The sequence below is a fragment of the Erigeron canadensis genome, chromosome 3, assembly GCF_010389155.1.
Source record: "Erigeron canadensis isolate Cc75 chromosome 3, C_canadensis_v1, whole genome shotgun sequence".
NCBI lineage: Eukaryota > Viridiplantae > Streptophyta > Magnoliopsida > Asterales > Asteraceae > Erigeron > Erigeron canadensis.
Genome location: NC_057763.1, coordinates 36976610 through 37117313, shown reverse-complemented (window position 1 = coordinate 37117313; position 140704 = coordinate 36976610). Strand labels below are relative to the sequence as shown.

General features: G+C 33.6%; 16 protein-coding genes and 2 pseudogenes across 16 annotated transcripts; 8 read left to right on the top strand and 10 right to left on the bottom strand.

Moving 5' to 3' along the window:
* Window positions 1–27922: 27922 nt before the first annotated feature.
* On the top strand, window positions 27923–30106 carry LOC122591319 (inositol oxygenase 2). Its single transcript, XM_043763576.1, has 10 exons — window positions 27923–28044; window positions 28184–28322; window positions 28444–28525; window positions 28607–28811; window positions 28919–29031; window positions 29161–29283; window positions 29383–29452; window positions 29558–29636; window positions 29719–29800; window positions 29898–30106. The coding sequence occupies exons 1-10, from the start codon at window positions 28014–28016 to the stop codon at window positions 29922–29924; spliced, it is 951 nt and encodes a 316-aa protein (XP_043619511.1). The 5' UTR covers window positions 27923–28013; the 3' UTR covers window positions 29925–30106.
* Window positions 30107–32841: 2735 nt separating this feature from the next.
* Window positions 32842–34650, bottom strand: LOC122593047 (AP-4 complex subunit sigma). The gene is made up of 4 exons (XM_043765389.1): window positions 34380–34650; window positions 33446–33532; window positions 33245–33313; window positions 32842–33116 (listed from the first exon to the last, which is right to left on the bottom strand). The coding sequence occupies exons 1-4, from the start codon at window positions 34518–34520 to the stop codon at window positions 32982–32984; spliced, it is 432 nt and encodes a 143-aa protein (XP_043621324.1). The 5' UTR covers window positions 34521–34650; the 3' UTR covers window positions 32842–32981.
* Window positions 34651–35848: 1198 nt separating this feature from the next.
* Window positions 35849–41037, bottom strand: LOC122591128 (ATP-dependent 6-phosphofructokinase 6-like). Its single transcript, XM_043763342.1, has 13 exons — window positions 40457–41037; window positions 39605–39651; window positions 39467–39506; window positions 39231–39293; window positions 38980–39117; window positions 38726–38884; window positions 38579–38632; window positions 38419–38487; window positions 38188–38317; window positions 37202–37458; window positions 37047–37095; window positions 36446–36600; window positions 35849–36355 (listed from the first exon to the last, which is right to left on the bottom strand). Exons 1-13 carry the CDS (start codon window positions 40709–40711, stop codon window positions 36158–36160), a joined length of 1614 nt encoding a protein of 537 aa, XP_043619277.1. The 5' UTR covers window positions 40712–41037; the 3' UTR covers window positions 35849–36157.
* A 3702-nt stretch (window positions 41038–44739) lies between these two features.
* On the top strand, window positions 44740–45333 carry LOC122592056. The gene has a single exon (XM_043764266.1). The coding sequence runs from the start codon at window positions 44740–44742 to the stop codon at window positions 45331–45333; it is 594 nt and encodes a 197-aa protein (XP_043620201.1).
* A 5732-nt stretch (window positions 45334–51065) lies between these two features.
* On the top strand, window positions 51066–56336 carry LOC122593239 (mitochondrial-processing peptidase subunit alpha-like). Its single transcript, XM_043765624.1, has 13 exons — window positions 51066–51141; window positions 52581–52820; window positions 52891–53187; window positions 53272–53439; window positions 53965–54132; window positions 54232–54312; window positions 54422–54488; window positions 54647–54744; window positions 54816–54888; window positions 55415–55485; window positions 55570–55619; window positions 55909–56021; window positions 56106–56336. Exons 1-13 carry the CDS (start codon window positions 51103–51105, stop codon window positions 56150–56152), a joined length of 1512 nt encoding a protein of 503 aa, XP_043621559.1. The 5' UTR covers window positions 51066–51102; the 3' UTR covers window positions 56153–56336.
* Window positions 56337–58087: 1751 nt separating this feature from the next.
* Window positions 58088–60282, bottom strand: LOC122591268 (phosphatidylglycerophosphate phosphatase PTPMT2-like). The gene is made up of 6 exons (XM_043763506.1): window positions 59872–60282; window positions 59283–59405; window positions 59105–59198; window positions 58935–59017; window positions 58726–58815; window positions 58088–58519 (listed from the first exon to the last, which is right to left on the bottom strand). The coding sequence occupies exons 1-6, from the start codon at window positions 60055–60057 to the stop codon at window positions 58268–58270; spliced, it is 828 nt and encodes a 275-aa protein (XP_043619441.1). The 5' UTR covers window positions 60058–60282; the 3' UTR covers window positions 58088–58267.
* A 1590-nt stretch (window positions 60283–61872) lies between these two features.
* LOC122592055 lies at window positions 61873–66622 on the top strand (annotated as a pseudogene).
* A 678-nt stretch (window positions 66623–67300) lies between these two features.
* LOC122594583 (protein EPIDERMAL PATTERNING FACTOR 2-like) lies at window positions 67301–68146 on the top strand. Its single transcript, XM_043767022.1, has 3 exons — window positions 67301–67520; window positions 67617–67672; window positions 67764–68146. Exons 1-3 carry the CDS (start codon window positions 67424–67426, stop codon window positions 67947–67949), a joined length of 339 nt encoding a protein of 112 aa, XP_043622957.1. The 5' UTR covers window positions 67301–67423; the 3' UTR covers window positions 67950–68146.
* A 3395-nt stretch (window positions 68147–71541) lies between these two features.
* Window positions 71542–73052, top strand: LOC122594103 (leucine-rich repeat extensin-like protein 4). The gene has a single exon (XM_043766576.1). The coding sequence runs from the start codon at window positions 71658–71660 to the stop codon at window positions 72780–72782; it is 1125 nt and encodes a 374-aa protein (XP_043622511.1). The 5' UTR covers window positions 71542–71657; the 3' UTR covers window positions 72783–73052.
* Window positions 73053–74311: 1259 nt separating this feature from the next.
* On the bottom strand, window positions 74312–75717 carry LOC122592570 (60S ribosomal protein L31-like). The gene is made up of 3 exons (XM_043764828.1): window positions 75623–75717; window positions 75390–75503; window positions 74312–74748 (listed from the first exon to the last, which is right to left on the bottom strand). Exons 2-3 carry the CDS (start codon window positions 75470–75472, stop codon window positions 74469–74471), a joined length of 363 nt encoding a protein of 120 aa, XP_043620763.1. The 5' UTR covers window positions 75473–75503; window positions 75623–75717; the 3' UTR covers window positions 74312–74468.
* A 495-nt stretch (window positions 75718–76212) lies between these two features.
* On the top strand, window positions 76213–76746 carry LOC122592054. Its single transcript, XM_043764265.1, has one exon. The coding sequence runs from the start codon at window positions 76213–76215 to the stop codon at window positions 76744–76746; it is 534 nt and encodes a 177-aa protein (XP_043620200.1).
* A 1337-nt stretch (window positions 76747–78083) lies between these two features.
* On the bottom strand, window positions 78084–90430 carry LOC122593055 (zinc protease PQQL-like). Its single transcript, XM_043765397.1, has 21 exons — window positions 90010–90430; window positions 86802–87048; window positions 86576–86701; window positions 84268–84405; window positions 84019–84153; window positions 83654–83911; window positions 83449–83586; window positions 83291–83360; window positions 82975–83188; window positions 82446–82551; window positions 81810–82043; window positions 81241–81405; window positions 81023–81172; window positions 80847–80938; window positions 80269–80350; window positions 80098–80181; window positions 79893–80009; window positions 79712–79822; window positions 79423–79503; window positions 78588–78758; window positions 78084–78388 (listed from the first exon to the last, which is right to left on the bottom strand). Exons 1-21 carry the CDS (start codon window positions 90216–90218, stop codon window positions 78311–78313), a joined length of 3006 nt encoding a protein of 1001 aa, XP_043621332.1. The 5' UTR covers window positions 90219–90430; the 3' UTR covers window positions 78084–78310.
* Window positions 90431–91773: 1343 nt separating this feature from the next.
* Window positions 91774–94802, top strand: LOC122593146 (deoxyhypusine synthase-like). The gene is made up of 7 exons (XM_043765508.1): window positions 91774–92010; window positions 92160–92327; window positions 92526–92744; window positions 92839–92925; window positions 93266–93371; window positions 93696–93931; window positions 94537–94802. The coding sequence occupies exons 1-7, from the start codon at window positions 91798–91800 to the stop codon at window positions 94624–94626; spliced, it is 1119 nt and encodes a 372-aa protein (XP_043621443.1). The 5' UTR covers window positions 91774–91797; the 3' UTR covers window positions 94627–94802.
* Window positions 94803–95451: 649 nt separating this feature from the next.
* On the bottom strand, window positions 95452–99891 carry LOC122593613. The gene is made up of 7 exons (XM_043766039.1): window positions 99686–99891; window positions 99462–99594; window positions 98897–99000; window positions 98585–98756; window positions 98364–98504; window positions 98048–98273; window positions 95452–97956 (listed from the first exon to the last, which is right to left on the bottom strand). Exons 1-7 carry the CDS (start codon window positions 99715–99717, stop codon window positions 95654–95656), a joined length of 3111 nt encoding a protein of 1036 aa, XP_043621974.1. The 5' UTR covers window positions 99718–99891; the 3' UTR covers window positions 95452–95653.
* A 5573-nt stretch (window positions 99892–105464) lies between these two features.
* On the bottom strand, window positions 105465–107684 carry LOC122593968 (annotated as a pseudogene).
* Window positions 107685–113136: 5452 nt separating this feature from the next.
* LOC122593358 (probable phospholipase A2 homolog 1) lies at window positions 113137–115905 on the bottom strand. The gene is made up of 4 exons (XM_043765750.1): window positions 115653–115905; window positions 115506–115545; window positions 115284–115403; window positions 113137–113477 (listed from the first exon to the last, which is right to left on the bottom strand). The coding sequence occupies exons 1-4, from the start codon at window positions 115740–115742 to the stop codon at window positions 113299–113301; spliced, it is 429 nt and encodes a 142-aa protein (XP_043621685.1). The 5' UTR covers window positions 115743–115905; the 3' UTR covers window positions 113137–113298.
* A 2038-nt stretch (window positions 115906–117943) lies between these two features.
* Window positions 117944–118904, bottom strand: LOC122590499. The gene is made up of 2 exons (XM_043762700.1): window positions 118702–118904; window positions 117944–118242 (listed from the first exon to the last, which is right to left on the bottom strand). The coding sequence occupies exons 1-2, from the start codon at window positions 118902–118904 to the stop codon at window positions 118053–118055; spliced, it is 393 nt and encodes a 130-aa protein (XP_043618635.1). The 3' UTR covers window positions 117944–118052.
* An 11614-nt stretch (window positions 118905–130518) lies between these two features.
* Window positions 130519–132369, bottom strand: LOC122593791 (1-aminocyclopropane-1-carboxylate synthase 7-like). The gene is made up of 3 exons (XM_043766239.1): window positions 132196–132369; window positions 131703–131992; window positions 130519–131589 (listed from the first exon to the last, which is right to left on the bottom strand). The coding sequence occupies exons 1-3, from the start codon at window positions 132367–132369 to the stop codon at window positions 130740–130742; spliced, it is 1314 nt and encodes a 437-aa protein (XP_043622174.1). The 3' UTR covers window positions 130519–130739.
* Window positions 132370–140704: the final 8335 nt, after the last annotated feature.

Genomic DNA, 140704 nt, shown 5'->3' with positions numbered 1-140704 from the left:
GGAGCCCCGCGCGGGCCCCAATTTTTCGAGCTGCATTCGTGTCCGCAGGTCGCGCGTACACGCATTGGTTCAGAGAGGTTTGACCCAGAATCCCGTTTTCTGAACCCCCCCTGCGCCCGGGTAGGAGTCAGAGTAAAACACAACACAAGATCTTGACATAGCTTAGAAACTTCCACTTATAAACTAGTGAAAGTTTATATCCCACACCAATGTGGGACAAGGTTTTCTAACCTCAACTTATGCATCAAACACACAACTTTGAGACTCGATATCTCATTCCCCTTTAACCCAATTTGGACGCATCTTAGTTTGTTACGTAGCCTTGGCCAGAGACTACAAAACTCACTAAACGGTTCACGATATATGTCACACGACCATATATTTATTGATGTCCAAAGTGGTGGAAAAATGCACTTTTTCCCAACAATCCCCCACATGAATGGAGGTCGATCTCAGAAACAACAGTGTCCCATTCAAATTTCAACAGTTGAATCTTGCATACAAAGGTAGGTGTAACCCTTTGAACCTTCGCTCATGAAACGCACTTAGTCTACTGGCTCTGAGTAGACGGTGATGCCTTTGAACTCGTCTGCCATTTGTGTAGGCGACAATACGCTTCACACAAGACTATCCCTGACAAAGTCAAGTCCTCATAGTTATGTCCATTATGGTCCTGGACATGCGCCTGGTTCTGCGAGATCTATTAAGTATTGTGCCCCCATCAATACCCTAAGAAGCGACCCCACTTCTCTCTCACATAGGTGATTCACCACGTAGGCTACCCGAATCATTAAAAGCCATAGGCTTAACCTTATAACTTGTCCCTTTTAGGAATGGACTAGGAAGATTATTATGCCCTATTATAAACTCCCTTGTAAGGCGTGGGGTTTTATCAAATCCCCCCACAGTGACCTCGCCAGTTCATACAATTAGGTTTCCTATTGAACTCAGATCTTGGGATCTCCAGTCAGCTGAGTTAGGTTTTCCTTCATATAAGCTTAGCCTTTCATGGGTTTTAGTCCCATTCCCATTGACGACTTCTGAACTAACTCTCTGCTTAAGCCTTTTGTTAGCGGATCCGCGATATTATCCTTTGACTTCACATAGTCAACAGTGATAACTCCTGTAGAGATTAGTTGTCGTACTGTATTATGTCTACGTCTGATATGTCTATTCTTACCATTGTACACTGTGCTATGAGCTCTACCAATTGCCGATTGGCTATCACAATGTATATATATGGCTGACACCGGTCTAGGCCATCTTGGTATATCCTCAATAAATTGACGTAGCCATTCTGCCTCTTCACCCGTTTTACCTAAAGCGATAAACTCTGATTCCTTTGTGGATCTAGCAATAACCGTTTGCTTAGACGATTTCCACAATATGGCTGCCCCTCCAAGTGTAAATACATACCCACTTGTTGCTCTGGAATCATTCGTGTCAGATATCCAATTTGCATCACAATGTCCTTCAATTACTGCTGGATATCTGCCATAATGCAAGCCATAATCACGAGTATACCTTAAATACCGAAGTAACCTGGTCATACAGTTCCAATGACTTGAACTTGGGTTACTTGTATATCTACCTAGCTTGCTAACAGCATATGCCAAGTCTGGTCTTGTACAACTCATCAGATACATTAGGCTACCAATAATTCTTGAGTATTGTAATTGTTCAACTGGCTCACCTCTGTTCTTTGCAAGATGTTGACTCGTATCAATAGGAGTCCTTGCTACATTAGAGTCATTTGCATTGAACTTCTCAAGAATTTTGTCCACGTAGTGGGACTGACTTAAAACAAGTCCATCATGGGTTCGTGTGATTTGAACCCCTAAAATCACATCTGCTAAGCCCATATCTTTCATGTCAAACCTTGCCTTTAGGAGATCTTTTGTAGACTTTATCATTTTGTCATTACTTCCAGCAATGAGCATATCATCTACATATAGGCACAAGATAACATATCCATCTGGTGTGTCTTTCACATACACACTTGGCACATTCATTGATCTTGAACCCAGACTCAAACATGACATTATCAAATTTTTCATGCCATTGTTTGGGAGCTTGTTTTAATCCATACAAAGACTTAACAAGCTTACACACTTTCTTTTCTGGCCCAGGAGCAATAAATCCCTCAGGTTACTCCATGTAAATATCTTCCTCAAGATTTCCATTCAAGAAAGCGGTTTTCACATCCGTTTGGTGAACTTCCAAATTTCTAATGGCGGCAATAGCAAGTACCAACCTGATCGAGGTTATTCGAGTTACCGGCGAATATGTATCAAAATAATCAAAGTCCTTTCGCTGTTTGTAACCCTTGATCACCAATCTTGCCTTATATTTGTCAATGGAGTCATCTGACTTCAATTTCCTCTTGAAGATCCATCGATAACCTAGTGGATTACATCCCGGAGGAAGATCCACTAGCTCCAAAGTATGGTTTTGTAAAATAGAATCTATTTCACTTTTGATGGCTTCCCTCCATTGAGGCCCTTCTGAGGAAGTTACCGCTTCACGGTAAGTTTGAGGTTCACTTTCCACCACATAAGTGTAGAAATCAGGACCGAAAGACTTTTCTGTCCTAGCTCTTTTGCTTCGTCTAGGCTCAATTTCTTCTTCCTCAGGTTGTTCCAGTTCCTCTTGGATTGGCTCATTAGGTGTCTCATCTTGGACACTTTCATTGACTACCCTAGACGAATTTCCAGATTCTTTTGCAACGCATGGAAAGATATTTTCAAAGAATGAGGCATTCCTTGATTCCATTATCGATCCTTTGTGTATATCTGGAATCTTGGATTCATGCACAAGGAAACGGTATGCACTACTCTGATCAACATATCCAATAAAAATGCAATCAACAGTTTTGGGTCCTATCTTTTGGGCCTTAGGTAGTGGAACAACTACCTTAGCTAGGCACCCCCACACTTTTAGATATTCATAGGATGGTTTCCTCTTCCACCATAACTCATATGGGGTCACATCCTTTTTCTTGTGAGGTATCTTATTCAAAAGATAATTTGCTGATAGGATGGCATCCCCCCACATGTTCTGATTGACACCAGAACTCACCAACATGGCATTCACCATTTCTTTCAAGGTTCGATTCTTTCGTTCAGCCATTCCATTTGATTGAGGTGAATAAGGTGCAGTGAACTCATGTCATATTCCATTTTGTGAACAGAATTCAGCAAAAGGTGAGACATATTCACCACCTCTATCACTTCGTACAACCTTGATTTTCCTTTCAAGTTGATTCTCAACTTCATTCTTGTAGGCAATAAAAGTCTCAATTGCCTCATCCTTACTTTTCAGTAAGTAAACATAACAATACTTCGTGTTATCATCGATAAACGTAATGAAGTACTTAAATCCATGTCTCGTGGGAATGGATTTTAGATCACACACATCTGTGTGTATCATATCAAGCGGTTCGGTAGCTCTTTCAACCGATTTAAATGGTGCCTTGTTAATTTGGCTTCAACAAAAGTTTCACATTTGTGATTTGAGTCAATATGAAAATTTGGTATGCTATTCAATTTAATCAAACGACGAATGGAATTAAAATTGACATGACCAAGTCGACCATGCCACACATTATAAGACTCAAGCAAGTAAGCAGAACTAGTACTGGTCTTATTCATTCCATTGATAGCAATTACATTCATTTTGAACATACCATTGAGGGCATAGCCCTTACCAACATACAAACCATTTTTGGTCAACACGACCTTATCAGACTCAAACACAATTTTGAAACCAAACTTATTCAACTGATAACCAGACACAAGATTCTTGCGAATCTCTGGAACATACAACACATTCTGCAGAGTGAGTTCTTTTCCATAAGTCATCTTCAAGATCACATTACCCTCGCCTTTCACATCAGCAGTGGCGGAGTTTCCCATAAAGAGTTTTTCACCATTAGTGACCTCTTTGAAGGTGTTGAACAAATTCTTATCAGAGCAGATGTGGCGGGTGGCACCAGTATCAACCCACCACTCCTTGGTATTAGAACCAACCAAGTTAACCTCAGAGATCATCATAGTTAGATCAGAGACCATAGCTACCAGATTATCCACATCAACCATGTTAGCTTGGCGAGTAGTCTCTCTTTTGGGCTGCCTGCATTCATTTGCCCTATGACCTGGCTTATCACAATTGTAGCAGGTACCTTGGAATTTCTTTTTCACAAGTCCACCTTTGGCTGCAAGATTTGGACCTTTTCCTTTGCCTTTTTTCTCAACCCGTCCCTTGCCTTTGTTACCTCGTGAAGATTGACCACTTTCAACAACATTAGCCTTTGTTGGGACATAGCTTTGCTTTTGGGCAACTTTGTTGTCTTCTTAGATACGAAGACGAACAACAAGATCTTCAATGGTCATCTCCTTTCTCTTATGTTTGAGATAATTCTTGAAATCAATCCAACTTGGTGGCAGTTTCTCTATCATGCAAGCAACTTGGAATGTTTCACTCAGTGTCATTCCTTCAGCATGAATTTCATGTAGCATAATCTGCAAATCTTGAATTTGGCTCATGACAGTCCTTGAATCAACCATCTTGAAATCCAAGAATTTAGCCACCACAAATTTCTTGGTGCCAGCATCCTCAGTTTTATACTTGCGCTCTAATGACTCCCATAATTCTTTGGCAGTCTTTACTTTGCAATAAACATTATAGAGCGAGTCAACCAAGCCATTCAAGACATAGTTGCGGCACAAAAATTCTGAATGATTCCAAGCTTGAATCGTGCTCACAGTTTGAGCATCCATCTCCCCTTCAGAGACTTGGGGAGCGGTTTCAGTCAGGAACCTCGCAAGGTTCAACGTTGTCAAGTAAAAGAACATCTTTAGTTGCCAACGTTTAAAGTTCCCACCATCAAACTTCTCAGGTTTTTCAGCCTGAGTTGCCACCGCAGTAGGCAATGGTGGAACTAGCATAGAGGTAACAGAGACAACAGATGTCATAATCGCAGACACAACAGGAGCTTTAGAGACACCAGAAGTGGGAACACCAGAAGTGGGAGCACCTAGAGTGGGAATAGCAGAAAATATGGGTTGAGATTCCATTCTGAAATAAGAACGGAACAAGTTAATAACAAATCGTGTTATTAAACCAATCTGTTTAAGTTGTTGGAAATAAAGTATAATAATATACGTAATTCCTTTAGAAAATTACAATACGAACGGAAATATGAAACAATAAAACTAAGAACAGAATGGAAGAACTAAATAAAAGAAGCAAACTGAAAAGGTTCCTGCAAAACAAAGAAACGTAATAACAATAAAGAAGAACCGGGCTTGTGTTTGACACAATTCCCTTAAACAGATACGTCGTCTGTTCCCAGGGTACACCGGTTAAAGCAGCGTATTGCCGAACGTTGATCACTTGCCTGAAATAAGAACGGAACACATGGATGGATGTTGCTACAAGAACGAATATGCAAAAGATAGAGCAGTGTGTATGTGCTACGAAATTGTGTGTTGTTATGTGTTTCTTTCAAAACCTGATAGGTCCTTATATACACACAAATCTGTAACTGATATGAGTTATATCAGTTTCAGAGTTAGAAGTGTTGATGCATACATGGTTTGATAGAGTTATGACTTTTATAATGCGCTCCTTAGTTTTGATGATGATTAAGAACATACCACATGAAGGTAAGTGTTAAATATAATTGATCATACATATATTCTTACATGCTTGATCATCCTTCTAGAAAACGTTTAATAAAGACGCAAAGTAGCACTATCTATAGCGTCGATCATTGTGTGGCGTGCCATTACAATATATGGAATGTGTAAAATGGTATAAATAATGATTTGGGTTTACATAAGCTAATTCCGAACCAAAAACGATGAAAACGTCAAGTTTGTGTTTAATGTAGCATTTCGTCGTAAAACCTGAGGACGACTCTTAATATGAGGACGGCCTCTGTGTCTGTAAGAGCCGTCCGCCTCTGTCTTGAATGGTAGTTTTTCACCGAGCCTTCGTTACACATTTCCGCGACTCCAAACTTGTTTCATAACCTTATATTGATGTTCTAAGATGTTTGAATTTGACAAATTTCAAAAATAACAACTTTTGTTTTTCGTCGAATTTGAGGTCGAAATTTTGTCTAAGTATCATGGAGCACGGCTCTTGTTCAGCGCACGGCTCCTGAGCACGGCTCTTGCTGCAACAAAGGTCGTGCTCCCTCTGACCAAATCAATGAGATTTATCGAGCATTCGTTACATAAGTTCATGACCCGAAACTTGTTCCTAAGTCTTATATTATCATTCTAAGGTATTTGCAAGTGTCAAATTTCAAATCTAAACACTTTGATTTTTCACCAAAATTGCAGGCCAAATTTTTTCTAAGTATTGAAAGTCAAGATAAGTCAAAATTGGTTGAATAGTCAAAATTGATCAAAGAGATAATAGAAATCTGATATATATTTGAATTTGAGTGGATTGTGTTCTCATTTCCATAACACTTCTTGTGACTTTCTCAATCCCCATTCATCCATTCAAGGTAAGCATATATCTCTCTTTCTCCCTTTCTTTCTTGAAGTTAATATTGGTTTGGGAAAGTTATTGTTGTAGTGGAGGATTCATTGGAGATATACAAGGCTTTTTGTGATGTTCCAGGTAGAGCACGGCTCTTGTTTGAAGCACGGCTCTTGTGCCATGGAGGACGGCCTCAGTTAAGAGTCGTCCGGGTCAAACGGTAATAAAGTTTGTTTTCACTATAAATTGAAGACTTGGGCATATTTGGACCTCACCTCTTGCATCTACAACTCCTGGAAACATACCTTCTTATCATACAAATCTTATATCATTGATTATTAGCAAGAGTGTCAAATTTATAGTGAGGAGATTATTTGGTGAAATAATTGAGAGCCTACAAATTGTTTATTCAATTGCACTAGTGAGTGTGATTGTTGTGTATTCTCTTGAAGTGTCAAGAGCTTGTGTTTTTCTAGTGGTTAGGAAACTTTGTATCTAGAAGTGTCAAGATCATTTGGGTGTAATATAAACTCTAGTGGTTAGAGTTAGGCAAATTCTTGAAGTGGTTAGGAATCATTGGTGTGTCTTGAAGTGTCAAGACTTGGTTAATTCCTAGTGGTTAGGAATTGTTGGTTCATCTTGAAGTGTCAAGATTGTATTGCGGACTCTCCACCGGTTTTGGAGAAAGATAGTGCTACAAAATCTCGATTGTGAATCGAGGAGTGGATTAAGGCGGATTAGTTAACATCCGACCCCAACCACTATATATCGTGGTGTTCATGTGGTGATAAATTCTCTTTCCCTTTCCCTTATATTTCTCATTTTATATTTGCTTCACAAGGATTGAATTGGTTGTTGATAATTACAAGTATTATCTCTTTGTTGTTCAAATGAAACAAGTTTTGTAACTTGTATTGAAGATTAATCAAAAAGTCTTACAAACCAAATAAAAATCGGGTACAACCTATTCACCCCCCTCTAGGTTGCACTTACAATTGGTATCAGAGTGGGGCTCTACAAATCGATTTTTGAAAACCATTTATGATTGTGTCAAAAATCGTTTTAGAGTAAAATGGAAGATTTTAAATTTGGTTTCTCTATGAAAAATTCTCCCATGATCCTAGATCATAATTTTTTGCATTGGAAAAATTTTATGATAACTTACTTGAAATCTATTGATTATGACATGGGATGCATTTTAGAAGAAAATGATTTTGATGAACATAATATAGAAATTAAATCTTTGAACAACAAAGCTTTAATGATTATCCAAGAATCCTTGGTTGGAAGCAAATTAAAGAATTTGATGCTTTATACTTGTGCAAAGAAGTTATGGCATGATTTGGAAGAGATGGTAATAAAGAAGGCAATTAAACTTGAAAGTGACGGAAACTCGTCTCATGATGATGAACAAGAAGCTACATGCCTTGTGTGTTTGACTTCTTGTCACAATGAAAATGATAATGGTGATGATGATGATGAGGTAATTTCCGAAACCACTTACTCTTATAAAGATTTAGAAAATGAGTATGCTAAACTTATATCTTTGAGTGCTAAAGTTAATGATAAAAATAAAGCTTTAAAAATAGAGAATAAGACACTCAAAGATGAAATTGAAGAACAAAAACACTTGATTGCTATGCTAATGAAAGAAAATAGTTCTTTTAGAAAAGAAAAAATGCAATCATATTTGACACGTGAAAAACTCGCTAAAGAGAACACCACTTTGCAAGAAAAGGAATTATACTCACAAAAAGATTCATGTTTTGAGAAACCTGCAAAAAGTGAGGTTGTATTGAATGATAAGATTAGTGGGCAAAATTTGGTTAATGACAAGGGTGGAATTGGGTGTCCAAATAAAGAGTCAACTAGCATGACCAAACCCAATAGGCGTGTAAAACATGAAATTTCACCCAAGTCCTATAAGGGTCATTCGGTTACTAAATCGTGCCTTAACCCATGTAAAGCCATGAAAAAATCTCAAGCTCCAAGTAATCTTTATAAAACTTCATTGGAATTTGGTAGTAGTGTCTCACAAGTTCAAAAGATATCTTCAAACAATAGACTATCGTTGTCAAATAAGAAAAGATTTCAAACATGCAAGTCTTATCATAGATATCATAGTAATGACAACCATACGAGCTTTTACAACTATTATGAAGAAAATGATGTTTACATAAAAAGATCAAGTAAAAGTTTTCACAACAAACGGGTCGTGCAAAGATGGGCAAAGGTAGGAGTATTTGATACTAACAATCCCGGACCCATGAAAAGATGGGTACCGAATGGATAACATGTTTGTTCTTGAAATATAGGTATATGTAGCAATCCATACTCAAAAGGAATGAATGAAAAAACAACGATGGTTGCTCACGTGGAGATGAACTTGGTGAAAAACGTTACAAGTGGCAATATGTGAAAAACGAGCACAATGATCAAAACCGAGCTAAGCAAGCTAAGTACACTTTGACTTAAATAATCTTTAGTTTGTGAAATTTGTGTTGATCGATATCTTTGTGTGCATTCATGTTAAAATAATTAGCTATGTGTGAGATGTGTGTTTAGGCGTTATATTGTCTTCAATATATGTGTGTGTATTGTATGCATAGGTGTTAAAGATAAAGTCACTATTAAAGAGCTAAACATAATGATTGTGCTGTTTATAATATGTTGATAGGGTATACAAGATTTGGTGTCATGACTTTTGATTTTTAAATCACTAAAATGAATTATAAGCATATAAAAATGTGAAATTGACTATTGGGCCTACTTTGCGGACACATAAAGATTAATTGATTGTGCGTCATGAAAAACATGTTGTTTGATTAGAAAGTAGGCATACTATGATATAAAAATGTTTTGGGTGCTTGAAGCTTTAACATGTTTAAAATGATCGTAAACGATCATAAAAATGGTATGGGGAAAGTGTTTATTAGAGATGCTAAAAACATTGACCATTGACGTATCATCCCCCAACATTGATTGAGAATTTCCTGTCTCGATATTTTTTTGTGTTCTTTTGGTCTCGTTAAGCTATACTCATAATCACATTTCCAAATGTATATTAAATCAAGAAAAGTGAAAGTTTTGAAAGGAAAATAAAACGGCCTAATATTTTCGTGTTTAAGATGATCATCTACCATAGGCATACTTGTTTTAGGGTTCTATGTAAACTAAGTGAAAAGTGATATCATTGATGTTCTTGACTAGTCACCTTAAGTGGAAATATTTGGGTTGGAAGTTATTTCGACACAAGTGTGTTAAGTTGACAAAGACTTGAGAATTGATTAAGAACTAAAATGTTACAAAATACACATTGCCTTAAAGTTGATAATTGGTGAACATATTTCAATGTGTATACTTACTTCACCAATAGCTTGAATGTGTGATATTTTAAAAATCTTGAAGATATGCATGATTAGTTATGAAGAAAATCAATAAAAGGCACATGTCATGAAAATTTCTTTATGTTAGGACATTACGTGAATGTGTGTGTGTCTATATGTGTTACACCCAAGATAATCTCATAGTCCTTGCATGTATCCAAAATGTTTTTTAAAATGATTGAACATGCTTGATTTGGAGTAATAATGATCATTGCAAGAATTGATTAGTTAAAGAATTAACTAAATGACTAAATGGTGAAAAAGTTGAACATATGGATTGCATGACATGATTGGTAGTGTGTGCATATGTGTTATATTTCATGAAAACCCTAAATTGTCACACTATGAAGCGGTTAAACGAATATTTAGGTACTATGAATCTAGGATTATGGTATCCTAAAACTAATGACCTTAATATTATGTGTTATGTGAATTCTGACTTAGGTAGTTCCTTGATGATAGAAAAATTACTAGTGGCGTTTGTGCTTATGTGAGTATAGGCACTACATCTCGGTTTTATAAGAAACAAAATTTTTTTTGTGCTCTCGACCACCGAAGCCGAATTCTTAGCCATAAGTCGTACTTGTAATTAAGCACTTTGGACGAAATAAATGTTTTTAGATTGTAATAAACACCTAAATGATATATCCATTATGTGTGATAACGAAAGTGTCATAGACTTAAGTAAAAATCTCATGCTACATTCTAAAACCGAACATATTGAGATTAGACATCATTTTCTTAGAAATAATGTGCAAAAAGGTAATATCGTAATTAAGAACCGGCAATGTAACGGATATTTTCACAAAGGCACTGAAAAAGGAGACATTTAACACACTTAGATTAGGATTAGGCATGATGGAACTTGTCATTTGAGTTAATTCAATTTTTATGCAATCCTGATGAGCACGACTGCTTACTGAAGCCGTCCTATCTCTCTGGACGGCCTTTGTGTTAACTGGAGCCGTCCCTGGCATCTGGACGGCCTCTAACTGAAGCCGTGCGTCTCTTTCTTGTAAAAAGTATCTTATCCTAAGAAAGCTTAAACGAAATATCTGTCTTATATGTGATATGATGCATGGTGTGACTTACATGGCGACGATACATGATAAAAGATGCTTCTAAATTAGTTTTTGGGACGATATGAATACTCTAGGAAAACGATTGAATTATAATTCATGTGTTCAAAAAGGTTTGTGATAAAATGTGGCAAAATGCTTTCGTGTCCTTATTGAAAGTTCATAGATGACTAGCAATAAAGTTTTAATAATAAATTAATTGGAGAATCTAGAAATAGACCGAGAGACCTTATTAACTTGAATGAAGCACATAAGTTGGTGAATTGCCAAATTGTTTAATTGATTGTCAAATTGAATTGTGAATAATTTTTTTTTTGCCAATAAAGATTGATAATCAACATGAAAGAGTTGTGCCACGTATGCTAAGCATCCGTGTATGAATGAGACCTTATACACCTTCTTGTATTAAAATATTATGTTTAGGTTGCATGCTTAATCGTTTGCGATTACAATGTGAACAAAGTAGATGCATGAAGAGTCTTAGCATGTGTAAGAGAATTGAGTACAAATAAGATTGATTAATAGAATTACACATCGAAGTTTTCTTTAAGACAAATCATATTTGGTATCTACAATATTCATAGCAACTACATGCCTTAATTGCAAAATGTGTGTTAATTTCATGTCTATAAACTCTTGAACTAAGTGTACATGAATTAACATGCTAAATCGATTGGAAGTGAGTCAATATTATCTTGTGCTTGAATATGATGAACTATTATGAAGATCAAGATAATAAGTGTAGACATAATACAATGATTGCCACTATATGACTAGGTGTATTAGTGTACTTAAATGATAAATATTCATGTGAGTATAGGCACTACATCTCGGTTTTATAAGAAACAAAATTTTTTTTGTGCTCTCGACCACTGAAGCCGAATTCTTAGCCACAAGTCGTACTTGTGATTAAGCACTTTGGATGAAACAAATGTTTTTAGATTATAATAAACACCTAAATGATATATCCATTATGTGTGATAACAAAAGTGTCATAGACTTAAGTAAAAATCTCATGCTACATTCTAAAACTGAACATATTGAGATTAGACATCATTTTCTTAGAAATAATGTGCAAAAAGGTAATATCGTAATTAAGAAAGTTGATGCAACCGGCAATGTAACGGATATTTTCACAAAGGCACTGAAAAAGGAGACATTTAACACACTTAGTTTAGGATTAGGCATGATGGAACTTGTCATTTGAGTTAATTCAATTTTTATGCAATCCTGATGAGCACGGCTGCTTACTGTAGCCGTCCTATTTCTCTGGACGGCCTTTGTGTTAATTGGAGCCGTCCCTGGCATCTGGACGGCCTCTAAGATCTTGACATAGCTTAGAAACTTTCACTTATAAACTAGTGAAAGTTTATATCCCACACCAATGTGGGACAAGGTTTTCTAACTCCAACTTATGCATCAAACACACAACTTTGAGACTCGATATCTCATTCACCTTTAACCCAATTTGGACGCATCTTAGTTTGTTACGTAGCCTTGGCCAGAGACTACAAAACCCACTAAATGGTTCACGATATATGTCACATAACCATATATTTATTGATGTCCAAAGTGGTAGAAAAATACACTTTTTCCCAACATAAACAAAACATAACAAACTATATTCTGTATGTGATTACTGTATATAAATTTGTGAACTTGGTAATAATACACACATTAATACATTTATGATGATATTTTACGAATAAAGGAAGCAGAGCCTAACTAGCTAGTAGCTATTAGGGTGATAGTCTAGTAGTTAGGGAATTTTCAAGTTTGTGATTTCTTTTTAAAGGGTCATGGGTTCGAATCCTGCCACATGCAAATGTGGTGAGCAGGTCTTAGCAATGTTATATCCATCTACACATGGGAGAGCAAACCCTTTAGGACATTACCAAGATTCGAACCCGGCGTGGGCGCATCAAAGTTGAGAGTGTTAGCCATTTATCCGCATTAAAAAAAACAAAAAAAAAAAACTACCTAGTAGACGTTCAAATGATGGTCACAAAACTAATGAGCGTAAATTGCTAATGCAAGATATCGAAGGAACATGCGCGTTAAAACAAATGTATTTCGTTTAACATTTTAGCCAATAGTTTGCTATTTTATCCTATTGACATGAAAATCTTTCTTTTTCATTGAAAGGTCCCTTTTATTTTTAAAATTGCCATGACATTTAGTCTATTCAATTACTAACTATTTGCCATGACTTCCTAAAAATTATATTGCTGTTTCAAGAAAAATATTTCGTAAAAGTTAAAGATTAAATGTAATAATATTAAAATAAATGATGGAGATCTCTTACGTTACTTTCCTAACTTGAGTCAAATTGAATAATCTTGACCGTTTAATTAAAATAAATGTTCAAAATTTAATGATTATCTTTAAATCTTAGCCATTGATTAAAATCCAAACTATGATTTCATTAACTTGACACCTAAAATTACTTTCAACTTGAGAAAATCTCATCCTACAATAAATTATACGTTCATGTAGGTATATGAGAACAAGTAATGATGTGTTTAACATGTAGCCCTATATAGCTAAACAATGCTTCCTTAGGGTAAGTGTGTAGTGCCAAAAGATTGGCAAATTGGCTAAATTAGCAAATTGTCGACGAACCACAAGTCGTCACGTATCATTGCCAAAAACTAGCCAAAATTTGCCAAAAGTGATGGTGTAGTGCTAAAAATCTTGCCAATTTACCAATTTGATAACATAGCAAAGGTAACCAAAATTCGAATCAAACTTGTCGGAAAACAAAAAAAGTGGCCTTTTTTTATAAAATGAAACTTGGGCTCAGAATTTGGGGGTCGGGAATTTCAGAAGTCGGAGACGCCATGACTGCTAACCCGAAGGGTTTACCCCGCCAAGATACGCCCCGGATCATCCGAGTCCCATTTTTACGAACATTTGTGTCATCATCGCCCATTTTTACCGACAACCTAAACAACTGTTCAACGATATTATCATCGGCTAAAAACTACCTTTTTCCAGCTACCTATTGCTTTAATGGAACAAAATCCGGCAATGCCGCCAAGGAAAAATCCGGCAACACTACCGTAACAATACCAAGGAAAAATCCGGCAATGTAAATATATAAATATACGTAGCAACGACAGCAGCAGCAGCAGTAAACCAAGAACCCAAGAAAGGGCTCGCCGGAAACCACAAGCTGCCGTAGCAGCAGCAGCAGCGGAAAACCCAAGAAAGGGATCGCTGGAAAACCGAAGGAACAAGTAGTAAAAATAGCCAACTACATCGTTGCAAAGCCAAACAAAGTTTTGGTCGTAAAAAGTGAACGTTTTTGACCGGCGACGACCGAAAACCCCCAAAAGGGGTTTCAGATCTCACCGGAAAGGGTGATATATCACGTTAGGAGCATCGGCAAGTTTTATCGGCACGTATTCCGGCAATGAAATCCAAGAAAAACGTAGATCGCCTCAAAATCGAAAACCCCCAAATATTTTTTTAGGTTTCCGGCGAGCACAAGAACAAAAAAAACGGTCACAAAGTACACAGTCACAAAGTACACGCTCCCAACGTTCACAAGGATCGGCCAAAACTAGCCGATATATATAGCCAATACTAACCGATTAAACTTGCCGATACCAGCCGATGAAAATGCTATGGTGTAGCCGATTAGCCGATGCTTGCCGATGGTTTTTGCTGATAAAACTAGCCGACTACACCCTTGCTCTTTATAAAAAAAAACACCATTACTAATACTACATTTTCCTCCAACATACATTAATAGTATAAATTTGATTGTGTGATTAATTAATTTGATATTAAATTTTTTTTAGAAACATGAATTATCTAAATAATACAAGTACTAAATATACGATTATCATTTTTTTTAATGGTAAAAGATTTTGTATAAGAATCATTATTATTCTTTAATTATGGTCGTAGTATTGTGGTCAAAGGGGAAATCTGATCTGAGCCGTTCCGTACAGGCGGCTGGTACGAGAAGCACCATCCACTTAATCTATACTCAATAGCACGTGATAACAATGTACCCTCGGCTTTTCTCGACGGTTCACGTGTCCCCTTGCTTTTTACGATTTTAAAGTCGACACGTTTGGTCCTACTAATCCATGTGGCAGCCACTCCTTTGTTCTATCTATTTACATTTGTCCTCATCTTTTATATTCCCTTCCCTTATCTCTTTACGACTACTAATGATTATACGGAGTAATACAAACCACTTGTAACCTCTTATCCAATCTAAAATCGAGAAACCACATTTTATTTAAGCAGGTTGAAGTCAACATTATATAAAGGTTTAAATACACATTTTATGGAATATATATATATATATATATATATATATATATATATATATATATATATATTAATAAACTAGAACGGAACGAGCATGATACGGCAGTATATTGAGGACAACGGCGATAGTGGCGTGCGCCGGTGGTAGAGAAAGAACGATGAAAACTCACCTTAGAACTATATTTTTCTCACTCCCACTCATTCTCTTGAAAATATTGCTTATTTGACTAAATTTCTCGTGCCAATGACACCGGCGAAAACATGTGAAAACGGGTTGAGAATTTCACTCGGAGTTTTTTTTCAAACGGTATATTGAAAAAATGTATTTACCAAATTAATATACTTTTAAAAATATTTACTAAATTGGTATAATTTCTAAAAACAATTTTCTTTCCTTTCCTCCTTCAATTGTTTAATCTATTTTACTAATCAAACATTATACATAAATAAATTTATGATCCATCTTGCATACCATATAGTCGATTAAAAGTATATATTTTACAGGCTTTATATTGGATCATAAATCTAAGTAATATATGTTTTATTGAGAGAGCTAGACAAGTGAGGGAGGATAAACATGATACTTTCATAAGATATACTCGTATGTGTATATTTTGTTTAATTATATTTAATATTTGTTTATATAATTATTACGTTCAATGTGTCTCACATTATCATCTCGTTTTATCCCAACGTGTGATCCACAATATGAAAATAAAAAAACCTCAAAAGAAAATCCTAAGTTTTATAATTGTGTATATATAAAAATTTGTATATGTATACTATGTGTACCTGTTCTTGTTAATAGCATTTTGAATATTTGCATGACAAAACAAGCCACAAACATTAATGCTTACCAGCCAATATATATATATATATACATAGTATATATATAGTATATATATATATATATATATAGGGGTGAGTTATTTGTAGTACATGTATTTTTTATAGTACATGTGTAACATGTGTAACTTAACTTACACATGATCACCACCATGATCATCTTTCTTCTTCCTTCCAACTCCGACCACCACCATGATCATCTCCGACCACCCCCATGATACTCCGGCGACGGCGACCATCTCCGGCGAAACTTACACATGTGTAAGTTATCTTTCCGACGAGAATCAGGTTCGTTTTCAGGTGTTTACGGTACGGGACAAAGGCCCTTATCCGTTTTAAACTTAACCGTCAAGGGACGCATATGGGAATCGTATGGATTTGATGGGCGGCGATCCAAGAGATGGTGGCGGTGAGCTACGGTACGGGCTCCGCCCTTGCTGCCGACGTCGGCACCATAGCTGGGTGGTCGGAGATGATGGTGGCTGGTGGTGGTTATCTCGCGAAGGAAAAAACCTAGAAATTTTAAACGCTAAAATGCTAAAAAAAAAGTTGTACTTACACATGTGTAAGTCTCGCCAGAGATGGTCGCCGGAGGATCATGGTGGTGGTCGGAGATGATCATGGTGGTGGTGGTGGTCGGAGATGGAAGGAAGAAGAAAGAAGAAGTGTGTAAGTTAAGTTACACATGTAGTTACACATGTACTACAAATAACTTTCCTCTATATATATATATATATATATGGGGATGGGAATATAAGGCTGTCGGGTATCTAAGCTTAGTTGTAGAACACTCACATATTGTTTTTTTAATCCACAAAAATCATGAGGCCCATGCATTTATTCATTAAAAAAGAAATAATAAAATATTAGTATGTGAGGGTTTCCACACCTAAGCTTAGATACCGGACAACCTTATATTCCCTTTTCCCTATGTATATGACAATTTTCGGTTGTGATGACGAGGTCATTGAGATGATATGAAGAAGCAGTAAGTTGGTCGAGAAGATCACCAAAGGAATTTATGAAAATGCTCACAACGTCAGGAAAAATATAAACCTCTTCAAATTATAGTCATTGTTGGCAACAGTCAGGCTATAATGGATCGGATTTTGATAAATAAAAATTATAAATTGCTGTAAATGTCATGCAAGATGGATCAAAGATACAAGAAAAATCAGTACAAAAGCAATTGATTAGACAATTGAAGAGGAAAATAGAAAAATAATTTATTTTGAAACTATACCAATTTAGTAAATATTTTTAAAACTATATTAATTTGATAAATAAATTTTTCTATTATACTAGTTTGGAAAAAAAATTCATTTCACTCGTTGACACCTCTCTTAACTTAAACTTGAATAAATAATACGTAAATGCCTAAATTACCTATTATCTTGACATCTTTAATATTTAACTGTGCATGGTTAAACAACAAAATTTGCACTAGCTATAATATTATACTAGTAATTCGAGTCCCGCATCCAGGACTTTAATTTTCGTTTTGAAATAGTTGTGTTGTTTTAGAGTACCTGTGTTAAATCTCAAACCGCCCAATTAAAAATCATTGTGTCATAGATAAATTTATTTTAAATATATGTATTTAGTTAATGACAAGATCACATCATCTAAGTGTTGTGAAGTGCCATTTATTGTGATTATATTTTGTTACTTATGATGTGTCGCTATATGTATGTTAGCTCAAAACTTTTACCATATGAAACATATATTTATTTAAGGAAATAACACAAACGAATCCAAAAGTTTATAGTATCGAATACATATATTTAATACGTATAAAGAAAAAAGTCGAATGAAAGTTTTTAATATATTCGTTGAAACCACAAAAAGGAAAGTTTGCAAAAACCAAATAAAGGTACATAACGTTATGGGATATAACCATAAAAAAGTTGCAATATAGTTCTTGGAAACTCAAATGAAAAAAAGTGTGAAAAAACCGTAAGTAACCCGTAATAGAAAGCCCTGATAGGATACGATGTGACAAAAATCCGAATAATGGTAATGGTAAGGGATATAGGCTTAAAAAATTAGTTGCAATATATTGTTTTAGAACCAAAAGGAAAAAGAGTGTACAAAAAACCTAACTCTTAATAAAAAGATCAAACAGGATGCAATTTCGTAAAATTTTACGGGATGTTATGTGGATGAATAGTAATTCGCCAAGTAGGCGAGTTACTATTCCTCTCTTCATTTCCTTTAATAGTATATCTATATTTATAATCTATAATCCCTTATAAAGCAAATTATCTTTTTCTCATCTTTTAACTTTCAACATGTGAAATACTTAAATTATTCTTCTCTTTTATTATCTAATTTAGATATCTCCACCTAATATACCTATAATATCCGTAATAAAACTAATCATTTTTACATTATCCCCATTAAATCAATTAATTTCAAATTATTAAACACATTGCTAGGTTACCAACATCAACTCCGCCCATCACATTACGTGAGTAACCTTCTCGTATAATATAATTACATGGTTCAAACCTATTAGTTTTTGCGTACGAAGTACAAATCATTATCTACATGCATGTGAATGAAATTATTAAGTAACATGATTTGATTATTACTTAAATAACGACATATTTCGTGACTAGTTTTGGAGCTACAATTCTTGTGTCGTTTAACTTATTAATCAGGAATTGCCATTGTCGTTTTCATTGCCGTAAATATCTTTATTAAATTATTTGAAGGTATTTATGATTCATTTATAAGCAACTTTTAAAACAAACAAACTAATAAACCTTCTTCGTATTGTGCAATGAATACAGTCACACGTATACAATTACTATTAGGTATAAGTTATTTTGTTATTTTTGTATTTAGGACATCAATATATATGACAACATCTATACTATTAGGAGCAATAATGTTAATCAATAATTATAGTCCTTTATAGAAAAACCCATACATTAACAGTAAAGTATTACTGTTAACGCATAAACAATCGTTAGTATTCCAAACTAATACGAAAAAGCGAGTGTTCATTAAGCTGTAGAGGGAAAACAATTGTTAAGATTCCAAACTAATAGTACGAAAAATCGAGTGTTCATTAAGCTGTAAATTATAAGGTACTTAATATTTCAATCAGGAGATTATTAAGTGGTTGATAATTACCTGAACACCAGTCTGGCTATGGAATTAGTAAGTACTAAATGGTATATGGGATCAGGGGTTCCATTCAATTACTTTTTTTTTTTTTTTTAATATTTCAATCATAACTTGTAATTAAGTCTAATTTCGAGAAAACTGTCGGATTTACAATAACACTACTTAAAGCAAGTGAATTCAGTTGTTTAAATAGCATGGTAGGGGAACTCGTGACTCGGGATTAGATCGGCGAAAGGGAGAGTCACGAGTTTTTAAAAACTCGGATCGGAATCGGGGAGAACCCGGATCAAGTTTTTATATATAAAATTCATAGTTTTTGAAATTATATGAAATAAATGTCAAACTTAAAACATAATTGTTTAGAAACTTTAATATAATACTTCAAAGTTCAAACTTTATTCATTAGAAACATAAACTTAAACCATTTTAAGACTTTTTTTTCCTTATAAAATAAATTTTTGAAAAGTTTTTTTTTACCAAAGTTGACCCGATTTTTGACTTGATCCGACCGAATTTTGACCGATTGAAGTGAGTTTGACCGAATTTTACAAGCGACCAAGTCGTTGACAAAGTTTTCACCCGATTCTTGCCAATTCAACCCGTTTAACTAACAATTTCGACCCCGAGTTCCCGGCCGAATCAGCCGAGTTTTACAACAATGGTAAATAATAATACAATAATCAATATGAAAAAATTAAGATTTCCATAACTATAGACGACATTTTAAAATTATGTGCAGAGAAAAATAGCAGAGGGTTGGTTAGAGAATTATTGTAAAAGTACTAACATAAATGATTGCAAATTATGGTTTATCCATCTAACCAACAAAATTTACTTTCCTTTTAACTTATATATAGTCGACCAAATTTACTTTCCTTTTAACTTATGTATAGTCGACATCGCAAATCATTCGTACGTTTGCATAAATATAACAAAGGTTTTTGGGCTAGGTCTTTCATGCTTCGATGAACGGTTATCTATCTCGAATCGCTTGAATAAAAGTTTGACTTATATACAAAGAAATTAGAAATGTATCTAAGGGTGATGCAAACAGTGAGAATAATCCCCCTTTTTATGGGGAAAAAAAAAAGTAATTAACTGTGAAATATGTCACTGGGCCAATGCAATTGGATTGACAAACAGACCCATTTGACCCATTCAAAGTGGACAGAATTGTAACAAGCTAGTATAATATTTTTATCAACTAATTAACCGCATATATGTGCATGTTATAAAGTCAATAGACATCGCAAACTGACCTATTTAACCCGTTTGCATTCAACCCACTTGATGTTTCCTAGGAATTTTCATACGGATTTTATAACTCATGACTTTTGAAGTCGATATCAAACAGAATTTATACGCGATCTAACTAATCAGGTGACACCAAGAGGCTACTGAGACGGGAGTGGTTCATAAAATGTGGTATACATATATTGTTCAAAACTGATTTAATGATGGTTTACAAAACCACTTATCCTTTCGACTAACTTTTACTTTCTATCATTTCATGTTGGTCCCAATATATGATATACTAGGGTCACAAAAAGATGTCATGTTACTATCTTTATTTACAAATTATCATCATCAATAATTAAAATATCCATTATGGATCATATTGACAAATTAAATAATACAAGAATAACACCACTCCACTTAGTTATTTTAACCAATGTCGACGTTAATTAACCTAATCCAAATACCTGCCCAAAGTGCCAAAGGTTTAATTATTTTTTTTTTTCCGAACATTAAGTTGGAACACGACATAAAAAAAAAATCACCGTATAATCACGTACACTAAACAACGAGATGTCATAGGCCGTTACAGGTAATCAAAGGGAAAAATCCGCTTGTCATCCATAACGATCGAACTCAAGATATTAGGTAAAACCGGAATACCTCTAACCAGATGGGCCGACCATCGACACCAAAGGTTTACTGATTTTAAATGTAGTTACTAATACATAATTAAGATTATTAAACTGTATACTGTTTTAGAAGGAAACCAATGCTTTAGGTTGACCTTTCTTCGAACTGAAAAGGAAAGGCAAGGTTACAATTGGGGAAAATAGACCAAACAATAAATTTGACATATATGGCAAAATTATTGTTGCTTAATAAGGTGTGAGATGCAGACCTCCATCAATAATGCCAATATATGCCATAATAAATGGTTGTTCGTTCCTAATTAAGGAGACATGTGTCCCACATCTCATTTTATGTGGCTGTTATGGATTTGTCATTTATATTTCGACCTCTCACAACTTTTGACTAACTTGTGGTGTGTATTAAATCTCGTTAATTAAAAAAGTAAATTTTATTTATTATTTAAATGACAAAAAGCCAAGTGATGACACGCGTTTCTGATAAAATTTCTTTTGCTCAGAAAACGAATCATACATACATGTATTCTTTTGGAACCATGAAACATCAGCTTTATACCCGGCCAGTATCGAATATTAGATTTACAACTTATTTAGGCTTAGATTAATATGTATTGTTCGAGGTTTGATAGTGACATACAAATTAATTTTTAATGTTCCTTGAGCGTTCGTTCCTTTTAATTTCGTTTCTGAAATGCAAAAATACGGAGTAATATATATTGTAAATTAACCATCATATATACACGTACATTCTCAGTTACCAAGACTTTAATATATAGGTTTCTTTTAGTAGTTACACATCACCTACGCCTGAAAATGATACATACAGAAATAGCTAGTATGATCATTGAGAAACAGAACAACCGATCGACTCGATAACCTCAATACAAATTAAATGATGTTACAAGTTACCTCAACGTAGCCATCAAAATGCTAACTTAAAATAACTATATACATGTGTATAATAAGCCCAAGAAAATCACCTAATTAAAGAACTAACGCGTGCCTGTGTTGTTAGCTAATAACGGAAAGAGTTTGCATGATTAATGATCAAATTAATTAACTATAAAACATGTAACTAATTATAAGATTGCAATTAATTATATATCTATATCTTGCAAATAGTCTAGCTTCAGTTTATATTGATATAATAAATCGATCAAAGAATAATGGGATCAACTTCAATGAGATCGAGGTCATCTATCATGTGGGCGCGCAGTTCTTCTTCGATAGATCATACAGTATGAAATTATATATATATATATATATATATATATATATATATATATATATATATATATGTTGAAGTCTCACTCTCATATTAACAATGAATATATGTATGTATGTATATGGACAATCAAAATTTAATTTTTCATTCTAGCAACCATAATTAATGATCACAATAGTGTAACCCATGAACGTTATCAATAGTACTAGCTAGCTAGTACGAGTAACATTTTTGTCGATTGAATGAGATTTGCCTTAATAATTTCCAAAAAGTCGATCAACATTCTTCATCCTAAAAGATTAAGGACCCACTGCACGCACTTATTTAATTAATTAATTAGCATGAAAAGAAAATAAAATTGGCCCTTCTATAGCTCCGTGCCCATCGGAACATTCCACAAACGTGCACTTATATGCCAGATCATATATATATCCTTCGAAGTCAAACATACCCCAACGTACGTTGATATCGGTCGATGCAGGCCGTGATCAAAATTACACCACTCTCTAATGAATAAATAAGCTTTCTCGATCGAGTTTAATTAATTTGATCGTGTGTAGTGCCTTCGACCAGAACTATCTACTTTCTAGCTAGTATAGATATACACCCGATATACACACGTATTGGCGTAACTAAATAGAAAGTGATCTGTACGTGCAAAGTTACGATAAGATAGCTGGCCGGATTATGAGGATTTTTGGAATTTTTTTTTATTTTAGTTGTTTACGTCGTCGAGGGAAATTAACCAATCAGTATGTAGTTAGCCCTTGTCGACCCTTCCTTTGTTTCCCCTGCCTCCGGGCACCTTAGAATAGATTTGATTGGAAGGTGTTTATTGTTTTAGTTAGTGTGGACTGTGGGTCGAGGTGATCCGTAGATTGAGTACGTAGTAGTCCACTCGAGCAAAAATGGTTCGGAAATCTAAAAAAAAGATACACTTTGTAAATATGTCGGTACATACTACTAATGATTTTATTTCAAAAATTCTTTTCTTAAATCGGCTTCTTTTCACATCTTTATGATTAAACTATAAGCATGTATAAGAAACTTTTATATTTCAATATAAGCTAACATATTTAAGGATTGAGATATTAATTAAGAAATTGACATATTTAACATTTTTATCTGCAACAATTAATTAAGAATTATTTTGAAGATGTTGCTATTCTTTGCATTATTTTAATCTAAATATTGAAAAGTCTTTTGAAGGATTGAGATATTAATTAAGAAATTGCGATAAAAATGGTGATTAAAGTAAGCAAAGTCGATCGATCTATATATTGATGTCACGTGTGGTAGGCATTATGGAAGAAAAGGATACCTGAATACGATGCTTATGATGTGACTAAAGCAATTGATGTTGATAACACAAACGATTGCCACCGTTAATCCTTTCTCATTAATTTTAAAGACTATATATACGAGCATATACGTATGCAGACACAATTATTATAAAGTTACAATAATTTAATGTATACATAAAATATACATGATATATGCTAGATATATCTACATTTGTTTATTATACATTAAGAAATTAATGTGTATATATATATATATATATATATATACTTTAATCCATTACAATCACTTGTTTTCATACATTATCCAAAATTATAAATTTAACTATTGATTTTTTAAATATATGCTACTTTCAACTATAACCGTTTCCAATTATTAAGACTTTTAATTATATATGTATTTCGACAACCATTTAGTACATTTAACTTTATAAACAAAAGTAGTTGTGAAGCAAAACAAATCATGACTATCACCATTCATCATCCACTACAAAGTGGTTAATTTCGCCGTATTATATGGGTGCGTAGTTATAAGTAGAAATATACTTGCACACACCTTTGACACCTACTTTTGCATATATATGGTTGTTATGTCTAATTACAAACATACAATTTCAATATTGTTTTTCGAAATAACAATACTAATAAGAATGGAACATAATTAGTATCAATAGGCATTTGTTATATACAAAAGTCTATACATGACCATGGTTGTATCATAAGACTGTTTGATGCATATATATAATTTTATGTATGATAAGAAAAAAACATTTTTGCATATAAAAAAATATTTTGTGTAGAGTCATTACCTACCAAAGGGGTAAAAGAGAATTTGATTATTGAGATTTGAGGCCTTGACTCTTGAGGGCATTTTAGTTATGCTCCTAAAGGGCAAATACCAGTGTGGGTAGATTAGTAAGCGCATATTTCTAGCCCGAAAAGCCCAGTACTCAAATATACAAAATGGGTTGGACTACTTTTAATGGGCTATAATATGTGACTATATCAGATAGACGCAGTTGACGGTTACTAGTATTAGATTAGATTAGGTTTTGTCCCATAAATAACATTATCAAAAATTCACAATTCACAAACTTCATCTTCAGTTGTCAAAACAGTTAATATATGACATTACTAACCATTGAGTTACGAGGATTTTCACTGACATTGACCTAGAGATTACAGTACCCATTAACTCGATCCGTCATGGCTAAAGGTACATCTTATATAAAAATAACAAATTTGAAATTTCTTTTATGGTATTGTATGTTAATATGATGTGTTTGAAGTTTCATGTTTTTGACAATATTACCTCTGTTCTAAAGCTAGAGTCCTTGATCTGATTCGTAAAGTCGACATCTAGCATGTCTGTATTACTGTATATGTAGTTGCCATAAAGAATCGAATCAACAGAATAATGTGTAGAACCTAAGTTTTAGAACTTGTTCCAAAATTGTTAACGGTACGATAAATAACGAGTCAATGACTAAAGATTGCATTTAGGTTTTGCGATAACAAAATCCAATCCAAACTATTTAGTAAGAGCAATTGTACAAAGGCAAAAGTATACTGCATTTAGTTTATATTCCCCTTACAACTCAACAGTGACATATGTTGAATTAACATTTAGCTGTATTATGAGGTATTTTTTCTCATTTTTTATTTATTTTATTTTGTAATGTCTCTAAACTTAGGAATTCTATTAGCCTACAGGGGTTTGAATGTCATTTTAAGAGTTGATTATTTGGGGTTTCCGAACAATTTAGGTTCACTTTTATTATCTTAAGCATTCGTGTAAATTACGAATAAGATATCTAATACTCCGTAATAAATAAAAAAAAGGATGATAATGGGTTATTCAACTATAATGTTCAATATTACATTACATGTTTTGTTATTTCATTCTATTCAATCAAACATAACCTAAAAGAATACAACGAACAAAGGGCATTTGGCCATTTGTGGTAAGATTTTTGATTTTTAAATGCCTTTCATTCTTATCAAATTTGTTTTGTTAATGATTTTAAAAATGTAAATTGGGTTTCGAACCTGTTAATTTAAGCATACACTAATTTCATATAGGGTTGATGGCCTGATGGGTAAAATACTTTTTTTTTTGGAATGGATATTAATATCATTGAACTTTCACGTAAATACAAATATAATCACCAATATGAGTTTACATACACCCAAACAATATATAGTATATATCTACAAAACAAAATTATTTCCAATTCTCCTAAGTTATAGCAACCTTCTGCGCCCTGTTTTTCACCCAAAGGAACCCTATAGATTGTGTATCTTCAAATGCTTTTTGAGAGGAGAACCCAACACCTTGAAACACATCTTCATTTCTTGTCTTCCATATGCTCCAAGGGGTAAAATACTTAGTTTGGTGTCGTGTACTATGTTATTCTTTATCGATATTAATTAATAAGATATATGACGTTATTATTTATATAGGGATTGATAAGACAAATTATCTTTTTTATTAGGATAGGATCAAAATCTTAGTGATTTACAATTTTATGAGTTGGGATATAGATTAAAATCGGGAAAAGCACATTGAAGCAAGGGAAGGTCCATCTTATCTTAATCTTAATATATACTATAAGACAGTTGAACTAATGATTAATTAACCAATTACATCGTTCGATTTCATCAAATACTTTTGATGATGTCATCATTTAGATAAACTACAAATTAAAAATTATAATAATCATTATCCAAATATATTATTATATTAATATTTATATTAATTTGTATAAAAAGTCTCACTGATTTATAGTTTTTTGTTTTCTATCAATAACTTACACTTTTTAGCCCTGAATACTTCATTTATATTTATTTTTAACTATCAACTTGACAGAAATTTTTTAAAATTTACAATCATTTAATTAAGTAAAAAAAATTTTAACATATGAAATATTTTCTACAAAAAATAATTTGAAAACCTAATGACTTATTAACAAATATTAGAAGAGTCCTAATTGTTATCAAAGAATATAAAAACAATCCTATCATATTATCATAGAACAAGTGATTGAAAATAAACATATGCGTGTTATGAACGCGCATCATGATTAAATACATATACTTAAATGTCAAATACAGAATCACAAATATGTTTATATTTTAATTCTTAATTATTTTTCCTAATAATATCACATTATGAGTATATCTGTTCCAAAATATTCTATAATGGAGAAATTATTATATATAGCATGTGCCTTGTTGAATGACTATGATAAAAAATTCCATCAATATGTCTAGGCTAATAATGACAATGACAATGAGGAACCTATGATTATTGTACTACAACTTGCAAAATATAACACTTAAAACCGTGTTTTTTTTAAATTGTAAGCTTTTATGACTTAAATGTATGAAGATCTAATATTGTTAATATCGTAAATCCCGTGTCCAGTGTTGGACACGGGTCTAAAATCGAGTTGAAAACTAAATATAATGCAAATTTATGCGTTAACTTTAATCTTTATCCACCGACATTTTATACACTATTGAAACGATATTCACGCGTATATTCATGTGGAACCTGTATTTATCAGTTCTTTTAGAATGAAAAAAAAAAAATACATAACTCAAATATAAAATATATCAAAAGCATCAATTTAATATATTTTTTCCAAGTTGCACATCACCAATTTGCAGCAATTGTGGTATACAATATTTTGAGATATGAAAACAAACTTTTGAGTTTTAACAGTTTTGTTAATGTCATGCAAGTGGGATGACACAATATTTTGTTGGTATAATAGATGGATAGGTATAGGTATAGATATTCACAAATAATAACATGTTTTAAATAACATTTTCCAAAGGGCCGAAATTTGTGACTCAAAGATATGTTATAATCTATGACGTGTCAAAATATAGACGCTAGATGAAAAAATATCTACAAGAAAACAGCTAAGAAAATTAATTATAAGTCAAAATATCATCAGCTTATGACTCAGTACCCCGTAGATTCACTCTCATCTCTGAATTTAGCTGTTATCACACGTAGGATTTGAGTCACTTTTCTCACTCTATCTTCCACGCGCGTGTACCCCACTTTCTGTTAATATTCAGTTCATATATTGCACGCTCTAGACGTGAGAGTGGGTAAAGTATGGATAAATGTAATTGGCGCGTTTTAATAGAGATGGAAACAGATAGGTATAAATGTTAGTAGAATTTCAGTTGAGGACTCTAATTTTTTACAAATAGCAAACAAGGACCTCTTTCTCGACACTATAAAGAAGCCACCATCTTTTCATAAACCCAATATATATTCATATCAACAAAACCAAACCAATTGTGTCATATTTGATTTTGTGGATATATACTTAGTATTCTCTTGATTTGTCAATATGACTGTTTGCATTGAGCAATCTCTACCCGGTAAGTTAATTCATGATCCATGTATTGTTTTTTACAGTAATATACACATTACATTATTTTTTGGTACACATATGATATATATATGTAGTAGCATGTTATTACAAATTATTATTGAATTGGTTGGTTGTGTGATGTATAGATTCACAAGTGGTGGAAAACAAGAACCATTATTGTGATAGCAATGAATTGGTATTGGATGGAGGGTTTGTGGTGCCTAACAATGTGGCTAGCGGTGGTTTTGATGCCCCCGAAATTAATGCTTTTGGTCACACTTTCAGGTTTCATAATTTACACTACTTGTTGAATTGAATTACAGTAGTTTTTTTTGGAGAATTAATAGATGAATGGAAATTCACAATAATAAGGTCGGTCTTGTGATGTGTTTTAATTTGTAAACAGAGACTATGATGTCGAGTGCGAACGACATAAGCAAGTTGAGGACTTTTACAGGATGAACCACATAAACCAAACATATGACTTTGTAAGCATTAATCGATATCTATTATAAAGTTTGTGGATATTAATTAATTGTGGATGATGGGAATAATGTATGTATGTGTAGGTGAAAAGGATGAGGGAAGAGTACAAGAAATTGGATAAGTTGGAGATGAGCATTTGGGAATGTTGCGAGTTATTGAACGAGGTTGTGGACGATAGCGATCCCGATTTGGATGAGCCACAAATCGAGCATTTGTTGCAGACAGCCGAAGCCATTAGGAAAGACTATCCAAACGAAGATTGGCTTCACTTGACTGCCCTCATTCATGGTACACATTTGCATGCCAATTTATTAACCTAGATGTGGGCTTGTTATACATTGTCAATTGATTAAGTTTATATGATAATTAATTCCTTTTTGATGATTATATTGCAGACCTTGGAAAAGTTCTGCTCCTTCCACAATTTGGAGAACTTCCACAATGGGCTGTTGTGGGTGACACACACCCTCTTGGTTGTGCGTTTGACGAATCCATTGTTCACCACAAGGTAATTAATTAAACCCATATCAATATCATATGATCTAGTGACCAAGATGTATAGAATTTTAAGATATCCTTAATTTCGTTTTAGTATTTCACAAAATATAAATTAACTTTTACTTTATGTTGCTTGCAGTATTTCAAGGAAAACCCGGATACTAACAATCCTGTTTATCAGACTAAGAACGGAATCTATTCAGAAGGATGTGGACTAGAGAATGTTATGATCTCTTGGGGCCATGATGACTACATGTACTTGGTATATTATCTTGTTCCATTTATTATTTGAACTTAATACAATACTAATTATATGGATAAGGAGTTCAAACTAAAAGCTCAATAATGTATACATTTGCAGGTGGCTAAGGAAAATGGAACTACTCTGCCTCAAGCGGGCCTATTCATTATTCGTTACCATTCTTTCTATCGTAAGCTACTAAAACTTTATAATTGCTAAGTATTATTTTCTCAAAAAAACAAATGGAATAGGTACCGATCGGATATTAAATCTTATTCTGATGGATTGTTGACAGCATTGCATCGTGCTGGAGCGTATAAGCATTTGATGAACCAAGAGGATGCTGAGAACTTGAAATGGCTTCATGTATTCAAGTAAGCCCGCCTCCAAACTCGTTCACAATTAACGGTATCAAATCATTTTATAGTTCTAAAGATTAATTTTGTTTGCTTGCAGCAAGTATGACCTTTACAGTAAAAGCAAAGTACGTGTCGACGTAGAAAAGGTCAAGCCTTACTATCTATCCCTAATTGAAAAGGTGAGCCACTATCCCATCGATTATTCCTAAAAAGAATCTCGTATAAATCTTGTTGAATGTCCTCTGATTTCGGATATCTTCTGTTTCTTTTTTCCAGTATTTCCCTGAAAGGCTCAGATGGTGAAGTTTGAATTAAATATACTAAAGGAAATCTATCCAGATTGTTTGGCAATAGTAGGAAACTGTAAATCTTTCAAGATGTATTATCTTCGAGCTGAGTGTATGTATTGCCTTGATTCATGTTCAAAGTCTGTATGTCCCAATGTTTGTGTCCTTGACTAAATACAATTCATGATGTTCAGTTTATCGATCCGTATATATCCCAATCGTTGAGAAAATATATATAAACAGATAATAAAGAAACATCAGTAAAACAAACCAGTAAAGATTGATTCACATAATGGATGTACATATAGAAGTGAAATACAATGCTAGATTACTAATATTCATTTGCGGCACAAATTGATCACTCAACTGAGAATGTAATGAACTTCAAATTATTCATTGAAGATTCATGATAAACTTATCTTTTAGGCAGAGTAAGGCTGGCAAATCGTGTCTTAACAGGTTCGGTGCGCATAAAATTCTCAGCTTTAAAACATGAAAATGACTCATTTAACACTTGTCTTTGATGATTTGAGTTTGACAGTTATTCGTTTTATGTATCAAAAAAGTTAAATGTTGAACTTTAAAATATTAAAAACAATTATTTTTAAAAATAGAAAAAGTTGCATAATACATTTTTTGCTTAACAAGTACTTTAACAGGTCTTAACAGGTACCCAATTGCCAGCCTTTGAGTTTGTTACCCGCTTTCTTTACTGTAGCTTATTTGGCGTTGGAACAATACTATCTTTCATGCCTGCCGAGCCGGCAGATATGAAGCCGACCTAAGGGGATTTTGACGTGTTTCCACATCTTCAAAACATCTCTCTCTTATGGATTTCATTTAGATAGATCATCTTTAGTTAGATAAGCACAGATGGGGTATTCAGTGTTGGATCCACGTTGGAGAAAGAAGCGTAGTTTGAATTCAAAAATTATGTTGGTTTCTTATGTGGGTAGTATCTTGTGGATTCTGATTAATATCCTGTTTGGACTTTGGAGATGCACTCATTTTTTGCTCCTTTCCAAACTTTGGACTGGAGCCATTTATAATTCAAATGATTGTTCGGCTTTTGCAGAAAAGAAAAATTATATCAACAATATACTTTGAACAAATGGTTATGGTTTTCAATGGTTGGTACTTGGTAAGCATGAATAATACAACATTTGATCACTATTTCATTAATACTATTTACTTATTGGTTGAATATGTTTCACATTAAAATTTTGGCATAACATGAATACTAAGACATTTTTTTCTTAATTAACATTTACGTATAGGTGAAATCCGAAATAAACAATATATGTAGATTGTCAACCTTGACCCAGGGTGTCTTTTTGACGTTCACCCCATAAGAAATAGCTTGAGGCGACTATTTTAGCACAGTGTGAGATGCTCGATATAGGGTTTGAATCCAATACCTTTTTATATCTTAAAAGTCTCCACGGTGGACTCATATGTACTACGGATGTAGGTACTACTTAAGCTTTGCTGGATCGGTTTGAAATAAACAATATATTACAAGATAAGAGAAGTGTACCTATCTATCTATCACAAGTTTTTTGATTAATTCATCATAATGTATGTACGAAATGGAGGATAGGCAAGGATACGACTTCCCATCCAAAATATCACACACAACAAACATAACACACCACCCTTCCATTTTTCTTGTTTAATCTATAATATAGCTAAAAGAGGGGGTTAGGGTACACTTGGCACCCCTAATCCACCTCCTTGAGTCTAATCCTCCCTCTTTATTAATCCTCTAATTTTTTAAAATTTTAATCTAAATTAATTATACTTTTTGATTTTCCATCACCAATTTACACTTTAACCCCAATCTAAAACAATTAATTTACACTTTTTAGTTTCCCATCACCAATTTACACTTTAACCCAATTTAAAATAATGAACTTACACTTTTTGATTTTCCATCACCAATTTACACTTTAACCTAATTTATATTTAATTATACTTTTATATATATAGTTTACATTTTTAGAATATAAGAAACTGTAAATTTTTTATTTAACTAAAGTTGAAAAAAAAGGGTAAACTGAAATCAATATTTATATGGAGTTAATTTTCGTATGTTTCTTCGTTGGGCGGATAATTTTTGGAGTATTTTGACCGATGGAGTGGCTATTCAGCTAGCAAATTTTCAAGTTGATTTCGGTATATCTATTTAATATATTTGAAATCCAATTTTTTAGCTTTGATTAATATATTTTGAGACTACCCGTCCATTGGACGGGCCTGACCACTAGTTAACTAACATGTTAAACAACAGACCATGATAAATAAAAAGGTCAAAAGGGACTGTCGATTGATTACTTATTACGAGTCAGAAATGAATACAGCAAATGCCCCATACATCAAAATTTAGTGTGTAAAAAGCGTAAAATAATCTCGTCCTATCGTCCATGGAATTTATTAATGTTGAAATATCCTCTAATTTTGTAAAAGCATATAAATGCTTATTCATGTAACCTGAAACTTTTCTATCCAAACCAAAGTCGATCCCTTTATATCTTGCTTGGGTTACCTGCACCGTTTAACTATATTGGTATTTACCCGAACTTTTCTGGAAACAAACTTAACACAACCGTATAACCCAGAACTTGTTTGGATCCAGCAGTATCAGTTTTTCAACATCCTAAAATTGTTTGACCTATAGACACCCCTGCACACGCACAAATAAACACAAGTTTAATGTATACACTAGCCTGATAGTCCCCAATTCAGCTTAGAAGTTGAAATCATAGTAATAAGTTACTAATAATGCAAAACTGCTTTCAAAGGCTTCAGAATTAACCCACAATCACATGGAGTGAGCTGTAACAAACTTCCCACACTAAATTTTGAATAATCATCAACGAAACAAAAACTAATACAGGATTTCAAAATCATTATTCACAGGAGATGTATCCAACTTTAAAGTAATGAACTAACCCAGTAACCTTTGATTCAGCAATAAAATAACACACTCTTTATAGTTATACGAACGGAATAGCTGGTCATTACAACAAAGATTACATTTTAAATTCAAAAAACCAAAAAAACCTTAAACTTGCTATGATGCTTTGTCCAAGAGTTGTATGGGTGCCAGTATGTTAGTCTTGCTTGTCTCGACAATACATCCATTCATCACCATCTCTTCTAGCATAAAATGAGCTTTCTCCAAATGAAACATTATGTCCAACTCACACTTCATATTACAAATATAGCAACCATTAGAATATGCAATTAAGTTACTTTAGCTTCGTAGTATCAATAGTACGAAAAGAACTTAATATTCCATGAAAGCAGTTTTGTGTAGAAGCAACAAAGACTTACCACATTGCCAAAATGGCGATCCATAGTTTCAACTAAGAGATGTATGAATTCCAATATCGCCAGCTCATTCTGTCAAGAATAATAAATGTTTTTCTTGATTCAATACAGAAACTTTGTTGCAAATCAAGAAACACAATTTACATATGGTTTAGGCACGGTCAATTTTTTTATATTTCTTAATGTAGTGCAGCAGAATCTTACTTCTTCATTGTCGACTCCAACTAGAAAGAACAATGAGGCATAACGTCTATACACAATCTTGTAGTTCCGATGTTCTACGAATGAACACTGTTGTAAAGCAAGTAAAAAAGAAATGTCACCAACACATCCTCAAACAGATAACGAAAACTAAATACTACAACTTAACCCAAAAGATAACAGGAGGTTCAGAGGTGAGGCAATATAAACGGACATGGAGCTAAGATAACACATCAATCAAGCCGGGCCTTTTGCAAGACATGGTAATTTAAAACCTGCAGGCCATAGTCCAGCTACAGTAAATAAGTAAGTAGTTTGTGTGTCCATCTTACCAGTTTGGCAAAAAACTGATTATAATTTATAGCTTTAACTCTCAAGTAATTAAGAGGCGCCAGCGATGTAAAACCAAAAAACCTATATACCCGTATACTAATATTGGATAAAACATTAAAACTGCAAAAACTTTATCTTGGCTATTTAAGCAACTTTATTGCTGTGAAATTGTTTTATTAATGGATATTATATTAATCTCAAGCTTGGTTATGGATTCCTGCTTATGAAACGAGCATCGTCAAAGACACAGTCAGTACAATGATTAAACTCCACATTGTATTCCTGAAAACATGGGTAAAGTAAAAGAGGTTCAATATAGTGCTAAAATGACAAGTTATTTCGTGGGCGATCAGAGTGACCACACCGTGTGCCCTTACGTAAAATAAACCATAGATTTGGATGATCCAAACCCGTAAAATGGGGTAACCAGCCTATAGGACAAAAGGATAATCTAAGGTGAGCAGGGTGGCTGTGATTGTTTAGTGTCAACAGTTGGAATTAGACAATAATGATTCCCTAAAATCAATTCCACTAATTATGCATATGTAAACATACAAGTGAATTACATAAACATAGATCCAATTCAGAAGGAAGAAGAGGAGACCTGTTGTTCGTTACGAGCGAGGCACTTGCGAACGATTTCACCTTCAAGGGCACGACGCTCTTCAAGGGTAAGGTATTCGTAATATTGGGCCAGACGGGTTTGCCCTTGTTTGTTCACCATCAATATGAACCTGATCCCCATTCTCTCTCAGATTCTCAGATCAGACCAATTCCGTGTTTGATTTTATCTATCTCTTTTTATTATTATGTGACCTTCAGATCTTCGATCACTTTCTTATCGGTTTTTCCAAATTAGATAACTAGCAGCTATTTTTTAATTGACTTTGTTGAGTTATTTCCACATTTTTTCAATTAAATTATTAAAATAATTGAATTAATAAGTAGTAATTTGTATAAATAATGTTTATATGAATTATTATGGATTATTAAATAGTTAATTCAATAATTTTTAAATTTTTTTTAATGGCTTAAATATTACTTAAATTTTACACAAACAGGATCCTTTAAAAACAATTAAATAACAAAAAAAAAATTTCTAATTGGTATTGCAGGATAAATAGTGTTTTTCTTGTCCTATAAAATGTAGAAAAATTCACTAATTAATTAATTATCTTGAAATATCATTTTAATTTTTCATTCTGATTAGTGATTTTTTTTTAGGAAAATACCCTTATGGCTTCACTTAACGTAAATAAAAATATTATACGTTTCCATATCAAAAGTTCACCCCTAATTTTTATGGTAAGTATACAACTATTTAAAGCAAGACTCAGGTTTCGTTTTTATATATCATAACACTAACATTTTTTAAACACATATTCTTGATACTTAGCTAACAAAAGATGCGCAACTTTATTGAATTGACTTATTCACGTTTGATGTGGTATAATTGTATAAATACCTTCAGACTTACTAACTTTAATTAAAAAGTCAAACTCTAGACATGGTAAAAAAAAAAACTATAAATACCTCCTCACAGATTACAAACAAACTTTTTTTCCCCAATGGATCTGTGTTTCATTGACAAAATTAACGATACATGACTCATTGGCAAAATTAGAGCTTTTATTGCAGGGAAAACATTAACCGTCCATATTAAGGCAATTTGCCATTTCTTATATGTAACTTTATGGACAGTATACGATGATAAGTTATTTAGTTTCAAGTTAAAGTTTCAGTCGTATCTATTCCTATTGACTTGGAACTATTAGTATTACTTATTTAACTATTTGTTTTTTTAGTAATACTAAAGATAAATAAAATAAAAGTTAACAATATACTCTGAACGGGGCTTAGTAATCTCACGTTATGACATAACATGTTGTCCGCATCATCACAAGTTCACAACTCACCCTGGCGGGAACGGATATAATTGCCATTGTTGTATGTAATCCACGTTTTTAAACAAAATGATGATGTTGTGTTCACCGTCATACTGTTAATACAATATCATTTACAGTTTATTCTTTGATTCATGTTTAAATGATAATTATAACTCAAATCGAGTCATTTACCTGTAACGAGTCCAAGCTAATAAAAGATACATTAATAAAGTGATACATACATACAACTACCATATCATTTCATTAACCCGTTAGAGTAGTCTGTTTTCTTATTTAAACACAAGTCTCCCCAAACGATCAAAAGAAAAACGCATCTCCTCATCCAGAGACCATCAAAATCTGTAAAGGACATCCCTCTTATGCCGACCTTATCCATATAGGTATATATATATATATATACTTGAGTGATTCAAGACTTGCTTATTCAATTCTTGCAACTGGAAATAAAACAGATGCACATTTGCGTGACAACTAATCAGCAAACGATTGTTTCCTTGGTGACCACACCATTATCTGCCACCTGGTCATCTAACAACTGAGTTGGTGGCGCTTCATCCATGATCGACTCAATGATATCTTTTGTGTTCAAAAAACTAGGCTGGTTCGTTGAAGATAACATTCTTGCCCACATCCTGTCAGTTATCACAACCCTATTTTGCTTCTCTGTTATTCTCTGCAGAAGAAAAAAAAGGTAACTTCACAGTGAACTCATGTTTGTTTTTCAAGAATGAAATGTCTTTCTGGACGTGTGATTTCAGCTTACATAAAATGGCAGGTAACATTCTCTACCATGCACAGGGCCAACGGTGAACCCAGTGTATCCAGCCATGGCTCCATGAACAGCACTTTGAGCGAGAAGTGTGCTGTAAACATTATCTGATGCATTGCTTGGAACAGCTCTAATCATGTATGTAGGATCTGGCAAACACATGAACATAGCATCTGTCAATTGAATATCATTTGTTGATGTAGGGTATGTTTGGACGTTGGTTTTGAAAGTGATTATGTCAGAACCAGATACAGTTTTGAACTTATAATACTGTGGACTGTAGAAACTAACATTTGACTATGCTTTACATGAAGTTCTAGTATTTTAAAGCTTGACAGCTAAGGAGTTAACAGATAGAAGACCAAAAAAAACATTTTTGCAAGAGAAAAAAAGGCCCTTTTTTGAAATGAGATTATGTCTCTAAAAATAGGTTATTTTAGTTCATCATTGCAGTCTGAATGAAACTGAAATCAAATAATTAGAAGCAGAATATCAGTATCCAAACATTATAAAGGTCGCAATAATTTGATATTCGGTTCCAAAATGCAAATCCAGACACTGCGCTACAAGAACAAGAAAATGCCCCTTTCATTACCTATGTATTTAAGGTTGATCTCCAAATCTGTTTGTTTTTTGAAATGATTCTGCAGATAAGAATTAGAGAATTTGCTTAGACACAGATTGACTATTAAGATCAAACATTTTAATTGGTGTATGAGTGTATCTATGTTTGTCACTGATGTTTCTTACCTTGATTTTTTGAGATAACCACAAGCCAATATCATTCAAAAGCTTATTTCCTGAGGCATCCTTATCATTTAAGCTCTCTGCAACAAGATCCTGGCCCGCACCTTCTGCTACAACAAGTACCATATGCCCGTTTTCTTTTATTCTTCTTTCTATATACTCAAAAAGACCACCTGGTCCTTCCAGATAGAAAGGTGACTCGGGAATCAAACAACAATCAACATCTCGGCTTGCAAGAGTTGCATACATTGCAATAAACCCTGCACAAGGATTTAAGTTAAAAACTATGCGGGAATGGCTTAAAGTTAAGGAAGGACCAATAAGAATCATCTTTATTGTGCGTTTTAGTGTCCTAATATAAAGAGTGTAAACCAACCAGTAAGAATTTGTGGCTCACCAATCCATCAATAGATGGAGTGGTACCCGTTACCAATGCAGTTTAGGCCCACATGTGAAGATGAGAGACGCGGGTTCAATCGTTAGGGATGCCCAAATCATATGGGTATTAAGTGAAGGTATTTTACCGGCATCATAACCCTTATGGGGTGGGACGATGGAGATCCAATGTGGTTCCGGAGGCAGGGTGCCCTCCTTTACCCATTTTTTGTGGCTCATTTCTATATCCTCGAGAAATACAATTAGCTATATCAGGGTCAATTTCTTGTCTATCTCAGCCGGTCGAAATGGTAAAGTAATTCATTCAGCATGACAGATCCAGGTTAAACGTGTTAAACTCATACTCACCCTGTAGTCTATTTTTTAATGCATACAATCTCCTAAATATACTCCAAGATTTAGAATATTATTGTAATGTAATGATATAGTCATTGTAATCATAAGTTCATAACTAATTCATTAATTAATTATTAAGATTTCTAAGAAATGGACAAAAAGGTGTTTTTGTGGTTCAACCAACCTGACCTGCCCCATCCATCTTGCCACCTCTACATAAAAAAGATGGAACTAACAGCATGTCGTAAAGAGCTTACCACTATTTCGTCCCATTAACTTAACGAGACCAATACAATTCTCATTACTCTCAGACTCAACATGTGCTGCATTAATAGCGCGCTGAGCCTCCTCAACAGCAGTATCAAATCCAAAAGATTTATCAATAATCTGTAAAACAAGATAAAGTGACAAGTTTAGATAACTGACTTACAGTTAATCGTAATAGTACCGCAGGGGACTAAAACCATCATAGATCATAAATCAATTACCGGAATGTCATTATCAATAGTTTTTGGAATCCCAACAACTGAAACTTTAAGACCCCGCCTTCTTACTTCCTGGCAAAACCCAAAAACGATCCAATGTTTACATGTGTCTTAACTGAAGAACTATTAGTGCATCAATCTTGATGATTATACTAGAACAAACCTCATAGATAGCAGATGCCCCCTTTTGTGTTCCATCTCCTCCTATTATATATACCTAATATAAACAAATGCATCAACGTCATACAGATATCACAAAAATTAGCACAAAATTCAAGTGGTGAACTTACTCTATTGACCAGAATCTAACCTGATTGATTCCCCGATCTTCAATACTATTGACTATCTTCTTATTATCGTAGCCACCTCGTGACGTCCCTATTATGGTGCCACCCCGTTTATGAATACCGTTAACCACTTTAGGTGTCAACGGAATTGTATTTCGAGAGTAGAAACCCCTGTATCCTCCCTGTACATTTATTAACATAACATATAAGATCATGCCTGCCTACGAATATTTTATTAAGAGACAAAGTGACCACTGAAAATGAAGCATTGACTTACTTCAATCCCTTCTATTCTTGTAACACCATACATGTCGTGTAAACTAGCAACTATTTCTCTAATCACGGTGTTGAGACCGGGACATAGGCCCCCACATGTGACAATACAAGCATGAACGTCATCCGACTTAAAGTACACCTAAAGGAACAGGTGCATCGCATCATGTAATATGTAAGATATAGATCAGAGCTTATGTTTAACTTATTGATGCATTCCCAGAAATTGTGTTTGGTTATGCGAATGGTTTTTACCTTTTGACGGGGTCCAGCACGTCGAAAATGTGTGCCTCTAGGACTATTGGCATGAACAACAATCTAAAAAAGTAGGAAACCAGGGATGACATAAGATCAGAATACAGAATTTTAGGATTAAAGTGAAACCAACCTATTTTTAAAAAAAACATATCATAAAAGAATGACGGGAACGTATTGTAACATTCTAAAATTATATGCAGACCATTAAAATACTCAAATAGCAAAACTCTAACCTTTTGAGCAATAGTATCATCCATATCAACAAAGTACTGCCTGAGAAAACACAAATAATAGTATGTAAGAATCAATTCTATACCAACTTAACCAACTACAACAACGAGCGGAACTCTTTTAAGAGTCGATCCACTTACTTAACGACCGCATATGCAGGATTATCCTGCAGTGGATTCGGATATGTCTGCAACCAAACCATAAACATAAATATCAATAATAAGATACATCAAGACACACACAGACAAATACATCTAACCAGTTCTATTAAGCATAACACACGAAAATTCGGATTATTAATATTATTATTTTTTGAACGTTTATTTTTTGGTCAGAGTCTGTTCACCCCATATGTGGTCTCTACACCCACTGGGCAGGATGCCATCACGGTAGTTCACAAGGAAAACCCCTATATAGATCGCCAAACGACACGACATCTACGGCATTGAATGCCATTTGGGGTAAACCCTGCGCCCCCTTGGATTCGAAGCCCTGGTTGCCCAAGGAACAAACCTTCATTGGAGGTCTAGGATGCCACTGGTCTATCAACCCATTGGCAATTCGGATTATTAAAATGCAAAAAAAGGTCAAGGTATGCTAACTCCATAACACATTTAATTTTGTTGCATGCATACAGATATTCTTTAGTATAAATTTAAATTTTATCTAGAAATACTATATTTAGTATTTATGTTTTATTTATATTAATTTATTGCATTTTTCAACTAGTACAATTATGATGAATAATCAATTCTTAAGTTAGTCATCAACTTCAACTTTTCAACCTCATTTCCCCAATCCCTAAAAATCATCATCACATGATCAAACAATAAATTAATGAGTAGTAATAATTCTATTATTAAAAAGTAAAAACAAAATGCAACAGGATACCTCAAACTAAACAGCCTAAACCAATTAACAGAATAAAAAACCAAAAACATAAAATCAAAAAATGTTTGTGTGTGTTTTAAGATAAATTAAGTACAACATACAGGAAGATGAGGGATGTAATCAGTCAAATGAGGAACATCTTCAAGCACATAACCATGATCGCCGGTTACAACTTTCGGTTGAGATTGATTCTCGCCGGAGACAGCAACCTTAGCCGCCGGTGGACCCATCCGAGGTGTTTTTGTTACCTTAACTTTGGATTTTGTTTTCCGGCTGCAATTATTATTATTATTATCACTACTGCTGTTGTTGCTTAACTTGTAAGAAGATGAACTAGTGTTACTTATAGAATGCATATATATATATGATCCAATAGTTATATAATACAACTTATGATTTAGCTACAAAAACTATACAACAGATATATACATACAACATCGTGTATGTATAGTAGTATATATGATGGTTGATTGGGAACACCGAATTAGACTGAAATTGTATTTTGACACCAAATGTTTTGGACTTTTGACTTTGAATTTAAATTGAATTAGTTGATGAAGATTGCATGATGTAAAGAAACATGTGGTTTGGTTGGTGTGTGTTTTTCTAGATGGAAATTTATGTAAAATGAAGTTAAATAGAAATGAAATGATTTTTGTTTAACGGTTTATGGAAATTCTTGGGGAAGAAGGACAATAATAAATAACTAAATAATACAAAAATTGAAAGGCAGTTTCCAGGGCTTGTAGCATTTGGGAATAACAATTTTTGTGTCAATTGTTTAAACAAGTCCTTCAATTTAAACAGGTATCTTTTTTAGCCACTTTGAAATGTACGGCTATACTTAATACAGTAGTAGAATTATTTTTTTAAAAACAAACGAGCAGGTTACCCGTACAATGCGGCGGCGGTAACAGCGACGACGGTATAGTGGGGTTGGTGACGCATGGTGATGACATCGACAATTGGTGTCGAGTGGTGTAAGTTGATGTTAAGATAATAAAACTATTTTATAAGATAAGGACTTAGAATGTAAATTAACAAGATAATGGCTTAGGATGTAAATTAATTCATTAAGGGCAAATTTGGTAATTTATAAAAACCCTTCCATGGTGGGGTGTTTATTAATAACATTTTAGTAATTTCGCATATGACATTTTGCTAACACTTTTCATTTTGAGGGGGGTGTATAATCTTTAATAAGGAGTATAGATATTCTAACTGATACTTTTGAATCATATATAGGGAAATGATTAAATCTTAAATACAATAACTTATAAATCCTTTTAACTTTTAGATGAGAACATGTGGAAAAATCAGGAAAGGAGGTTAATAAAGAGAACGAATGGTATCCACATTTCACCATCTAAAGTTATTGAAAGGATTTTTAGGCTAATTTTTTAGAAGAAGAAATCATTTTCCTTATATAAATGTGCGAGATAGGACTTAATACTTTCAAAACCCAACCACACTTCTCAATAATCCATCCCTATAAATACAACAAGTGAGACTTGAATTCTAATACATTATCTCAAAATCAAAGATCTTAACAATGTGTTGTCAATCCCGTTATTATGTCTATTGATTCATTTTGTATGAATATAAAAATACACAAAATAAGAATAGATATAAATGTTGGCGACCAATCATGACAATCTATTTATCGTTCAAAATTATATGTATATGAATTTTGGATATGATAGCAAATTTGTTGTCTACGCTAAAACTTAACGACAACTTAATTATTCTGGATATTATTATGTATCCAAGCTCATTTTCATAAACAAAAATAAGCGACCTTAAATGTTCTGACCATTAGGGTTGTCACCCTAACGCACTAAATAATCTTAAAATATGTATAAAAAAATTAAGATATTAATTGAAACTATTCATCTATGAATGTAACATGAATGTGACATCAGAAAGAAGTGATTTTCTTCTTTGGCAAGACTATATGTATGTGTATGGTAAGTTGATCGATCGTTGAGGCGTATTACACCTTGTATATACTTTCTTTCAAACCACAACCAAGAATGGAGATGAGAAATGCATAAATGAAGAGAGGGTCCACACAAAATTGAGGGGCTCGTGTGTCATTAACCCTAAATATAGGGCAAGTGTACGATAATGAACACCCATAGGAATAATCGATACTGAAACTAAAAAGCCCCACGTAATAACACCACTGTCAAAATGACTATTCCTTTCATGGAAAAATTGATATTTATATATCCTATCAAGAAAATGTTTCTAGTTACATATTCTCCTCCTATCCTATATAGTATATACCTTCATACTACTAACTTATTTCTTTAGTGATCATGAATGCTTGCAACTAAGAGGTAAATTGCAAAATTAAAAGATTTACTACCAATCATCAATAAATAAATTGATATATGAAAAAAATATAAGGCATTATATTCAAATTTTGATGTGATCAAAATGCTCCTAAAATTGGAGATAAGGATTTTTCCATATATAAGTTTCTTATAACGAGCATAGTGTTCACGTGTTGCGATGACTAAAAGGTGGGGACAATATAAAAGAGAGGTTATTGTGAAGATCGAGAGAGGCGGTGGAGAAGGAAGGTGGCGGCGGAAGGTGATAAAAGGTTAATGAAAGTGTGTTATTATTAGAGATAATGGGAAAAAGGAAGGTATATAAGGGTTTATGTTTAAGTAAGAATATTTTGAGAATAAAAAATATACTTAATCTCTTAATTCTAGTTCTTTTTATAAGAGATTATAAAAAATGAAGTAATTTTCCTTTAAAAAAAATCCAAGATTTAGTTTTGTTTTGTTAAGGAAAAAAGATATTTGTATAGACATATCAATATCAATTATTTGTTTTACTGAAACAAGAGACATATAAAAATATTTATTTTATTGTACATAGATACATATATATTTGTACACATGAACAGTTTGATGCATATTTAGTTCCATTAAAATAAGACTAAAGAGATTACTAGATTTAATTTAAGTTAAGTTTAAAAAAAATTGGACTTTTCAAGCAAGAAATTCTCCAAAACTTATTAATTTTTTATTAAGTACTAGTTCTATGCTTGTTTCAAATACAAAGTTTATGTATGACATATTCAAGCTATGATAAATTATTAAATGTGTAATTTTCAATGTATAAAACACATGTAAAATCAAATTAAAAGAATATATTTCTAAAATATTAAACACATATACTATATTCATCTTTTTGTAGACACTATTTGTTTGTATTATATGATTTGACATTTGTTGTTTGTCACCAACTTAAGATACTTTTTGATTTAACTCGAGATAATGCAACGTATAATTATTTGTATTTAAAAATTGGACGGTGTAATTATAAACCAACTTTTTATAAGAAAAAATAGTTAATAATAATTTACATGAGTATTATACAATTTATTTGTTATTCAAGACAATGTATCAATTTGTTGTAAAAAAACAAAATTTTAAACTCAAAATTTTAAAAGTATATATAATGATTGAAAAACAATATTCGAGATTCATTATCGAATTAAAAAGATGGTGTCAAATATATTAATAAATGAAAATTGATGTTTTTAGTAAATTATTGGTTAATAAATTAAAACAAAAGATACATTATTATAGAAATATGTATAAATCCTCGCTAACTTTGCAATTCATATTAAATATTCTGCACAAGATAAAAACTATTTAGTAAAATTAAATATTTTGATTGGTTAATAAGTCGTTGAAGTGACCTTTTTAATATATAGAGAGGTAAACACAAAACATTATAAAAATCAATATTTCGTAAGGAAATTAATTAATATGGATTAATTGAGTCTTATTACATGTTAAATGACTACATAAATTATTTATAAAGTTTTAAATTATATGTTTGAAAAGTTTTCAATTATTTAAATGATAAAAGATTATAAGAAATTATCAAGTTAATGGCTATGAAATGTAATTTATAATACGACCATACGAGTATAATATTAAATATAGTATGCGTATATATACTTTTTATTTATAATTTTATATATTATGAATTGTAGATGGTTCAAAATGAAAAATATACTCTCTTTTTTAACGACAGAAAAATTAAATATACTTATATACATTTCTATTGCAAACTTTATTCCACTATATAAGTTATATCTCTTAAAGTAATTATATAATTACATGGACATAATATAGCAAAAGATATAATCAAAGGTGGTGTTTGTCAATTTTTAACGATATATATTGCGATAATTGCAAATATATCCATATACACTATGTAAATTACAAATATCCCTAATCAAACTTTTAAATAACAAATATACCCACTAAATTATTTAAAAAATACATTTTTATCCAATGTTCATCTCAGCGGAAACAATGACACTTGGGGCTGGGGGCCGAGAGGTGACAAAATGTTCACGGTAGCTGCAGTCAAAAAAAGTTTGCGAAAGGAGGTTAATATGCAGCAGATACAGCAGATTCAGCAGATGAAATGGGTCAGTTGGGTTCCGATTAAAGTGAACATCTTGTTATGGCGCATTGAAATGGACAGAGTGGCGACCCGTTTGGCTTTGGTGAAGAGAAATATACAGATCCAGGATACATCGTGCCCACTGTGCAATGTAGACGCAGAAACGTCTTCACACTTATTTGTTAACTGTGGGTTTTCTTATGGTGTGTGGAGTGCTATTTGGGCTTGGTGCAAATTGTACCCAGTTGGTTTTAACTCGATCAAAGAGATTCTAACATGGATGGAATCGATTCAAATGTCAGTTTGGGGGAAGAAACTTATTCGTGGGATGGTGATGATTACTTGCTGGAGCTTATGGAAAGAACGGAACAACAAAGTTTTCAATGATTCTACTCCTAAGGTGATTGAGGTGGTTGCGAATGTTAAATCTTTGTCTTTTCTATGGTTTAAATATAGATCGAGTAGGTCCGATATTGAGTGGAATGAGTGGGTGAAATACCTGTTGTATTGGTTGTTTGGGCGGGCCTTGTTTTGAGGTCCTGCCTTTTGTTTTGAATGAAGTTTTAGTTCCAAAAAAAAAGAAGGTATATTTGTTATTTAAGAATTTGATTGGGGGTATTTTCAATTTTATTAGTATTTTTGAATATTTATGCAATTGTCCCAATATATATATATATATACTAGGTTTTTTACCCGTACACCGTGAACAAATGAGGTGTGACAAAATAAATATGAAAGTTCATACTAAAAAGTGTGAATTTTTATTTTTACACACTTTTTAGTGTAAAGAAATTTTCATACACTTTTAATTCAATATATTTTTACACACTAAAAAGCGTGACAAAATTTTTAATTTGTTCACACTCACCTAAAAGTGTGAACAAATGCAATATTGTTTGTGGTGTATAGATAAATTAAGTTGGCTAAAAGGTTATAATGTCTAGGTCAATAATTATTAATAATTTGTTTACCGATAAAAATTAATCTAAACTTTAAGTGGTGACACCCTCTATTCATGCATTTGAATTGTAATTCTTGATGATAATTTATTAGTTTGAAGGAAGTTCTTCACAATCTTAAAACCCTTTAAGATAAGTATAACACTTGTTACTTAATAGCATATAAACTTTAAAAAATCAACTGATGTTGTATTGTTGTGATTTTATTATATAAATGATAAAGTGGTGCTAGTTTTTAATTAAAAAGGGTTTTGATAGTTAATATGTCTAATAATCATTGTTAAAAGAAATATACCTAAAAATCAAAAGCTATTTTTGAAAGATTTTTTTATATCTTTATCTAAAACTAATTGCCATTGAAGTTTATGAATTCTTCTCTATAATTTTGTAATATATATATATAGTTTTTATTTAATTGTCAAAAGCATGGTTTTGTATGCAATATATATACCTTACAAATAAAAATATGTATACATATATAAATGTTTGTATGTAGATGATACATTCATATATATGCATAATAGTGGATGAATAAGATTACTAAAAAAATTGAAACTTACAGTAGCAGATTAAAAGGTGGTATATGTCATGATATTTTTCTTTTACATAAAAGTGTAAAGTTACAATCTCTTCAATTAAATTGATGAACTATGGTAATATATTTATTTATAGGCTTATAGCCATATAGTTATTCACATACGGGATTTTGGAAGAAATTTTGTATGAGATTAGACATTTTTTAAAAATCTTTTATGTATAGCTATTAATTAATATTTATATGGGTTTTGATTTACTTTCTCAACGGGGTTTTTATATATGCATGAAATATTTATTATTTAGACATATATTAAGTATGTATTGTAAAAAAAATATGAAGATGACACATAAGATTAAATCCTATGTGGCATATTTTTAGATTAACTTTAAATTTGAAGCTATTTTAGAAGGCTAGGATTCCTACTTTTTAATATATATATATATATATATATATATTAACTTTTGGAAAGTCAAATACTATCCGTTTTGGGTATCAAAGTGCAACGATTATTGATCTTGGGTGCAAAATATGTGGAATCTTCTCGTGGTCATGCAGTATATCCAATTTTTTATATTCCATTTCTTTATAACACGGTAACACCCATGAGTATGTGATTTTTAATAAATTATTATAATTATGCATGATTCATGATCTCCATCCATTTAAAAAGTGTTTATTCGTACGTAGCAAGCCCCACGGGCAACTTGTTGAGGTCACAACACACGGGAATCACCAAAAAAGCTATACAATTATCGTTTCATCATTTACATAATCTACCCTTCATGTTGGAGTATGTTAAAATAAAAATCTTCTAGCTCTGAAAAGCTGCAAAAGTTGCCCTAACTATCTATATAGCGGTAAAAAAATGTTCATAAAATCACTACAACCTTTTAAGAGTTATGCCTCTTAATTTGAAACGAGATGGGTACCTGCACAATGCGGCGGTGGCGGCAACGGGCGGTGCTAGTGGCGGTGGTGTTAACGATGTGATTATTAATCTTGAAGTAATAGATGTAAATGGTAATGTAGTTATTTTATGGTTAAGAGATGTATATTTTGCAAATAACTTTATTAAAAATATAATAAAGATATTAAGTGAAAATATTTAAATTAATTAATAAATGAGATAGATAGTTTGGAAAAATATGGGTGTAAAATAGTTTAAGAATATATTAGATAGATTTAGTGTGTGAGTTAAGAATGTGTTAAAAATTAAGGTTAGTTTGTTTATTAATATAATATAGATATAGATTTAGGAATAAAGGATTTGGTGGTAATGTAAATTAAAAAGGTAAAATAGAGATTTTAAAGGTAGAGTATTTAATTTGGGAAGAAGATAGTTTGTTTATATAGGGAGTATAAATGAGGGGTTAAACAACTATATATATACTACTATACCCACTAAACTAGATTTAGATTCGAACATGGAAGTATCTATATAATGAAGACTTATACAACAAGTTTATTTATATGCAAGAAGACAACATTAACTGGCCTGTCAACAAGATAAACACAACATTTCTTTAAATAATCAAATTATATATCTTCTAAAAAGTAATTTACTATGTACAACTTATTATGCTCACTGTATATTGTGTCTGCTGTACAACTTTTGTTGCATCTTTTACCACTTTCGAACATGGAAGTATCTACATACATCTAACATTCTATAGTATCTAATGTCTTCTCTTTACCTGAACTTATTTCTCTTTACCTGCATATATAGTTTACTCAAAGAAATAGCAGTAACCTACTTCACTCAAAGTATATGTGTATTCTCACCTTTTGTAACATCAGTAAAGTTCTAAAGCTATCAAGTATGTTTATTTCTTTTATATTTTCCATTACAAAATTAGATTTACATTACTTCAAACAAAATACAATTCAAGCATAAATTAATTTTACTGTTCTTCTTTGATAAATTCAAACATCAATTTGTTTTATTGTTCTTTCTTTTTTTATTTCTCAATAAATAAAGTTTTTAATGATTTCTTCTTTTTTAATATAATACTAAAAACCAACTTTGGTTTGTGAGGGAGAGTTGCTGCAGCTAAAAGTACTTTCCCTTTAGCATAAGGTACAAGCCTTTAAAGCATCCAACATAATTAACAGACTTAACGATGGTTAGGTAACAGACTTAACGACTGTTAGGTGACGGACTTAACGACCCTTATTTTTTTATTTTTTTTATTACATAACTTTTACTTTTTAAACTTTCCACCAAATTTTTTTTTTTTTTACATTTCCCCTTTTACCTTTCGTCACATAACTTTTGTTTTTTAAACTTTCAACATACAAACTTTGTTTTTTAGGTATAAAGTTTCTTAACTTTTGTACTTTTTTTCATATAACTTTGTTTTTAAACTTTGCTCTGAAAGTTTTCTTTCATTTTCTTTTACGATATAATTTTTGATTTCTAAATTTTATTACCAAAGTTTCATTTTCTTTACTTTGAACCACAACTTTCATTTTCTTAACTTTTGTCACGCAAATTTTGTTTTTCGGCTTAATGTTTTTGTAACTTTTATCACTAGAGTTATGTTTTTCTCCCGGAGCAACGCCCGGGTAGAAATACTAGTTAAATATAGAAACCATCGCTGGGTAACGGGGTCGACAGAAGTACAGAACCAAAAACTTTTACAAATGGCTGCCATTTATTTGGTGAAAAGTTTAGATTTCTTTTTTAGCTTAAAATGTTGAGAAGTTATACACCTCTACACATTGTGTAGTTACAATATTAGATTATTATATCAATTTAACTGAACTATGTTTAAAGTCTTTGTATCTATATAAAGTATATCAATATCAATTTATTTCATTTATATAAAGGGAATTGTGAAATACAAGATTAGATGCTCTAATTAAGATGGATAAAATAATTATACATTCATCATAAAATTTATGAAATGATCGGCGTTTTGATATAAAAACTATAATTTTTTTATATACATTAACTACAACCATTGAAATTGTATTATTTAATATGTATTATAAAGTCTGCAGATACTGTGCTTTGAATTTTCTCCAAACTCTCTGGATACGTTATCCATCTTAGCTTTACATTTCCAAGTCAACAAACCATTTGATAAGTTCATAATTGTTTAGCTATATACATGTCCTTTTCAGTATATTGACGAAAATAGATATAATTCCCAATGGCGCACGCTTTATTGTAAGTTAGTCAAATATTGTATGAATGAGCACGCTTCAACATTTCGTTGAGGAGAGGCTGCGGATGAAAGTATGCTTCAACCGTCAAAAAATTATGTATTTTCTATAATATCTAGTTTTGAGTAGTACAATAACAATAATAGTATCAATTTCCTCGTGAAGTAAGTATGATGAAGATAAAATATAAAGTCTTAATCATTGTTTGAGATGAAGAGATTAGTTTTTTTCAAAAAAAGCTTTGTTCATAATACAATATTTGACTAAAATATGCGCCGAGGTCATGTGTAACCATAATTTTACCTCATTGACTTTAGAATCCTCATATTTACCAACAAGCAGCATATATGATATATGAATGGTAGTTTAAGAGTTACTGTTCATAGAAAATACTGTTCATGATTCAACTTACTGTAATAAAGGTATATAATACGGATATCCTTTTCGTCATATCGCATTCCTGTCAAAATCACATCGGAAGTATACGACATTATTCACTTCGACTTAATGTATTAAAAAAGTTAGCATGATGAGAACAAAGCATCACATTTTTACATGTATAAATTGATAACCCCAAGTTGGGCGTGAGACAACCCCATATTTATCCCATATTATTATATCTATATTTGAAATAACAAAGCATCACATTTTTACATGTATAAATTGATAATGAATTTAGTAATAGTTGTAGTCTCGTGGATATGTGGCCCTCATCTATATTTATACTACTATATAAAAATTATAACCCATATGTTAAAAGTTTACAAAAATAGAACATGCGAATTGACCAAAATACCTTTAATGAATTAAACCACCATCAACTCTTAATATTAAATTATATTAAAAAAAAGGTAATGGAGGGAACCCTAGCCCCGGTACCTCAATTAGATACCCATCGACCCACCCCGTATGAGCCATATGATGCCGGTAAAATACCTCCATCCTAATCTCCACATGATCTGGGCACCCCGAAGGATTGAACCCACGTATTTAAACTTCACATATGGGTATAGGCTTCGTTGGTAACTGGTACATTAAAGAAATTATTTTTTGTGCCCAGCGAGGATCGAACCTGAGACCTTAAGGTCACAAAGTGTTTACCTTACCACTAAGCTAATTCCTTGTTGGTAATATTAAATTATATTAGTCCATTATATTATAGAATATTTCTATTAACCCCTTTAAATCAAATATCTTTATCTACACCAATAGATGCCACTGCCACCATCATCATGACCAGCTCGCCGTCGCATTACGCGGGTACCATGCTCGTTGTAATCAACCTTTATATGTCAAAAACTCAACAAGGTAGTAGAACTATTTTATGAAATCCAATTTTAATAAATCAGCAGCAGCCCAGTTACAATAGCAAACTAAAGTAGTACCCCCAAGCCTACAAAAGAAAGCCCATATCTCACACGTGCCAATGACCCAACCTCTCACACGAGTGAAATTTTCTAACATCAAAATCCATCCTTCTTCGTCAAAGCCCAAATTCGCCACCCCTCACACAAAAACAAACTTTCTCCGGTCTACAAACACACACACACACACACACACACAATCGAAGAGCAAATATATTATTCGATTCATTATATAATATATATAATATATATATATATATATATCATAAATCGTGATGTATCGCGCCGCAGCTTCCAGAATCAGACTCCCCAAGGTCACTATCATGTTTTTCAAATGAATTGATTTTATTTTTGAATAAATAAAACAACTTTATATATGCCCCCGATCACATGACCTATTTGATTTGTATTTATATGTTTTTATCAGCTAATATTTTCTTCATATTTGTCGATCTATATGTAATCTGTTACTGTATTTGTAAATATTGTTGGGGAAACTAAAAATATTATTTTTTGCTCAAAAATAATTTAATTTTATTTGGGTGAAATTAATATTGAGATTTCTTGGAATAATTGTTTGGAAAGGTAGAATCTTTATTTATATGGGCACTGAATGTTTAAAGTGTAGATACAAAGATCATAATTGAATCGAGATGAGGTTAAATCTGTAAAATTCTATCATTGTATTTTGATTATGGGCTAAAAATGCAATCAAAGCGTTGTTTCAGGGAGCTTTTTTGTGTGTTGTATGGCTAAAGTTTATAGCTTTTAAGCTATGCAGCTTCCTTAGATGTTTTGATAGGCATATTTTGGTTAGCTTATTAGCGATTTTTTACGAGGAACTAGGCCAATACTTCAATAAGCTTAACAAGCTTCATTTTTTGTGCTTGTTAAGGATACCATCAGCAATAAACCCAAAAAGAAGCAAGAAAGTGTTTTTCTAACTTTTATTAACCATTACCTATTAATGCTAATAATTTGATGGGATAGAGGGGTGACTAAAATGATTAAAAGAGATTTACTTTTTGTATGAGCTGCTTAAAAGAATGGAACTTGATTGATTTTTAATGTCATTTGAAATGATATCATTTTTAATGTCAGTTGAAGTTGGACTATAATATGACAGTCATTTGTAGAGTTGACTCACAAATAGTAGATCGATTTTAAGCTTGCAAGTTCATGTTGAGAGTACAAGAAGATGCTTAAATAAAGTAGTAAGCGACTCTGGGTACTATGTAGGAGAGGTATTCGGCTTCATCAAACACAATGTTATACGGGGTTTTAAACTACTTCTTGAGTATCTGTCAAAAAGTGCATCTCAAATTAGAGACAGGATAGGAACTTCTAATCAAGTGTGCTTGTTCTCATTAGATTGGACCGAAGACTAATCCTGGGGTGTTTTATTCGGTTGGGGTTCTTAGCTATACCCGACCCGTCTCATGAAATAGCGTTATTTGCTGTTGCTCCTTAGAGTGATCTCTTTACTATTCCTGATTATCATTCATTATTGGTTATTGATGTTGCTGTTTACGGCTCACAAAATTCATTTTTTCTAGTGATGGATGTCATAGTGATCGTGTTACTTCCATCACTCAATACACCTAACCTTTAAGATATAGGAGTGGCAAATATTTTAAGTGACCTTTCTCCCCAGAAACATGTCACAGCTCATTCATTATCTAAATAAAGCTTGTATTATTTATCACTCTGCTTTGTAATCAAAAGAACCATGCTGATTTAAGATCTTTAATAGGGTCAAGCCAGAAGCAGGTTTCTGACCAGGTTTGCAAGTTCTAGTGCGGTTGCAGCGCAATCAACTTCGGGGGGTATCTTTAGCTGGTTTACAGGAGGAAGCTCTTCAAGCCTCCCTCCTTTGGACTTTCCACTCAAGGGTATTGAACTCCCGTCTTCTCTACCCGACCATGTTGAAACTGGAAAGACGATCATAACAACCCTCTCAAACGGAGTCAGAATTGCCTCTGAAAGTTCACCAGTAAGGGATTTTCCACCTTAACGTATATCAGTTGATGATTTGATTATAACTGTTTGCATTATATGAACAGAACCCTGCAGCTTCTATTGGTTTGTATGTGAATTCTGGCTCTATTTATGAAACACCGGCTTCATTTGGGGCTACACATCTTCTAGAACGCATGGCTTTTAAAAGCACAGCTAATCGAAGCCATCTGCGATTGGTAAGGGAAGTGGAGGCTGTTGGTGGCAATGTGGCAGCCTCAGCTTCTAGGGAGCAAATGAGTTACTCCTTTGATGCCCTCAAGACCTATGTTCCTCAAATGGTAGAACTTCTGGTTGACTCTGCAAGAAATCAAGTTTTCTTGGACTGGGAGGTCAAGGAGCAGGTCTTTCCATAATTCCCTTCCTTTTCAATGGTCTTCTCTTTTGGGTCTTGGATGTTTTCTGAAAGTGATCTTATATTATTGCAGATCCAGAAAGTGAAAGCCGAGATCAGTGAATATGGCAACAACCCAGAGGGCTTGCTGTTAGAGGCAGTTCATTCAGCTGGATATTCTGGTGCACTAGGCAATGCTCTGATTGCCTCAGAAGCCTCACTTAATAGATTAGACAGTTCCATATTGGAAGAATTCGTTGCTGTAAGTCTTGGGTGTGTTATCTCTTGTATGTTGCGTAGAAGTGGCAAAATATGTGTGCCAGATGGGTTGGGTAACAGGTCAAGATATGTTCTGGTCAAATTGGGTTGGGCGACTAATATCAACCTACAATCACCTTTTTTGTCATTTCTTTTTTTTTTTAGATTAGATAAATAGTGAATTCTCGAAATATGATTAAAAAATTGTATTGTTAAAAATTACAGTAAAATAATCCTCCAGTTATTGAATTAGAAAGATTTAGGAGGTCTTAAGTGTCTTAACTCTTATGCATTGTGAATACATGCTTTACATTTGACTTGCTCAATGTTTTTTATTATGCCAATCTTTTCAATGTTTGCTTATTTGACCCATGAGAGCAAGGTGTAACCCAGTATCACCTATTTATCCATAAATGGTTCTAACTTTTAACATAGCATTGCGTGTATTCTTTCATGATAATCTTCATTAGTCCTGGATTTTTTAATTTTATTTTTTGTATTTAAAGTTGTTCATGTTTGAAAACTGTAGGCAAACTATACTGCTCCTCGAATAGTTCTTGCCGCTTCAGGTGTTGAACATGAGGAACTGTTGAAATATGCAGAACCTCTTCTCTCTGATTTACCAGGTGGTGCTCATATTGAGGAGCCAAAATCCGTTTATGTTGGTGGTGATCATCGTGTTATGGCTGATACAGGGGTGTGTTTTGTAAATTGTCTCTTACAATAGTTTCCACTTAATGATTTTATTTTTGTTTTGCCTTTCTAATGGATTTGCAATATTACTGTTGCTGTTCAGAGAACCAGTTTTGCTCTTGCATTTGAACTTCCTGGTGGTTGGCTCAAGGAGAAGGATGCCATGACTTTGACTGTTCTTCAGGTGAGACTTGAGAGTGAGTCTTGGCAGCATGTAGATTCTAGCTATTTTGTCTCATTGTTTTTTTTCATGAACTTGCTTGGATGTCTATGATAAGTATGCTTTATTGCAGATTCTAATGGGAGGCGGTGGATCTTTTTCAGCTGGCGGTCCTGGAAAAGGGATGTACTCACGCCTTTGTAAGTTTTACTGCTCTTTAGTCAAAATACTTATTAGTGCACATGATTCAAAACTTCCCTGCTATGATGGTTCTGGTGACAGTTATTCCTAACAGTTGGTTTGTATATATTATTTGTGCTTATGTTCGGCCTTCATTCTCTATTATTGTGGTGAGCAGATCTTCGAGTTCTGAATGAGTACCCGGAAATTCAGTCATTTTCCGCATTTACTTCAGTCTACGCCAACAGTGGCATTTTCGGAATCCAAGCTACCACTGTAAGATATCTTTTATGGTTCAAATTACTTATCTTATGTGTTAATGTAATATATTGATCACATTGCTACAGATTCCCGAGTTTGCACCCAAAGCATTAGATATAGCTGCTAAAGAGCTAATTGCAGTCGCCACAACTGGGGAAGGTGTGCCTTTCTACTTATTTGCCTATTATTTGTGCTATCTTATGCGGCTTTTACTGAGTATTGGGTCACCACTACCCACAAATACTTGTACATTGCTGATGCTAGCTAATATAGATTTGGTCAAAGTCATTTGAATGAGCGATTTGGTCACTTATCCCAAATGAGTCGATAGAGAAAGAAAAATAGTTGGGATGAAATGAGAAAGCTTAGGTTAGAATTTTTCAAAGTCTTTTTTTAATGCATAAAATCTCATGAATCGTCTTTTCTTTATTGTGACTTTATTGTATTTGTAATGAAAACTTTATTGCCAACTTTTAAGTAAAGTTTGAGTAAAAAAAGTGTTTAAATGGCTACCTAAGCCTAAATGTCTTGTTTTTACCTTTACTAAAAGTGAACCTTTTCAACTAGGACCAGCCTAGCCCGTTTGTATTTGTACTAAAAACAATTTAATTTGAATTTGTTCTCCAACCTGGTGACTAGCTAATCATGTCACCTCTAGCTATCTAAAGATCACATTTGTTTTCAGCCAACCAGGTACAGCTGGATCGTGCCAAACAGTCTACCAAGTCTGCTATTCTAATGAACTTGGAATCAAGAGTATGTAATATGACTGATTACTAGCCATTTAAACTGCATGAATGCTTATTTATAATGATAATATGATTTCTGTGTATATTGAAGATGGTTGGTTCAGAAGATATTGGCAGACAGATATTGACATACGGAGAGAGGTATGGTGTCTTATACTGTTGATCTGTCTGAGTGGTTACCATTTTAATCTGGCCTGGCCGCCAGAAAATCTGTTAACTCACCATCTGTTGAAAGTGATCTGTGTCAGATCTAAATCCAAAGTCAGTAGGCAAAATTTTATGGTCATAGATCAGTTAAACTATTTATTGAAGTCATCAATGATGATTTTTTCTATCTATTATATTAATATGCATTTCTAGTCTCCTTCAGTTATGCTGTATTTTGATTTGACGTGGTCAATACTTCTTGATTTTTAAACATCGTGAACAGGAAACCTGTCGAGTTTTACTTGAAAGCAATTGATGAAGTAACAGCTAAGGATATTGCTTCTATTGCACAAAAGCTTCTATCTTCTCCACTCACAATGGCTTCTCACGGAGATGGTAATATCTGCTTTTTGGTTTTTCTGTTATTTGTTTCACCTGTAGGACATGTACTTATATTATTAACCTATTTTTTTCTGGCAGTTATAAATGTACCAACCTACGACTCGGTTAGCAGCAAATTTCGTTAAACTGTAAGGTTTGCTTTTACTTCAAAGCGACAAAATCCGAGTGGATGTTGCTTGTTATTGTTATTTTTAGATAGAAACAATAATTTGAGGCAATGCCGTTGCAACCCAACATTTTTGACTGTATTATTTCATGTATTTTATTTTTGTTGAAGTTGGTGCAATGGACTTCAAACTGCTTTTCATACTCTGGTGGTGCGACTTGCAACTGTTTTTGTATGAGAAATTTCTTAGTTTCTGGATGTTACAGACTTACAGTACTTCCAGTTGCTGCAAAAGTTTCTTGTCGGTATTCAAAAACATGTCCTGCTTATTAGAAGAAAAAAATATATTATTTATAAAAATTAATAAAATCAAACATAATGTTAGAACTTGTATCAACGTGACACCTTCGTCTGAACTGATTGTAAAGTTACAATTCCGATTATGGACACTTCGTCTGAACTGATCGTAAAGGTACAATTCCGATTATAAAACTTGATGCTAAAGAAGCATGAATAAGTAGAAATTCAACATACCAAGATATCTATCTATATCTATACTCTATTTTAAAACAAACTATCATTTCATCTTTTCAACTTTCTACCTTTAAAATACTTAAAATACCCTGAATTTTTTACACATTTTTAGCTAACACACTAAATCTACCATTATATCCTTAAAATATTTTCTAACCATATTTATCCAAACTATATATCTCCTTTATTCATTAATTTAAATATTTCGGTTTTTATATTTATAATATTCTTAATAAAATTATCTACAAAAGATACATCCCTTAACCATAAAATAACTACATTACCATTTATATCAATTACACTACATCTTACCATCACTGCCACCATCACCACCTGTTGCCGCCACCGTCGTCGCATTGCGCAAGTACCCATCTCGTTATAACTATAAGAGTAGCTTGAGACTCTCCTAGCTCTCTTCTTTTTTGTAGACTTTTTTTATTTTTTATTTTCTCATTTAATAGATAATTATTATTTAAAACTTTATCATAAATCATTTATATCAAAACAAATTTTTTAAAATTTTAAAGATATATAATATCCTTAAAATTTTCACAATAAGTTATTATTATGTATATACAACCTAAAATTTTACCAATCATTCCCATTCGTAATATTATTCTCCTTCCCATCTTTAATAAAAAACAAATTCAATTTCAGGAAATTTCTCAAAAAAAAAAAAAACTTATGGATTTTTTTATATCACTTTAGTTTTATTTTGGATATTGTTCATGTTTATTATTTGATTAATTGTAATGTTATTGTTATTTTTCACATCTTTTTTATTTAATTTATTGTTAATTGTAGTTTGATTATGACATATACATAAGTGTTTATTCTTTTACATTTGTTTTGTTCACGTTTTCTTATTTTTCACCTGTTTTGTTATATATATAGGGAAAAGTGAGTATAAGATTGTCCTCCATCTAAGCTTAGATGAGGAACCCCCACATACAAATATTTTAATATTTATTTGAACTTTAAATAAATACATGACCCCTATGATTTTTATGATTAAAAAAACCAAATGTGAAGAGTTCCCTATCTAAACTTAGATAGGGAACAACCCCTCTCTCTCTCTCTCTATATATATATATATATATTATCCGTCCATCGGACTAGGACCACCAATATACACACCACCATAAATGGCAATCACTTGTAGAAAATCATGACATGGCTAAAAACAATCTACAACTTTGTAAGAAAGAAGCATCTCCATAATAAGTTTATATATGTAGGTGTGGTTATAGAATTGGCCCTGCGATTATTAGACAAGCTATTGTCGTTCTAACTAAGGAGGGGGTTCCCTAAAGTTATCCCAACTACTTATCCTTTCCCTTCGATGCAAATTTGAGTGAGAAACATGAATTGACTAAGAGGCCCAACTACACATGCAAAACACCACTGATGGAAGCGTGACTCATTACAAACAGAAATTAAATTTTAAAACGACCCAGAAACAAAATATGTACAAAAAGCAGTAGCGTTGATAAAATGCGTATATATGCAGACTTTTCTTCCAATTATTATTTCTCATCTCCTGTTTTAACAAGGAGTCATGGACCAAACCGTTTCCTTGATGCTCCAAGGCTACTAAAAACTAACAGGCAGGTGTCTCCGTAAGTTTCAAACTGACTGGACTGGAGACACTTGAAACTTTGAGAGATGCAAAGAGGCATGAAAGTTTTGCTATCATGGGACTCGTTCTTGTGACCCTTGGAACCAGCGCCAATTCTTTGCCTTGTGATGGGCTATGGTATCCTTCCAAATCAGCTTTTGTTATGAGCACAGCATCCCCTGAAGAGGATGATGTTGTTGACCTTGTCCGCCATTGCTTGTATTCTTGAACCGCCTGCATATGATATACAAATGTCAACGTGATAGTATATCTTCACAACATCAAGCCTTTGGCCTAGCGGTATCAGCGAAAGCTCGCAGCCTCAAGTCCCATCAGAGACAAGTGTGCGTGAGTACTTTCGGTTGTTTCAAATGATACAGTGCCAATAAATTTCGCTCTACAGTTTTCAAACAATTTATTGAGACTGGAGGGGAGCTGACCTTCCATTGAGATGGTGCCAAGAGCACTCTAGGCCGTCTAGAACGAACATATTCCAAAGCAGAAGCTGGGGTCATATGCTTGTATTCAACCTGCAAAATGTTAGGACGGACTCATCTATACAAATTCAAAAGTTCAAATAGCTATAGTACTTCATTTAAGGATACAAGTGCCTTGTACAATGCTTATCTACAAAAAGAATGAGGGCTACCAAATAACAAAGAACAATCGTTGTGCTTCTCCCTCTCCCAGCTTTACAGTGCACATATGTGGTTCTACCACGGGTTGCATTCTCTGTAACCAAAACACAACAGCTATATGAATCTAAAGCCACACAAAGATTTCAGAGGAAGTGAAAAAAAGGTAATACACTTCACTCACTGTGAATAAAATTTACAGCACGATCAATATCCACAAATGATGGTGCAAATAGGTAATCTCTGGTAGGAATAACAAGATGGTCTATGCCAAAATCCTGAAACATAAGACATACTCGAGATAAATGAAATGAATTGAAAGAATCCAGCAGAAATAACAAAATGCAACCACGGTGACTTACACGATACAAAGATGTCGGAACCAGAGTTTCATATGGCTCATTAAGAGTGATCACACCACCAACATCAAGCTGTTTCAATCGGGGCACGTCTTTTGGGAATGGAACAGCACCAAGCAGAAGAAACTGTTTAGAATTAAAAAAAAAAAAAAAAGCACACACATTTAGAACAAGTCATGATCATTAACATTACAATTCATATTCCTATATGTCACTTTTTGTTTCAGCTGACCAATATTACCAGCTACAAGCGCCACGTCATCAAGTAAAATGCAACAGCGGTGCCACATAGACGTATCGCCGTCAAACAACCCGGTTAATAAGTTTTCAAATATATATCTTACTTGCATAAATTTGGAACTTTAATAACTGTTAAAAAAAAACAAAAATAAAAGCCAAAAAATGCATTTCTGGTCAACCAAACACACATTCATTCAATTAGATGGTCAAACACTCTTTAACTTACCCAAAAGTTAAGTAAAGTATATACACACAAAAACCATCAATCAATCAATATATACATACAGATATAGATACAAAAATACATACAGATATAATACTTAATTAATAATAAAATAAAAAATAAGAATACCTGATCAACCTGATCCCACCATCTGAATTCAGATTGAATTTTGTTACGGACAACATTATACAAAAGCGTCGGATAAAAGAGAATCCGAGCTCCGGCACCGACTAACACTCGCTTAGCATCAACGGCCACGATCTGGCGGCGATGATCAAAATCTGAATCGGAATCTTCTAAATCAACGATCCTCATGTCACCGATCGTAACCAAATTTCAAACAAATTTAAGACCCTAAATCCCTCAATTAGATAACAAAAAGATGACGTAATAACTGCAGTTGTAATTTCAATACATGAATTTAATACTACAACCACAAATACTGATGATGATTCTTGTTAAAAAAGTGATTGTGTTGTATATATTTTTATTATGGGATTGATTCAAATTCATAGGGGAAATTAAATTAAATGGAATTAATTATTATTTAATTATTGTTGTTGTTGTTGGAATTCGATTGAAAATTTTGGAAAGAAAAAAGAAGAGAGAGAAAGAGAGAAAGAGAGAAAAGAGAGGTAGTGGTTTGGGAGAATAGAAAATTTGGGAAGATGAAAGAAACAAGTACGTGTAGGGCTTGTTAATTACTTAATTACCCATAATATAAATATTATTTTTTCATTGGATTAATGACGGGAGATAGACGTAATCTTATCTTGGTTTTTTAAATTCATATCATCGACATCCTCGAACAGGTCTAAATTCGAAAACTAATAATATCAAAACGTCAAAACTGAAAACGGATAAAACCGATTTATTTCGTTTTTTTTCTCTAAATACTGATTATACTCGTATCATCGGTTTTGTATGCGAAAAAACAAAAAATTGAATCGACACAAATATATTTTAATTTATTTTATATTAAATTTATATCTATTAATCATAGTAAATTGAATATGTTAAGATAACTTTTTATATTTTTAGTGTACAAACCATAAAAAGTTATATTTTTTATATTGAAATACACAACAAAATCAACTTGGTTTATAAAAAACTACACAAATTTTAACAAAATATGTTTTGATAATATAAAACATCTAAACATTTTATTTTCTATATCATATCATATATTTTTCTTAACAACTATATGTTAAATCTATAACTTAATAATATTAAAGCGTTAAGTATTTTAAAAAATGTTAAAAAAACAAAGTCGGGTCGGAAAACCAATCCTAACCGAAACTGAAAACCAACAAAACGAATCGTATCAAAACCAAATCTTAACAGTTTTGGTTTTCAAAACACCGAATGGATCAGTTTGGGTTTTGGTTGTAGGGTAAAGCCTTCCTAAACCGACCAATGCTCACCACTAGTCTAACTCTATACTGTCTCAATATTGCAAAGACATCATAAGACATCTTCGAAATGGTTGATGTAACGTGTTTTCTTGAAAGAAAAAAGTCTTTGCAATATCCAATAGGTTGATATTAGGGGTGAGTATGAATCGGTTTAGTTCGGTTTTCGGCTAAAACCGAAACCATAACCGATCCATTCGGTTTTTAGAAAACCCGATCCATTGGATTCGGTTTTTGTTCGGTTCGGTTTGTCGGTTTTTTGGTTCGGTTTGGATCGGTTTCGGTTTTTGTTCGTTTTTTATTATAATTTTTTTTTAAAACTTTTTTGTTTATTATGTTATAAATTTAATTTTCAGTTGTTAACAAAAAAAAAATTATGATATAGAAATTAAAATATAAAGATTTTTTTTTTATCGACTAATTATATTTTTTAGGTGTTAAAATTGATATAACTTTTATAAAACGAAATGATTTTCTTGTACGTTTTCATCTAAAACATACAAATTATATAGATTTGTATACTAAAAAGACAAAAAGTTTAAATATAATAACATATTTACAAATTATAAGTAATAAGTATAAATGTAATATGATATAAATATTAAATAATTAATATATAATTGATTCGGTTCGGTTCGGTTTTTTGATCGGTTTTTTGGCATATGAAACCGAAACCCGAACCGATCCGTTCGGTTTTTAGAAAACAAAAGCCAAACCAATGGATTTCGTTCGATTTTCGGTTTGTTCGGTTCAATTTTGTCAGTTTTTTTCGGTTTTGGTTTTCCGGTTCGATTTTTGCTCATCCCTAGTTGATATCACTGACGGATCCAAATAGTTATAAGGTATGGGGCCTAGTGTGTCTTTTGTGTTTTTTTTTTCATTTGTCACTGAATTCTTTTGATTATTATATAATTTACAAATGAAGTATATAAATTTATAAACAAGACTAGTCTTCGAAATTTTTTTTTGTTTTTATGTCTACAACAATTTATTAATTAATTGGTATACATATAGTTAGTCTAATAAGCTTGATATGTTGATCGAACATAATTTAATGAATTATATAAACTCTAACCTTATAAATAAGACCGATCATGATTTTTTTTAAAAATTTTTATGTTTACAAATAATTTATTAATTTTCTATACTATATTAATACACAAACTACTTTTTCCTCTTTTTAACTCGTCTTTAAAATATTCAAAATACTTTTAATTTTCAATACATTTTTAACCCACACACTAAATCTACCTAATATATCCTTAAAATATTTTACATCCATATTTATCTAAACTATCTATCTCTTTTATTACTCGTAATTAATTTAAATACTTTCATCTAATTTATTTATAATATTTTTAATAAAATTATTTACAAAAGATATATCTTTTAACCATAAAATAACTACACTACCATTTACGTCAATTACTTTTAGATTAATAACTACATCGTTATCACCACCGCCACTAGCACCACCCGTTACCGCCACCGTATTACACAGGTAACATCTCGTATTGGTATACATGTCGTTAGTCATATAAGCTTGATATGTTGAGGTTAATAGTACTCCCTCAGTCCCTTGTAACAACCTCTTCTTAACACTCACCCGCAACCCCAGCCCTCTGGAGTATATGGGTATGTTTGGTACAAAAGTTTGGAGCTGGGGCTATAGTTAAGGGTTTGAGGTTGGAGCTTGAGGTTGGGGCTAGGGGTTGGGGCTTTTTTTCCAACTCTCTTCCTACGAGCTTTTATTTTAAAGACCTTTTGGGGCTTTTAGGAGTTTTTCGGGGCTAGAGCTTTTGATTTCTTATATATTACCAAACAGGGTTATAATTTTCGAAGAAACTTATTTTTAAAAGCTAAAGGCTTTTAAGCCTTTAAAAACTCCTAAAATCCCCTTGCCAAACAGACACATATGTCAATTAATTAAGAAACTAAAAAACATGTCCAAAATACCTCCCATATGCACACACACATACGCTGCTACCTTTCCCTCTTCCTCCGCCGCTGACGGACCGCCGTCGTGTCTTTTAGTCTCTTGCTTTTATTGAAAAAAAACAGTCTTTTTGAAGGTTTCAAAATCGCATAAGAAAGTTTTTTTTTGCATATTTCTCGACATTTAAGAGTAGACAACGACAAGGTACACATAATATGCTTTCTAAAAACTACTTTACTTATGTAATTTTATTTTATTTATTGTTGTTTGTGTTTATATTTATATCTTTGAGATGAGTTATATATATATATATTTCTGAATTTTGATAATGAATTGAAGAGTGAATTTGTTTGAATTATTTTATTTTATTTTTGTAAGCTCTTAAAACTTGATTATATAGTTTTAGTTTATATTTCTTCATTAATTCATTATTCATTGATACTTGCTTATGAAATAATCTTGTTTCTCCTCATCGAATACCACCTCGTTGACAAAACATATTTTTCATGATATGTACACTATGCAAAAAAAACAAATTTTATACAAAAAGTCACATGGCTCACGTGCACCTCTGCTTGACTGCACACCTCCTCATACTCCTGTTGTCGTTTTTTTCCCCCCTGAAAGTTAGTTTATTGATGTGAATATGTTAGCTACAGTTACTGAACCGTTTGGTGAACCTAGTGTGGTTTTATTTTTATGTGTGAAACTCGTATTTGTTGCATAATGTTTAAAAGCTTAATTGATCGTAAAGTAGAGTGAAAGCCATGAGTAATGATGGTGAAGATCAAGGCGCGGTTTTTCTCAATGAGGATGACATCATTGAAGAAATCAATGTGGACGTAGAGGGTAACGTCAGTGTCCGTCTCTCAATTTACATTCTTCTTTATATTCATTCACATATTACCCAAAGTTTATTTCCGTTGTTTCTCCAGATCTCCCTGATGTAGAAGATGACGCAGATTCTGATCCTGAAACGTTTGGTCTGTCAAGACTTTATAAACATTCACATTTTTATGTTTTTGACTTTCTTCTTATTCACTACTTATATTTGTTCTAATTGCTTTTTCTTTGTCGATTTCAGATGAAGCTGATGATTCGTTGCATATATTCACTGGTCATACGGGTTAAGTATCATTCTAGCCAGTAGGTGACTATGCATAGTTTTACGGAAAAATTGATGTAGCTAACTTCATTTTCAGTTTTTTGGCTATAGGTGAAGTATACACAGTTGCGTGCAGCCCAAATGAAAGTACATTGGTGGCCACAGGTGCAGGGGATGACAAAGGTTTTTTATGGAAGATTAATCAAGGAGATTGGGCTTTTGAATTACAAGGTATGCTGTTTATTTAAAAAAATGGTATCCGGGTGTTCATTATCACTGTTTGGGAGATCGTCACAATCATGTTTCTTGTTTTTTATAGGTCATAAAGATTCTGTATCGTGCGTAGCCTTTAGTTTTGATGGACAATTGGTTGCATCTGGAGGCTTTGATGGGATCATTCAAGTTTGGGACATAATGTCAGGAAATCTCAAATGCACGCTTGATGGACCTGGAGCCAGCATTGAGGTAAACAGCATTTGTAATATTTTATCGTGTCTTTTCTCTTTTCAAAAGTGTAATGTGAACTAAATTGTTATGATTATTCAGTGGGTTAAGTGGCATCCATGAGGACACCTTGTTCTTGCTGCTTCAGAGGATTCCACTGTTTGGATGTGGAATGCTGACAAGAACGCATATCTTAATACATTCTCGGGTCATGCCAGTAGTGTCACTTGCGGAGATTTCACTCCTGATGGTATTTTCTTGTACTCTCTAAAATTAACCGCTGACTCATCTCTTGTGCTTACTGGCTCAAAAGATGGTTCGGTTCACGTTGTGAATATTACAACTGGGAAGGTTTGAATAATTTCATCCATTGTTTTTGTCTTTACTTTGCTTCACTTTTTTCTGTTGGATAACAATGTAGCTCTTTTTGCTGTCTGCCGTCTTTACATCTTAATTATTTCTCTTTACACACAGGTCATCACCTCACTAACCGCACATACAGATTCAGTTGAATGTATCGGGCTCTCAGCTAGGTTTTTCTTTTCCCTTTTTTATCCTGACTACTTTTATAAATTAATCATTAGTAGTATAGTTTATTAACTATATTATTGTCCTTAACGGGCAAAACTTGTGAAGACATGAAGTAATAATCTTGGAAACAGATGCAATGGGTCGAACGGGTCAAGTGTATTGGAATTTATAGTCTATCCAAAGTGTATTTATCTATATCTATACTTTTATACTTATACTTCTATATAAAAATTATAGCCCCATGTTGAAATGTTAAGAAAAATGAGACGTGCGAATTGACCAAACTACCCTTAATGAATTAAATCACCACCAGCCCTTAATTTTAAATTACACCATTAGTCCCTTATATTATAAAATATCTCTACTGCCCCTTTAAATGAAACACGTTTACATTAATTACCTACACCATTTGACGCCGTCACCAACATCACTATCTGTCGCAGCCATCACACTGCCGCCATCGCCGCCACATTGTGCGGGTACGGTGCTATAATTTGTAATGAATAAAACATCTTAAATCAGTTTATTCTAAAATGTGGATGTAGGTTAGTATAAAAATATGTAGTATCTGACACAGTAGTTAGTCAAACGAGTTGCATATATGGACAAAAAGTGTGTTGATACTTGAAGAACCCAACTCCATCCCTACATAAACTTTTTTTTTTTCCTTTTTCTTTTTCTTTCTGATCTGTTTCACAACTATCCCAACCCGTAACGTCTAGTTGCAGCAAGGTATAGAAAGGTCGATCTTTAAACTCATTACTTCTAAAACTTAATTAAGAGGCCTAACAGTTTGTGCTTCGCATTGATTTCAATGGCAGTGCTCCTTGGGCAGCAACAGGAAGCATGGATCAGAAACTTATCATCTGGGATCTACAGCACTCTTTGGCTCGTTGCACATGTGACCATGAGGTACGTTTCCTTCTAAATTCCCTTAGGTTTCCTGCTAAGTTTCATCATCTCAAACTAGAATCATTATACCCTGGATGATGCACGTATCACCTGTTAACAGTTTTTCCGTTATATCTCAGGAAGGTGTGCCATGTCTATCATGGCTAGGTGTTTCTCGCTTTGTAGCCACAGGGTGTGTAGATGGCAAAGTGAGAATCTGGGATAGTCTTTCTGGAGACTGTGTCAAGACCTTCAGGGGGCATACTGATGCCATCCAGTCTCTAGCCATATCATCCGATCGGTGCCACTTAGTGTCAGTCTCCCTTGATGGAACTGCTTGAGTCTTTGAGATTGAAGGATTTCGTTAAATACCGTTTACAACATTCAGTCTAGAAATAGGTCATGCTATGTAAGGCTAAGGCCTATATGGACGGTATGAAATATGAATAGCCGATTTATTTTGCATACCGAGTTTCTTAAAATGTTTCTATACGTTATCTACTCATCGACGTGTATCAGAAAATTCAGAGATAATGACTAATGAACAGTATGCCGACCATAGATATAAATTGTTTGAAATGTCAGGCATTCTTAAATTTACACCTTATCTACCTAAAGATTTGAAATGTCAGTCACGTGAACTTTTTGTATTTATGGTTTGATAGCAAACAGACATTAAATGTTGCAACTATCTTCATTTACAAATATTAATGTATGCATGAAGATGGTCACAATCATACTTTTGAGTCACTTCGAATATGATAGGCTAAGGGCACCCTTTTGATTCATATCTTTAACAGTTTAACTACATAAACGGATCTTTGTGCATCGAACCTATATCAATTCGAATACCTGCATACCAACATCGAACATATATCAATTCGAATACCTACAGACCATTCGCTTAGTGCTAAAATAGTCAAGACTCAAGACTAATCAATTTTCTCTTGTTACAACGATAAGTCTATGCGTGCATTTTGTTTGTCACTATCGTAATAGGTGCCTTTGTGACATGGTTGCTTGACCAGATTTGTAACTTCAAATTTTGGTCAACATACTGTTCAATATTTGTTGGAGAACTCGCAGTAACATGTGAAGGCTTCAAATTCATAAATGGTGTGGCCAAGAATCATGTGAATTGCATCAAATGTAAACCTAACATTAATATCAAGAATCTATCATTCCTTACTTATAAATGTTTGTGTTTATTCATTGTCAAGTCTGAGTTCCCTTCCAAATCTTTGACTTCTTTTCCTTCTATGTTCTGACCATCTACTACTTCTTTTTCTAACCTCAATCATACACATCGACTCTTCTAAAATTATCGAAAAAAATTGAAAGACAAGAAGAGTAGTTTAAAGAATGAAGCATGTCCATTCACCTATATATTGCACTTGCTTTGTTGCCATTATCATTGTCTTGATACTTAACCATGGTGAAAGTCTTCCTCTTCATCAATGTAAGTGCTAATTAGTTCTCATATCCTTCAAAATTAGTATATGTTCTAGTATCTTGAGATTGCTTATCACTCAATGTTCTCTATTGTGTATTGTAGTTGTAGAAAGAGAAACGATTACTCATGCTAATCACCCAATTTTCAAGCACCCTAAGGTTGGTTTGTCTTATAAGAGTCGAGTCATGATTGTGTCACCGAAGCATTGATGCGAGTTAAGTTTTTTGAACTTAACTTGATTTTTTGCAGGAGGGGGAGCATGTAGAATTGTTTCAGTCAGGGTCAGGCATACCAGATTGCTCACACGCGTGCGGACCATGTTATCCTTGCAAACGAGTGATGATAAGTTATAAGTGTGGAACAGCGACTGAATCTTGTCCGGTTATTTACAGATGCTTTTGTAGAGGCAAATATTATCATGTTCCGTCTAACTAGCGTACATTCTTGTTATTCTTATGACTCATGTAGGGAAATTATTCGTTTTAGTAACCATAATATCTTAGGATTTTTTTACTTTTGATGGTAGAAGTTTAGTACTATGGAATTTGTATGTCTTCTCTTTTTTCAAGTGAACTTGTATACCTTGTCTAATTGATTAATGAAGGAATTTCGTGAGCCGTTATCTAGTAAAAGATATATAATTAAGTTCTTTAACAGCAACCGTCTACTATACATGTTCTATACGTACTTCATCTCTTGCCAAAGAAGAAGGTAAGCCGGTCTATTAGGTACAACAAATTAAGCTAAAATGTGCAGAAATCCAGGTATCGTGTTTCATTCATCATATAAGTGAGTACGGAGCACCACTAAGCGTGTGTTGCTTAAACACAAATATATGCAATGCAACACAACATTACAACGTTCATATATATAGTACATTTCGTATGGCACATATATATATATATATATATATGGAAAATTTCTTGAAATGGTGTGATTTTATTTTGTGTTTGTCAAACAAGTTTTTTGAATTTTTTTTTTGTGAAAATGGGTAATCCGGCACTCCCACTGCCGGACTCGCTATTCTCACACGAGACCGGCATTGACAATGCCGGCCTCGGTTTGATTAGCGAGACCGGCACTCCCACTGCCGGCCTCGGTTCAAAGACGACAAAGCCACTGACAAAGGTTTCCAGCCAGCTTTACATCTCGCATAAAACCTGAACAAACTCAGTGCCTGGAAACATGGATACATTATTCAAATCTAAACTTTCTTAGTTCCATATATAAAACACGAGCAGATATTAACATTTGATAGAGAGCACCAAAGTTCAATTAGACGATCATTCAATGTTACTTACCATATGAAGTGCTACATATATCAGTGAGTTCTGAGCCGATGCTCCTTCTGGCTGCATAAAACAATATATTTTCTGTAGGAGATTAGAATATATTGATACGATACTCATATGAAACACAAAGAAAATATCAAAACTGAGTTAAAGTATAAAAACGGACCTGATGGTATGGCTAAATTTCGAGGTCAAGTACAATTTGGTGGACTAAAATTATTTGACCTCGGACTACACCTACCTGCACCTTGTCAGTGGCTTTGTCGTCTTTGAACCGAGACCGGCAGTGGGAGTGCCAGTCTCGCTAATCAAACCGAGGCCGACATTGCCAATGCCGGTCTCATGTGAGAATAGCGAGTCCGGCAATGGGAGTGCCGGATTACCCACTTTCACAAAAAAAAAAATTCAAGAAACTTGTTTGACAAACACAAAATGAAATCACACCATTTCAAGAAATTTTTCATATATATATAGCCTACAAAAACATGAATAATACATATCTCTATATTTTTATGTGTCTCGTAAAAATTCGTTTCTCTTCTAAAAGACCTCAAGCTATAACAAAACTACATAAGTTCCAGAATCAATATCTTTATATAACTTATATTATTATTATTATTATTATTATTATTATTACACAATTGTGAACCTCCCGGATATGCATACATACATTTATACATATATACACACGTATATGCAAAACATTACAAATCATATCTATTTTCATTCGGCAGGTTTACCTCATTATCGACTCACATCGACATATAATATTTGACGCTCTATGTGACTTGTATGAGTCAGTAAAACTTTCCAAAGATCTTCATCTTTTATATATAACCCACAATTTCTCGACATGTATTATGTGGATCTAAATATGGACCGTCGATGAGTCAATACAAGATTAGCCCAAGTCATTTGGTCCATATCAAGGAAATTAATCAACTTGAATAGTTAACCAATCCATCTGCAACACATTTTGTTACCTCCTCCATGAGATCTCGAGTGATATTAACTTAAATGCTACAGAAAAAAATGGGTTAATTTCTTTTTTTACTTTTTAATCTGTTGTCGAGACTTTGGACTCTAGAGTGGCCCATTAAATCCTAAGGGCCATGTGCATCAAGCCCCACCGAAATGTTCACTTGCCTCCCCTTAAATTGGGGCCATGCGTCTAACATCCATTATCTACATCATGTATATGTTTGGCAAACCTACATCTATAGTTTATGATCGTAATCATGATCAAATTTACATATGAAATGGCATGATTGGACTGTCTACAAGGCTCTTAAATATGTTTGGAAACAAATTAATTATCTTGAAAGAAAGAAATTAATTAAAGAGTGCATCTCTACGTACCCATAGAACGAATTCTTTACATTCAAACGTGCTTAAAAAAAACTCTAGCTTGTAACTTCAGCAGCCAGAGAACTCCAACTCTAACAACTCGTGTCAAACATGCCCAAGAATACTGAGGTCATGTTTCCGGTTTGAAGGATCATGTAGTATGGGATGACGTCAAAATCTTTGTAAATGTATAAACCTCATTATTAGAAGGTAATATCAATGATATGTACGAAAAGACATTTCGATCAGCCTTATTCAACTTAATAAGTTAATATACAACCAAAATATTACGCGTTTAAGCATCGTTATGTACAAAAAAAGCATGGCGTGTGAATAATTGCCTATAAGAAATGAATGGTTTTATGCCAGATCAATTGAATATGAACTCATTTGTGACCGGCGAAAACATGGGTTTGGAGCAAGTAAAGAAAACTTGACCTCAAAGTCTCCCAGAATCACTATTTGACACATAACATTTTGATTTCTAGGTAACTTAATTAGTTGCTAATGCTTAAGTTTTCAGTTGGATCCTTAAGTAGTACTCAAAGCTCATCAGGCGCATTTAAATTACACATGTTTTGTTCCGCTATCATATCTAACATTGCATCATTCAATTAATTGACATTTAACTTTGTCTTTTTGATCAACCTTTATTAAGGCTTTAATAAGTACCCACCCACTTATGGAGTGGATTGCAGCCATACATTACACTCAAGTGCGTTTAGATTTTAGAGCATGGGCATGTATAATATAGCTAGCTGCAATCCATACAGTAGTACAATGTTTCTTTACCTTTGCCAACTTTTTTGGTAACGCTTTGTACTATACACATTAGTTTAGGTTTATTATATAAAGAGATGGTCTAAATGGACAAAAGATCTATAAAATTGTCAATATAGGCTGTGTCTACCCTTCAAATTGTTGTCACTTGAAGCAAAATCAATATAAAATGACTATTATGCCCTATCATATTGAGATATTTTGCAACTTTTGTTGTAATAAAAGATTAAGTACATCCTAAAATTGAAATTCAACAATTTTTAAGAAAACAATACATTTATAGTGTCCACATCTAATTTTGAACCTAAAACTTTCGTTTTTGTATTTCATGTTTCATATCACTTAGACTATCATCAAAGAAACAATCGAGGCCATTAATGGCAAAAACTACCTGAAGTATCACTTTTGTTTTGAAGGGGACCACAATAAACAAAAAAAAAGGCCATATAAGCATGAGTTGATCTTCTATATCTAGTTAACACTTGCTAAACTCGCTACTGAGATATATAGCTGTAATCATGATTTATATGAAAAATGTCAAAGTTGACAACAGTAGACATCTTAAACTCAAAAGAATATGATAAAAAGAACTCCAAACACTAGTCATCATTTAATTCAAGACCAACCAACTCCATTATCTTCCACCATTAATTTCCTGTAAAAAAACACACCCAACTCTAATAAGACCTTCCTTCACCTCCTCCATTTCTTTACAGTCAAAAAAATGGAGAAAAAATGCAAACTTTTTTTACTTACTTTACTCACATTGCTTGCAGTTCAAGGTGGTGTAAATGGTGGTGGAAGAACCACAGGAAATGGGCCAAACCAATCACCTTCAAATGCATACATTGCACTTCAAGCATGGAAGGCAGCTATTAAAGATGACCCAAAAGGAATCCTGAACTCATGGGTTGGGCCAAATGTGTGTGATTATACAGGTGTGTTTTGTTCAGGGAGAATTGTTGCAGGCATAGATCTTAACCATGGTGGTCTTGATGGTATTTTAGTCAAAGAACTTTCTTTACTAAAAGACATGTCTTTGTTTCATCTCAATAGTAATAGGTTCACTGGCACCATCCCAGATAGCTTTAAAGACCTTTTAGCGCTCACTGAACTTGACCTTAGTAATAACCAATTTTCAGGACAATTTCCAACCATTATTCTCCAAATCCCAAATCTTGTATATTTAGACCTTAGATTCAATATGTTTTCAGGGCCTATTCCTGATTCAGTCTTTATCAAGAATCTTGATGCAATTCTACTTAATAACAACAACTTTCAAGGCGAAATCCCACAAAGTTTAGGCAACTCCCCTGCTTCTGTGATCAACTTAGCTAACAATAAGCTCACTGGTGATATCCCAATTAGCTTTGGTTATTCTAGTCCAAGGTTGAAAGAGATCTTGTTTTTGAACAATCAGTTAACTGGTTGCATACCTCAAGGCATTGGGTTATGGTCAGATTTACAAGTTTTTGATGCAAGTTTTAACTCGTTGATGGGTCATTTGCCCGACTCGGTTTCTTGTTTGGAAGATATTGAAGTGTTGAATATTGCACATAACAAGTTGTCTGGTGAGTTGCCAGATGTGGTTTGTGGGTTGAAATCTTTGGTGAATTTGAGTGTTGCATACAATTTCTTTTCAGGGTTTAGTCAAGAATGTGCTAAGTTGTATGGCAGGAATGTCGGTTTTGATTTTGCATTGAATTGTATTCCTGGGAGGGAAATGCAAAGGCCTCAACCAGAATGTGATATGATTCCTGGTGGTAGTTTGAGTTGCCTTAGAATTCCATCTCTTGGAACTCTTTCATGTGGGCAATTGCTTACATCTTTGAGCTCATCAGTCCCATGAGAAAAGTTGCAGACTTTTTGGTTGCAGTGGAGGAATTGGCTGATTTGCAAACTTTTTTATATTATTTTAACAACACGTCACCAAGAATTGTTATCAAAGCGAATTGGTTAATCTAGACCGGAATGTTAAAGTTCCGGGTTATTGTGGTTGTAAGTCATTGATTATTTTTAGAGCTAGTAGATGAACAAAGTTATAACCTGTACTATGATCTGTCTTTGTATTGAAAAAGACATGTTTAGTGAGATATAGAAATGAATTTTGATTTGAATATATATTGTTCCTTCGATACTTCACTTTCACTTATTATAATGTAACATGGAAAAAGGATTTTGCAGGTGGTTACACTCCATCGGTAGTATTGTATTGATTTGTTATTTGTTGTCACTAGCATCAAGAAAATTTCTTTCGAATTACCTTGCCTCCAAGGCTCCAAACATGATTATTTAGCTTTCACATCCACTTTCGTATATGTTGTACTCCTACCTTTCTCTGAAAACTGCTTGATCTCCTTTTAATGACCTTAATGATGGTGACTCCTTGAATGTGACTCCAAACTGGAAAAAACTGATAAATTTAAGAAACCCTATTGGATACGATAGCAATCACTACAATCATTATACGTAATCCGAGACTTGTGCAAAGGATGCTCAAAAAGATCCCAACAACGTATAAAATTCCATAAGCAGCTTAATATGTAGAATAAGGTATAACACTACAACCTACTCATGCCTTCCATACCACCAAACCAAAACCTTTTAATAGAAAGATATTGATTGTTAAACAACAAATATCAGAGTATTAGACATATTCCTCAATAGTCGATACAGAAGTGACAACATAATTTAAAAGCTTTCCCAAAACCAAACCACACAACCATTCTCAACCCCTATATATACCACCTCGCTCATTTGTAGAATTTAATTTGTTTTACTTGCATTGTTCACACTCATAATTCCTTTCTCAATCAGTCAATCACCATACTTTGCTGGATCAGGAGTAAACGGCCAAAACGCCCCTGCCCCTGGTGATGCTAACAGTGTCTTGTGTTCTTGTTTTAGATATGGGGCACTACCCAAGTTGGGTATGAACAAGTTGTTGGCGTGTCAACAGTGTAGATATTAATAAAGAGATCTTAGTAGAAGATTTGTAAGTGTCAACAGTGTAGATGTAAAGCCAGAAATTAAAAAAGACAGACTACTTTGTAACCAAAACGTAAAGCTGGTATGGGTTGGAATCAATGAGAATGGTTAAAAGGCAGTTGTCACAACAAATAAACAGGCATCAAATCGCACAAGAAGTCTGTGAACTAGCAATGTTTCAAACTTTCAATAACAACATTGACCAGATCATTGAATTGTTTCTACGGAATTGTATCTTTTCAATATGATTCAGAACATCCAGTCGAGCTGTAACCAATATCTATTTCAACTAACTGAAAGAAACTACTTCATATTTCACCATTTCTAAGAACACATGAATAATTTCTTTGCAATGGCGAAAAATGAACATAATAATCCAACAAGTCAGCATTCAGCAAAAGGTTATATAGCCCAACAAACGGTAGATAGAGTCATGGGAACTGTAAATAGTAGAATCCAACTGTAAATAGTAGAATCCAAACAAAGATAACACGGATATAAAAAACTAAGCTCTGCATGGTATTTCAAAAAGGTTGGTTTTGATTAATCACTCATCATCGTCGATGATCTTTGTTCCAAGCCCCTTCAACCCTTCAGTAGGGATCTCTGCAACTGTGACAAGTGAGTAGAGCTCTTCCTTAGCATCTTCGTCATCGTTCCTCTTCCTTGCGATTCGGACTCTGACTCTCCTTGGGACACTTCTGATACCTCGGCTCCAGATGTGCTTGTTTAGCTTGACATCCACTCTCACATCAGTTGTACCCATGGCCTTGTGGGCAAACTTCTTGATCTCCTTGATGGCCTTGGGTGCCTTCTTCTTGAATGTGCTGTCAAGAAAAAATGACAAGTACTTTAACACTATTTATGCAGGAAATGCCCAATTAAGAGAAGAATGTTCATACATACAAAATTAAAACAAAACATTATTCCCTATAGTCACCAAAACAAGTATGAACAAATCCAATGAGCTTATCAACAGTTTTATAGCTATAATCAAACATACTAGACAATCAGGCAAAATCAAAATATATACGTGTATATATATATAGCAAAGCACAAAACTTAATAATAATAATGTAACAGTCTATTCAGAATAATTAACAAATAAGATAAATAAAAGTAGAATCAAAATCTGGATATTCGGAAAACCAAGCTCTACAGATTCAATATACTAAAAAAAAACATACAGATGTCTCACATAGCAACCTTTGTATCATAAAAACAATCAAATCAAAAATAAAGTAAAGAAAATAGCCTAATATTTGTGAAGCATAACATCGTAAAGTGCACATCCACAAAATTATATACAAGTATGTTGATAGAATTGTCTACATTGTGAGAGCAGCTGATTTATAAAGCACTAACAAATGCATTGATTATTATTATTATTATGATAAATATAATATAATAAATGAATAAAAAGCAGAAAACAAAGATAGATATGATATGATAAGATATAGAGTAGTACCATCCATGAAGACGCTTGTGAAGGTTAATGGTGTACTCCCTGGTAACAACCTCTTCTTTTCTTCCTTTTGTTTTCTCAACCATCTTTTTTTACCTTCCTTTCCTTAACACTTACCTGCAACATCAACCGCCACACAATATATATATATATCACTTCGATTTACATAATAATAATAATAATCACACATATATAAGATATATGTTGGGAGAGAGAGAGAGAGAGAGAGAGTAAACCTGTTTGGGAGTGAAGAATGACAGAGGCGCTGAAATGACGAGATAGTATCCCAATAATAATAAAACCCTACCCCCTGCCTTGTTTAGGGTTTCATCCTTTTCTTTCATGGGCTTATAACATCTTGTTATTACGGCCCACTGATCAATATACTTTCTTTTTTGTTTCAACTCGTATGGCCCATGTTGCTTTTTGTTTTTTTTTTTCTAGCGATAAGTGGTATTCAACGTCAGAGATATCTCACCTTATAAGGCCGGTGGTTATAGGGCCGTCCCCCGGCGTCGAACGCGCGGCGGCCGACGGACGCTATAAGCACCGGCGCGTCCGTCCCTGCGTCCCAGACGTTTCTCCCATTTGTAGACGTGCGACTTGGTGTTCTTGTAGGTCCTGATTCCTTGGAGCCGTTGCCAAATAAAAAAAACATTTTTTTATTCAAAAATTTGAATGTAACGGCTAGTGTGATGTTTATTTAATTTTTTTTTCCAACCTCCTATTTATATCCTATTTACACTACCATTTCAAAACACAACAATCTAAACATACACATTCTTACACACTTTCAAAGCATTTCAATCATACAATACTACTAAAAATGTCTGGTTCATCATCATCATCATCCTCTAGTGACGATTGTGGATCAAGCGATTACGAAGTAATCAATAATGTTGTTACGCAAATGAATGTTGTTTTCAATCCCCAAGCCATAGGTGCGTGTCTTAACGATATCTTTGACGAAGAAGAAAACCAAAGCCAAGAAGCAGAAAGTTCTTCAAGACCCAAGTTGACTAGAAGGGTGATCAGGCGAGATCACGTGGTTGCCGCCAAGCTTTTATACGATCATTACTTTGCGCCAGAACCAACCTACCCACCTGACATGTTGCGTAGACGGTTCCGAATGCGAAAGGATATGTTTCTGCGCATAGTGCGAGACATAAACTCCTTTGATAACATTGAACCGCTACCGAAACACTTTCAGTTCTTCCACAAAGCCCCGACAGATGCAAGTGGTCGTCCCGGTTTCAACATTTTCCAGACTTGTACTTCTGCCATACGCCAGTTAGCGTATAGCTTTAAGGCTGATGTTTTAGATGAGTACTTGCAAATGGCTCAAGATACGGGCTTCTAGTGTTTATACGCTTTCTGCAAGTGTGTTATACAACTCTATCGTGACGAGTATTTGAGAAAGCCAACAGAAGCAGATATCGAGCGGTTGACGGCTAAACATGCTGAGGTTCATGGGTTTCCAGGTATGCTTGGTAGCATAGATTGCATGCATTGGGGTTGGAGGAACTGTCTAGTGGCGTGGCAAGGGCAGTACACCCGAGGTGACAAGGGACATCCAACAATCATGCTTGAAACGGTTGCTTCATATGATTTGTGGATCTGGCATGCCTACTTTGGCCCTGCTGGTTCGAACAACGACATCAACGACAAGAAAGGATGTCGAGCGAGCATTTGGGGTTTTTCAAGGTTGTTGGCAGATTATTGAACAATATGCGCGGCCATACAGTACGAACAAGATAAAACGGATCATGTTATGTTGTGTGATTCTCCACAACATGATCGTTGAAGATAACGGGCGCGCAATAACAAAGTTTGAAGAGGAGTTGATAGCTAATACTAGACTCCCAACCCGTACGTGGACTGAAAGGTGTTCAACACAGCTTCGTATGTACAGGGAGCTGCGTGATAGAAGGGCTCACCATAAACTCCGCAATGCTCTGATTGAACATGTTTGAAACATCCCGGAAAATGGCCGTCAACGTTGATGTCTACTTTTTAATTTCCTAATAATGTCGTATTTCATAAATTATTTACTTTCGTATGTTGTTTTTTAGTTTTAATGTTTATTTTTATATTAAATGTATTGTTTTTGTTTTATTAATAAAATGTGTCTTATTAATTTTGTGAAAAATGAAAAAGGAGTAATAAAATAATAAATGAATAGTGGAAGAAGTGGGTATTATAATGAGGGGGGTGTTCTTGGAGAGAGAAAACTAATGAATAGTAGAAGAAGTGGGTAAGAAATAGGGAAGAAGTAATGGCTATAAGGAGAGGCCTAATGATCAAACTCTATACATACTGATGCAAAACCATGAACCGCGATACATCCACTAGTAATGGTTACATTTTTTCTTTCTTTCTTTTTTTTTTTTTTTTTAAGTTTAACGATTTCAAACATGAAATTAGACGTATAGTGGTGACACTATATTCTAATAGTTTCTCAATTTGCCACGTTACTATTACTTTGAGTTAATAAAAGCGAGATATATTTGACTTTGTAAAAGAAACTCTATTTTTAAAACGTGACATAAGTCATACAACATTTCTAAAGAATGATGACAACTTGTTGAAACGTCTTGGATTGTTGGTCTTAACAAAAATGTTGAAACTACGTTAATAATGTGAATTTTATCATGTATACAACTTTGAACAGAAAACAAGACAATCAAATGGACCAAATTAGTCAAACATTAGCCTGATATCTGAGGAATTGAATTATATTCCAACATAAAGGGATTAGCTACACGAAATTTAGGAACATATTTGTATGAATCTGTTCAAGACATTCGGCTGGAAGGTGCCATGTATATTGTGATGTATCTTCTATCTATCTTCCAAAAGCATATGACCTCTTACCGGACAAAATTTCTAGGTTCTAGATTCTTGAATAATTTCTAAAATAATTTCTATATATTCGATGACCTTCGAGAATATCTCCAAATGCAAAAAGCCAAAACTATCAGACCAGCAAATCCAACTTGAACCTGCAGTAACTACAAATATTTTATTATAAATGTTCAAAAAAGAAAAGCCTAAGTTGACTTTCTGTAGTATAATTCATTTATAACATCAAAGATCACTCAGTTCTTCGGAAAGAGTGGGATGGGTAATTATCGCATGATATATGAAGTTCAGCCAGTGGGTTCACAGATGTAACATGTATGGAAACATTATCTAACTGACCTTTTCATTGGTCAAGATTGACTTGAGCAACTTAAAACGAGGAGCCTGGGGCATCAATATTACTACCGTGTACTGTCTTTTGCAAGGGAAGGGTATAATCTTCTGCAGTGCTAGCTGAGCTGTAGCTGGTGTTAAGATTTTCCTAACAGTTGAGCGACTGTCATCTTGAACCTGCATAAAAAATTCACCAACTTTAAACTTCTTGATTTCAAAGTTCACCCTAGTAAAGGACAGGAAGGAACTGGTTTGGCATTCAATCAAAAAGGCGGTTTCTTAATAATCTCATTCAAAACCAGAACTATATTCTCTTGTACAAAACCGTCAACAATGGCAGGTAACAATACAAGAATATTAGCCTATTAGGCCGCAACACTCTAGATAGAAACTTATTCAAATTTGAATATGTAAAGTCAAATCTCTAAAATAACAAAAGACGACCTCATGTTTTCTGGGAGAATGGGAGTTGCATGCAATGAATCTAGCACTTTTAATGAACACTCATTCAAAAGAAGACACATAAGAGTATAAGACCGGTTTTTATCAAAGAACCAAGCTTCAAATAATATTAAATCAACACAAGATAAGTGATACATATGACCAGCCAAAATTGTTTATAAACACAAATTTTGCCATGTTCTCCTTAATAATAAATATATATAAATAAAGTAAATTTTGCCATGCTCTCCTTAATAAATATAAATAAAATAATTTTCTTAATGAACCCACTCTAGCATACATGCAAATGCAGGTTGTTCCAACAGGGTCTAAACAAAAAAGGGGTAAATATTTGCAGCACCGCGAGAGCTAATGGGAATAAGCGAACAAAGAAACTCACCGCGAAAGCAGCACCAACATCCCCAGTATAGACCCTAGATTGATAGCTGTGCAATATCCGATCAAGCCACCAGTAATTCTCCTAAAAAGCATCTTCTTTAGTACCAGAGAGCTTTAAGGCATACATTCTCTTATAAATTTTTCAATATTATAACCATAAAAAAGTGATATACTGTATTCATTGTCTCATTGATGATTATGGTAGACCAATAACCAGCCTGCTACTCTGCTCTTTCTTGTTCAATGAAAAGTTGTATAAATAACTGATAAAAAGTTTTATACGAACTCACCTGTAATCCATTTTCATGGGCCCGCTGGTCAATCTCAAGTATTGTTAAAATATCTGCATCTGAGGGTCCTTCTTCCTGAAGACGTACTATCTCGTCTAAAGCAAGATCAACCTGCAGGAAAGAAGCAGGATGACGAAAATATTCAAAGACATTCTAAGAGCAGAGAAATCAACAGACATACCAGTTCATGCGCTACACCTGGATCACATGAAAAGTTTACACTAATATCACCACGAGCATTACCAACCCGTGAAGGTTTGTTACCGCCAAGAAATACAGAAACACCAGCTGAATAGATCTGGCAGGTAGACATCATTTGAGCAGCAAGGAAGCAAATAAAATGATTTTAGGACAAAAATGTTTGAAAACAGAAGATAAACTCAAACCTGTCCATGCTTGAAACGGAGGACTTGAATTATTTTTGCTTCCAAAAGCTTGCTTAAAAACCCGGTGAAGTGAACATCCTCCATCTATCATGTGAAAAAACCTCACATTAGTCACCAAAAATGTCACAAAGTTGCTCATAGATCTTAATAAAGGATCAATTAGAAACATACCATTTTTTCATTCTTTAACTCGACAGGGAAACATAGCTGGACTGAACATTGTGCTTCCACCATGGGGCTGCACACAACTTCTCTACAGTAACATCATGTATCAAATGGACATTTTGTTGTCATCAGGAGAGAGAAAGAAGATAAAAGTTCACTTTGAAATTTGAATTGGAATGGTTGTTTCTGATAGAGGTGGCAATATGGCGGGTGGGATAGCATATCAAAACATGCACAAGTAAAAACATCATGTCGAGCCAATTCACTCTTGCTCAACAAATTAATTTGTGTGCAAATATGATTACAGTTAAAAAAAATTTAATACAGATAAATTTTATAAGATACAATGATTTTCAAGATTCAGATACATTGATAATATACTTTGCAGATTTTAGCCTTCTGTCAAATTGACCTGCTTCCTACTAAGCTAATCTTCTCATTTTACCTGTTTGAACACTTAGAAATAAAATAACCCAAGTCAACCCATTCATCAGTAGATGGGACAAAAGTGCCACCTCTAGATTTTGAGCGTGAAGAGGATTTCAATTTAGACAAGTCCAGATAGAAAAAAAGCATGTACAAACCTAAGTATGGTAGTAGGGAAAGTAAATGGCAATCCTTTAAGGTCATCACGGTTGTATTTCAGAACTGCTTCAGATGGTCTTGGAATGCCACCCTGCATTCAAAGACCATGATTCAATTTCAAGTAATGTCTTCAAGTTTGAAGTCAAACTAAAAATAACTAAGCAATTCAGCTCACCAAATATTGTAATATCAAGGGCCTTGCAATAGTAGGATCAATATTCCCAACAATCACCACACTGAAAGTTGATGGATCCTTGAAACATTTATTATAATATTCACAGGCTTTAAATGGATCGACCTTTCGGAGGTCACTAGTTCTTGTTGGCTGTGGAAAAATAAGCAATCATTTGATGTGCTAGGCAAACTGAAAACATGAACAACAATCAAACGTACCCGGAAAAAATAGGAGTTCCCATAATTGAGCTCCCTCACACGGTTTACAAAAACCGTATATGGGTCTCTTTCCTGAGCATTAACAGACTCTTCTGCCATTTGCATCACAATCTTAATGTCTTCATCCCCTGGTACTACACTTGTTGCAAACAGTTGGTACACCAGCTGGCAAAAATATTAAAAGGTTAACAAGGATATTAGTATTTTTAATGCAGAAGATCCCTGTTCAGGCTACCGGGGAGAGTTGAGTCTTCGGCTCTGATGTATGAAGTCCAGCCGATATTCTCTTAGCCATTTCCAGACTCTCACTGGTCATCCCAAGGTTTTTACTGACAAAAGTTTAGAACCCGACCCTCCTCTGATCATTGGGCCGACTGACTACTATCCCACCTTGGTAATGGCAATGATATCAAAGTATAGAATATACTGAAGTAGAAAAGCCAGAGGTTTGTTATGTACTTGCCGTTGCAAATAGAAAAGGTTTGAAATGCCGTTTATGATACAAAATGATGATCTTAACACTTAAGAATAATAACTGATTAGCAGCATAGGTCGTTAATGGAACAAACCTGCAAGGCAGTCTCCAAGTCTGTAGGTGAACAGTCACCAAAGAATGTTCTCATATATGCTCCAAGCTTTGTACCAACTTCAGCTCTCTTACCAGCAAGCATATCCAGCAGCATTGACGGTCTATAACCAAATACACCAATTTCTCCAGCGATGGTGGAACCCATTGAACATGAAATGTATTCGGTTTCTGGAAGTTCAGATAAACCGCCATATGCATATCCTGTGAACAAAACCTGTTCAAGAACATCATATCAATCATCACTATCTTGAAGAAAAACCTATATCTATATACCACCATCTACAAGCCCTAAATAGACGGCTCACATTAACTTTAAAGATAGATTAAGCTATAATCAATCACAGGATACAAGAAACATATATGAAACCAAGTTAGCTGTGTCATTAAAGGACATACTATACAACCGATGATATATAATAAGAAAAAACCTACATAAATTTAGGCCACCCTCACCCCCACCCCCACCCATGAGTGTTCTCATTTTACACAAATGTAAAGGTCATAACATAAACAAGTCTCCCAACCGTGCAACAAATGTGAGATCTCATCATACCTACCAAGCATGTGGTTCACTAAGTCTTTTGATGAATCTAATCGTGGTTGCATGAAAACGAACCTGGTCTTGAAGGAAGTCTGTGCATTTATAACAGACACGCATGCCATTTGACAAAATCAGCTCTGTGGCTCCAATATTAGAATATTCGGACTCCTGCACTACACTCCTGCAACAGAGAAAAACATGGCACACGTTATTGTTTTAGCATGTAATAACCTAGACAATAACAAGACAAATGGGAAAAGCCTTGAAACTGGTCCAAACTATGAAATCAAATTTATACAGGGTAGTCCCACACTGCTATTACTAATTTTATATCCATCATACTGAATCTTGGGAAAAGCTAAAGAAGAGGACTGAACAGCTTCAGAAATAGCATTTAGATAAAGGATGAAGATTGAATGATTAATTGTTCCATTATAACCCGCGTATCATCAATTGGGACAATAAGAATAACACTGGAATTGCGTCCCTTCGTGATACTTGAAGAAAAAATGTGTATATAATGTTTCCAAACAGATATTAATAAGTATATAACAACTTGCATAGATGATGTCAGATGATACAGTCACGTGATGAGGAAATTTACCCAGGGTTTGGCTTTGTAGTAACAATCTCCTCTGGGATGTGGTCTTCATCCCAATAAGAAATACTTCTGTCTTCTTCGAGTGAATTTATCTTTAGCACGATATTTTTGAGATCATCCACTGTTGCAACAGCTTGAGGCTCAATTGCCTTTATCACACAATTATGTGTTGTGCGAAAATTCTCTGAATATTTAGATACCTCAGAAGCAGATATGTCTACACATCAAAAACGTAAAGGCACCAAGTCTATTAAGATTTGCAACTTATTAGCAAGCATAATCAAGAAATGAGCTATGACTAAATGATATTGACACTTACGGGGTAATGTAGTTTTCTGAAGTTGTGCCTCATACTCAACTCCAACCACAGGTTCATGTCGAAGAAAATGCTAGCAAGTAGAATTATTAAGTATTAGACTATGGAAAAACCCAAAATCAAGCTATGTAAATAACTATACACAAGAAGTGCTAATATACATGCAGATATTCCTCCCGCAAACTGGTTGACTGCACCTGGTCACGCTCCAAATATGCAGATTCAATTTCAGACATCATAGATGCCCTCGCAACAGAAATTTCTCGATCAGAAAAACCATGCAACCGCACCCTAGCAATCTGAAAGAAAATACATCAGTGAATGATATAGAAAGAATCATTCTTGGAATAACGATGAACATCAAACCTCTGTGAGCATCGATTCCAAAGCATTAAGAGTTCCCTTTTCTTTACAAGACGAAGTCATTATATAGGCCTTTATTGGCTGAACCACTACATCTGCAGCAACAGAGCATGAAAAGTAAGGTGGATCCTTCTTGCGAGATATTTTAAAAAATCGCTGGTTCATTGCATGGTAAAACATGGCTTCTACAAGTAAATCCCTGTAATCCTTTACAGTCCTCAGCTCGACCACTGGTGATTTGCAGCTAATCATGACTGCTGACTGTAACAGAAAATTCATATCAGATAAAAGTTACATGTGCTACTGATGCACCAACGAGCACAAAGTTCTACAAAGAATCATTACATTGGAGATTGTAGAACACTAACCCCGGCAGTTTCAGACTCCACAAAACATGAAACACGAGGCTCCTCGTGAGACGGGACTAGAAATTTAGGTATATCCAAATAGTGGGTCACTGAAACTTTACTACCAAAGTGGGTCTTTATTAAATCAACAACACTCTGTCAGAGAAAAAGCATGAACTGTTATTAACACATACTAAAACTGAAACAGAGCACCAAAATATGTCTTTCAGTTCGCCATTCATGACAAGCAAACACTTAAATCATTCTAACCTTCGTATCAGAGAAGTCTCCAACAGCAATAACGGCCATATTTTGCAAATGGTACCATTTATTGTAAAATCCCTTTACAGTCTCAGGAGCCACTGTCCGGATCACGTTGTCCAATCCAATTGGTAAGCGCTGAGCATACTGCAATTGATGATTGAAACTTCAAATTTGTGATACGAACCAACACTATAAGTTAGAGCAAGAAACAATGATCAATTACTACCATATATTATCAATACTAGAGCTTCCAGTAGTAACAAACATGTTTAAGAATAAACTTATTAATGTATACAACGGCAAAAAACTAACGCACATAAAGAAAACTCTTAATATCCATACGCAAGTTTCTCAGTATTTCCAAGTGTGTTTGTGCCCACGAGATACTGTTGATAAAAGAGATTTAGTGCATGCACATTGAGGTTTATCCACTATTTCAAGAAATTAACAATAACGCACACAACACCTGTTAGGAACTGCCCTTAGCCTTAGCACAACGGAAGCAAGTAAACAAGAAGATAAAGCAGAAAATAAAGATAAACGACACAAGAATTTAACGTGGTTCGGCCCCAGTGGGAGGCCTAGTCCACCGGCTGCAACTAGGTTATTTTATTAAGCTCTGAACCATAAGATTACAATTACATATGAAGGGTATATATAGGAGGATAGCTAGGGTTTCTTGCTTGTTGAACAAGGAAACCAATTTGGGCTTCCTAATCAATAAACACAGCCAGCAGGCCCGTAAGGCCTTCACAAACCCAACACTCTCCCACTTGAAGGCCTTGCGATAAATTTCAGTTCGCCATTCAAGCAAACAATATCCCTGTCATCCAGTAATCTTCGGACAACTGAAATCCTCAAGCCTTCAGTTCCAAGAACAAACTAAAACTTCAAATCAGAAGTTTCCCAAGTCTTCAGTTCTCCATGAACAAGTTAAGATTTCAATAAAAACAGATAGGAACAGAAGTCTTCACAGGTCCAGCTCCCAAGAACAAACCAAACTTCAATCCATGCATCCCAAGTGTATACCTAGTTGTAGCGGCCCTTTTCATCAGTCACCTGAAAGGCCCATTGAAGTTGTAAACCGCTCCAATACAGTCAGACACAACTGACTTAGTCATGGCAAAGTCCACCAATGACTCATCCTCAATCTCAACTAGCTCCTACTGATTTCAAATACCGGCTCCAGAGACTCCAGAGGAATAACAACACTCTTCACTAGCGGTAGCATCACAGGAGAGATTTCATTCGGAATCCTGTTCATAACTAAACGTCGATTTCAACATATGTCAACGCACTCTTCGTGCTGCCACTGTTACAAAATTCCGTCTAAGTTCAAACCTCCGAATACGCTCAAACAGATTACCTCAAGTCCCAGAGTCCTCTACCGTGAACTAGACTCGTATAACTCTCGAATCCGTGAGCCAAGACTTTTCTCCGAAAGTTGGTTCAATTCTCCCGGTAGTGCAGTAATCTGCATACTCCAAAAGTCTAAACAAGAGACCAGTGCTTCACTACAGTAGGTAACATAAAGGAAGCAAACCAGAATCTGTAACAAGAGTCTTCACTGCCTTCCAATGAGCCCCAATGCATCACCCAGACACATGCTCATAAGCAGAATTTTATCAACCTCGGGTGACTCTAAAACCCTGAGCACCTCATGCAACCCCACACTACGCACAACTCCCACTGTCCCTGTTATTCCAACCCATGCTAAACCAGACTTCATGAGACGTACCTCCATTCGTATTAAACCAGCGAAAACCTTCACCCATTACCAGTACAAAGATCCACTCACAAGTCAAACCACTGATCAAAACTAAACAAGGAATACCATCCACAGTTCTAGACTAGTTAACAGCAAACGATCACTAACAGCAGTAGAGAAAACAAGAATTTAACATGGTTCGGCCCCAGTGGGGGGCCTAGTCCACCGGCTGCAACTAGGTTATTTTATTAAGCTCTGAACCATAAGATTACAATTACATATGAAGGGTATATATAGGAGAATAGCTAGGGTTTCTTGCTTGTTGAACAAGGAAACCAATTTGGGCTTCCTTATCAATAAACACAGCTAGCAGGCCCGTAAGGCCTTCACAAACCCAACAACACCAACTAACGTTGGATAATGGAAGGGGAGGATAAAACCAAACATATAGTAACATTAAAAAATTTTAAAAATGTGAACACACAAACAGGTTAATGGAAAGTTTATTTACTAGCACACACAAACAGACTACAAACAGATGCCTGAGGTTATTAAGCTCAACCAAATATAAGAATTAGAGACTCTGTTTCATTTAATATGACAGACCTTTGACCCTTCCATCATCAATAGCCAATGTGCATCTTGCATCCTGCCATTGGCATTCCTATTTGCTCTGTACTCTTCCAAAACAGCGCCTCTTTCTTTCTCCAAATCCTCTGCTGATACTCGAATCTGCACATGTATATAGATACGGAACATTGAAAGAAAATAACAATGAAAACAAAAACAGTGTGAGAAGATAACAATGAAAGAAAAGACAACATTTTCTTACTTCTGAACTAAATTCTGCCAAGACTGAGATGGCTTGAGATAATAGCTCAGGTTTGTCGATAGGAACAAACAGCTCATAAACTGTTTCATCAGCTGATGTAAGTGCATTTTGACAAGCACCAAACTCTGCTCCAATGCTTTCAAGAAACTTGACAATATCATGGTTTGTGTATTTCTTAGTGGCACTGAATGCAAGATGTTCAACAATGTGAGCAACTCCTCGCTCTTCTTCCTCTTCAAGAATAGAACTGGCATGGAAGATATTATAGTCAAAGTATGTAACAAGAAAGCATTGATACATATATAACACTAGTGCCAACTATTAATATATATTAAAAGTTCAATTAAATCCAGCTTTGTGTCAGCTATTAACATATTCTTTTATTTTAATCAATGGGAAAACTAGGCGATTCATCAATTCCATGTTTCCAACATTAGTCTTAGAAATAAAGATCTGAAAAGCACTCATTTAGCCACACCCCCACAAATCTAAAAAAAGGAAATCCCTATTTTCTTAAACCATATCAGTAATCCCTCATTGCCGGCTCATAGACTCTCAGCTTATCAAGCATCACTAAGCATGATGTCAATAGTCAACACAAGAGTCCCTATCAGATTGGATAAAGATGCCTAAACCAAAAAAATCACCAATGCACCCCCATCCCCCGCACAATGAGTCACCTGCTACAATGCAAACAAAAGGAGCATCCCCCAAATCCCCAATCAGAACCACATGTATAAACCTCATCCCAAATCAACTTCATACACACCAGTTTTGAGTCATGGAATATAAATTTATGGAAAAATCAGCATCATAATTGTGGTCACTCCTTATAGAACCGACAATTATATAAGATTTAGATATATGTTAGTGTACGCTACAATGTCTTAGAAAAATGCATGATTTATCCTCAAAATCTCAACTTTAACGTTTAACCTTAGCATATGTGGACTTCAATCTTCTTACTGTGCTTATACAACAGGTGTTCATACTTTAAACCGAATCTAGCTTGCTGCAACTTGCATGGTATTATGGTAAACAACAAAAGAAGGTATCTCGGAGGGAGTTCATACTTCTCACACATTAAAGATGAAAACATAATACAAAAGCCTTGAACCTTGTTTAAACATTATCAGAATACGTTCCAAGTACTCTTTTACAGTAATAAGCATCTTTTCATTTGAATTTATTTACGGTAATAATGCCAATCAACTTTAATTCCAGAGAAATCTGCTTCAAATTGTCATATATCCATCCAATAGTTTAACTTCCTGTAACAACCCTCAAAAATACCCTTATTTATTTGCTTAAAAATATAACTAAATCAATGAATGTGCAATATGCCAATTTTTAGCTTAGTTAGTTAATAGTTTGACAACTTTTGCTAGATTACTTTATTTGGTATTAAATCTTGCAAAATAAACTTGATAATAAACTTAACAAATAAGACCTTTAAGATTAATGACCTTTTAACATAACTAGGACACTACTACTTAATTGACCTACTTAGTTTAATTAAAAATGGGTTAGTTTTAACATCAAAATTTTTATACGTACAACTTATGTTTTATGTCAAAAGAAAAAGTTATGGCTTTTGAATAAAAATGAGATATTTATGTATAAAGTCAACATCATCAACTAGATATGTCTAGAAGAAAATGACTAACCTACTTGGTATATGATGAGTAAGAATCAAAAGAGAGTTACACATATTTCAGATGAATTCATGACTAATGTTACCTACAAAAAAAAAAAAAAAAAAAAAAAAAATATAGGGTGCTTACTCACGAAACCTAGAAGAAATAGAGTGCTCATTCACCTGCTCAAAAGAAGTGTATAAATAGGGAACTTTTGGGATTCATTTCTTGCACACAAAAATTATAAACGAGCTTTTCAAACACTTAAATCCCCTCGGCACTTTCACATAATAATAAACGGGTTTCAAGGAAAGAATGACAACATAAGGGTCGTTAGTTTGTTCGAGTTCGTTTCGAGTAAATTCTAAGATCTTTTCTAAATTATATCGGATTTGTTCGAGAGCTACGATAAGATAAATTACGAGTCTAGTCGTAAGTCCGTAATCATCCGTTAGAGGACACTTTCGTTGAGGCCAAACTTGTCTTGCTTATAACTATACTCTTGCTACTAAGGTGAGTCTCATAGCCCCTCTTTTTAAATATTTTATAATTTGGGGTGAGAATACACTGCTCAATTTTATGGACACAAGTACTTTTAATAGTTTGTGTATGGCTATGTATACAATCACTCATGAAAGCCCCTTGTTAACTTGAGCCGTGAAACAAACGCGCGAATATTATGGATAGTACTATCGGGGTTGACACCCCTGTCTGGGCTAGTCATGCTAGCTAGGTTAAACGGACATATAATATTTGAAACTACAGTGTTGGAGTGAAACACAAACTAAAGGGGTAGCAATGGTTAAGGCATCGGCATTCAAGGCATAGCATACGAAACTATTGGTCTTTTAATATCATGTGATATTATACAAAAAATGAAATCTTGTGATCCATGTGAACGTTTATGGTAAAAACCTACGAGCTCACCAACATTTTTGTTGACGTATTTTAGTGTGTATTCTCAGGGAAACTAAGGTAGATCAATGGAGATACTCTAAGATTGACATATGCATTCACTAAAGAACGAAGGTTTTGAAGCGCATTTTCATTAAACTAATCATGTTGTAAAATCTCTAGAATAAATTCTGTACACTTCATGTAAGATCCTGGTTTTTATATCAATAATATTTCAAAACGTCTCATTTAGAGGTCGTTTGTTATAATTTGTGATTGTGATCTCAAGAAGTCACCCTCCGCTAGGGCCCACCCTGGGCGGGGTGTGACACTTCCTGTACTAGTTTTTGTATCAAGTAATACCTGATTGGACATTGTCCTGCAAAAGGAAAGCTAAAAAACTGAACGAGTTCCAAAAGGTCGGTTATCACATTCTTAGAAATCGCATAAACATCTACATTCTCATACTCTTCTAGTTTTGTAGCTATCATCAGTGCCGAACAATTTACTATCGAATTACAACGCCCTAAACGCATAAAAATCCTTAATATATACTGTATACATATAACCTTACCAACAATTCATAACAACAGCAAAACAATCATAACCAAACAAACAGAAAATGCAAGTAAAACAAACAACACTAATAATGAGAAAGAGAAAGTGTGGTACGGTACCCGACTTTGACGGCGAGTGCGAGTGCAGCTCTCATTTTGGGCTTAGAATTCAAACGAACATAGTAAGTTAATCCATTATCAAGTTTGCCAAATTCCGCACCGTACGGAACTTGAGATAAAACATGTTCGTAATTTATCGCGTCTATCAATTTCAGTGACCTAAATCTATGCTTTTTCATAATCTCCTTTGTTGTTGGTAACAAATCCATCTCCCTGTTTTTTTTTGTCTCTTTCCTAACACACAGTCACTGTGTTTTTGTGTGTGTGCTCAAATCAGAACACAATTCGGTTACCCGTATCGGACGAGGGTTCTTTTCAATTTTTATATTATTTTTATGTTTAATTATATGGAGTCAGTCAAGTATCTACACGTGGATGTATGGGTTTACTTTTCGTCAAGGAAGTGATGGAAGGAAGAAGATGATTCATCATCCATCTAAATACGCGTCTCGCAGGTGTACAAATTTTATACGAGTCATGACCACCGGCCCAACCCGTGACCCAGGAAAACAATAAAATCAAACCCGTGAATCCGTGATCCTACCCATTATTTCTTTCAGGCCGATCAGTTTGGACGGGTTCTCGGATTTAAGAGATTAACCCGGCTTGGCCCGAAATCATGACGGAACTACAAAATCAAACTTGTGACCCGACCGGTTACCCTATCAGGCGGGTCAGTTCGGGCAGGTTTGGGTCGAGTCGTGAGTAATATATTGTCTACAAAAAATTATTGTCTACAAAAAATTATTTCAAAACCTAATGACTTATTAACCAATCCAATCGCTCAATTTTCATCAAATTAACTCCCCAGATACAAACATAATAACAGATGACGATATACAACATTTTTATCCTAAACATCACAAAACATAATTTTGCTTTACAATAGAGGATTACTTGAATTCTAAATCCAAATCAACATGAACATGAACTCGTATATTTTGCTTTACAAAACACAATAGGAATCAACATTCTAAAGTGTCGAAGGAGTAGAACTTGAATACATCCGACCATTGAAGCAACTTCACTTGCATTGATATCCTTGACGTATCTTGCTATTGCAAACTGAGCGATCACAAGGTAGAACTAATACTATATATTACTATGTATGAAACAAATTAAGTGTTTGGGAACACCAATCATAACTTCATTTTTAATTTGAAAACGGGTACGATATTTACTGCAGACTCCTGAGTTTCCATATTATTGATATAACTTCACCTTGTTTTTTTTAAAAGCTGTATTTTCTCTTTGATAATTACAGTTGTACAGGCAAATTATTTAGATAATCTTTCCAAAACTCAATCCCAGAAATATTTATTTACTAGTTATAAGCAAATGCAAATATGCAATGTAAGCAGGAAATTTTAATGGAGAAAAGACCATCTTTTACCTATACGGCTATACCTACAGTACTTGAAACTCTTTGGTTTTCAAGGTAATCGATTCTTATTAGATGATATATACTTACCTTATTAGGAAAATATGATTATTAGTATTTATACTAGAATTAATGTATATATGTTACTCCCTCATGAATTATATATGTCTTCTATATATTATTGTATTTAAGTTTGTTGGGGCTGATAATATACATTACAACTCACATGGTCCACGACCATAATGTGGATATAACCACATGCCAAATATGTGAGTGGTCTATTAGTCTATTGATTTGATGGACCCCCTAAGGATCCCGTCCAACCATTTGTGTATTTAACTGAACGTTATATATTACTGTAATTTATATATGTATGTATCAAAGATTCAAAGCAGAAACACAATAATATGGGGGAAGTCTTTAATGAAACAGAGATGATTGAAAATGCAAGGTCAGCGGTGTTCAAAGAATCATCAGAAAGCCTAGAAGGAACTTGTGCCAAAATCCAAGGCTATGATTTTAACAATGGGATCAATTATTCACACCTTCTTAAGTCCATGCTGTCAACCGGCTTTCAAGCTTCTAATCTTGGTGACGCCATTGAAACCGTTAATCAAATGGTAGCTGTTTTTAAATGAACTCTTATTACTAGACTTATCTTGTGTGTGTCATACTTGATATTTATTTTTTGTCATATGTAGTGATGCCTTAAGTATTTTTGGGTAAGGTGTTTTGCATGGTTTTGAGGGGTCCAGTTTTATGATTGTAGCTAGAATGGAGGCTTTCTCATGACCAAGTAACAGCAGATTGCAGTGAGGAGGAGAAGAATCCTACATCCAGAGAGTCGGTCAAATGCAAGATCTTTCTGGGGTTCACTTCAAACCTCATTTCATCTGGTGTTCGAGAAACTATTTGCTATCTAGTTCAACATAATATGGTTAGCACCTTACAAATTTATGACTATGAACATATGTATCAGATTCATTCATTTGAAAACTAAATGCTAATTAAAACAAAACTTGAGTAGAAATAGGAATCCTTGTTATCAAAGGATTTCCTGCGATTATTTCTTAGTATGGAATGAGTCAATCATTTCTATTGCTAATAATTTAAAGCTTGTGTCAATTAAATCTAGGTTGAGGTGATTGTCACTACAGCTGGTGGCATAGAAGAAGATCTCATAAAATGCCTTGCAGACACATACAGAGGTGAATTTTCTCTACCTGGTGCTGCATTGCGTTCAAAAGGACTAAATCGTATTGGTAACTTGTTGGTACCTAATGATAACTACTGTAAGTTTGAGGATTGGATTATCCCAATATTTGATCAAATGTTGGAAGAACAAAAAACGAAGGTACTTTTGAGTTGAGGGTTCTTAAAAACACTTTACCATTTTCATGTAGCAGTTAGTGCAATATATATTTATACTTGTGATATGTTTTTGACAGCAAGTATTATGGACACCATCAAAAATAATAGCACGTTTGGGGAAGGAAATCGATAATGAGAGTTCATACCTATATTGGGCATATAAGGTAATAGCATGTAATCCATGTATACTTCTACTTTAAACATTTCTTTCAAAATCTCCTAACAAAATTATAATTTGTATTTGCTCTTCAGTAACTTCAACTTCTACTGTTTTCGTTTTTTTTAATCCTTATTGTACTTTTCGACATAACTATTGGCCGGTTTGCCACTCAAACATGTTCTTTCCAATATTTGAATGAGAAGTAGCTCCTTTGGCATTTCAAATTATAACAGTACAACTAGTAGATTATAGACCAAAAGTTATTTCCATTTGCTGTATGAGTTTTGTTCATTTCTTTGTAGCTATGGCTTACGTCATAACTAACATGATTATATTTATTGTAGAACGATATCCCTGTCTTCTGCCCTGGCTTAACAGATGGCTCTATTGGTGACATGTTATATTTCCATTCCTTCCGCAATCCTGGTCTTGTTGTTGACATAGTACAAGGTGAGCAAATTCTCTCATGTTGACTTTCTTGGTCAAAAGGAAAAATGCTTTCTAGTGACAAAGGAAATCTATTTAGTCTTCAATTCAGCAAAAGATAATTATGACTACCACATTTTGCATTCTCTTACAGCAAACCAAGATATCGATCATTAACAGATAATCAATACCAATTTTAATTTATGAAAGATGTATAGTGTTGACTAACATACAATCAAACTTTGATTCACTTTCTGTAAATTTGCTAAAAAATCAACTACCAGTCTACCATTACTAGAAATATTATCATGATTTGATGGACATAATAAATTGGCAATTGTGAAACAGATGTCAGGGCGATTAACAATGAGTCTGTGCATGCAAGCCCTAGGAAGACAGGAATGATCATTCTAGGAGGTGGGTTGCCAAAACATCACATTTGCAATGCGAATATGATGCGTAATGGTGCAGATTATGCTGTCTTCATCAACACAGCCCAAGAGTTTGATGGTAGTGATTCTGGTGCTCGTCCTGATGAAGCCATATCATGGGGCAAAATACGTGCTTCTGCTAAAGCTGTCAAGGTCACCTTATCATTACTTCTTTCTATATCAGCATTTATGTAATAAAACTTGTTGCTACTGCATTCTGCAAAACAAATAGAAAAAGAAAGAAAGAAAAAAGATACGAAGGAAATGCCTACAACTTATTTCTATTGTCGTCCCAAAATAAGTGCAAGATTTGTTTTTCAGTTACAATGACTTAGACATAAAAGTTGTCTCTTCGCCATGTATGTTATATAATACCGATTTTGGTACTACTATACGGTAGATATATAGCTAATATATCTTAAGTTCAACAACTTGAGTTTGACAGTGCTAATGATTTGTAAGAGGGAATAAATCCGTACTATTCTTAATATAATTGGATTCAACAACCTTTTTGGACAAACTGTAGTTAAAATATAAGCTTAATTATGAATCATGATTCATGCACTTCCATAATTTAGATTAACCACGCACATTATTCTATTATGAATAACTCACTTCCATACTTAAAAATAATAATATACTATAAGTCTATATATAAGGATCTCATGTTTCACATTCTTATCATTGGCTCATAACATTAGCAGCAAAATTCTCCATGGTACTAGGGTTAATCATTTGTGATTTTTGTTTTAAAACAGGTGCACTGTGATGCAACTATTGCATTCCCATTACTCGTTGCAGAAACATTTGCTGCAAAGAGAGAGAAACCAGCTGAACTGAGTTCTTGATACATGAACTTTTCAGGAACGTTGACTGCATTGCAAATCAATGTTCATGTTTTATTGTTTTTTTCTATTCAAACATTTTCGTATTGTTGGTCACAATGTAATATATCCTTGATTGAAAGTACCATTGTTATTTTAACTTAAGGTACAATGAATGACACACATATCATTCACTGAAAGCTGTCTTATTTTTGTTTTTACAATGATATACAAATCTACAATTAATGGTTCATATTTTGTCGAATATCAGATACAAGAAAGGGTAAAATGCACTTGTTACGTTTTGCTTTTGTGTAGTTAAATTTTAAACCATTAATCGGCCTACACTTGCACGAATGAGCCTTTACACTAGTTTACAGTATGTTGGTCGGAAAATAGTGTATCATTCACCATTAAAGAACCGAGGGTTGAAATATAAAGTAAACTTTGGTCCAACTGGAGTCTTGATGTAGTTCACCATTAAGCAATGTCTGCATAGCAGAATGGTTGTTTATTGTTACAGCACAATTCTTGTGGCATTGTGATCAAATCTGTTAGGGTAACAGCCTTATAAAGGTCAACCAACGCCTCTTCAATGTTCTCCATCCATATTCACTGTTATCGATTAAAAGCAAAATCCAGCAAACACATGATTGTAACAACAAATCTCAACCAGTTGGTTTAATTCCATTGATACCAGTGGTAAATGAGAAAAGAACCATATGAAGTATTGGGAATACAAGAAACAAGACAAACAGAATGTACTCAATGTAGTGTCCCAAATGGACAGGATCACCCTGTCTACAATAAATTCAAAAAAGAAAAAAAGAAAGAAAAAGATGCATATAATGATTTTAAATATGCTCAACTTATTATAACCACAAAAACAGAAGTTCTCAACAAACCATCCGTATTACAACACAGTATAAAGATTGGTCGTTCTCTCTAACCGACAAATAAACAAACAAATCCATTATATGTAAACCAGCACCTAAAGTAAATAGGACTAAATGATGCTGCATGTATTATCTACACAAAACAATATATGTATTTACTGGTGATCAGTTCTCATCGACTGTAAACGGGCAGCTAGAGACTCGTAGTCAGGAAGCTTTGGATGAACATGACTTGGTTTCTTCGCTAAATTTTCCCCGGATGATCTTTCAGCTCCCAAATTTGGTGTTTTAGTTTTCTTTGAATTATCTGATTCAACATAAGTTCTTATGGGACTCGGTTCACGTGTTGGTATCTTAGACTCCGGCCTAGTCTCAACAGGTCCTTGTTTAGTATTCACAGATAGGTTAACTCGGGCCTCAGATGTATTCGGCTTGATCCGACTATATTGGTTGACTCGCGCCTCAGATGTGGTAGGCTTGATCCGACTATATTGGTCGACTTGGGGCTCAGATTTGGTCGTCTTGATCAGACTATATTCGTTGACTCGGGGATCAGATGTGGTTGATTTGATTTGGCCAGTTTCTACTGTTTTTCTTGAGGGCCTAATGTGTTGTCGTGATTCAGGAGTGTGTTTAGTATCTTCGCTAAACTTCCTTGCATAAGGCTGCGGCTCGGCTGGAATTTCTTCTGAGTAGGAATACTGAGTAGGAATTACTGTATTCGGCTCAGGCTTTAGTTCAACATGGGTCTTTGAATAAGGAGCTGGAGCAGATCCTCTTGTCCTCCGAGAAAGCCCTGCACCAAAACGTACCCTAATTGGCACTTGTTTTGTAACCTCCTCTTCAGTGTCAGTTCCGTCGTCATCAAAGAATGGAGCAGGTGAAAATCTTGGTTTGGTGTTGGCTTGTTTGCTTGATCTCTCGGAATCTGAGTCAGAACTTGAAATAGAAATACCTGGTTTTTCATCTTCCACTATGTTCGCTTTTGAATCTAGAGAACTCTGGAGAGATGTTTGGCCTCCTGTTATGGAACTTCCATCAAGTGACTTCTTGGACATATATGATTCCTCAGTTGTCACACTTTTTACAAGGGGAGGGTACCTAAGGCCACCTTTGTGTCTAAGGCCACCAGTCAGCGCTTCAAAGTTCAACTCCTTGCTAGAATTTAAATCATCAGTTTGGTTCAAGGAATCATTACCTTCCAATGTGTCATATATATTTTGGTCTAAAGTACGCTTCTTTAACTCATGCTGAGATTCAGGTCTTTTCTTCTCATCATCAGAGTTGTATAAAGATGATTCCTCTTCAACCAAATCATTCAATTCAATTCGAGATTTTCTTGAATTGAACTTTTCTGAAGGCTCCACAAATGATGGCTTGGGATCCACAGGTAAGTCACTTTCACTTTCAGAATCTGGACCATCTGAATGATCAAAACTCGCCGGTACATAATCATCGGTTTCTGACGGTTCCACAGATTTTTTAAAAGAATGATCACGAGAGAAGTGACTTTCTGAAAAAAGGTGTGACTGACTCTGTTGATCAACCTTGTTACTATTGCTCCTTCTAGGACTCCAAATATGAGCATTCTCTAGGGAATGAATACCTTCTATATCGTCATACTCAAATCCTGAATCAAACGTAGGTCCACCCTCATTGTCAGAGATGGCTTCATCATCTAAATTGGAGCTCATCTTAGTGGATTCTCTGAAAGGGCTTCCTTGATCAACAGCAGCAAAAGGATTCCCAACAACACTTCTTTTACTATCTTTCTGATGGCCAGCTACATCATGTTCGCCACTAGCAGTGCTAGAGCGTGAATGAGAAGAACGCACGCTTGGTTGCTGTTTAGTAGTTTCTTCCGCAAAGAAATTTATGCTTTCATACTCAAAATTTCCTGACTCAGTTTCAGATTCTCTAAATTCTTCATGGGTTGTCATTTCAGGAGAGGTGGGACCTTCATTGTCATGCCAAGATTCTTCAAAATAGCCATCTGCCATGTTCAAATTATTTACCACTTTGTCATCCATGCCTGGCTCATTATTGGATTTAGAGAAGGTTGGTTCGCTGGATCTTATACTACCGCTATCAAATTTTCCAGTAACGTCCTGTGAGGTATCAGGTTCACTTCGATCAATGTGTCTATTTGGTACCTTAGGTTTTCTATCATCCAGGGGACTTTGACCAATAGATCCCGGAGAATCAGAAACATGACGAATTTGGTCTCTGTTGTTAGACAGATGTGAAACTGTAGGATGGTGGTAGGCCATCTTCTCACGACTAGAAAACTGGGCAGCAGCTCTGGCAGCCATAGCTGCTCGTTCAGCAGACTCAGCTGCTGCATGTGCTGCAGCAGTAGCATCCTTAAATTCCATATTCCAGTTCTGCCTGCCTGACAAATAATCATCATCACCCCTATGAACTGGTTGCCTTGTTTCAATCCTCTCAGAACTTGTTCCTGATAACATTTAGATATAAGACTTATCATTCCAGTTAGGAAACATAAAAAAGTAGACAATATAGATCCGTATGACGATCACTGATTATACCTGAAGATTTCATATCAGCATGAGTAGCAGAAGATGATGCTTCACCACTATTATCCGTAGAGGTTAAATTCTGATTACCTAGTGTGTATCTCCTGTTCTGCTCAGAAAAGTCAGCAGGTGCAATGGGCTTTTCTCCATGGCTGTGCATGGCATTGTTATTTGAAGGTTGAACCTTTGGTGGATCAGTATATTCCATGTGGGCATTTTCAAATTTAGGAGGTCCATCCTGCTCAAATCAATCAAGTCAGAAAAGGGAAATTAACTGCTTATTATATATAAATACTGTAATATGAAGTTATCAAGTAGCCCAACTCACCAGCAAGTCATTTGAAGGTTTTGCTTCCTTCTCCTCAAATGAAGTTGCATCCCATTCGATGTTGTGTTCTTTCGCCACAGCACTTAATACTTTGATTTTTGTCTCCAAGTTGGGAGCCACGGCAGATAACTTCTCAACCAACTGAAAACAGGACATTACAGTTGACATTATTTCCATGACAAGCAATTCAATATTCAAACAGTCAGCAAGAGCCAACTTACCATGCGACTTACACCACAATCGGGCCGTAGTTCAAGAGCGGCCGTAACAAACTCTTTCCCGTATTTTGCGGCAAACTGCTTTTTGATATCAGCGAGTTCTGATATGTCTGAACATCTTGGAGCTGCAAATATCACGCTAGTGACTGCTTCCTTCAGGTCAATAGGACAAGTTCTACACATATTTGACCAAATATCAGTCACTATATAGCATCATAAACAAATTTACTTTCACTAAAATGCAAAAATATACAAAGCAATTGTTGATGATTATATATATATATATATATATATATAAATACGGAGTTGGCCTACTTTTGAGATTCAATAATGGGGAGGCGTGCTACAATAAGTTCACAGTATATCTCAATCAAATCATACGCGGCCACCATCTTCTCTTCCCGAATCACATGCTCTACCTGATTAAACATCAAAGATATTTATACGAAAAGAAAAAATAAAAGCTAAATGATACCGTCAGATAATCAGCAACATGCAGACGGATAACGAAAGCAATAAAAAAAAAGGAGTCGAGGGAGGATAAAATAAAAATACTACAGTAGTATAAACAGGATCAAAATAAAAGGATTGATTTGGGCGACGATCAATTCCAATTAACCAATCATGGTCCATTTCATTTAACATAAGTGAAGGCAAGAGTCGGATCACGATCCATAAGCCGTATAGAGTATAATCATAAGCCGAAATTCATGAGGTTAAACTTGAATAATCTACAGTAATTTTTTATATCTCTGCTGGAAATTATTATTATATTATAAAGGGAAACTATAAATATATAACAATCAACTCAAGACAGTGGGTAAAAAGGCCGATCTAAACCTACAACTAGTATTTGTTAGAATGAAAAAAATAGACATACTCGAATTCGGGCAGTTCGGTCTTGGGCAGTTTCAAGCAAGTGGGCTAAATCCTTCTTTATCTGGTTAATCTGTACTCCTTTTTTGTTTTTCATCAATTTTATCCGTGACGTTGCCAGTTTCAACGACGTTTTACTGTTCAATTCAATAAAAAGGAAAGAATTAATATGAACACAATAATAAAGTGATAATAATAATAATAGATAAGATGGAAATTGATTTTTACCATTTAGCGGGTTTGAAGCTCTTGTGAAGCATTGTATTCAAGGAAGGGAGGTTTAATCAAGTGTTTGATCGATTTATTTAGGGTTCGTAATTTAAAGAGGTGGGAATTGAAATGAGTAAGTAAAAACTGGAAATAATTCAATTGAATTAAACTGAATGGGAAACAAAATCTTCTGGAAGGAAGGAATGGATTTTTTTAACAGGGATTCTTCGTGGAAAAGGAAATGCTACAAAAAGATTTTTTATTGATATTTATTATTCTTGGAAGATTGTAACGTAGAGAGGAGGACGACTTTGTATGTTCCGAGAAAATTACCGCTGCACACCACGTTGATTCCACATTACCTGCTGACTCATATCTTTCTTTCTTTAATTAGAGCATTAGTAATAGTAATGGTAGTGTGCCAAGGTGATAGTGTCACATCATTACTCTACTATAACCATACAATTTTCATAACAATAATTTACAAAATTATACCCCATAATATTAGAATAACCAATAAAAAACAAAAGAAAACAATAAAAAAAATTAACCACACCACCACCACCCAACTCTTCTCAAGGTGGACACACCCACCTTGAAACTTTCACGTCACAAATTTACAACCACACCCACTTTTGTAATGGACCACCTTGATGATACCAAGGTGGAAGCCTTCCACCTTGTCCACACAAACACCATTACAAACACTCTTAGAGCATTTGTAATGGTCACACCACCACACCAAGTTGGTGTACCACATCATTGCCACATCAGTATTACACCACAACTACCTAGCAACCACACCACATTCATAGCAAATAACCACACCATGTCATACATTATCTATATATTTTTATATAAAACATAAAATATTTATTTATATACATAAAAACCTTTTATAATAACTAACAAGAATATAGTTATAGTTAAAGTTTTATAAACAACAAATCTAACCCTTTATTTATTAAGTTATAAACTATGATATAAAGTGTTTTGATAATTTGTAAACATATGAAACTTCATAGTTTAAATGGTAAACATAAGTTTATATATTAATTATAAAAAAAATGAAAAGCTTATTATAGGTGAAGAGTATATATGTAGAAAAAAATAAAAATAAAAAAAAGCCCTGATTTCATGATTTCTTTCAAGATTTCAAGTTTAAAAGAGATAAAAACAGAGAAAAACATTAATTATTCCAAGAACACCACCACCCCAAAGTTCCTTCAAGGTGGATACATCAACGTCGGGTCTTCCACACTACAACCACACCATTCTAGTAATGATCCACCCCACAACACCAAGGTGGTTGGGTGTCCACGCCGTCCACCCGGATACCACTACATACGCTCTTACTGTCTGTACTATGTATTTTTCTCAACTATTTTTAGAAAATGATAAATGTATCACAAAGTATGATAAATATATCATAGTGTATAAGTTTCACAACATATTGTACAAATATGTATTACGTAATTGTGATAAATTCATCTATTGTTGTGGTACAAATATCGCTACTTGAAATACACTTACAAACTATATCGCTACTTGCATGTTATTAATCTTGTTCATTGTTGCAACATGATGACTTAACAAAACTTTCGCCATCTTATCGTCATAATAATATACCTTAATAACATGATTAATGTTTAAAGGTTTTCTTATTCTTTTTATCTTTAACCCCTTTTAAAAAGTATTGCATCAAGATTTTAAACATAGTTTTTTTTTCCCCAAAATGTCTCTTTCAGCATATTTATGTTTCTTAAAATGTCTCTCCATACACTAAAACACTATTTAGTGTATGTATAAGTGTTATATTGGTTTGTTTTTTGTTTTATTATATCAGTTCACTATTTTTGTTATCAATTTGTAATTCATATGGTTTTAAAATAATCGACGGAATCTCATAATCTATATTTTTGACACACACTCTGTAACCAATGTATTCGTTCACAAAAGTAGTTATAAAATTCTGTCACAACGTGCATGTACTATTCTTGTCTTATATATATATATATATATAGAGAGAGAGAGAGAGAGAGAGAGAGATTCCTTATTTTGAGAATCTTTTTTTTTCAAGAACCATGAGAACTCTTAAATAATATATTTGTTCACATGTTTTTTTGTTCATTCACATGTGAAATGATATAAAAAAGTATGCTGTAAAAGAGGCTTTTTTAAAAAACCTTCAAAATAGTCTTTTACGAACTTGTGAATGAATATGTTCACGTTTTCGTTCACATGTTAACAAATGGGTATATATAAGTTTTTGAAAAAAACTTTCTTTTACAACATGTATTTTTATAACGTTTGACATGTGAATGAACAAAAAAAACATATGATCCAATACATAAATTAAGAATTCTCAAAGTTCTTACAAAAAAATGGGTTATCAAAATAAGGCTCCCCTATATATCTATATATATATTAAAACAATAAGAATCCTAGCCTTCTAAAGTCTTCTTTCAATCTAAAGTTAATTTTAAATATTGCCACATAGGATTTTATCCTATGTAGCATCTCCATACATTTTTTACAATATATTTATCTTATACCCTTTATTTATTCTCAAAATAATCTATTTTATTTTATTAAATATAATATAATATATTAATCATAATTATATACACAAGATAAAAAAATAATATCAAAACTCATATTAAAAAACTAAAATAATGTCCATGCATCTACTAAATTGGCAGACATATTTGACAAAAATAATATTATTTATTAAAATATATACAACTTTAAAGACTATATCAAAATTTAAAAATTATTTGAATATATTATTAGATTATATATGACCAATCAATTTTGTTGTTTCTTTTTTTTTTTTCCTTTTTGCCGAAACTTTAACTAAAGTTGGTTGTTATTCTAATCACAAAACAAAGTCTATTATATAATAAAAAGCAAAAACTATAATGATTTTCTCTTATTTATCTTCTTGGGTTTTTTTTTTACATATTCGTATTGTATTTATGTGTATTTCATATGACTAAATTTATGTGTATTTTATATGACTAAATTTTTGTCATGTTTGGTTTTTTACTTTGTACATATTATTACGTTTGATGAATAGATAACATGCTACATTATCGATTTACGTTTGATTTGTTGTAGTGTTAATCTGTAAGGTGAATACATTTTTACGCGATTTATGGCTACACAAATGGTGTTGTTGATGATATCAAAATATCTTAGGTTAAATGTTCTTAGAAGGGATGTGTAATCACTATAGTATGTTAAGTGACTGTGCTATCGACATGTCCGAAAAAACAAAGGGTGACCAGAGTGATACATAAATTAACCATGAACTATAACATAATCAATTTTTACATAATAAACCTATAGAATAGCTATTTACTAACGTATAAAATAATCTTTTTAGCTAGCTGCGTATCGCGTGGGGTAAAATACCTAGTGTATATATATATAATATAATAACGCTTAATATTGTTGATGCTTAAATGCTTGTACTGACACACAAACTCAAACCGGGTTAAACTCTTTCAAAAGATGACCGGGCCACAAAATGGTGGGTTGTCTTTTCTTTTCTTTATGTACTCGCCAATGTTTGAACTTTGTGGACCTCAAAATTTAAGTGCTTAACTTAATGTTGATCACCACAGGATTCAATTATAGAAAATGGCCTAATTAAACATCCTACATAATTCTATACATGTGTTGTTTCAAATCTATGTTACACACACTAACACTTGCATGTCATGCACTTCTATAACAATTACTATCGTGAAGCCCAAAGGTCTCCTAATAGTATTGTGTCAAATGCTATCATATGATTGTTTCTCATTATAGCAAGACAAGATGTCTTACCAAATCCTACCTGTATTATTTCAAAAGCCAAGAATTCCAAACCAATATCTGCAAAAATTCATTCCAACTCAGATATTAAATACGGAGTATATAAAATCGAGGGCCAGTCGAACTTGAAGTTAACTGCAAGACAACTTTCTAAATCAGAAGTACAAACAACTAATGATGCTCAATGTAATATGTGATTATATGTCAATACTTTCTGGTGCAAAAATTGAATTTCCGATGTCACTTTTACAATTAAATAAAATGAGATGTTAAGTTCGTGTCTAATCTTACACAATCAATAGACTAACCAATTAGAGTGCAAGCTGAGAGTTACCAAACTGGCTAAATAAGATAGCTAGTCCATACCCTGCGGCATTGTAGGCATTGCAGTGTCATATGGGCAGTCCTTTGAATATTCTGCCTTTCCGGATTTATGAACTCTTTTTATGCAGCGCTTGAACTTCTAGTGGCATTTCCACTAGTCATAACTAGACAATGCAAATCACATGACTCAGCTATAAAGTAAAGACCTGCACGGCTGCACATCTTGTATTCCTGAATATTGACTGCTTTTACACTAGCAGAAAAACTAATAGATAGAAAGAGGTCTCGCATATGGCACCCGACTAAAACACATGTAACTCTGGCAAATGGTAACAGAAGCACATTCAACTCACAAACATAAATTGAGTCAAACAAAAGCTTTCTAGTTTCGACCTAGATATCAGTGCCTTAAGCGGTAAATATAATACAAGCTCATAACCGTCAGCCCAAAAACATTGAATACAATTCCTCTGTTCTATACATCTAAGAGAAAGGTTGATAACTATCATATCTTCAAAAACTTAAACAAAGGTAAACAGTGTGGATACAGTAATAATACATAAAAGTTTAATAAAAGTTTAAGATAATAAGTTACCTTAGTAAATCGTAAATCAAAGATTTGATAGCAATTAGAAGAAAGCTCAGTTTTCAAATAAATTTTTTGAATGAATCGCAATTATTTTCAAAATCATTGCTGCCAAACAAAAGTGCTATCATATGTTAGGTGGCAAGCTATTTAAGTTGGGGTAAAACCTACAATGTTTAGACATGGACTAATTTCCATGTTGCTCTGTTACTTAAGTCGGAAATTTATAGAATATCATACTTAAAATGGGTACTAAGAAACAGGGATCTTGGGAATTAACGTGAAACAAAGACATATCTTCTTTGCTGTTCTTTATTGAATTGCATTAAAAGTTCGATTAAAGGGGCTTAGCAAGTCACTAAAAAGCACATAAACAAAGCTTTACAAGTGTCGGGTTCACAGGCCCTCAAATACACACACAATATATATGTATATATGTACGTGAGTATGTAAATGTAAGCCTATTTATAACAAAACAAAGCAAAGAAACTAACAGAAACAAAACACACGTTCCTTTTTTTAAGCTACATGACCTTTAAAAACAAGCATTATCATATCAAATGAACCAAGCGAAGGCTGGTACGAAACACACGTTCCTTATTTCTAGCAACTAACGAACAAATAGGTAAACACCCAAACCCACGTTTAGTTACTTATCTGTTCAACTTAGACTAATTCTTCATTTATTTTAAACATGCGGATAGAAACATCCAGACCCATTTGACCCATATGTTGGACCCGTGACCTGTAACTCTACCCGATTAACCCAGCAATAAGGTGAAGATAAGGACATATCTACAAACGAAAAATGTTCAAAGAAAACAAGAGACATGTCTATGAAACTTAACTACTTAAGCATAAACAACACCTTTAAACAGAAATCTATAATACAAAAACACAGGATAAACAGAAATCAACATATTCCTACAGAAAACAATTATATCAAATCTCCAAAAAGAAAATAATATAAGAATACCCATGTAGCAGATAAGAAAACTTACTCAGTAAATTATAGCTTTTTGCACATAGCAAATAGATGGCACAAGTTCCAACTGGGCAAAGAAATTAAGAAGGTATGCACTACCTACAAAATAATTTCTCTTTGATTTGATTAATTTTTCAAGTTCAAAATCTGAACAAACTTCTAATCAACAAACAAAATCGATTTCTAATGCCTATGAATCTATTATCTATTTGCAGTGAACCACTGCTAGCAAACCAATTATATGTTCACTGTAATAACTGTACACAACAAGATACAAGTTTCTAACTGCAATTTCTAAGTGAACTTATCGGTTGTTAACATAAGATATGGTGAAAAAGCATCTGTGACAAGTCATTGGTCAATGCACCAACAAACTTGAAATACATAACCTTCGAGGGAGGCGGCTGAAACCTTTGCGCGATATTGAATTTAAACTTTAGAGTGCACGTGCTTTCATGGCTCACTTTTGTCTTTCAGCAGCCTGCAAATGAGATCAAAAAGAAAATTGAGTAGTGAATAGATCAGAATTAGAAATTTAAGCTAATACCAGTTAGAACTTTAAGTTATTGGTCCTGATAATAACCCAAAATTGAGAAACATAGGATATTTATTCAATTTATAACTAGCATCAAGTAAATACGAGTTGATCAGCACTTCAGGGTTGTATAACTCGGCCCGCTCGGGATAAAAATCGGATTGTATCATCAGTCAAACGAGTCAAGTCAGGCTGACTCGGACTAAAATCGGCCAACAAGATCATACTCGGGTCAACACAGGTCAAACTCAGTTGACTCGGAGGCTATTTAGAATAACATGAACAAGGAGATTTAAGAGCATGTAAACCTTTATTAGTTTTTGCAAGACTGAATCTTCAAATGCTTGATACCCAACACCAATCAGGTGTTCATTCAGTTGTGGACCTTCAGGCTTCACAGGCTCACGAGCTGTTGGGAAAGAAGCCCTGGCTGGTTGATAGGGTACAACAAGCAAGGGATTAGAAAGTTCTCCGCACACAGTATCAGTCGCAGCAAGCTGCCAAAAATAAAATAAAAAACAATCCGAACCCATGTTCATGTGGAAACATCATTAAATATTATTCAAATCAATCTGACTAGACAACTTATAACTGCTTCTTTAGTACCCATGACGATAAGCGCTGATTCTTTTTTCTTGGAACTCTAACTCCTGATAACCACATCTTTCACCTCCCCAAATCTTTCAAAAATCTCCCTCAATCTTTGTGCAGTATATTTCAAACCACCCTTCTCCCATGAGACCTCAAGCATTTTCTCCTCCTCGACTGCACTAAGACCCCCTCCACTCGCGTTACTTCTTTCTCCACCGACACTTTCTTTCTTTGAAGGTGACATCCCGTTTGCCATAAACCTCATCTTATTTGCATGCATCGCACGAATTCTACTAATTTCTTCTTTAAGTTGTCTAGCAATAATCTCCTCTTCACGTTTAGCTGCACCACTTGATGCATAAACATAAGCAGCCCGTTCTCTCTCCTCAAGATCCGACATCATTCTCCTACGTTTAGAGTCCTGTTGTGATTGGCGTTGAATTTTCTGCTGCTTTGCCCGAAGGACATCAAAAAGTTTTCTAGCTTTTTCATCTTTTAGGATCTCATAAGATGTCAGCAACTTCTGAAAGTTTGCAGGAGCATTGGGGTCATCCGGTCGCTTGTCTGGATGTAACTGCAATGCCTTTGCCTTATAAGCTCTTGTTATTTCCTTCTCTGTAAGTTTGGAACCTTCTTCACCAGACGGCAATCCAAGGAAAACATAATGGTCGATATCGACATCCATTTGTTTTCTCTACGACTCTACCTACCTACCTACCAACCTACTGGAACAAATATTGAACACGATGGTAACTCAAGAAGCAATATGACATTCAATCTAAAAAGCTCAAAACTTTAACCGAGATGAAATTTGATAACCTAAACAGCCCGTTTGCCCCTTTTTATACTTACAAATATAAATTAGATATCAAATTTGATTACCTCTAAACAAACTTTAGCACGAAACAAATGCGAAATAATATTTTAATTGATTGATTGTAATAAGAAATTGTAAAATCCTAAGCTATATAAAAAGAAAATAAAGAAAAAACCCTAAATTGATGAGATAACATGAAATAAGAGTTTATTGTAGAACCCTGGCTAGCAGTCTTAACATGAGCAATATATATATACATACCGTCTTTAAAGTGGAGGAGGATTTTGAAAATTACCCGCCACGCACCACGTCGATCCTACCCTGCTGGCTGATTAATTTCTTTCTTTACCAAATTGGGTCAAATATTTTATCACCCTAAGTCCCTAACAATACGTCTTTGTTGAATATTTATACTTTTCGGATATGTAATGTACGGATATCTAAAATACATACACTACCCTTTTATATCAATTACCTACTTTATATGTCGGTGACGGCGTCATCATCACCGTCGTAACAATGTGCAGATACCCCGTTAGTTGTTATCCCATATTCTATGTCCACTTAGAAGGTGAAGACTCACAAAGTGATAAAATTTGAGGAATGTCCTTTCTGACCCGATACCTTTTTGTCACTTTATAGTCACAATTATGTCACTTTTATCTGGCATATCAAACCAAAAAGGGCGTATGTCACCCTTTTGATATTCGTTTTTTTTTCTTTTTCTTCTATTTTCTATTTTTATTCATGAATGACTACCAAAAGTTTCCATACATGTAAATTAGAGCGCGAAGCTTTCTTTCCATATTAGGTATGCACGGTTTAGTTAATTTATAACTTATTATTTTGTTCATAACTATATAGCATGGTACCCACTAAATGTGGCGCGCGATGGCGACGGTATGATGGCGGTGGCGGCGTCATATGATGTAAAAGTGTTTGATTTAAAAGGAGTAGTAGATATAATTTATAAGGGGTTGATAATGTAATTTAATTAATATTACAAGTTAATGGTTATTTAATTTAGAGTTAATTAATGAAATGGTACCTCACGTTTGCGCCATATTACTGGTTTCATACCTTTCCTTTCGAAATTACGCTAATCATACCCAATGTATGCAAATCTCCACTCGGACCATACTGGAGGCTAACGCCGTCAGCTGACCGTTAAAACCTCCCCCACGTGACTTGCACGTGAGGGGTAAATATGTAATATCGCGTTTCCTAATTACTGAAATGGTACCTAACGTTTGCACGATATTGCTGGTTTCATACCTATATGTTTCTTAATTACTTAAATGGTATATAATTTTTAGTTATTAATTTATTTTTATTTTTTTTAGTTTGTTTTATTTTTCTTTTATCAAAATTCTCCAAAACTTGTTACAATTTAATGAAAATAATCAGAATACACTTATAATCAACTCAAAAATAATACCAAATAGCTATTTCATAACAAAATATAAGTTTTAAAGTTCACGAATAACCAAAAATAGCAATAAAGTATCATAAAACAATTTTAAAAAAATTTGCGAGGAAATTTTTTTTTAAAAAAAAAAATTTCGGAAATACCGCAATGGTAATACCAGAAATACAAGTCAGTATTTACTGCGACACGAAGCTAAATCAATGTTTTAAATACCCGTAAATACCGGCTGATATTTCTGGTATTCCTGGATATTTCTGGTATTACCGTTGCGGTATTTCCGAAATTTTTAAAAAAGAAATTTTTATTTTTTTTAAAAAATTGTTTTTATGATTCTTTATTACTATTTTTGGTTATTCGTGAACTTTAAAACTTATATTTTGTTATGAAATAACTATTTAGGTATTATTTTTTAGTGGATTATAGGTGCATTTTGACTATCTTCATTAAATTATAACAAGTTTTGAAGAATTTTATAAAAGAAAAATAAAACAAATTAAAAAAAATATAAAAAATTAATAATTAAACATTATGTACCATTTAAGTAATTAAGAAACATATAGGTATGAAACCAGCAATATCATGCAAACGTTAGGTACCATTTCAGTAATTAGGAAACGCGATATTACATATTTACACCTCACGTGCAAGTCACGTGGGGGAGGTTTTAACGGCCAGCTGACGGCATTAGCCTCCAGTATGGTCCGAGTGGAGATTTGCATACGTTGGGTATGATCAGCGTAATTTCGAAAGAAAAGGTATGAAACCAGTAATATGGCGCAAACGTGAGGTACCATTTCAGTAATTAACTCTTTAATTTATTAAGGATAGTTTAGTCATTTCATGTGTCTCATTTTTTCTCAACTTTTAATAAGAAGCTATAACTTTTGATTTATAAATACATGCTGTAACACCCCGAGCTAGGCTCGAAATACTACCGAAAAGATATAGCGTATACATGGGATTATCGTAGAACATGAACTATATGAAAATAAAGGGATTCGGTGAATCTATCATCAACAAACAAGTACATAAAGCATAAAGCAAATAGGGGCAAATGAATCCTTGATCAATGTAAGACTAAGCCCAAACTCTAGCGCAAGCATCCATCAACCATCACGTCTTGGATTCACAAGGTTACCTGAAAAGTGTACTAAACAAGGTCAACACTAGGTTGGTGAGTTCGTAGGGGCGAATGACGAGGATCTAATGCCAAAGCCATTCACAATATGAACTAAGCTAACGAACAAGGAACACACTTATAATAAGTCCTTAAAAGGCACGAGTACTCAATATAGGTTGGCTCGTAGCGCAACCTGGACCCACATGTATCCATTTCACAATCATACCATAGCTAGAACACACATAATGCACAAGAACACAGAATGTCGACATCAACAAAAATCCATCAAGTTCTAAAATGTCAAACATGTCCATCAATGTCCCTCAATTGTTCTCATGTCATCTAATTGTCATCAAGTACGTATAGCACCCGTTTATTGCACATGCACACATTGTCCCCCTATTGTCATCGATATTGTCATCAAGTACATAAGTACCCGTTTAATGTCATCAAGTACATAAGTACCCGTTTAATGTCGTCAAGTACGTAAGTACCCGTTTATTTGTACATGCACACATTGTCCCTCTATTGTCATCGATATTGTCATCAAGTACATAAGTACCCGTTTAATGTCATCAAGTACATAAGTACCCGTTTAATGTCATCAAGTACGTAAGTACCCGTTTATTGTCATCAAATACGTAAGTACCCGTTTAATGTCATCATGTCCATCAACTCAACCATGCACAATGCACATACATTTCATACGACTTTACATTTAAGGAATCTTAGATGTTTGTATGCAGGGTCACCCGCAGCCTTCCCACCACATCTCCAACTCATTAAATGTATCATCGTCTTCCATGTATGTACAACTACCCTAATCATAAATAAATCAATCATACTCAAACAATACATAATCAATCAATGTCCATCAATGACCCTCACATATGTACTCACATAATGAACTACGCAAGGTATTTAGAATACGCATAGTAAACAAGAACAAGTAATAATGATATCAAGAAGTATCTAACAAGTTCTATAATGCCCAACATGTCTATCAATGTCCCTCAACTGCACTCAATTACACGTAATGTACCTGATTGTACTCAATTGCGCGTAATGTACTTCATTGTACTCGATTGCACCATGACCATCAATGTCCACCCAGAAACAAACACTATGTGTATATACTTCGTACGATACTACTTTTGAAAGGCCTTTGATGCTTATATATAGGGTCACCCGCAGTCTTCCCACCACATCTCCAACCTTTCGAAGGTATTATTGTCTTCCATATATACACAACTAACCTAAAAGTCAACCAAACACGTACATACAATAATCATATAACAACCACGTATTTACACGTTAACAATTCCATCAATCAAACAATGTCATCACTCAAGACACTCAACTTATGCACAATCAAGTCATGTCATCATCAAGGAAATCAAACGTATGCTCAATTGAACTATGTCATCAATCAAGGCAACACATAATTGCACAAACAACAAGTTAACACACAAAGGTTGTACACTTTTCAGCCCGAATCTCAAACGAGTAGGGAGCTACGAACTCACATTGATCGGCAATAACAAGTTAATATCAAGCTACGAATGCCCAATGGTCGTCAAAAGTCCACAACCTAACAATATATGTCACAATACAAGACATGGTCAATACTAGTTATACTATACCACAATTTCCCCTAAAGATGTTTTATAAGTCATTCGAGAACGTTTAAATGACAAATGAAGAGTTTTGGTTAGACACGGTTCAATGACTTAGCACCAAAATTCCACTTGAAAATCAAAGTGTTTAGAATTGTGTTTAACCAATTTTGTTAACCTTAGTATGTTAATATAAGACCAATAAACAAGTTTTGGATCATTAAAAGTCGACCGATAACCGAACAAAAAAGTTGGAGAAGAACAGAAAAACTACGGCCGCTCGCACGGTCGGTCGTGTGAGCGTCTGCAGTACGGGAAGAACTGGGCACATAGCACGGCCACAAGCACGGTGCGTCTGTCTGAGCGGCCGTGCTCCGACTGGGCAGATTCTTGACTTCAAGATCGACTAAGGAAGCTCCAAGACACATTTTTATACATAAATCAACATATTTTAACATCATTAAACATAACCCACATCATAATCTTGATTCATAACATCAATCTTGACTCAAATCGTTTGTTGACCTAATTTTTGTAACATAAACCCTAATTTTGCCCTCTTTAGGGTTTTGTCCCGATTTTTGACCCAAGTTTTGTTAGTTATGACTATAATCAAGTTTACAAACATAAAATAATCGATTTGGGAGGAACTTGACTTACCAAAATCACCACAATTGTTCAAGCCCGAAAATTGACCCAAATGGAGGATTCTTGCACTTTTTGATGACCCAAATCTTGATATGATGCAAAGGAGATGTAATAGATGATGTTTCTAGCACTAATCCAATTTGAAACCATAATCTTGGTGTAAGAATCTTAGAGAGAGAAAGACATTTGTGTGTGTGTGTGTGTGTGTGTTTTTTTCTTGTAAGAAGAAAGGAAGGAAGAAAAGATAAGGGAAGGAATGAATGGATGGTTGGAAAAATAAGGAAGTTAGTTGGGTGATGGGTCATGGGTTTGACCCATGGAGGATCCATTTCATGTTGCTAACTAGATTTAATGTCATCTAGTACCGTAAAGCCAATTAGATATAAATGTCATCTCAAGGTTTAGGTTCGATTTGCACCAACGATGATATCGACTAGCACATATATCTTAAACGATAAATTGATCTATTTGGACACATTACACTCACATGAACTCCAAATTGCACTTGAACTATATTGGCCAACTCGATAGTTAGTTAAATTGTACATATGGTCAAAAAGTCAGGAACCACGATTGTTACACATGCATAAGTTATGTTGTATATTTTAGATGGATAATTTTTATGGTGATCATATAAAGGCGGTGAATTTGACTACCACGTCGTTCCATTCTATATTGATCCGATCTAATAACATATGGTTACGTTAATCATTTTGATATTTATTGAATGATATATAGATTTTTTAATTTAAAAGTCAATCAACTCACATGAAGAACTTACGAGATGGACGCAAACAACAACAATATGGTTGGGTTATGTCCTGGTAGTCGTAGATAAACAAAATAATAATAATAATAATAAAAAAATACAACGTCAGGAGATGACCGGGCTACACGATGATTAGTTGTCGTTCCTCTTAATGTTTGAACTCCGTGGACCACAAAATCTATTAGATTTGATGTTATGTTTCTCTACAATATCAATAATCCATACAATTTCAACCCAACTCGGCATATTAAAAGTAAAAAATCCAGCCCAATTGCTAAGGCAACTTTCTAATACATAAGTACAACCAAAAATTGAATTTCTGATGTCACTTTTACAAAAGAATGATGTTGAGCTCATGTCTAATCTTACACAATCAAAAGACTAACCAATTAGAGTTCAAGCTTAGAGTTACCAAACTGACTAAATAAGATGGCCATGTCCATACCCTGCTGCATTGTAGGCACTGCAGTGTCATATGGGCAATCCTTTGAAAACCCTGCCTTTCCGGATTTATGAACTCTTTTTATGCAGCGCTTGAACTTCTCGTGGCATTTCACACTAGTCATACCTAGACAATGCAAATCACGAGTCAACTATAACGTAAGAAAGCAGATCTTGTATTGCTTGATGTGATTGACTGCTTGTTACATTAGGAGACAAGCTAATAGATAGAAAGAGGGCCATACATACGGTAACAAAATCACATTCAACTCACATACATAAATTGTGCCGAACAAAAGCTTTCTAGTTTAGACAATTATATCAGTGCTTTAAGCGGAAAATATAATATAAGTTTATAACCGTCAGCCCAAAAACATTAAAGGGGTGCTTGGTTTACAAGGGGGAAAGGGTAAGGGTAAGGGAAAGGGAAAGGGAATACTATCATTATAGAGTGGAGTATTATAATAATATATATAAAAAAAATTAAAAAAACATATAGCACCCATCTTTAACTTTATTACAGATCATTTCCTTCCCCTCACTCTCTCTTTCTCTCTCTCTAAGAAAATACATATTTTCAACCACCACCACCCACCGGAGTTGTCTCCGGCCACCATCACCATATCCCATCTCCCTCTTCTTCTCTAATAATACATATCTTTAACAACCACCACCACCCACCGGATGTTGGATGGTGGATTTTGTTGGTGGAGGCCGTCGGATGGCGGTTGGTGGAGGTAGAAGTTTGATGGTGATGTCTCCGGCCACCATACAGAACCATTAGTTTCCCTCCTTCTTTCTTCTTTTTTGTGTCGTTTTTTATTTTTTTTAATTTTTATTTTTCATTTTTTCAACTTTTTTTTATTTTTTATATACTTTTAACAAAAACCCATTCCAAAAAAAAAATATTCTTTTTTTTTTTTTTTGTAAAAAACCATATGGTTACGTGTTAAGAAAACGTATGGATACGGTACATGCCAGAAGCCCTTATCCGTTATAAACTTAACCGTCAAGGGACGCATATGGGAATGATATGGATTTGACGGGCGGCGATCCAAGAGATGATGACGGTTGTTACGGTACGGGCATAGCCCTTAATGCTAAGGGCAAAGCCCTTAGAGATGATTTTTCAATAGTTCTCACGGTTCTCACCATATATATGGTTCTCACTTGATCCTTTCACTATATATATATATATATATACACACACACATACGTTTTTGAGTGGTGGAGGCTATTGGAGGTGATGGAGGCTGTCGGAGGTGATGTTAGATGGGTGGCTGCCGGAGTGATGTCGGATGACGGTGGCTGCCGGAGGTGATATCGGATGGCAGTGGCCAGTGGTGGATTCTAGCAAGTCCGACAGAAAAAAAAGAAAGAAAGGGTTAAGAAGAAATTTGTGAGCAATCATTATCTTACCCCTCAATTTATTGGGTAATGCTCCATTACCCACTTCTAAGTATTGATTATCTTTACTTACCCCTACCAAGCACTAGTATTCATTCCCTTTGCCATTCCTTACCCCCAAAACCCCCCAACCAGGCACCCCCTAAATACCATTCCTCTATCCTAAACACTTAAAGACCAGGTCTAGACTCTGAATATAATCATCATAAAAAGCTATTTACAATTCTACTCATGGCTTCCAAATCATAACTTTCAGTCTTTAAAATCAAGCATGTAGTTGAGTAATGATATGTATGCTGAGGCCTAAAAAGATGTTTAATCCATACCACGTATAAGATAGTTTTTCGCTCTTTAGCTTCCCATGTTCCGTGTGTCTTAATCCCCCAAATACTTCTAGACACGTGGATTGTTTTTCTAAATCAATCGCTTATGGTACTATCTAAGTAAACATTAGCCAAACAGTATAATTGAAAAAAACAGGACTAACATATAACAACTAACAATTAGAATGAGAAAACAAACAAACCTTTTTTTTCGACACAATCATCATGAATTTGACAACAAGCATCAAGATCATCACACGGTTTTTCGCCCGGACACCCTGTCCATCCAACGCCACAATACTTGCCGTATCTAATCCCAATTGCTGATCACATTACATATAACATTCATTCATTCAATAACTTTTCATATAAATAATATAAAAAAAACAACAATAATAACAGAAAGAAGATATAGATGTATTTACAATTACAGTTTTCTGCTACGCATCTGTTGCTGCATCTGACCTGTCAAATCCGTGATTTAAAAAATGTGTAAATATCGGTTTAATAAAATATAAAGTCAGTTAGTAGATATATATATAAATAGTAAGAAGATTGGATAATGTATAAACCTGAGATGCATCTGCAGATTCCGCAATCCCAATTGTGATGATGAATATATGGATTACAATGAAGAAAAATAAAATTTTTCTTCGAATCATTTTGTATAATTTTGGTTGTAATAGATATAAATAGATAGATACAGGTCCCTCCCTGTCTGTTGTATCTATAGATATATCTATACTCGTTTTTCTATCTGCGCTCGATCGGCTTTTCTTTAGTTTCTGGACTTCTCCTTCCTTCGTGCCTGACGTGTTTCCTTCCTTCCCATTGGTCCTTTTTCACCTTACTTATATTTTATTTATCTTTTTAGTATTTGGGTCCCCACTAATTTTATATTTATGACAATTCTTGTGACAAATATTTAACTCATTGTTAGACAAAATAAATGGATTTGAGATTTTTTAAAATTATGTATAACTTTATTGGTAAAGTTATTGATTCTAACCCTTATTAAACACAAAAGTCAAGATTCAAAGATGATTTTTGAATATTCACCCTTGATTTTAATCCAAAAATCAAAATGTTTCCAACTTTACCAGTAAAGTTAAAAACAACTTTAGAGGATTTTAATCCAAAATAAATAAGATAAAAAACATGTATAGAAATCCTATAAAGTTAACTTTATAAGTAAAGTTTATGAAAATTTTGACCTTTGGATTAAAATCAAAGGTTAAGATTTAAAATTGATTTTTTAATCTTGATCATTGATTTTAATCTAATAATCAAAATTCCTTAAATCTCAATCCAAAAAACATATATGCAGTCATGCCCAATAAATAAATATAATTATTAGTCAAAAAAAAAAAAATCTCAATATAAGGTTGCAAAATAAGTAGACTTCGAGATCTCTGATGCTCAAGTGGATTTATTTTACTTTAGACTAAACTTGACCTCAACTAGATACACATTCTTGATGTAGACTTAGGCTCGAGTTAAGTAAAATAATTTCGGATGTGGTCTGCTTGAAAATTTAAAATTTTGTAATTTGTATGAAGAATTTCGATAACTTTCATATCAAATACATATATGTCCAGTTCAATGGTACGAATATATAAAGTTTAGTTTGCAACTCCATCGTGACTTCCAAACATAAAGTTAAATCAATATTAGCAATAAACATGATTTAGTAAGTAGTAACCCCTTTTTTTACATATATACAAATATTTGCCAACTTCAGATTAGAGCTATATCTAAATTTTGGATACACAGTAGTTAAGAGTTCCATTTCATTCGAGCTCAATTAGCCTTTCAAAATCTCAACTCGAACAAAGAGATTTTCAATTGATGTAGTTGCACAAACATGAGTTGTCTGACAAAAAGTCAAAAACTCAACTCGAATGAAGAGTTTTCCAATCGATATAGTTGCACAAACAGTAAATAGACCAAATAGTAAATATTTTTGAGCCCATATATTTTGCACCAAGCCCAAATAAATAAGTCTCATTCCTAAGCCCCGGTCCCGCTTTGTGTTTGGCAGTAACCTACTAACCTCTGGCTTGGTTTATTTCTGTTTAACCATTGGGTTGTAATACTAATGTTTGCCAATATACTGATCAGTTTTATCTTTATATTTTTACTTTTGTAGCGAACAATGAGTTTCAGCTCAATTACTCATCGTATGAAGTTTAAGAAAAACACAGTGTTTAAGGTTGCCTCAAGTTAGAAGTTTGATTACTAATCGCCTCAACCAACTTTGACTCAAACATGTTACCCAACCCATCCATGTTACCACTGTAAAAATTTGCCCCATCAAAAAGTAAAAACCTTCATGATCTGGGTGTCATCGTGATTCAATTCGCACAAGCTTTGACTAATGTCAAAAACACACATACATGATCCAATAAAAATTATACGAGTATTAAAAAAACAACAAATGCATAAGCTAATGGTGTTTTTTCCTAAAAAAGTTAAGGGGTGTTTAGTTGGGGAAAACACATCTGGTTTTTCATTTTTGTTTTTCAAGAAAACATAGAAAACAGAAAATGCGATCAAATCATAATTTTCCAAAACAGTTTTCCAAGAAAACAGAAAATACTGTTTTTTGTTCAATTTCTCTACTTGGTCACGTATATTTTTGTGATGTGATATTTTTCTTCCAAGAAACGTACTCTTCAAATTAAATTTAAAAAAAAAAAAAAAGAGATAACCATAATGCACAAAAATCATCAGGTAATTAGCAGCACCTGGTAAAAGAAATTATCGAACTAATAAAGTAAAAAACCATTTCACCTACTAGTTAATGAGACTTCTCAACATGCAGGTTATTTATGCAATCAACTCACAACTCCTTTATCCAGGATTAAAAACTCTTAAAGAGAAAATATAGCACCGATATAAGTTTGGCGAGCAAAATCACACCTATACTTTGTGTTTTCCAATATCTTCGTTTCACCGAATTGCTTGCAAACTCAGACATCGTAACCAGTGAGCGTGAAACCCCTACCAATGACCTTACCAGCATAAAACCAAGCAAAGCATTCAAGCCCAAGCAAAGTAGCAATCCCAACTTTCTCAATGTGGTTTTCTTCCTTGGGCTTACATACACCCTTTGCATAGTAATTCAGTTCTTTCCAGAATGCCTCCTTACGTTTAGGGATACTGGAAAAAGAAAAAGATATATATGTGTTAAAAACATTACAACTTGCAAAATCACTCAGTAACCCTTTTTACATCAAAGATGTCACTTAATACAATGTGGTCATAAATTTCATGTGCTATCAGTAACTATATTAAGTTCCTGCTTGTTTATATCAAACTGTTTTGCTATACGATTTGTAATTTTAATCATATGGGACTCATAAAAATGGGACCATTCTAAAGTTGTAACACAAGTGAAATTGGACTCCTCTGTAAAGATACACGGACCAATATGAATATGGACAACGCTTCAAGAATGTGGAGCGTCAAGTTTGTAAAGTTGTAATACGAGTGAAATATTGCAGTTTCTGCAGACACATAAGTTTTTGTCAAACGCAATCCCAAAGACCCCTTATGCATACAGAATTGTTCCAAGCAGATACAAAACAATCCAAACTAAAAAATTTCAAGAAACTAAACCTTGCAAGACGAGTGTAGAACAACTGTTTGGACAACTCATTGCATTTCTCGACAGTAGCTGGCTCCTGAACAAAATGTTTGTTCTGTTCCATCATTTGCTTGAAGTAAGCACTTCCTTGCTTGCAGGAAGCAGTTCCCTTCTTGCACAGAAATGCGGAAGCTTGACATGCCTTTGATTGCAATAGCCTTAATTGTGCCACCATTTTATCTACAATTTAACTAAAAGTAAGCCACTTTTTCACTAAACCTATCATTAAATACCAAAATAACATACACAATAAACAGTATAAAAATTCAAGTGTCTAGATATGCAACAGATATATACAATATTCACACTTCTGAAGCGGGCCATGAATTCTAATTTGTTGCATTAGGAATATTTAAAAGAAGTTCAAAATGTATAATTGGCCATCAATATAACATACATAATAAACAGTATAAATATAGAATCGAACAATCGTCTAGATAGGAACCACGTCACTATAGGTGACCAATTACTTTTTTTTTTTTTTGAACGGCATTACCAATTATGTTTTAGTTCCCTTAACATGTATGTTTCAACAATTTTCCCAAGTGCATCTAAACCCCTACAAATATAATGTGACAAATATCATAAACCCCAGTCAATCCGATCGAGCAAAACATGCCTTAAAACTTTACCCGGTTTCATAGATCAACAAAAACTACATTCCTAAAAGGAAAACTTGAAGACCAATAATGAGCATAATCAATTCACAAAAAATCTGAAAAAAGCAAGCAATCATATCATATAAAATACGAAAAAAAGAAATAAAGATACCATTGATATGATAAAAGAAACTAAATGCGATATAGAGGAATAGATTTACCCTTGTTGAAGTTATGAAACCAAAATTGTTAATTGGTCTTTAAAAAATCGTGAATAGGAGGTTTATGAGGGGTTTTATTTTCTTGGGGTTCAAGAAAACACAAGCCCCTACCGAACCGTACTTATTAACAAGTTTGTTAGTGGACCATTTGCTATTTAGGCCCAACTTTACACATATCGAACCTGGATCAAGCCCACCGTCCCAGGGTTTTTTCTTATCTTACAAAAAAAAAAGACTTCTTTATACCTTTTCTTGAACTTTTACTAGTAACTAGATTATTACCCACGTAATACGCGGAAAACATATATAATTAATGACAATATTATAAGTTGACAATTGTTTAACCAGATAAGAATTAAACCACTAAAAAACATGAAATTACATTAGTGGTCGTTTAGATTCCGGTTAGACAAGTTGTAAAATGGATACATTATTTATTAGAGGTCTCGCTAAGTAAAGTTTTCGTTTCTTTGTATGTCTTTCGTTCATCCAGATATGTTTGCATTGTCATTGTACTTGTGCTTTAACGTTTTGCTCCAATAATTTAGTTATGCACTAAAATTACTATGTAATTTAATTATCAATCTATATATCGCATGTTGTGTTGATTTAACTTAAAATTATACATAATATCATTGCAATTTTCATACAACTATTTTTCTAATATATAATTGTGATAGCTTACTATAGACTGCATATTTATTTTTTATTTCTTTATTAAGAAGACTGGTTTGATATCCGGTCCAATTTTGAAAACATTGATTTAATAAAAACGTTATATGATAAAAATCCTATACAAAGAACCTTATAACCAAATTTTATTCATTATATAAAAAAGAAAATTTTATTGTAACAACATTAAAAATTAATTTCAAAGAAAAAAATGATCTAAAATATAAAAACATTAGTTTCCATAATTATATCATTAAAAACATTAATTATTAATGTCTACAAACTTAAATAAGGAAATAATAATAATTTAAATTTATTAAAATAAAATTAAATCTAAAAAAGTTAAATAAGGTATATGACATCATCATTTGATCTAATGACTCTAAATAGAATATAAACTTTATCCAAGGATCAATACTTCTCCAATTATGAATTAAGGTTTCTTTTTTATATATATTTAAAGATTCTATGAGAATGTTTGACAAAATTAGTTTATACTTCGAAGTCAATAGATATATTGTAGATGAAGTTGGAGCTTGTAATTAGTAGCTAGCTAGAGTTTATACCTAGTTGTTGTGTTTTTTTTTTTGTGTGTGTGTGTGTTTTTTAATGTAACGTGTTTGACAAAATTGTTGGAGCTTGTTGTTTACAAATGTAAAAGGATATTCATTTTAAAGAGTGAAGTATAGATACTTAGGAAGTACTTGTGTAATTCAACTTTTCATAAGCTACAAATTACTTTTTCGTAAGTTATTAAAAACTTTGATAGCTACACAAAGCTTACAAACTTGAGCTTATGAAACCCATTAGCTCAGACTCTTATAAATTATTATAAACTTTACATCAAACATATATATTTATGTAAACTTAAATATAACATTCAATAGTAAAATTGTAAAATAATACAAGATCTATAAGGCTAGTGAGCATTCCATGTAGGGTATTATCAGGCTCGAGCCCGACTTAAAAGTATACTTGAGAAGCTTGAGTTCAATCTCGACTTGATGACACGGACGGAACTATTAAGGGACAAAGGGGGGTGTTAGCCCCCTCAAAATTGTCTAGTGTTGCTATAGAGTTTATCTAATTCATCTTAAAAATTATATAAATACGATAGTTCAGCCGATGATAAGTAGTTCAGCCAATGATAAAGGTTTACATTGCCTACCAAAAATAAAGTATGTTGACTTGCTGCACATGGGAAAGGATTTATCTATTTTATGTTTTATCTATCTATATTTAGTTTAAATGCTTTTAGTATCTAATGAGTGTGAGTTAGAAACAATAAGAAAAAGCTCCATGCATTTTATGAGCATAATATCATATCTTTTATATTTCATTTATAATTTTATGTTATTTTTTATTATTTACCTTGATTATAGTTCATAAAAGTTAAGTATTTAAGTTATATATATACATCTTTTAAAATCATATAAAGATTTTAAAATAACTAATGTATGTAGATAAACTATCTTTTATAAACAAAAATTATATATTACCATTAGTAGTTTTCTAAAGAGAAAGTTTATTTGTGTGTCGATAATCTTACTAATAACTTCATGGTTATCAAAGGAATTGTCTAGAAGTTTTGGTTAAAATTCTATAAACAAATATTAAAAACTTCATGTCGTTAAATTGTATAAGAGCTTTTGATTTATTTTTATGCCCATTAGTGTCTTTCAGAATTATATAGTGTGCCTTTTTTTTCCCGCCCCCCTAACAAGTATGTTCAAGTTCCGTCACTGCTTAATAACTACTTAACCCGATCGATTTTAAATAATTAAGACTGAGTACATCTTAAATAGTTTGCGAGCTGAGTAGGCTCTTGACTTGATTACACGAATGTAAGGTTAGTAAATTTATATATACCAAAAGTTTGAAAAGGATGAAAGGAAATGAGATTAGCCGGCAGTTGCAAATAAGTCGTAGAGCAGTAGAATAAATATTGTCTTTGCCTTGGCCTCATGAGCCACGCGAGGTTTGACTAAACAGCATTGCATTTGCTTTTAATTTGGTCATTTTCACCAATCACTCCGTAACATATTAAATATTTTTTCCGTCTCATATTAAATGTTATAGTTTGTTTTTGTGAGTCATTTTTTTTCAACTTTGACCGTAAATGTTTTTGTTTGTGTTATATAACACTTAATATATATATCATATATGAATTGATTGAGTTTTAAATGTACTCCTCATTGATATTACTTTAATTTTACGGTCAAAGTCAGAAGAAAAAAACTTAACTAGTCAAAATAAGATAATTAAAATGGAACAGAAGGAGTATTAATTATTACTCATTATTATAGATCGATGCACCAATCATTAATATATCTTTTCCTTTTTATATACATTGCGATATCGATATTTTTCTTTTATTCTCGTAATGTTTTGATGATAATAATATAGCTAGATTAGGTAAGCTTTCTATTAACAAAGAATTCTTAGAGCATTAGTCAAATTAATACTCCGTAGGACCTTTCGACATATGTGTTAAGCTCATTTATTACTTATTTTAAATTCTTACAAGGCTATCATTCCATATATTATACTTTTTATATTTATTGATGTCGATGAACACATTATACTTGCTTTCAAGGCATAGTGTAGTACGTAGGGGAGGATGTAAGTGTACATCACCGGGGGGCAATGCCCTCTATCACTTTTGGTCACACATTTTACGAGTAAATGTGTAGAGTTTTTCTCTTAAATGAGCCTGGAATTCAATATTTTGTCAAAATACCCCCTTCATGAAATTAGCATATGCCCTCGCCCGAAGCTAAGCAATTATCATTATATTAGTTTCTGCTATGAGTGTGTCTTTTTTAAAATATATTACTTCATACTCCGTACATATTTTTATTAACAAAAGTTAAACAGAGTTGGTGAATATTAAAAGTGTATGTATGGTTTTGTGTAAAGGTTTTAAAATTGCTTTTTGAATGAAGAAAAGAGATTTATATTGTTACATATGTATTTTTCTGTTTATTATATTCCCTCATTTTTTAAGTTTTTAGAAAATTTTTAACTATAAAAAGAAAACAAATATGGATGGATATATAATATATACAAAGAATAACAAATGAATAGCTATAAATACAAGACTTTTTTACACAACTCATCCCATTCGTGCTACCACTTTTATCATCGTGTCCCATATATAATAATTCCAGGGGCAGAACTACATACTGGTCCGTTAAATTTATGTAGTTCAATTTTTTTTGAAAATGATGTATTATTTATTGGTGCTACGAGTCAAATAAATATGGGATACCAATCATGTAACCAACTTCAGACTTTTGAAACTTTTTTATATCGATAAAACTTATAAAGATGCATCTGTACAACTAAGATAAAGAATAATTACTAAAAATTCTAAAAGTTCTATAAGATTCATTAAAAATATATAGCCAAAATTCTGATTAAAATTTTTAAAAATCGTAACAATTTAGTCGTTATCGTTGTTATACAAATAGTTACTTTATGCCGATACAAGACTAGCGGAAAAAAAATTATGCTACGGGTCACTTCCAATTTTGATTCAACCAATGAATAATCCTATATCCGCCAATGTATTTGAAATGAAACAAATATATGATCTACCCTAGGTGCATTGTTTTGAAGTGTGCATTATTGTTTATATATATATATATATATATATACTGTATATATATTCGAACAAATCTAGACGTACAACAAAATGTTAGTCATCCCTTCAAGTTGGCCAGGTTTCGTAATTTTGAGACCTTATCGAGAATATTAATTGTTTTTCATTTACACCTTCCTATTTTTGTGCATCTTAAAATCATTCACGACATATCCTAATGAGCATTTATTTTGTGATAAAAAACCTCTATTGAAAGGCTTTATTTCTATGTCTAAATAAGTTATTATTTCGGAACTATTGGTACTTAATGAATTGTATGTTTATGCAGGTTCACGGAAGATGCGAGAGAGGGTAAATGACATCAAGTGACTCAAGAAGGAAGCCTATGAAGTTACAAAACACAAGGAGGTGATTCGAGAGCCGAATGAAGACGAACAAGCTGCAGCAGGAGCCACCAGCCCCGCTGGCCAACACCCAGCGCCGCTCACCACTAGCCAGAGCCGCTGGCCCATCAAAACCCAGACCCAGCGCCGTTGGCAGGCCCAACCAGCTCCGCTGGACGGTCCAGTCCAGCTACCGACTTTAATCTCTGTTTAAGCCGAACTAACCCTCAAAATCCTAAGAGAGGGCCGATTCAGCAGCCCTAGCCGCCCAATATCAACCCTAGATCGACTTTGTAGATTTCCATAAGGTTTTGAAGCTTCTAACGCCTTCCGATCTTCATCTTTGGTCTAGATCTTTATCTTTTATTTCTCTTTCTTTGATGAACAATGTCTTTCATCTTTTCAGACTTTGTTATTTCATTAATAATGCTAAGCTAGTAGGCTGAATACTTGTTTGGATCAATGTGATGATGTAGACGTTTATTGTTTTACTGTGTTTGTTAGAATCTGTTGGAATGTGTTTTACTGTTTATCGTAGATCCATGTTTATTAATAATTCATATTATTATCGGTTTTATATACAAACATATTAGTTTAATTCTGATGGTTGTCTATGATCATACACTGGGACTAATATGCTAGGACAGAAAATAACTAGTCGGTCTATAACTAGAAGTAAAATGTGATTCACTTGTAACCGAGGGATCCATAACCATAATAATTAAGATGAACTGAACATGATGCTTAACAATGTCAGACACGATCCTTTGACTTGGAAACGAGCATTGTGGTCACCCGAGATAATTATATCTGGTCATGACTTAAGAGCCGGGTAATTAAAAGATGAATTAGTAACACAAACTTTAGGTCATTAATGCTTAAACAATGAATCTAACGAGAATTTGTTTATAGGGTAGTGTGAGTCTAACGACAACACTAGTAATTAGACGAAGTGAATATAACGAGAATCTGAGCTGTGATTAAATTTCCAACAGTCTAGCAAACCAGTAGGATAGTATTGGGTCGTACCATGAGACCGGAGATGCCAAACAAGTATTTTAATTTAATAACTGTTATTTGCTTTTTCAAACTATTTTCAAACTGAGTCTCTCGCTGAATAAGCGGTTGCGGCTTTTATTTACTTTTTATTGCATTAGTATTATAGGAAATCGTAACAACCCCACAACCGCTAGAATTACACATATTACTAGATTAGGTAAAACAACGCGTCCCTGCGAACGATCCTGTAGCTTATCACTAGACTATACTACACTGACTGGGTTCTCTGCTCGTAAAAGTGTGTGGTTTAAAATAGTTACTTGTACAACATTTTATAAATTTAAAGACAAAATAAAAACACGCATCATATCCTAACATCTGTCTTCGGTTCTATGGTAAATACATAGGTCCACCGTCTATGGACCTAACTTAATCAACTCGGAAAATGAAAACAAATATATGAAAAATTAATTATATTTGGGCATATGTTATTTACAAATTCTGCCCTATGTGAATTATAAATAAACATTTTTAAGCATTCAAAGTTAATTACTTATAAATAGACACACTTGATTTTTATTTCACTACTGTCTGGTTGCGCTCGATCATGAAAAACATGTATTCATTAACTATATTTTTAGCCGAATAGGATCCTCTACCAAGTCGTGCTTAATGCTATACAATTTTAAATACCTAACTTCGTGGATGTCTCCTTCTTCCCTATTGGTGTAGTCTACACAGTACACTACCCAGTATTTGTATTCTTATATATTCAAACTAACATTAGCCTGTAAATTAACAAAATAAACATACACATTTGCATGCTACTTTCGTATTTCTGTCACATGTACACTTCTGTTTACATTCTCGATCGGTTGAGGTGTATTATGTATGACTGTCTACTATTCACCTACCTATATCATACTCTGTTATATATTGATGGAATTGGATATTGTTGTTAATACTATAAATTAAATTTACTTACGAGTAATATATTGGATCACTTATAACCCTTGCCAATATCTATGTAATGTACTTGCTTTTAGCAACTTGTTAAACTACGTAATATTGTTGTTGCCATCACCACTTTGATGGGATGGTGGAGACCTTGCCTCTTGATGTAAAATATTAAGGTTCAATCCTTGATAATTGGGGTAGTTTAGGATTTATTTAGGGTATAATATAGTTGTAATGTTTGCTGTAAAAAAAAAAAAAACGTAATATTGTTCTACAAAAATAATACACATTTATGATTGAATAACATCATTAGAGCGAAGGAAATTAAAGTGGACCATGTCGTGATTCAACGTGTATCACATTGTAATGACATACTACTCTGATACTAAAAACTATAATTGTTACTATAATATAACCTTTTTGCTTAGTTCAACAATTATAGTTAAATGTAAGTCAAACCTTGAAATAAACAAGTTTACAGTTTAGAACTGCAAGTGGCTAAAAGGTTTGACATTGAACTTATTTAAGGTTACGCTTCAACCTCAAACAACATTGATAATCTAACTCAATATTTTATCTCTAACTCTAATACATAATAAGAGTAATATAATATAATAATGATTAGGTAAATAAGTTCAATTCGGATTTCTTTATATAAAAAAATTTCATTATAAATAAAGTATATATTATATTTATATCAGCCTATGAACTATAAATAAAACATGATGTTAAAGTCCTACAATGAAGCAGGTTTGAGTCTTGGAGAAAAGCAAGATATCGTGTCTTCAGGCGGTTTAAGTTAGGTTTCTCCTCGACTTCTCCTACTATAGGTAGGGGCTCTCTAGTGCGCGCGTACCCAATTAAGACAATGCAAGCTAGATCCTTTATTGCGAGTAATTGATCTACACCTTTTATAAAATATATATATATATATATTAACTGATCAATTTTGTAGTGTGTGTCTTAATTTTTGAGTTAATTTTAATGTATTAACTGTCAACTTTATAGAGGTTAATTACGAGTGATATCATATGTAGGGTTAGCTGTAGGTACTCAACTTAAATTCATATATAATACTCGTAATACATATACATATAGTAAGCGGCTAGCAAGCAATATATATATTGAATAGAAATATCAGATGTAATTGATGGAAAAGTTTTACCACTTGTAATGGATGGGTTTTCAAAACCAGGGGCTTTATACAAACAATATATGTATTGTATTTTTGATACGAGTAGATACTAATTACTAAAGTCAAACTGGTGTATTTTTTGGTACTAGTAGCTATACGTACATACGTCTACCACAGTTGTTACGATAATCGATACACTTACACTATACGTACTATATGAGTACTATATTATATTCAAATTTATCTCATTTTCACGACTAGCTACAGATAACAATGTAACATCTAGCTATTTTGTTGTTTTATATTATATTTATAAAGAACAAACAAGCATGGTACTCGCGCAATGCGGCGGCGGTGGTGTAGAAGACGGTCTAGTAATGGCGGTGATGGTACTGTTGGTAGTGGTGGCGGTGTCAAGTGGTGTAGGTTGATGTAATTGTGATAATGAAAAGTTTTAGAAGATAAGGGTTTAAAGTGTTAAGTATTAAAATAAGGGTTTATGGTGTAAATTAATTCGTTAAGGGCAAAGTTGGTAATTTATAAAACTCTTTCCATAGTGTGTTTTTATTAAGGGGCAATTTAGTAATTTCGTATGTAACATATGAGTAACTATTTCTATTTTGATAGGGGTGCATAATCTTTATATAGGAGTATAGATAAGTATTCAGCTTTATCAACTTCCGTTAAAAATATTCAAATAAAGAAATTTATAGTTTTATTTGTTAATAAAGATAAAGATAATGTCACTAAAGTAATATTACTCGTATTAACTATGAAATTGAAATATATCATTATCGTTATTATTACCAACTTGGGACTGTTATGAGAAAAGTGAGTATGGGGCTGTTATGCATCTAATTTGGGTGAAAAACTCATCACATACCAATATTTTAATATTTTGAATAAATGTTCCCCATGATTTTTATGGTTTAAAAAAAGTATGTGAGAGATTTTTCACCCAACTTAGATGCCTAACAGCCTCATATTCCCTTCCCTATATATATATATATATATATATATATATATATATATACTCGTATATAAGGTAGACTTAACGTGAGAACCAAAACAAGGGTGAGAATTATGATAATCGCTATTTTTCTTTCTTCTTTCCCTTTCGGTGTGTTTTTATTTTATCTTTTAAATCTTTTTTTTTAATTTTTTCTTTAATAAAAATTAAAGTTTTAGCTCATCTCTTTTTGAAAATGTAATAATAAAGTGAGTTTCAAAAATAACCTAATTGTCTAATGAACCCCTCTTATAAAAAGATCTATGGATAGTTATTCAATTTGCCCATAATGAATTACTGTGGTTTGTACTTTAAACTCTTATCTCACTAATGTAAATTATAAGACTTTAAGTACTTGTCTTTTAAAATATTTACACGACCATTTTTTATATCGGTTACATTTAATTTATATCAACTTATAATATCACTTGACACCGTTATCATCACCTATGGTTGTCGTCACCATTAGACCCCGTCATGTTCACCATCATATATCGCATTAGACATGACCATTTTAGTAAATTGTGAAATACTAGTATCAAATATGTGTCAGAAATTGTTTTACCTGGAATTGGTAAGAAAGTTAGAAGGGGCACTTAGCCAGTGAAAGATGGACAACTGGCTTGAATTTGTATGGAAAGACGTGTGCAGCAGAGTTGTATCTGATGGAGCACACATGTGTTTGGTGGGTTTTTTAGCCTTATTAATGTCTATTAGTTTACTCTATCTAAACATTTCAATATTATACTGTATTTTGGAGAAGATAAGACATTGTATCATATAGGAACCCACTATGCAATCAAACCAAATCATAATTTTAACAACGATAGGATAACACAGTTGGATTCCTTAAATTAACTATGGCATATATCATTTTTCATTAAAACTATATATACCAGAGACCCTCAACTTAATAATTTTAGTCATGATTGTCAATGTTGATAAAATTTGCGTCAAAGCATATGCAACTTACATGCTTGAATGAGATACATGTATAATCATTAAAATATGTCTAATATGATGCGTGTCTTACGTTGCAACTTTGACCTTGATTTTTGTTAGCACGTATTATTGCATGTATTCCTGAAAATTGTTGTAACACTACTATTGATAGAAATTAATGCATGTAAAATATTATTTAACAAAATTAATTATGATATCTAAATATATAATCAAGTAAGACATGATAAAAACATTCGACCTATTTGATAACATTTCCACTTTTATATCTCAGTTATATATAGACTAGTAGGGTGTCCGCGCTTTGCAGCGGCAATAATTTATAACACGTGAAATGTCGTAACGGTAATACAAGCTGTTTAGGTTACTTTCATGAGATGCGACGATAAAACATTTAACCATGGTTATTATTCTAAATATAAATTGAGGATTATATGCAAAAAAATAATAAGGTGCAAAAAGTAATTATTTTAAATAAATTTGTTAGGGTTATTTATGGGTAATTTGTGTATATTGAAAAAAGGTTTAAATTCCTTAAATAGGGAGGTCAGTTTATTTTATAAGGTATTAAAGATAAAGATGTATAATGTATTGATTGATACATTTATGTGAATTTTCATAAATGTTGAAAAATAATTAATAGATTTATTTATGGTTGTCCAAGTATGATTATATATAGGGAAAAATGAATATAAGATTGTACGACATATAAGCTTAGGTGTAGAACCCTTTACATACAAAACTTTTAATATTTTTTGATTAATGAATAAATGTTTGAGCCTCCATAAATTTTATGGATTAAAAAACCAAATATGTGAGTGTTCCACACCTTATATATATAGTAATTGAAGAACAAATAAATATTGTTGTCTTGGAGGCCCAAAACCTGACATGTTAACTCAACAAACATGTCGTATATTTTATATATCTCTCAAGTCTTAAACTAATTAAATTCCAACATTTATTCAATACAAATATCTTAATTAGATAGATGTATGGATTAGATTATAACATTTTATAAAAGGTTTAATACATCAAAATGTTATTATATACTTCATTTGTTGAAGTTTATGTCTGAACTATATGTTGAATTTATATATCAATATATAATGCTTAATGTTAAATTTTAAATTGTACTTAGGCTAAAATAAAAAAAAAAATTGTATGGGAACATATATAAAAAGAATATATAGTAATGTTGAAATTGTAATAATAACATTGTTACAAAAACAGATCGATTGAATCAGCTACAAAGTTGAAACCATACTAAGGCCGGGATTCTATAAACTCAAACTTCTAAGAGATCGATTTCAAAAATCCCAAAGAAAATTAGAGCAAAAACAAGGTCTAAAATCCCCCTAGCTAGTATGATCTACAAATTATTGGGGGCAAAAAACCCTCATCTTGTCGAGGGTTTGCCACCTGAAAAAAAGATTTGTCAAGGATCATAACATACACAAAACTTGCTTAATTAATTGTGTCTTTTGATGAATGCTTCAAGTCTTGAGAGTGCAACTTCAAGTGTATCTTCACTCATGTTTGCAAAACAAACCCGAAACCACCCTGGTTCGGAACAATGACAAGACGATCCGGGCGATATATTTAGCTTAACTTCATACATAATTCTCTTCCATATGGCTAACTCACTCTCAACCGTGGGTGCCTCCAAATAAGGACTCAGATTCATCCAACAAAAAAGGCCAGCATTTCCCTTTAAGCATTCAATACCCGCCTTTTCAAGCCCGTCGATGATCATTTCGTATCGTTTCCTCAACCTTTCTCGGTTGATGTTTATATATTTTTGCGTAAACCCTTTATCGGATAACATAGATGCCAACAAAAACTGTGTTTGTGAGGAAATTAAAGTGAAGCTAGACATTCTCCTTGCGGTTGTCACAACTTGATCATTGTAAGAATACACCGTGCCTACTCGGAATCCAGGGAGACCAAGATCTTTAGAAAGACTGTACACAATGTGACATCTTTCCGAGTCTTTGTAGTTTCTTGACTCGAGAACTTCCGCGATGCTTACGAATTCATCGGCATAAAACGCTGAACCTGAATAGATTTCGTCGGAAACTAGATGGATGTTTTTTCGGGTCGCAAAGTCTAGGATTTCTTCTAGGACTTTACGTTGAATGGTGGCGCCTAACGGATTTGAAGGGTTGGTGATCAGTACACCTCTCACTTTCATGTTCATTGATCTTGCATTATCATATGCTGCTTCTAGTGCTTTAGGAGTTATTTGGAAATTGTTTGAGCTATCACAATGAATTGGCACTATTTGTACCCCAGTTCTCCACCTTAAATCTCTATCAAATCTGTCAATTTCGATCATCAAAAGGTTAATTAATTAAACTTAATTTTCAGAATATATAACTGATTAATGAAAATAAGCTAGCTAGGTTTCTTAATTAATTACGTACGTACGTACCCTGGATAGTAAGGAGTGGGGACCAACAGCGCATCACCAGGGTCAGCTAGAATGAAGGTAAGGAGCTCGTTGGCCGCGGTTGCGCCAGCGGTCAAGACGACTCGATCGGGGTTGAATTTGGCTTTGCCACCCCTCACTTGTTCCATGAAACTAGCCATTGCCTTTCTAAAAGATTGAAGCCCATGATAATCTTGAAACAAAGCATTTTCTCTGAATCCAGATACTTTTTGACCCCAGTTTGATGTTTCAAGGTTTGCTTCCAAGTATTCTTCAAGCAAATCAAAAGACACCTATTCAAAGATATAGCAAGCATATATTCATTCATTGTTAGCTTAATTAATATTGATTGATTGTCAATAATTCATAGTACTAACTCAAGGCTGTTAAAAGAAAAATCATAGTAAAGTACTGTAGTAATATATACGAGTACAAAAAAGAAAAATATATAGTCTTTATATTTTAAAGTTAATGGTGCATGTGAATGCTAGCTTACTTGATTTTCAGCTAGCCCCATTTGAATGACACCAGAAGGATTATTTGTTTCATGATAAGGATTTTCATCATAAGCCTTCCATCCTGCAAAATATGGAGAATCTTCTCCATGGGTTTCTGAGGTTGCCATCTTTGATAATCCAACAACACTTGGTTGTACAATCTCAATTGCCATTATGATAGATGAGTACTAATTAAGAATATGATACTTTCTTCAAATTATATATAAAGATTTAATTATAAATTGATTACAAGCTAGCTACTGTGTAAACAACTTTTGTTGTCTAAAAAATCTATACAAAAGAGAGAAAAAGAGGAGAAGGGAAGAGGGAATAATGTGAAGAGAGAAAGTGTTTTGATGTAAACTTTGTCAAAGTTGTCCCTATATATAGGAAGTCCTTAAAATGAAACTATTACATACAAACATATAAACTAATATCATGGGACCCACTTGCAACATGTCAAATTGGGCATGGTGAGTAATTGGTTTTGAAAATGGTAGCAACGAAAAAGCTTGTTGTAAAATTGAGCAATAATTTCACAAGTTGAATCACACATTCATACATATAATTCTAATGCTTAATGTGACAACTGTTTGGCCATTGTCTTTTTTTGGGAGCCTTTTATATATGCATATCTCATCGTGCACTTTTCTTTATTATTGAAATCTGTGCACGTAAAAGTTTAGTCCACAATCATGTAATTTTATCATTTTTGACGACAACTTATTCCGAGGAAATACGAGTAAAAGAATTTTGCTAATTAACCAGATATTTGAACGAATAAAATGTCTTGGGAGAAACAATATTTGTTAAAAATATATAGCAAAAAGTTGTTGATTAAGAAAGACAAAGATTACAAACTGTACGTGATTCAATTAATTTGTATATAACAAATATTTTCGGTTGATTGCGCGACACTGCTGGTTTAAGGGATTACATAATTGATATGTTCGGATGTCAATCATTTTCTATATATGATTAATAATTAAATCTTCTTTTACTCATAAAGTAGAATGGAAAGTACACAACGTCCAAATGTTTTTATAATAAGCTTTAATTTGAAGCATACTTTCTTTTTTTTTTTTCTTTTTTAACATTAAGAAGATTTTTATTAATATGTAAAAACTAGCAAGGTGCTAGGAAGTACACGTAGAGTTCAAGGGAAAGCAAAACAGGAAATTAAACCATAAAACTATTCCAACTGTGCAAGTAAATAATTTAAATTTGTGGTTATAGCTTGGTAAGTAATAATAACTTGGAAACTATAACATGGTGAGTATGTGTGAGTTTTCATTTCTATAATTTTAAATAATACGATTTTTTTTATTAAAGGGTTTAAATTGAAGAGATATTCTAGGAGTAGATTCAGCACGAACCTAGTTAAAATAATATATGCTAGACTCAGGATATTAACGAGTAATTCACATTTTTAAAATAAACTAGGAAACTATATATATGACACTAATATCTACATTCCACTGTTAAATTAGATTTTTTTTTTTTTTTGAATGGCATTATTAAATGAGATAATGTTTCTCATGTCTCACGAGCCAATTTATTAACTTAAATGAATTTGGTGGAAACAAATTCGTAATTTACACTACATGACACTAATATGGATTCGGTACATTATATATTTAGATCCTAAATATTTTTGGTATATTGTTTTTTAAAGATAAATTTAAGTTCAACAATATTATCTCATTATATACTTATCTTAAATTTCAGAGAAAACACCTTTGTTTCTCTAGATTTTAAGATTTCAAGTCCTTCAAGTACCAAAATACCTATTGATGGTTGCTAGAAAATTTTTAGTAGTGAATAAGACGATGAACTGAATAGATGATTCAAATTAGCATTTACCACTTTGTGCCATCTTGTTGAATTAATTAATAAGTGATTTGTTTAATGTAGTTCGATTCAAATTGTTTAGTTCTTAATTCATGAAAGTAACTTTAAGGGGACACAGAGCATCTGATTTCATAAGAAAAGTAGACAACGATTTGTTACCCAAACTATTAGCCAAAAGTATATTTATGTAGAGAAAAAATCAAACATTAGGAAGACAAATTCAATAGTAAACAGCTAATAATGTTGTCCTAAATTTGCAGTCAAAGGACAATGTTGGATTCCTTCAATAATGTCCCATGTACTTTTTCTTAAGATCACCAACAAAAAAACAGTCCAAATCTCCCAAACTTGAAACAACTAGGCTTAGGGTTGTTGGTAACGATGCTTTTTAGAGGCTTGGCATGTAGGCATCGGTGAAATTGCAAGATTTGTTCTAATATTCAATTGAATGAATAGAGGTAATTTATACTAATTGTTTTAACCATAGATATGTATTGCTTACATGAAAAAATAATGTCGTTGTATCCAAATTAATTTGTAAAAGAAAACTAATATTAGGAAGGATAATTTGGCTAACATACCTTCAAAATTTGAGGTTATAACTTTTTTCTCATTTATTTATTTATTTATTTTTTGCTCAAAAGAAGAGGGTAAGACTGAACGGAGTGGGGGTGACTTCCCCCGACCCTCGCCCCTAGTCACCCAAAGTCTCCCCCCACACCACCCCCTTAGCCGACTTTCCTCTCGCCCTACCTCCACAGCTCGCCCTCCTCCCTTTTGACTTTCATGTTGACCGAGGCAAGAGTAATGTTGGGCAGAGTTTTTTTTTTTTGTTTTTAATCATTTTATATGTGTGTGTGTATGGTGTATGTGTGTTGATTGAAGAAGAAAATTTGGGTGGTTTTGAAGAAATTTCCACCCGGTCGTTACTATGAAGAAGATGAATTGGGTTTGTCTTTTTGTGATTTTTTAGTCTATTATTTTATGATATTATCAATTTATTTGTATTTACAAATGGCTTTTAACTTTTATTTAGTTGTAAGTTATTTTTTAATTTTAATATGTAATAGATTTTATGTTTCAAAAAATTGTTGTGTTTTTTATTATAAATACAATACTTTTAATAAATATGCTACTTTTAATAAATAAAAAAGTTTTTAAAAAAATAAAAAATAAATAAAACCAATCATTGGAAGTGTCACATGGCACAAGTCGCCTACTACTTAAAAACTCACTCATTTCCATCTTTTTTAAGAGACAACTCTTTTTACCTCATATGACACATGGCACAAGTCGTCCCCTCCTCCCCTTCTTGCCACTCAATTAGTCTAACATGTATATAACCCAAAATGTTTGAATGCCTAACATGTAAGTAGTGCATGGATCACCCTATAACCAATTAAATAGATGGTTTAAAGAGACCATATCATATTTTTTTGATTGAATTATTGAAGAAATCTTGTGGCAAAGATAGTGTATACTTCTATAGAGAATATTTATGGGTAGTTAAAATATTGGTTATGTCATAAGATTTCATAGTTTAACCACCCAATTTCCTCTTATCTTCATATGTCCATATCTCTCACCAAATCCGTAAGAACATCCAGCCTGTTTCTATACTTAAATGCAAATCCAAAAGATAATAACCAAATCACACCAAAATATAACCGCGTATAAGATTTCTGAGTACATACATACCTACATACCTACATGTTGTTTATTTTAAACACATATAGATATATCTATTGCATCATTTGTGATCTACATTTCTCCACATAAGTATTTTCTGATTCTTTTTCTTTTCTTATTTTTAAAGGTTAACCTAGCATAATGTTTGCACAATGCAACGAGAGTAAATATTTTATAACGGTGACATTTGACATGAAAGTTTTTGCAATTGGTTTAATTGTTGAGAAGACAACTTCCTTCATCACATTACTATTTTTTTAAAGAAAAGTAATTTCAATGAAAAAAGTCATTTTATATGTATTTCATTTATGAAAAACTTTATATGTTGTATGTAAGAATGTTTAATACTGTAGATGCAATTTATGAGCATCTATTGTTGTCCGTCGCAATGCAATTCTATGGGTTGATTATGAAGAAGAAAGGATGTCTTCAAGGTCGTGATGACGTCATCATGAGGTAATGATGACGTCAGCACGAGGCATCTGGTTCGTGTGAAGAAAGTCGAAGCCCATGAACAAGATAGAAGCCCAGCCCGTGAAGCAGCCTATATATACTAGAATTAGGTTACAATTTCGAGTTAATGGTTTAGGTCTAGACAGAAACTATTCATCTTGCACGGGGTAGAGATCTATACCCTGTGCTAGTCAGATGTATACTGATTTTGTGTAATATTCATATAATTAATGATATTCACGAGTTTTACATTTGTATTTATCTCTTATTCTTCATGTAATTCGTGTTTATATGTCCATAACTTTACAGAAACTTCAAAGACAAATCTAAGTGGATTCCGCACACTTAGATGTTGTTAGATCGTGATTTAATCGGTCCAAACCGCACTTTCAAATACTTTTATAATAAATCTATAAACGATATAAGCTATAATATATTAAATGAGATAATTAAATAAATAAAGTAGTAGATTAATATAATAGATATTAGATTATTAGTTAAGATATAAGCAATAAGTGTATGTATTAAGAGAATTTAGGTATTTAAAAGTTTAATAATCTAACGATCCATAAACAAATTTTATAAAATAGTGGAGTTAATTACACTTTTGGTCCCTGTCGTGGGTCAAAAATTACGCTTTTCATCCCTACCTTGCATATATTACGCTTTTGGTCCAATAAAGTTTGCTCCGTCAACTGTTTTGGTCCAAATCTTAAAACGGACGTTAAAGGCTCATCACGTGATCTGCACGTGATGGGCATTTACGTAATCAGCCAGTCATACCTACCTTTTATACCCGATTTTAATCCAAAAAATCATTTTCATCCCTGTAAAAACCAAACACCTTTCTCTCTCTAACCCTCCTCTCTCTCTACGTCGCTCTATTTCCCTCCATTACTTACAGACCTAGAAAAAAATCGAAGCAATAATCCAATGTTCTAGTATAAAAAAATGGCAGATGGAATTCGTGTTGCAGGTGAAAAAGACAATGAAGATATCGATTATGCTAGCATATATGGTGAGTTTTTATTATTATTAATTTTTTATTTTCAAAAAATATTTAGAATAAAGTTCGTATATTTAAGATGCATGTGTAGATTTTATAAGGCTAATATATATATTTTTTTAATAAATAGGAAATATGCCTGGTATGTTCACAATGAAGATACATCACGGTGGAGCCTTTACTGAGTGGCCTGATCGGAGGTATGTTAATGGGAAGGTTAATTTTGTAGATAATGTGGATATAGACTTGTTTTCAGTATTGGAATTGGATGAAATAATGCTGAAATTAGGTTATAAAAAAGGGCAAATCATGTATTATCACTATCTAACCCTAAATGGTGACTTGGATACTGGTCTAATTCGTGTAGCATCGGATGATGATATTCATGGTTTGCACAAGTTTATTGCTCTTAAGAGGCCCTTTGTTGTTGACTTCTACATTGAACATGGTTTCACCAATCTGAGCACTGAATATCTGTCACCTAAAAGGGGAAAAGTAGTGATTGAAGAATTAAGTGATAATTTTGAGTGTGAAAATATGGTTGTTAAGAATAATGTTAAGAGGGGTAGTTCATCTAGATTAATGTTAGATTGGCAACAAGTTGATGATCCTCTGCAAAATGAGGCTAATGAGCCACTTGAAAATGATCTAAATGAGCCAGTTGAGAATGAGAATGAAATGTGTTATGAAAATGTGGATTTGAATGACATTACTTTTGATGATGTGCATATTGTGACAAATGATACAATTGAGCAGTTTCAGACACCACAGCCAAATGATAAGGGCAAAGGTATTGCTAATGAATGTGGTGATGATGAGAGTGAGGGTAGTGGTGATGATGAGAGTGAAGGTAGTGGTAACGAAGAGAGTGAGGGTAGTGGTGATGATGACAGTCAAGATAGTGATTATATAGTTAATGATGACAATGAGATAGAAGAAGTTGAGGTTGACATAAGAGATTATCATATGAACATTGATCCTCATGTTGAGTACATGGGTTGTGGGAGTTCTGCTGCACAACAAGTACTTAATGAGAGTGCTAATGAAACTGGTCAGGTAGATGATGATATAGGTGTGATAGATAATGATGTATTTACAAGTGGGGAGGAGTCTGGTGATGATGTACAAACTGTTAGAGCAAATTGTGTAAAAAGGCTAAGAAAGAATAACAGAATGGATGATAATCAAGCTTTTGAAGTTGGGCAAATTTATGGAACTAAGGAAGAGATTAAAGAACTGATAAAAAACCATTCAGTTGCAACAAAAAGACAAATAAAGTTTGTAAAAAATGACAAGATTAGGCTTAGAGTTGTTTGTATGGGAAGCATACCAATATTTGATAATTCTGGTGTTTTTGAAGCTGGTGGGGCAAGTAAAGATGGTGGGCTAGGTAAAACTGTTGGGCCAAATGGAAAGGGTTCATCAAACAGAAAAGGTTCAGGCCACAGCAAAGGGTCAAAAAAGGGAGAGTCAAACAGCAGTGGGTCACCAAAAACCAAGGGGTCAAAAAAGGGAGAGTCAAACAACAGTGGGTCACCAAAAACCAAGGGGTCAAAAAAGGGAGAGTCAACACCTATCCCAAAAGAAAAAGTCAAACCAGACTTTATTCCATGTCCTTGGGCCATACATGTGGCCAAAATTAAAAAAAAAAAAAAAAAAAAAACTTGGATGGTGAAAACATTTACACCCACACATAAATGTTTCCAATCTAGAAAGGTTCCTCACTGTACAGCAGGATTTTTGGCAAAACAAATTCATTCTCAATTATCTTCCAATCCAGAAATTCCCCCAGGTGCCATACAAGATCAGTTGTCAAAGAAATATTCAGTAGGAATATCATGGATGAAGGCATTTCGTGCTAAGAAGAATGCAGAAAAGATTCTGAAAGGTAACCACCACAAGGAATACTCAATGTTGAGAGATTATCTTCATGAGTTACAGAGGGGAAACCCAAACACAACTATTAGATTGGATGTTGAAAGGCCTGCAGATCCAAACTCAAAAACAAGGCAATTTAGGAGGATTTATATATGCTTGGGTGCTTGCAAAGATGGGTTCAAGGCATGTAGAAGGGATATCATTGGAGTGGATGGATCTTTTATGAAGGGTCCATTCCCTGGTTGGGTGTTAACTGCTGTGGGAGTAGATCCTAATAATGGTATCTTTCCTATTGCATATGGTATTGTGGAAGCTGAGACCACACTCTCATGGACTTGGTTTTTGATGGCACTGGGTGAAGATTTGGATTTGTCTCCACAATCCAACTTTACATTTATTTTTGATAGACAAAAGGTATACTCACTGCTCCCTTTGATTATATATAATATCATTTGTATATATAATATCATTTGTCTATATAATATGTCACTAATATATAATATCATTTGTATATATAATATGTCACTTATATATAATATCATTTGTATATATAAATATTGTATATGCAGGGTATTATACCTGCAATTGCAAGATTGTTCCCATGTGCTGAGCATAGATACTGTGTCAAACACATACATGAGAACATGAAGGCCAATTGGGGTGGGAAAGCATACAAAGACTGTTTATGGAAGGCTGCAACAAGTACAACTGTGCCAAAATACACCAGAGCTATGAAAGAATTGAAGAGAATGAACCAGCAGTGCTTTGAATGGCTTTCAAAAATCCATCCAAGACATTGGTCAAGATCCCACTTCACAAGTATACTCACTGCTTTCTTTGATTAATTGACACATGTCATGATACTAAATATCATTTGTATTTAACAGGTAGACCTAAATCAGATATTCTGTTAAATAACTTGTGTGAAGTATTTAATAGCAGATTAGTTAAGGGTAGGGAAAGTCCAATCATTGGTTGTTTAGACTTCATTAGGGAGTATATGATGAAAAGAAATGCTTTGGTTCAAAAACAAATTAACAAATGCCTTGGACCATTGACACCAACAGCAACTAGGTTGTTAGAAGTTTGTAAAAATGATGCCTCAAAGTACACTGTAATCTATGATGGAGGGGTTAATTATCAATGCAGTGGTCCATGGGGTGACCAATGTGTAGTGAATGTTCAAGAAATGACTTGTACTTGTAGGAGATGGGAGTTAACAGGGATACCATGTAAACATGCTATTGCTGCAAATTGGAATATGGCTACAAATGGGGTGGTTGTTGGCATGGTTGAAACTTGGGTTAATGATTGTTATTGGCTAAGTACATGGAGGCAGGTGTACTCATATAGGATAGGTGGTATTAATGGTGTAAACATGTGGGAAAGGTCTCCATACCCAATTGGAATAACACCCCCAAAGCATCACACTCCTGTTGGAAGGCCAAAGAAAAAAAGAAAGAGAGCATTTGATGAGGAAAAACTGGTTAGAAGTGGTGAAAATAATTCTAGGAAGCTGAAAACATTGACATGTGGATTGTGTGGTAATTTAGGCCATAACTCAAGGGGTTGTAAGGGTCAAGGAGCAGGATCTCAGTCTCAAAGTGCACCACCCACCCAAAGACCACAAC

What these genes read in the sequence shown, in the direction of transcription:
- LOC122591128 (XM_043763342.1), bottom strand. Translation starts at nt 40,711, where the DNA reads ATGCATTCTATAAGTAACACTAGTTCATCTTCTTACAAGTTAAGCAAC. An exon ending in AAGATCGGGGAATCAATCAG is followed by an intron (nt 38,633 to 38,725) that starts GTTAGATTCTGG and finishes TGTTTATATTAG; the next exon opens with GTATATATAATAGGAGGAGA. An exon ending in GGTTATCTCAAAAAATCAAG is followed by an intron (nt 37,096 to 37,201) that starts GTAAGAAACATC and finishes TCTTATCTGCAG; the next exon opens with AATCATTTCAAAAAACAAAC.
- LOC122593146 (XM_043765508.1), top strand. Translation starts at nt 91,798, where the DNA reads ATGGGGGAAGTCTTTAATGAAACAGAGATGATTGAAAATGCAAGGTCA. An exon ending in TGTTGTTGACATAGTACAAG is followed by an intron (nt 93,372 to 93,695) that starts GTGAGCAAATTC and finishes ATTGTGAAACAG; the next exon opens with ATGTCAGGGCGATTAACAAT. An exon ending in CTTCTGCTAAAGCTGTCAAG is followed by an intron (nt 93,932 to 94,536) that starts GTCACCTTATCA and finishes GTTTTAAAACAG; the next exon opens with GTGCACTGTGATGCAACTAT.
- LOC122592054 (XM_043764265.1), top strand. Translation starts at nt 76,213, where the DNA reads ATGTCTGGTTCATCATCATCATCATCCTCTAGTGACGATTGTGGATCA.
- LOC122593791 (XM_043766239.1), bottom strand. Translation starts at nt 132,369, where the DNA reads ATGGCAATTGAGATTGTACAACCAAGTGTTGTTGGATTATCAAAGATG. An exon ending in TGGGGCTAGCTGAAAATCAA is followed by an intron (nt 131,993 to 132,195) that starts GTAAGCTAGCAT and finishes ATCTTTGAATAG; the next exon opens with GTGTCTTTTGATTTGCTTGA. An exon ending in CCCACTCCTTACTATCCAGG is followed by an intron (nt 131,590 to 131,702) that starts GTACGTACGTAC and finishes CGAAATTGACAG; the next exon opens with ATTTGATAGAGATTTAAGGT.
- LOC122592056 (XM_043764266.1), top strand. Translation starts at nt 44,740, where the DNA reads ATGTTCACGGTAGCTGCAGTCAAAAAAAGTTTGCGAAAGGAGGTTAAT.
- LOC122593055 (XM_043765397.1), bottom strand. Translation starts at nt 90,218, where the DNA reads ATGGATTTGTTACCAACAACAAAGGAGATTATGAAAAAGCATAGATTT. An exon ending in GCACTCGCCGTCAAAGTCGG is followed by an intron (nt 87,049 to 90,009) that starts GTACCGTACCAC and finishes CTTCCATGCCAG; the next exon opens with TTCTATTCTTGAAGAGGAAG. An exon ending in ACTACAAAGCCAAACCCTGG is followed by an intron (nt 82,552 to 82,974) that starts GTAAATTTCCTC and finishes TCTCTGTTGCAG; the next exon opens with GAGTGTAGTGCAGGAGTCCG.
- LOC122593239 (XM_043765624.1), top strand. Translation starts at nt 51,103, where the DNA reads ATGTATCGCGCCGCAGCTTCCAGAATCAGACTCCCCAAG. An exon ending in ACTGGGAGGTCAAGGAGCAG is followed by an intron (nt 53,188 to 53,271) that starts GTCTTTCCATAA and finishes ATATTATTGCAG; the next exon opens with ATCCAGAAAGTGAAAGCCGA. An exon ending in AGGGATGTACTCACGCCTTT is followed by an intron (nt 54,489 to 54,646) that starts GTAAGTTTTACT and finishes TGTGGTGAGCAG; the next exon opens with ATCTTCGAGTTCTGAATGAG.
- LOC122593047 (XM_043765389.1), bottom strand. Translation starts at nt 34,520, where the DNA reads ATGGGGATCAGGTTCATATTGATGGTGAACAAACAAGGGCAAACCCGT. An exon ending in TCGCTCGTAACGAACAACAG is followed by an intron (nt 33,533 to 34,379) that starts GTCTCCTCTTCT and finishes GCTTTACAACAG; the next exon opens with TGTTCATTCGTAGAACATCG. An exon ending in ATCGCCATTTTGGCAATGTG is followed by an intron (nt 33,117 to 33,244) that starts GTAAGTCTTTGT and finishes TGTAATATGAAG; the next exon opens with TGTGAGTTGGACATAATGTT.
- LOC122591319 (XM_043763576.1), top strand. Translation starts at nt 28,014, where the DNA reads ATGACTGTTTGCATTGAGCAATCTCTACCCG. An exon ending in TAAACCAAACATATGACTTT is followed by an intron (nt 28,526 to 28,606) that starts GTAAGCATTAAT and finishes ATGTATGTGTAG; the next exon opens with GTGAAAAGGATGAGGGAAGA. An exon ending in AATCCATTGTTCACCACAAG is followed by an intron (nt 29,032 to 29,160) that starts GTAATTAATTAA and finishes TGTTGCTTGCAG; the next exon opens with TATTTCAAGGAAAACCCGGA.
- LOC122594103 (XM_043766576.1), top strand. Translation starts at nt 71,658, where the DNA reads ATGGAGAAAAAATGCAAACTTTTTTTACTTACTTTACTCACATTGCTT.
- LOC122590499 (XM_043762700.1), bottom strand. Translation starts at nt 118,904, where the DNA reads ATGGTGGCACAATTAAGGCTATTGCAATCAAAGGCATGTCAAGCTTCC. An exon ending in TTCTACACTCGTCTTGCAAG is followed by an intron (nt 118,243 to 118,701) that starts GTTTAGTTTCTT and finishes TTCTTTTTCCAG; the next exon opens with TATCCCTAAACGTAAGGAGG.
- LOC122593358 (XM_043765750.1), bottom strand. Translation starts at nt 115,742, where the DNA reads ATGATTCGAAGAAAAATTTTATTTTTCTTCATTGTAATCCATATATTC. An exon ending in AATCTGCAGATGCATCTCAG is followed by an intron (nt 115,546 to 115,652) that starts GTTTATACATTA and finishes CGGATTTGACAG; the next exon opens with GTCAGATGCAGCAACAGATG. An exon ending in CGTAGCAGAAAACTGTAATT is followed by an intron (nt 115,404 to 115,505) that starts GTAAATACATCT and finishes TAATGTGATCAG; the next exon opens with CAATTGGGATTAGATACGGC.
- LOC122593613 (XM_043766039.1), bottom strand. Translation starts at nt 99,717, where the DNA reads ATGCTTCACAAGAGCTTCAAACCCGCTAAATG. An exon ending in AGCTTCAAACCCGCTAAATG is followed by an intron (nt 99,595 to 99,685) that starts GTAAAAATCAAT and finishes TGAATTGAACAG; the next exon opens with TAAAACGTCGTTGAAACTGG. An exon ending in TGCTGATATGAAATCTTCAG is followed by an intron (nt 97,957 to 98,047) that starts GTATAATCAGTG and finishes AAATGTTATCAG; the next exon opens with GAACAAGTTCTGAGAGGATT.
- LOC122591268 (XM_043763506.1), bottom strand. Translation starts at nt 60,057, where the DNA reads ATGAGGATCGTTGATTTAGAAGATTCCGATTCAGATTTTGATCATCGC. An exon ending in TGCTGTAAATTTTATTCACA is followed by an intron (nt 59,018 to 59,104) that starts GTGAGTGAAGTG and finishes TTTTGGTTACAG; the next exon opens with AGAATGCAACCCGTGGTAGA. An exon ending in TGGCACCATCTCAATGGAAG is followed by an intron (nt 58,520 to 58,725) that starts GTCAGCTCCCCT and finishes TATCATATGCAG; the next exon opens with GCGGTTCAAGAATACAAGCA.
- LOC122594583 (XM_043767022.1), top strand. Translation starts at nt 67,424, where the DNA reads ATGAAGCATGTCCATTCACCTATATATTGCACTTGCTTTGTTGCCATT. An exon ending in AAGTCTTCCTCTTCATCAAT is followed by an intron (nt 67,521 to 67,616) that starts GTAAGTGCTAAT and finishes TGTGTATTGTAG; the next exon opens with TTGTAGAAAGAGAAACGATT. An exon ending in CAATTTTCAAGCACCCTAAG is followed by an intron (nt 67,673 to 67,763) that starts GTTGGTTTGTCT and finishes GATTTTTTGCAG; the next exon opens with GAGGGGGAGCATGTAGAATT.
- LOC122592570 (XM_043764828.1), bottom strand. Translation starts at nt 75,472, where the DNA reads ATGGTTGAGAAAACAAAAGGAAGAAAAGAAGAGGTTGTTACCAGGGAG. An exon ending in CACAAGCGTCTTCATGGATG is followed by an intron (nt 74,749 to 75,389) that starts GTACTACTCTAT and finishes TTTTCTTGACAG; the next exon opens with CACATTCAAGAAGAAGGCAC.